We start from the raw sequence: 144,179 nt of genomic DNA, 5'->3' as shown, positions 1-144,179 counted from the left end.
AAATGTTATCTTGGTGTGTGGCATGCAATGCTATGGCTGGAGAGGTGGAGCCAGGGCCGTCTATGTCTGCTCCACATCATGATGATGCAGGGAAGAGGGTTCCCATAGTCAGGGGATTCCCTGAGGAGGATTTCCCTCTAGAGCAGTCACATGACCAGTCTCTCAAGCATGCGTTTGGCCAAGTGAGAGTAATTGATGGTCAACAATTCTGGCCTGACTTTGCACTCACATACCCGTATTTTTCTATTATCAAAGATAGGTTGTATCGAGTGACGCAGGACACTCAGTCAAAAGAAAATACAACCCAAATGTTAGTACCAAAGAGCCGTCGGGAAACCCTCTTCCAGGCAGCTCACCATAATCCAATGGCTGGCCATTTATGGCATGAGAAAACACTCAACCGAATAATGGCCCGTTTCTTTTGGCCAGGTATTCACGGAGACATTCGCAAGTAGTGTGTGGCATGCCGGGAATGTCAGTGGGTGAACCCACTGGCCACCCCAAAAGTGCCTTTGTGCCCTCTGCCACTAATCGAGGTCCCCTTCGAAAGAATTGGCATGGACCTCGTCGGGCCATTAGAACGGGCATCGCTTTGTATTAGTTCTGGTGGACTATGCAATGCAATATCCAGAAGCAGTGCCCCTGTGCAACATCTCAGCACGTAGTGTTGCGGAGGCACTCTTCAGAATAATCTCCAGAGTGGGGATTCCAAAAGAAATCCTTACTGATCAAGGCACTACCATTCTGTCACGATCACTACACGAACTGTATGAATTGTTAGGTATTAAATTGATTTGCACCAGTGTTTACCACCCACAAACAGATGGGTTGGTGTAACAATTTAATAAAACCTTAAAAACATGATCTGTAAGTTCGTACACGAGGATGCCAGGAATTGGGATAAGTGGTTCGATCCCCTGTTATTTTCAGTACGAGAGGTCCTGCAAGCCTCCACAAGGTTTTCCCCATTCGAGCTACTGTACGGGTGTCGGCCGTACGGTGTGCTCGATGTCATACGGGAAGCTTAGGAGGAAGGACCTTCAAAGAGTAAAAATGAAATCCAGTACGTTCTTGATCTTAGAGCAAAACTCCACACTTTGGGGCGATTAACACAGGAGAATTTGCTCCAAGCTCAGGAACGGCAAAGCCGGCTGTCTGACAGGAGCACTCAACTACGGGAATTCACACCGGGAGATAAAGTGCTTGTATTACTACTCACCTCAAGCTCTAAATTACATGCCAAGTAGCAAGGGACCTTTGAGGCCACACGGCAAGTCGGAGATCTCAATTATGAGGTTAAGCGAACGGATAGGGGCGGGGCATGTCAGGTTTACCATCTCAACCTCCTAAAAGCATGGAGGGAGGTGGTCCCTGTGGCTCTAGCAACAGTAGTCCCCGAGAGGGCGGAGCTCGGGCCAGAGGTGACACTCAAACCAAATTCATTTACCCCGGTCCCTTGTGGAGACCACCTCTCACCGTTGCAGCTCATAGATGTGGCCAACTTGCAAACGGAATTTGTGGATGTGTTCTTGCCACTTCCCGGTTGCACGAACCTCATAGAACACCATATCGAATCCACCGCGGGGGTGGTGATTCTTAGCTGGCCCTATCGCCTTCCTGAACACCAAAAAGGTCGTTAAGGAAGAAATAGAGGCTATGCATGATATGGGCGTAATATAAGAGTCACACAGCGATTGGACCAACCCGGTGATTCTGGTGCCTAAGGGCGATGGGTCAGTCCGGTTCTGTGTTGACTATCGCAAAGTGAACGCGGTGTCCAAATTTGATGTGTACCCAATGCCTCGGATTGATTAATTGCTTGATCGGTTGGGTGCGGCTCAATTTTATTAGACACTGGACTTAACAAAGGGTTATTGGCAGATCCCTTTAACTCCAATCTCCCAAGAAAAAACTGCTTTTTCCACACTGTTCAGATTACACCAATTCATGACCCTTCTGTTCGGTTTGTTTGAGGCCCCTGCCACATTCCAGCGTCTAATAGACAAATTCCTCAGACCTCATAAAGCATATGCCGCTGCATATTTAGATGATATTATTATCTATAGTTATGACTGGCAGTGGCATATGCAACTCCTGAGGGCTGTCCTGAGAGCAATGGGCGGGGCTCATGGCCAACCCGAAGAATTGTGCAATTGGGCGGGTGGAAGTTCGGTATCTGGGGTTTCACTTGGGCCACGGGCAGGTGCATCCCCAGATTGACAAAACCACAGCAATTGCAGCCTGTCCAAGGTCCAAGACCAAAAAGGATGTGAGACAGTTTTAGGGGCTGGCTGGCTACTGCCGAAGGTTTGTGCTTAGTTTCTCTGACGTCACCAGCCCGCTGACTGATCTTACTAGAAAGGGGGCCCCCGATCTGGTCCAGTAGACAGAGATGTGCCAACAGGCTTTTCTAAAAATAAAGTCTGCGCTTTGTGGGGGGCCACTTTTATATGCTCCTGACTTCTCTCACCCCTTTATTTTGCAGACAGATGCATCAGACAGGGGGCTGGGGGCAGTACTCTCGCAGGAGGTGGAGGGGGAGGAGCGACCGGTGCTGTACATTAGTCGTAATCTCTCGCTCAGAGAGACTAAGTACAGCACCGTGGAGAAGGAGTGTCTGGCGATCAAGTGGGCCATCCTCACCCTCCGCTACTACCTGCTGGGGCGAGCCTTCACCCTATGACAGATTTGATGGGTCACTTTAAGTAGGCTAACCATACAGCAATTAGGTTTTATAGTCATGAGAATATCTCTGATACACTGTTCAATATATTGCTTTGAAATATCCAACAACATGGCAAACAGAAATAAGGACAACTTGTCTGTGAGATTCAAATGAGATGGATTGAATTCACCTGCGTGAGCGTTAGTCCTGGTCTGCGGGAAGAGGTGCAGGTGATCTCAAGGCTTCAAGGAGAGGAGCGTGGATGTGTATGGCAAGCCACGAGTCTCAAAATATTGCAACAGTTTTAACGCGTGTACATCTAAAATGACGTATTTTGCGGCATTCTAAACAACCATAAAGCCGTAAAATATGGTGTAGTAATTTCAACCGCCATTAAAAACGTGTGAAAATAGTTTAAAACGCCGTATTGGATGGTGTTTAGTGTATGTTGAAAGTGCCGCTTTTTACGCTGTTTGGCTTGGCATATGACGCCGTAAAAAAGCAGTTTTTGGTTGCATAAAAGCAGCACTTTTTACATCGTTTTCTATGTAGTATAATGAGCCATGCCTGCTGGTTTTCACAGCCAGTAAAGTTTGAGGTGTTCTCACCTAATCAATGGTGAACTGAGTCAGGTCAGACCAGTTCACTGCTGCAGATTATTTCTGCCAATTGCTCATTCAAGTCAAACAAATCAAGATGGCCAGAAAAAAATTATTTTGCATTGCTGTCGGTGTATGGTTCAACTGGTTTTCATGTTTACTGGAGACCTTCCATTTTACACCAGACGTAAACGACCGGCGGTAGACTCATTGATTTGGAAAATCATGCTCCTGCCTCAACATTTTGCACTCCATCAAATGTAAACGTACTAAATGATGCTGACATCATTGCTCAGATTAAAATAAGAGGTATTATTAGATAGAACGGCAGAAGTATGCAAGATAAAAAATAAAAATCTCACAGAGGCAGGAGATTTGAACTCGGCCATAAATAATATGATCAACAAAACACTTAAGTGCATTATTAATTTGAGCTACTAGACTCTGAACTTATTAAAGGGTAAAAAGACAAATGACTTCCATAAGTCAGATATGGAGACTAATGTGTTGATAAAGTTAGTACCGTATCTCAAAACACTAAGAAATGGTTTCATAATAATGACTTATTACAATGAGAAACATCCTTATTAATCACTTTTTTAATCAACTGTGGTGCAATAGACATTCAACCGTATTCAATAATAAAAAAAAAAACATGACTAGACATATTCTTTTGATTTAATAATATGCCTTTATATGTGATAAGTTATCACAATGGTAATATGCCAATGAGATAATGCTTTGTTAAAAAATACTGTATGTTTCATACAGTAAAAATAACAATGGCAATTTACTACAAATAAACTATTGCTGTGTCCAAAATCGCCTCATATCCCCTCATTCACTAAAATAGGGGATGTAAGTGCACAATATTAGAAATGAGAGATCGATAAAGGGTGAGCAACACTTACGTAATATACTGCAGAGCTATCCCAGAAACAAGTCAGTCACATGTACTTTCCATGTGTATTTTCATCTTACATACACTGTAGCTTACTTTGGAAAATAATGATTATGATGATAATAATAATAACAGCTTTATTTTGTATCTATGCATATGACATGTTGTGGTTTCATTCATGGTATTTTACAGTAATACAGTAAATCTTCATTCTATTTGTCATGTTCATAATGATTAAAAATAATAACGAACTGCCAACAGGAAAAACCACACACGAACATGTGTATATTATTTATTTATTTAATATCACAAAACTCTCCCATCCAAACTGTGCTGCATTTAGAGAAAAGATCACGGGCCCATAGTGTCCTCATTTGACCACAAACAGTACTGATGTTGTCAATAACAATCATTAATAAGATGAATACATTACCTACAGGTGATAACCCATTATTTGAATAATACATCTGTAATAGATTCAAGGAATGAGGAAGCGGGAGACAGCAAATCCAACACAAAATGTTCGCTTTTCTGCATAACGGTGAAACTTCACATATAAACACTCAAATGGGAATGGCAGCACCAACACACACGAAGCTTGTCAGCTGGGGCTCTCTCTCCCTCACTCTGAGGCCTGGCCCCTTTTATTTCCCCCTTCTCTCACTGTGAACAAAGAACCCTTACCGCTTCCTCTCTCCCCAGACAAATGCTCGACCACACCCTCACCTCCACATACCCCCACTGCCCGACTCAGGCTGGGGGAACTGTCCGGCCTGCCACCCCCCCCCCCCTTCTAGAGAGGAAGTCCGCAACAGCCATCTGCGCCCCAGGCCTGTGGACCACCTCAAACTTAAATGGCTGGAGTGCCAGATACCAACGGGTGATCCGGGCATTGGCATCTTTCATGCAGTGGAGCCATTGGAACGGGGCATGGTCCAAACAGAGGGTGAATGCCCACTTAATGTCCAAGCACTCCTTCTCTATGGTGCTGTACTTCGTCTATCTCATAGAGAGCTTCCGACTAATGTACAGCACCGGGAACTCCTCCCCCTCCATCACTTGGGACAGTACCACACCCAGCCCCCTGTCCGATGTGTCCATCTGTAAAACAAAAGGGAGAGAGAAGTCAGGGGAATGCAGAAGTGGCCCGCCACAAAGTGCAACTTTTACCTGCGTGAATGCTTGTTGGCACGGCTCCGTCCACTGGACCGGGTCTGGAGCTCCCTTTTTTAGTGTGATCAGTCAGTGGGATAGTAACATCCAAATAATTAGACACAAACCTTCAATAATAGCCAGCCAGCCACAGGAATGGTCTCACCTCCTTTTTGGGGCCGCACCTGACTGTGACCCAAGTGGAACCCCAGATACCATACCTCTGCCCGCCCAATTGCGCACTACTTTGGGTTTGCTGTGAGCCCTGCTCGTCGCAGCGATCTCAGAATGGCCCCCAGATGCTGCATGTGCCACTGCCAATTATTTCTTTAAATACTGATATCATCCAAATAGGCAGCAGCATACGCAGTGTGTGGTCTGTGGACCATGTCCATAAGATGCTAAAACATAGCAGGGGCCCCAAACAAATTGAACGGAACCATTGGTGTAAACCAAACTTGTGGAGAAGGCTGTTTTTCACATGACATCGGCATTAAGGGGATCTGTCAATATCCCTTTGTTAAACTCTCTTAGCCGAGCTCCCCTGTTATACAGCCGTGACTGACGTTCTTGTGCCTGTAGCAAATTCTCCTGTGATAGACGCCCCAATCTGTGGAGTTTTGCTCTCAGGTCAAGAACGTATTGAATTTCATTTTTGCTCTGTGAAGGTCCCTCCTCCCAATTTTCTTTCATGATGTCTAACACGCCACGGGGCTTAAGCACAAATAACAATTCAAATGATGAAAACCCCTTGGAGGCTTGCGGGACCTCTCGCACTACAAATAACAGGGGTTAAAGCCACTTTTCCCAATTCTGAGCATCTTCGTGCATGAACTTATGAATCATATTCTTTAAGGTCTTATTAAATCATTCAACCAAGTCGTCCGTTTGTGGATGGTATACACTTGTCCGAATCGATTTAATACCCAATCATTCGTACAGCTTGCGTAGTGTACATGACATAAAAGCCGTGCCCTGATCAGTGAGGATTTATATGGATATGTGAGTGTGATGCCTGGCTGGAGACATTGACCGTCAATCACTTTCACTTGGTCATACGCATGCTTCAGGGTTTAGTCTCATGACTGCTCTAGTGGGAAATCCCCTACTGGGAATTCCCTAAGGGTGGGGGAGGATGACACCTCCCCTTCCTCAGCGTCAGCCTGACATGGAGCAGCCGCAGACAGCCCAGGCCACGCCTCCCCAGCCAGCGCTTTACACATCCCACACTGATTTACTTTCTCACAGGACCCATCCACAGACAACCCTGTCAATAATGATCGAAAAGCTGGACAATTAGTTCCCAAAATTAGTGGATGGATGAGGCGAGGACCAAACTCCCAATCGGCCGTCCCTTTCGGAAACCGGGAGACGAACTGTTCCAGCACCACCAGGTTGATGACATCCTCGGCATCGCTGTCCTCCTTGGCCAGCACCCACTGCTGGCAGGCGTCACGGAACTGCTGGGCGAAGGCAAACGGGCGGCCGACTTCGCTCAATGTTAAGGAGCGGAAACACTGGCAGTGTTCTTCTGGGCTGCGCCCGATCCATTGCAAGATGGACTTCTTCAGCACAGAGTAGTCCAGGAGGTTGGCGACCGGAAGCTGTTGTGCCACGGTCTGGGTTTCCCCAGTCAGCAGCGGCAGAAGATGGACCGCCCACTGTTCCGGCAGCCATTTCAGAGCTTCGGCTGTGTGCCCAAAGGGCTCAAGGTAGGCCTCCAGATCATCCTGAGGCCCCATCTTGTTGAGCAACACGTGGGGGTGCACTGCTGCCGGGGATGGGGAGGCCACCCCCTCCTGGGGTACTGAGCTCTGCAGCACCCGCAGGTCCTCCTCCTGGGCCCAAAGGAGCACCTCAAAGCGCTGTTGCTGCTCTCTCCAGAGCTCCATGAGGGCCTGGCGTTGGCCCTGGTGGATGCTGGCAAGGGACCTGAAGGCTTCCTCAATAGCGACAACTCCATGACAGCATGTCCTTCCTCTATTCCCAGGTTTTGGCACCAGTGTAACAGATTAGAGGAATGAGGAAGCGGGAGATGGCAAATCCAACTCAAATGTAAATTTATTTACACACAAACACATTTGCTTTTCTGCATAATGGTGAAGCTTCACATATAAACACTCAAACGGGAATGGCAGTGCCAACACACATGAAGCTTGTCAGCTGGGGCTCTCTCTTCTTCACTCTGAGGCCTGGCTCCTTTAATTTCCCCCATCTCTCACTGTGAACAAAGAAACAGCAATTACCAGCAATTAATCTTACTGCTTCCTCTCTCCCCAGACAAACGCTTGACCATGCCCTCGCCTCCACAACATCTTATTATAATTTCAAGTTTAAAATGTCACCTCAGAAAAATAGAGAAGAAAAACACTGGTGCATTAAGATGAATTAATGAGGTAAAAATAGCAATTCATTACAAATCTCACTATATGTAATTTTTTTAAATCACTGGTCCGGCCTGACTGAGTTCATCATTGATTGATCACCTCAAACTTTACTGGCTGTGAAAACCAGCAGACGGGGCTCATTATACTAAATAGAAAACGCTGTAAAAAGCACCACTTTTGTGCAGCCAAAAACTGATTTTTTTACAGCATCATATGCTAAGCCAAACAGCATAAAAAAGCTGCACTTTTCTCATAAACTAAACAACTGTCATGTGTATTTTGTTGATTCATGTCTTTTATTTTGAAAAGTTTAGTTCCTGTTCCCTTGTCATGTGATTTCATGTTTTCCCTCCATGTTCATGTGTCATGTTTTCATTGGTTTACTGTTTAATTATCTTGTTAGAGTTCTGTTTGTTCATTGGTTTATGTTCTCCCATGTCTTGTATTGAAGCCCTCATGTTTGCCATTGTCCCTGGTCAAGTATTGTTGAATGTGGGTGTGTTTTGTGCTTCATAGTCAAGTCAAGTCGTTTATGTTTTGTTTTATACCCATGTTTGGATACTGCACCTTGTAAATAAACTGCACTTGGGTTCTCTTTACATCATCGTCTTCGTCATTGCCAGCGCACATTCGTTACAACACCGTCCAATAAGGCATTTTAAACCATTTTTGCACATTTTTACACCGTTTGAAATTACTACAGCATATTTTACTGCTTTATGGCTGTTTAGAACACAGCAAAATATGCTGTTTTAGATGTACATGTGTTAAAACAATCGCGTTATTCTGAGACTCGTGGCTTGCCATAGAGGTGAGTTGAGATGCAAAGCACAACGCGGTGCGTGTCATGCCAACTTTGGCCTCCTGCATGAACAGAAGCATAATGCAGCCATTGGGAGCTGTAGTATGGGTAATGCTGGATTCACATATCCTCCGTGGGTGTGAGGTTTGCAAAACATGAGCTGGGCGTGAGCTAAGGGCGGGCATACATGGTGCAATTTTCGGATGTCGTGCGAGCTCCCAAGTGATTTTTTTTCCAGTCGGGAGAGATCACGTGAAAATCGTTGGTGCTCATGTGGTCACGGCTTGCATCGTGTGAGAGGAATTACGAGTGAAGCCGAGCGGCTTACCAGCAGCTCACGACCTCCCAATCATTTCTAATTATGTCTAAAAAATGTGGCCACTCTCGGCTTGAATTCATGAGGTGTGTGCTGTTGTTCGAGCCGATTTGGTGATCTACCTGAAGTTGACCAACAGGAGAAGGTGTTACAATTCACACGATCAATGAAAACTGAGTATTCATGAAGCTTTTAGACATTTGGAGAAAATGGTCATGTTAAAACTGTGTTTTTCCCATATTATACATGACCACATCACTGAAAGGCCATGCTGTTCTCTGCTCTTCAAACAAATAATTTGCGATACGGGTTGCACTAGAAAACAATCTTTATCATTCTGATGGACAAAGTTGTAAAATTTCCGTCATGGTCTATTTTTATTTGTCATATTTGCATTCATTCAGTTCTAGGGCTACATTACGGGGTATAGCATCTGTTATAATTGTATATAAATGATAGTGGATATGTAATTTTTTTTTAACTCTGAAACCAAGGATGAAAGTTCTACCTGTCAATCAATCGCTGAGCTACGTGCGACTTTAAAGCACATTCACATGGACAAGAAGACCTCGCGGATCTTCTTCAGAATGTCTGCTATCAACATGCAAGCAGTGACGCAGATAAGAAGGATGTAGCCTATATCTAAAGCTGAATATTTCAGGTAGCCAACTCAACTAAAATAACTCCAAATTCTGCACTGAACGTCATGTTTGCGCTTAGATTAAATCTAAATATAACCGTCAGAAAGTTGTGTGAATTATCCACACTTTCTTTTTAATCTTGTACATTTTGTGTGCTTTATTATCATGCTGTAACTGGCAGCAACACACTGACGTAATGATTGATGTATGAAGTCATAAATGTTGGACAGCATTTGTAATAATTATCTATATATATATATATAAATATACTGTATATTTTTTTAATCGGCAGACGAGTTTTCAGCTAATGCAGCCCCTGGCCATGCCAGTCTCCTTTTTTATATATAAATTCGCAAGCTACAAGGAATTAAATCTCCTCCTCTGGCTTTGTCTTATAATGATAAATAGCACAAAAATTCATGCAATTGCTTCAGAATTCACCAGGTCATTAAGTTGTGTCATGCCCCATTGCATTTGTACGATTATCAGATAAACTGACTTGTAACGTGCAGGGGCTCACGACCTCCCGAGTGTCAGAACTCGCACCGTGTATGCCCAGCCTAAGTTTGCAAGAGCAGGTGCTGCTACGGCAGCAACCTCATGCTAAAGGTGTTTGTAATGTTTGTAATTAAAGTGGCGGTCACTATAACCACAAAATATTAAGAAATAATGAGCTGCTCTGGCAGCAGATTTTGATAAACCACAATAGCAGCGATGGAGGAATTAGATTGATATAAGCTTTCATCTGAACAGAGGGCCATGCGGACTGCTGCGTGTTGGAAGAATCATCACGAACGAGCATCTGTGTGACAGACTAGAGCAGGTTTGTGTTCTGAATGGTGAGTTTATAGGTGTGTTCGACTTCATGCAGTGCTGCGCAGACCGACTGTGATTTTATAACGGTTTGTCATGTTTATATCATGCAACATTATGTTTGTCATAGTAATATCATTTTTATTCATAAAAACAAAATTATTAAAATACTGACCAACCAAGGTCCAATCCGCACAGGCACCCTCCTTCACCTGCTACCCGATGGGCATACTAATGACACACTAATATACTACTCTTATTTCTGCCATAGACTGGCATAGCAGAAGTAGTAAGAGTAGTATGTGAAGTATGCAATTGCGAACGCAGCCCATGAAACACGTGAAAACGTTGTCATGTTTTGAGTCTGGCCAATCGTGAATGAGCTGTGTCATCATTCAGAGCTTGTGCAGCTCCTCTGGAGCAACTGCAGAGGCTGCGCCAAATGGCTGCTCTTAAATCGCTCTGCCGGAAAAGGGTGGATTGCTCTCTTCATGTAGGGAGAGAGCAGCTACCCCAAGTGGAGGAGTTCAAGTATCTCAGGATCTTGTTCACGAGTGAGGGAAAGTTGGAGCGTGAGATCGACAGGTGGATCGGTGCAGCGTCTGTAGTAATGCGGTCGCTGTACTGGACCATGGTGGTGAAGAAGGAGTTGAGCCTGAAGGCAAAGCTCTCAATTTACCAGTCGGTGTACATTCCAACCCTCACCTATGGTCATGACCTTTGGGTAGTGACCAAAAGGATAAGATCGCAAATACAAACAGCCATAATGAGCTTTCTTCGTAGGGTTTCAGGGCTCACCCTAAGGGATACGGTGCGAAGCTATGACATTCAAGAGGGGCTTAGAGTAGAACCGTGGCTCCTCCGCATTGAAAGGAGCCAGTTGAGGTGGTTCGAGCGTCTGATTAGGATGCCTCCTGGACGCCTTCCTGCGGAGGTGTTTCGGGCATGTCCAACTGGGAGGAGGCCCAGGGGAAGACCCAGAATACGCTGGAGGGATTATATCTCTTGGCTGGCCTGGGAATGCCTCGGGATCCCCCAAGATGAGCTGGAGGATGTGGCCGGGGAAAAGGACATATGGGCTACTTTGTTTAGTCTGCAGCCACCATGACCCGGTCCCGGATAAGCGGTCGAAGACGGATGGATGGATGGATGGATAAAAATACTGTCTCCTTTATTGGTATTAAAATAATACAAGCTATTATTGGACTTTCTTCTTGTACACACTACAGGCACTGTATTAAGCAGCACAAACTTTTCAAACGAACAATGTTTCTGGTTATTTTATGTAAAATTCAAACATCTGTCTATCTGAATTCCACTTCGTCTGTAATAAAAAAAAAAAAAGCAAAGTGTCCGGCTCTCTTTTTAACTCCTCCCCGGCTGCAACTGGCAGATCTCGCCGATCTCAAATCGAGATGCAGTTCAAGTTGAACACAACTTATATGTACTGCCTAATTGGTAGGAGCTGGAGTTCATAGATCAGCTAAGCATCTGCTAATGATCCAGCTGGCACCCCGTGATCTGCCTGAACTACACTTAAGCTCCATTTCAGTCGCTAAAGTTCCATTTGTCTGTGCATTTTATTGGTGATGCTTTGTTATGAAGCGCTTCACATTATTTCGTTCACATTATTATAAGGTCTACTGTGAACTTCTTAAAATTTGAAATGATTGTTTTTTATGAATGTACGCATACCACCATGCGTCGGCAGCACCCATCTATGACTTTGGGACTGTTCAAAATTTTGCAGTGCTACTTGCATCGTTTTCAATTAAATTCAACAAAAATTTTTATAATGGGACATGCAGACTTCAGTCTAGGGTAGAAGAGACATTGTTTATGTAACATTTTGTACTTATCAAGATAGAAATAACATATTCAATATTAGGGGGGGACTAAATGTAATAGTTTAAGAATTGGCCACTGGAAAACCCATATTGGTCGACCATTGAATTGAATATTTGTGAGGATGCATCCCCCTTAATTGTTTTGGTGGTTACGGCCCTGATACTGATGAAGCACTAACTGCAAAACGGGTATGGAGCAGACACATTGGTTTTTTCACCATGTTGCTTCCAGTATGTAGTTTACTGCATAATCCGACAGCTTCTAGGTAGCCTAAAATTGTGCACATGGATTCTATCATCCATATGTACATTAAGCTATAGTAAGAAGCTGTTCTTTTGTACTAATATGAGACCTTTCTGTTTCAAAATCCTAAAATTAATCATTGCCAAGTAAAACACAATGCTGGTTACATGTGTTGCCATATGACCACTGAGAAGCATTTCCTTTTCTTTGACCCAGTTCTTACAAGTATGCACTTCTTTCTTGAAGGGGGGCTTCTTCTTTGTCCATATTGTTTTGATCATTCTCTGATGTTCTGTCAATCCAGGAGTCAGATGAAAAGACTGCCTGATTGATCAATGAGAGGTGTTGACCACTGCTAGTGGTGGCAAGATGTCAACCTTTTTGACAGGCTAATGCATCATAGTAATATACTTTAAAGGGATCTTCAGTCATAATAAGTGCAAGGAGGCAAGTATACAAAGGTTATAGCCATATGAAAACAATGAAGACAAAGTTGCATTTTTTTAATTGCTGAACCAATCAGCTGTGAGTAAAGTGACACATCTTACGAAATAAAATCGCTACCCCTGTGTCTCTTAAAGCGCACTTTACAGGGTAAATTGTAGAAATCCACAAAATTGACTCTTCATGATAAATTATTTATTTGAGAATCTAAATATTATTTTTTGGCAGATGAAGTCTTATATTTTGTTTAAATACACTGTCATTGTTTTTCATTGACCTACTCTAGCCATAAAATATATATGAAAATATAATCATAATATAATATTCGGCTTTCAAAGAGCTAGTAAGATGGATTTATATAATGATGCCAATAATGATCGATTTAAAAATATTAAAAGTTTAATCACTCTACAAGATGGCTATAAAAAGGGATGAATGCCTCATAAACTCCTTTGTTTCATATTTGACCTGGCACAGTTTTATGCCAGATGCCTTTACTGATGCAACCCCCAGTGGCTGGGGGACTCTCACTCACACCTATGGGGCAATTTTAGAGTCTCCAATTCACTTAACCTGCATGTTTTTGACCTTCTTGCTGTGAGGAGACAGTGCTAACCACTGAGCCACTGTGCCTCCCCTCATATCCTCATATGAGCATCAATATAAGTGGTAAACAAAATATGTCCAAAATAAATATATATATATATATTTATTTATATAAATATTTATATATAAATATATATATATATAAGACAAACAGTCTTAGGATTGCATACTAATTATTGCATACAGTTTTACAATTGCTTACTTTTTAATTATTCAATAGCCTATATTTGTAATAGAATTAAATAATATTAAGCTCTCAATTCAAAATCAAGTTTTTAAACTTTTAAAATTAATAAGCCTGTGTGTTCTTCTTGTGGACCTATATGAATTCACTTGCGCATCGATATAGCAGCTGTTTTTTATTTTTTATCACATTCAGAATTTTTTTCCAGCACTCATCTTTAGCTCTCACAGCAGCAGTGGTGTTTCTTATTGCTGTGTAAATGTCTTTATTTTCTTCATAATTGTACAGTGATCCCTTGTGCTGTATAAATCGTCATGTTTCAGTCCTTCATGATTTAATAGCAGTCTCTTTTGCAGTGTAAATTAGTTTTATTTTTTCATATTTTTTTATAACAATCTCTTGTTGTGCTGTTTAAATGTATTTAAATTCTTTGTATTTTCATAATGATCGGCCCTTCAGCACAGAGGTAAATCATACCGACTCTCTCGTAAGAAGTGAATTTGAATCACACTCTTTCTATCCATGTTTCACACGATTGGCTGTTTGCTGCAAACATCACTTTGATGTTCACGAGTGCGTGAACTTATCTTAAATTCAGGACCAAAGCCTGAGTTGACAGAGAAAGTTGATGAGCAGCATCATGGTACCAATTAATCTTGATAATTCTGCCAATTTAAAACAATTCTGGAACCATGAGTTTGTTCAACGAGCTTCATGGCCCCAGGGTACCACTTGCAGTAAACATGGAAGATATATAACCTTTGCACAAAGCACAAATGCACACCTGTACTTTCCTGCATCATACATTATAACCATGGCAAATGTGGAACTAACAAATATGCAGTATGAAAACTGTAGGAACAGACATTTTCATAAAGAATGTATTATTTAGCGTTGTTTTTTTCCTGCAGTCTGTGACCCTATCAGAACAGACTTGTGATTGACAATCACCAAATTATGAATTAAAACCTAATAATATAAAACATATAAAAATAGCAAGAAATGTTGAAGTAGGACAGTTTAATAAAGGGAAATGTTTGAAAATTGCAAGAAAAAAAAAAAAAATTCTCAGTCCAAATGGTTAAGGTAAAACATTACCTTTCTCTTATTCTACATGATGGATAGGCACTATATATCACAGGGATGTGTTTTGTACTGAAGGATAACCTGTCACCTGTACTGCAGGGTGACATGAGGGAGTTGGGCTCTGGATGTTCCCACCACGTTATACCTAAGCAGTATAACTGTCACACAGAGGAACACATCCTGACTCACGCGTTCCCTGGCTAACATCTTTCAGAGCAAATGACACAGGTCTCTGAAGTGGGGACATCTAATGCCCTCGGAGGAAGAGTCTTATATAAAGAACTGAAATATTCATCTATCCACATGATGAGGCTTTTCAATCCAATCACCTGAAGATTCCACTGGTTGTGCGCACACACAATTTAGGTAAGCCTATATATGTAGGGAAAAGCTGCAGATATGGAAAATGTGCATTGTAGGATTGGGACAATATGGTTATCTCACTATTCGGTTCAATGTATGATATGAGGTTCACGATTCAATATAATCTTGATTCAATATAACACCACTTAAATGACAAAGAATGACAGAAAATTTTGTTTATTTGTTTTAGAAAAATGCTTGAGCAAAATGCACATTTATAATTTCTCATCAGAATAAAGTTCTCCAGTATACAAAATAAATGCTCAAAGGGTTTTTAATTTACCATTTTCTACAAGAAAAGATCACAAACAAAAGAACCTTCAAAAATAGTTGGCTACATTCAGGCTGATCAGGCACAGGACAAGCAACTGAACAGGACATATCCTGAAAAAATATGACAGGTTCGATCAAAACTTTTCTATAACATGCAAAGGACAGGTGTTTCTTTCCCTAGCATAGCTCAGGGACATTAATCATACCTGTGTATGATTAAAATGAATGTTTCTTTTTACTTTTTGATCAACAACTGTAAGAAAGAGAATGCATTTTAAAAACGCATTATTCAATGCAAGTGGAATGCGTGTATCTTATCTTTGATGGTGTCCATAGTTTATTTAATTTCAAAAATAGTGTGTAAAGTTACTTTGATTTAGAGCACTTTAAGTGATTTTCAATAACTTTTACAGGTACTCCAGTAATTACATTTCTAAAATGAGCAGGTCTGGAGGTGCAAAATTCATTATTTTGGTGTGCGATATTTTGAAATTCAATGTATTGTCCCATCCCTAGTTCATTTGTTTTTATTAAGATAACCAAAATCTCTAATGCCTGATAATGATGGTAGCAATGCAGAGGAAACTACTTTGAAACTTTGAAAAAGTTACTCATAATTTAAAGCTAAAGTATAAGCTACTCTTTTGAAAAAGTAGGTAGCTACACTGAAAGCCACTAACAAAAAGTAGCTAACTGCATTGAAGCTGTTATTATTTGGAAATGATTTTTTATTTAATTTTATATTGTTTTGAAATTGTTTTGGACTGTTTTGGTTTGTGAACAGTGCTTGGTCTGTGCTCTGTGCAAGTTTCTATTGCAACAATGACGCGCTTCCTGCCTCCTCCACGTGACGTGATTATTTTGATGCACCCTAAATATGCATTTTGGACTGTCAAAAAATGGAGTACATTCACTTGCATTGTTTAGAGATGGAGGCCTGAAATGAAATCCTAAAAGTCTTAAATTCTGTTTTGATGAAGAAAGAAATGTCTTGGTTACTGATGTAACCTGTGTTCCCTGATGGAGGGAACAAGATGTTGTGTCGATGTAGTGACACTAGGGGTTCGCTCTTGAGAGCCTTAATCACCTTTGCTTTATTCAGAAAAGGCCAATGAAAATTGGCGAGTGGAATTTGCATGCCACTCTCCGCCCCGTACATACGGGTATAAAAGGAGATGGCGTGCACCACTCATTCAGGTTGTGCTGTCGAGATGGTCTCCCATCCAGTGTATCGTGATTATGCAAAAAATATGTTTATATGGCTGCGGTACCCAACAGTTCAGCAAAAGAGCGGTTTCCTCCTTCCCTGGGTCACATACCCAGTGTGCACGGTCGTCATCACGACTACTATCCACGGGTTTATCCTTACAGGAATGGCGCTCCAGCGGCAGTCTTCCCGCCCCTGAGTGCCCGGCTGTGGCACACAGCCGCCCCTGATGTGACAGTCTCCACGGGTCATGAGGACAGGCCTCTTCCTCCCCCGTCCCAGGCTGTTCTTGGGGTTGTCATAAGGAGCCAGGTAAGTGCTTCGATGTCCCTAGACTCAGCACGGCCACGACGTGATGTGGCACCTCGAGCTCCACCCCGCCGGGCAGCTGGCACTGCTTTCCGGGTGGAAAGTTTAGATAAGAGAACATATGAGCAGTCGTAGAGGACTGTTTCACATTTTTAAAGTGCAGGAGCAGCCATTTTGCGGCAGCAACTTCGTGCTATAAACTGCTTCATCGAATGGAGCATAGAAAGTCAGACTGGGTAAAAAGATATAAATATATATATATAACAATTAACGTGGTAGCCGTCAACACTTCTAAAAAACAAAGAGCTGCTGTGGCAGCTTCTGTTGAATAAGGAGACTGTTTGGATGGAAGAGTTGTTCTGGTGGAGCCGAATGCTTTGCAGGGATGTTGCATCCGATGATCCGTCTGCCTGGGTCTGTTCGTGGGAAATGGGTGGGGCCGAATGCGGGAAAGACTCTCATGTCAGGAGAGTTGTCACAGGAAGCAGGTAAGCAGCGGCTTATATACTCCTGCTCGTGGGCTGTGATTTGTCAGATTAAAATTAACATGCTCCTCCCGAACCTCTGTTCATTAACTCCATATGTACAGGTGTACCTAATTAAGTGGCCGGTGAGTGTATATACCTGTATATACACTGTAGGACTGTCGATTTAATGTGTTAATTTAGTTCAATTAATTACATAAAAAAATAACGCATTTAAAAAAATTAATGCAATTAAACATGCCCCCTGACTTGTATGTAAATTCCATAATAAAAGTACAGATTTTTCTACCATACGAGCAATTCAAGCTTGAAGTACATCTGTTTTTACATGCCTTGTCAATTATTGGCCACGCGCCTCAACAAACCCCACAAGCAGCGCAGCCACAGAATGAGAACTGAGGAAGCACAACAGAATACAGGAATCTTGAGACACAATTTTCAAAGTTTCCACTACATTTAACTTGACACAGCATCCTAAAAATGCTGTGTTTATGACGTTGAATACCAGTTCTTCTCTAAATGTGTCCGTCTGAGGCACGCACTTGTAGAGTATATAAAGCGACAGTTAAAAATAGCACAGATGGAATGCAAGAAATGTGAGAACTAGACACATTGACGAACTCGATGCAAAACAGATTGCTGTCAACTGTAGGCTTGTTTAATGATATGAGAATAAAACAAACAATATATTGAGTTTATTGATATACATGTACATTAATGTCTTTCTACACAGTATCGATAATACCATATACCGACTCAGTAGAGCACTCTTGATTGTGGCTGTGTCTTTTATTAAGACACAGTGCTATGAACCTCGCAAGTTTCAGCAAATCTAGTATTTGTTTTCCTCATAAGCTCCTATTTTGGCCTATTTACAGGCTGCTGTCTTCTAAATTAACTTAAAACAACCGACAAATCAATAACTGTCATTGAACTACGGAAAGTCGAAAGGGACATAAATAGTGTTAAAAGCATGCAACTTCTGATCTTTGAGCGTATCTGGAGCTGAGACAAAAGTTAGCGGGAACGTTTTAGTTTCAGTATTATTTAATGATTTACTTTATAAATCACACCTCACAGATGTTACATTGAAAAAAAGCTGAATAATATTCGATATTTCATCAAAGGATGGCCCCATATCTATCCACAGGGGTCTGGGCTGAGCTCTGTATATCCACTGACCCTAGAACTGCTCCTGTTTGTGGATGAAGTGTGCTCTATTTTGGTTTTACTTACTGTAGTTCTGGTTTTGGGTTCACACACAAATTCATACTTTCAGTTCTTGAGTAACAGATGACTGACTCTTTTATCAGATTTTATCAGATGATTATTATTTAATTTGTGATGTAAAATGAAATTGAACGAACGACTGAACGAACAAATGAATGAATGAACAAATGAAGTTGCTGTGTGTTGGATTATTAACATGATTTTTTTTTTTTTTTAAGTCCTTTTTAAGGACTGCTTTTATTAAGCTGTAAATATAGGTGTAATGTAACAATGTCAGTTAATTCCTTGGAATTTTTTTTTTTTTTAGTTCAGATGGATCACGTTTGCCAACAAATATGAGGATTACAACAATCAAAGTACCATTCATTTTGGCTATTTATGCAACATCATCCTAATGACAACCACTTCATGCCGCTCAGATTAAGATGATGCATTGCTTCATTCAGTCATTACAAAATGTTATATTGGTCTGAGAGCAGGGTTTTTCCAAGTCTCCCTAACTACAGTACAAACTGATTTCTTCCACTGGGGGAGCACCATGATCTTTGGATGAATGTGAAATGCCCATATTCCTATTTTGGATACAATAGATGTCAGTACATGCATCCCTCACCATTGTTATGATGGGTATCTTTTGAAAGCTCGGTACAATAAACACCAGGTGGAATTTCCCCAACCACACACACACACACACACACACACACACACACACACACACACACACATGCTTGTTCACACACTTGCTCGATTACATACAGTACACAATGCATGTACATGCATTTTTTAAATAAGGGAGGAGATTGGCATAATCAAAGATTAGAAAGCTGCAAACATTTTGTATCATCAATGACCTCTCTGTTCTGATTTAGTAACACTGACCCACTAAAGCAGGGGTGTCAAACTCAGTTCCTGGAGGGCCTCAGCCCTGCAGGGTTTAGTTCCAGCCCTGCTCCAAAATGCCTGCTTGTAATCTTCAAGCACTCCTGAAGACCTTGATTAGCTGATTCAGGTGAGTTTAATTAGGGTTGGAACTAAACTCTGCTGGACTGTGGCCCTCCAGGAACCGAGTTTGACATCCCTGCACTAAAGCATCTAAACTTTCAACTGATTCTGCATTATATGACATCTAGGTTGTTCTGCATATACTCTCTGTGTTCCAAGTTACAAGTACTTACAGTACATTAATAAACCCATTACTACTGATATATATATACACACACACACTGGCAGCCAAAAGTTTGGAATAATGTACAGATTTTGCTCTTATGGAAAGAAATTGGTACTTTTATTCACCAATGTGGCATTCAACTGATCACAATGTATAGTCAGGACATTAATAATGTGAAAAACAGCACCATCACTATTTGAAAAAAGTCATTTTGAACAAATCTAGACAGGCCCTATTTACAGCAGCCATCACTCCAACACCTTATCCTTGAGGTATCTTGCTAAATTGCTAATTTGGTACTAGAAAATCACTTGCCATTATATCAATCACAGCTGAAAGCTATTTGGTTCGTTAAATGAAGCTTAACATTGTCTATGTGTTTGTTTTTGAGTTGCCACAGTATGCAACAGACTGGCATGTCTTAAGGTCAATATTAGGTCAAAAATGGAAAAAAGAAACAGCTTTCTCTAGAAACTCGTCAGTCAATCATTGTTTTGAGGAATGAAGGCTATACAATGCTTGAAATTGCCATACAAGATTTCATACAAAGGTGTACACTACAGTCTTCAAAGACAAAGGACAACTGGCTCTAACAAGGACAGAAAGAGATGTGGAAGGCCCAGATGTACAACTAAACAAGAGGATAAGTACATCAGAGTCTCTAGTTTGAGAAATAGACGCCTCACATGTCCTCAGCTGACAGCTTCATTGAATTCTACCCGCTCAACACCAGTTTCATGTACAACAATAAAGAGAAGACTCAGGGGTGCAGGCCTTAGTGGGAAGAATTACAAAGAAAAAGCCACTTTTGAAACAGAAAAACAAAAAGAAAAGGTTAGAGTGGGCAAAGAAACACAAACATTGGACAACAGATAATTGGAAAAGAGTGTTATGGATCTTAACCCCATTGAGCTTTTGTGGGATCAACTAGACTGTAAGGTACATGAGAAGTGCCCGACAAGACATCCACATCTATGGCAACTGCTACAGGAAGCGTGGGGTGAAATGCCACCTGAGTATCTGAGGAGCTTTCCATTATTACAAACTTTTGACTGTCAATATATATATATATATATATATATATATATATATATATATATATATAAAGATGCTTCAACAATTGTAACGATTGCTTTCTTGCCGTTTCATTTTATGTGGACAACTTGTTCCTGTAGTGCCAAAGAATAGTATACGTCTTAATGGACAAGGAGTGCAAATATGACAATTCCTGGCATTCCTATGACAGTTCCTGGAGAGGGTTTCTTTTTATAGTCGTTATTACACAATAACATGGTTAGTTTCTATCCAACCCAGCCCTGTGTGCAGGTGATGGAAAATTCCACAAAGATTATCAATGTGTACTTGTAGTGAAGACAAAGCCAATGCTCATGTAAAAGAGAACACTATGGTTACTTAAACTATCTTGTTTGTGAGTAACAAGATTTAAAAATTATGAGTGGTGCTTGCCCATGCAGAACTCACCGCCATGATGATAGTGTTGTGGGTGGTTGCCAGGGCATTGATATGTGGTTGCTAGGCTGTGCTAGGTGGTTGCTAGGGTGTACTGGGTGGATGTTTACTGTCTCATGTCAAGTGCCTATGTGTGGCTCCCTCCTTCAAGTCATTGTAAGACTTTTTCACCTGTTTTATGATCCTCCAGACCAGAATCATAAATCTGATTGCTTAGAACAGTAATAGAACAGTAATAGTGACAGTTTGAACTATCACAGATGTCTAGAGTTTAACATTTAGTATTAGGGATTTTTTCAAATTCCTTACCCTAAGTATAAGGAATATTAATAGAGATGGTTGCCTTAGCAAGCAATTAAAAAATTCCAGTATTGAGTGAGCATCAAATACATTATGAAATCCTTATGCCTCAGCATCAGCAAAAAGATTAAGTGTTTGGTTAATTGCTTTTAGACTTTAGTTGTAGTAGGTCTCCATGTAGGAGACAAGCCAGGATCAATTCAAATTAACTGACTTGCATTTCCTGATTGCAGATGAGGGAGCTGGAAACAAAACAAAAAACAATATAAAACATGGATATGTACGTCATTGATGACATCTTCAGCTGTCTACACAATCAGCGATTAATCACAATATAAGCTCAGAACTGTGCTTGATGATTTACGCCTGAAAGAAAGCACTAGTCAGCCCTAAATCTGTCCATAACTAAGCATGTTATTAGATACTACTTTGCAGTCAATTTGCTGATATTGTGAAACGTCATAAAGTAGAGACCACAGAGAGCCGGAGGAGCTCTCTTAATGTTATCTGTGAATGATTTGTAAAGTTTAATTTCTTTAATGCAGCACATGCCCCACGGTTTCGTCAGTGTGCATCCCATTGAAAATGCTGAATGTAAGAAAGTGAGTCAGTATTCTGCAGCCGAACAGCAAAACCAAACAGGACAAATTATAAAATACTAATTGGCTGCACAAATTCAAATACATGGAGGGGGGTTTTAAAATATGGGGGGCATATGTATGGAAATTGTAACTTTTTTTTTTTTTTTTTTTTTACAATTTTCTTTATAACTCACAGACTGCAAATCTACATGCCATCTTTGGGTGAAGATTAAACAATTACATTATATTTACTTACAGTATTAGTAACATTACAATATTTATATTAAGAAAGACTTGATCATAAAATTGAATTTATTGCAACAAGTCAGGCAGGGGAGTAATACTATAACAGGGGCAATTGTAAAAGTGGTTGGGGCAATGCTAAAGAAAAAAAGAAATGAACCCTCTGTATCTCACATAAGAGGGCACATCAAAGCAATGATGATATCATTGCTTTAAAACTTCACTGAATACTTTCTAACTTTACAGTATATGGTACTTATTCTTTTAGCTGCCAGTAATACTGTATGTATTTCAAGCAAAAGTCTTAAGTGAGACCTACATTGTAATTATTTGAAATAAGTTAAATACATTTTACTAAAATCTATTGATCATCTGATTGGACTGATCATCAAGAACAGTCTTACTCCAGATACTTTAAAGTATTGTTTATTACATAATTTGAAGACTCAAAAGTAATAACATTTTATTTCATACGTTTTACAGTTGACCCCCACTGCAAAGCCATGGTAGAATCTTATTTGGTTGCTACTAAAGTGTTGACATCTGATGATCCTGTAAACTTTAGACAGCAGAAGAAAAAATAGTTGCCCAAAATCCCTTTTATACATCAAAATCTGAAAATGTGAAATTATCATGCATCTTCTCAAGCAGAGAGAACTCCACTGAGCAAGTGGTATCATCACTCTAAGTAATACATACAGTTACTCTAAATTGTTTTTGATTAAGGAAATGTAGTGTGTTACAACTGCCCCCTGTCTCCCACTTACAGATTATGATATCTGAAACAAATGAATCTGGTATGACAGCAGAACACGGTTTTCAGAAGTTAGGGGAGTTCCCCATCACTTTGGAGCTTTTGTCCTTTTCTGTTACTCTTTATTCAAAATGGCAACAATAAGTGCATTTTCCTTATACGTTTCTGCCCAATATAACAAGGTCAGTTGTAGGAGAAATAATTGTGTTTCGTCAAATGAAAGATTTATGAAATCATAGAAATGAACAATTTCATTCATTTGACAGGTGACACATTAGAATACAGACTGGAGGCTTTATGCTTAATAGTATAGACCTCCAAAAATATGTTTCCAGTTAAAGTGCTGTGCCTCTTGGTCCTTGTGATAAGTTTTATTAGTAGGCTCTATCCATTTCAAGTGATAAGAGACAAGATGCCTTGGAGTATCATTGTAAAAACCTTCCTGAGCAAAGGGCTTAAAGTGATTTGCACATCCTGCTGAATAAGAATGGTTGAAAGCAACTTTGAGATAAGAACCTGCCGAATGAGGGGCTCTATAGTGGCTCACCCCAGGTTTCCCGCTGGTCCTTTAGCACCAGTGCCCATTGATTTTCAGCAGTATTGACGTCACATGTTTGCAAGGAGTCCCTCAGCAGCTGTGTGAACCAAAACACTGTGATCAGGAGCAGACATGTAGGAAGTGCATCCAGTCATTTTCCAGACTCCCTCTGCTGACATTCAAAAAGGAAAAGCAATTGCACAGAGACTTTGGAAAGCTTCGAAACTCAAGTTAGCTTATTGATTTCACACATGTCAGTTTGCCCTGTGTGCTCCCTACCATTAATCAATGCATAAATGTATTCACTTGATCAACCCTGATCATTGTTCTGGACAGCTTGTCTGCCTTTAACTGTACCGTCATCCTCCCCATTAGCCTGCGTTATCTGTTTTTGGCTCTCTGTCAGTCTACTTCCCCAGCCGGTAGGTCGTTGTGGCGGAAACGGACAAAGGAAACAACAATAAAAAAATATATAGGCTTTGTAAACTGACTGACCATATTTTTGTATTCCTTTGTTTTTTGAGTGTTCATCGTGCAGCCGCTAGAGGGTTCTCAACGCTGCGGTGCGCAAAATAAGAACACCGTCCCGGTTCAGATGCGCACTGAGTAACAAAACAGCGAGCAGGTAACCTGCGACTCCCGCTACTGTCTGACACAGAATTAACCCGAAAATGTCGCATTAACCCTTGCCAAAAGTAAAACAATGTGACATAGAAAGTTGCCTGAAATATGAAGCATTATAGTTGAATCATGTCATCTTTTCGATTGAAAGCAAGACTTCTATGCACAATTCAACTTTAATCTACGTGGAACCCTCTAAATAAATAAATTCTGGTCTTGGCATGACCACTTTAATATTAGCCACCTACATTTACGCATGGGGTTTAGTAGGTGAAATGCACTGATATCTTCGAGGAAAATCGTATTTACCAAGTTTATTTGAAATGCGGATAAAGAAAACGTGAAAGGGAAATGATTTTGACCTCTCCACGCTGATTGATTACTACAGTTTAATGGGATCCATTCAATTGGGAAGGTGGAGCACTTGGATGAATTAACATATTCCTTTCCCCCCTCAATCTGTGTTGAAGTGTCTTTGAAAGGGGCAAGGAAAGGGGGTCGTGGCTTAACATTATAAAGGAAAAAATAAGACAGCATTGCCGTCTTGCTTGGTGTTGAATACGCGTATTGACAGGCTTTTGTAAAAACCAAAATACCGGGAAAGATCTCATAAGCGCTATTTGGTATTTTGAAATCTCTTTAATCAAATTCCCTATCAGTTGAAAAAAAAAAAAAAAAAATCTCTTTAACTCCACTTGAAAATGAAACTTTTGCCCATTTGCACTTGGCTTCAATGCCTTTTGGTTTTTATCGTGTGCTTGGGATCTGAGTGTGGGATTCCACGGCGAGTTGTAAGGTCTAAAAGAGACCTGGTACGCATCAGGGAAGCCAGAAGTACCTTCCCAGGAGCTTGTGCCACACGCTTGCCTCGGGGCAAACGCTCACTTCCCCGGATAGATCGGCGCTCCCCTCGCCTGTCACGGCCAGGGGAAAGCACCCATGCGGGTCGGCGGAGGGCTGTTTACTTTACCGGTAGAGGAGACCAACTGCGTCTGAAACCCAATGCAGAGGTGCCAAGGGGTAATTTTACTCTGGAAATGTGGATAAAACCCGAGGGTGGGCAACGCTCTCCAGCTGTTATCGGAGGTTTGATTTGCTTTATTTGAACTTGCATTATCTATTCTCTGCAGAAAGAATATCCATGTAATTGCAGCATGCGCGAGCTTCATAAAGATTCAGCAGGAAAACGCACCACCTCCAATGTATGGATAGTTGCATAAACACTTGGCACTAACACTTCTTTATATTAGTCGCACTATTTATGAGGTAATGCCTAGACGTACTAAGAATAGTTGCCCAATTTCTGATCTCTCTGAGGGTGGCATATAGAGATGCGCCTCTGCTGATGTTGTTTACGTATACTATCAAAAACTCTCTTGGGTTTTGCATGCGGTGTTGCCAGGCTATCATGACCAAACTTTTGGTTGCATTTTCATCTTGTAGCCTAGTTGAAATTACCCGTTTGAATTGCATCAGACTAGTTATTACTCTATGTCTTACTGACAGTGTAACTGCAATATCTCAATTTGGGTTCTTTGGTAACAAAATTCACTAAATAACCAAATATGTTGTTAATTGAAAATTATATTCAAAGTCATTAATAAACTCTTTAAACAAAATAAAAAAATTGTGTCTATTATTAATATTTGTATCTATTTTTGTTAAACACCATAAAAAGTTCCATCGAAACTTCACACAAAAATGTAATAACTGCATTGTCTATAGGTTTTCTGTATGATGCTGTAAGATTGAGCTGATTGAAGTGTCTGCGTGTCAGAAAAAGCTTAAAGAAATACGTCATCCCTTTGATGCATAGGCTACTGTGGTCCTTACGCGCTCTTCTGCTCTGCACGAAATATATACATCGCCTATACAATCTAATATCCAACAGACCAGTATAGCGTGTGCATATTTTCTTTTATCATAAAAGTACTGCCTAGTCACATTTTTTCATTACATTTTTATTTGAAAAGAGAATATATATTCTGCACTGAAGAAACGCGTTAATTTTTTATTTATTTATTTTTTGAATTACACAATCGAACAATTTTTATTTAATTATTTATTTTGCTTTAAAATTGTGCATAGGCTATTACGCACTTCTATAAAGGGGATGGAGTAGAAAAGGAAGGCGTGTGTTCGGTTGTATTTTTTTTTTTTTTTCTCTAACAAATTTATTTGATTTCTTTTTCATCCCTTCTCCAGCCAACAGAGAGCGTAATACGTCGAGTCGATTTACGAATTCCGCGTGCACCCTATGAACCCCTGTAGCATGCAGTTTTGTGGGAACATGTACGGAAATGTCCTGTAATGATAGACGAATCAAATCATTTTATTATCTCTCAAAAATGCTCGGTGTTTGAAGGCTATGGTGAAACCCAGTGCAGTGTGTAGCTGCTCAAATGTTTCTAAAGAGATTTGTCAGCTGTAATTAACAGACCCCTTAGTTTCCTGTTTCCCTTTCCTACTGATATCACAGAAAACCTGTCCCACAAGAACTAGTTTAATATTACAAAAAAGTCATACGCAATTTAAATTAAAAATTTAAATAATTGCTAAATAAAATTAAAAATTAATAATACTTCTATAATTTAAAAAAAATAATAATAATAATTCTGCACTTTGTGAGAGTCAGCACATGCACATACTCTTCAGTTATAGATTTCAAAATGCATGCTTTAAGTTGCAGATCATATTATCAGTACTTTTAAAATCAAATTCATTACATATAGTTGGGAACAATGTCTCTACCCAAGCTTTATGTCTTCAGAGAGCTGCATGATAATAGATAGATTGAATATATCTTATCAGTGAGTCATCTAAAATTAGTCTGTCCTCTGTCCTCTGTCCTCACAATGATCTCCTTAGTCACAATGACATTAAGAAGCAACGAGGGGGCGCTGGCAGAGTTTATATAGCTTCTCCACATCAAAAGCTGTTGTTCCGTTTTTAAGCAAACTCTTAAATGTTGTGACATCTGTGGTCCATGTAAGTTCTGGCCCCTTGTCTATCAGTTGTCACATTTGAACAGTTCAGCGTATAGACACATATGGTCTGTTTTGAAATCAGTAGTCCTCAGGTAGATGAATAAAGACGAAAAAGCTTTACGTGTCAAAGCAGATGGATAAATCTATAAAAATAGTCTTTAAGTGGTCATCCATGCCACAAAACATCATGCAATAGACTCGCCAGTGCAGTCTATTAGATCCTGAGACATGAGAATGCAGAGCGCACAGAAAGTGTCCATGTGCTGAGCTTATTATTTGAACTCTCATACAAATGGCTTCTTTTTTTTTTTTTTTTTTACAAAAAGTTTTAAAGCATATCCACAGACAGAAGTCTTTTGGCTGTTGGTTTAATTTTGAACATAAATGTTCACATTTGCCATATTCCTTTAATCTTGTCTTTGAGGTCTCTGTCTTTTGTGTTTTATACAGTGGGACGGGATATTTTATGGCTCATTACAATAACTTAATAAGCACCTCATAAAACTGTCAATAACACCTCATAGAGGTTTGTAATGATGGCCATAACAAGTTAAATATTCAATTATCATGTTACAAAACATGGTGATTTATGGTTGGTTAATGTAGTTGTTGACAGGTACTTTATGTTCCTTTAATGTTAATAGATACTTTGTAGTGGGAGGCATTATAAAGATGTATTATATTGTAATTAATAACAATCTGCCTTGATTACATTCATTATGGATGCATTAGAATTTAAATAAAAAACAAACATTTAATTTCCATAAAGTGCACAAATAGGTACTGTATGTTGACCAGATAGTTAACACAGGGCATTGACTAGTTTAAACTTAAGAAAACCTTTCCAGATATTTAAATAAAGGTCTATAGACAATTCAGGTGTATAGTCCTTTTTCCCAGACAGCTGTTGCATTGGTGTCCTTCATTTCATAATGTTCACTTTGTAGTGCTCTGTCCATGGTGCTGGATACTGAGATAAAATGGATGCTTTTATGAAATATTGGAAGGGATTACAAGCTGTGCCATGTCTGGCACAAGGGGTCAGCTGCACATATTTTCAGAATTACATTTTAACATTTATAAAAGCATTTACTTAATTCCATGACTGGATAGATTTTCATTTTCAAGTTAATTTACTAAGCAAGCAATGCTTTATTTGTGTGTGAGAGTTTCTCTTAATAATTTATCATACAATAGTGTTTAATCCATTATCTTTAAGATTGATAGAGCTATGTATTTATAATGAGCTATTGGGTTTTAAGGATATCATAATGTAGATCAGTATGAATTTTGCATTGTCAAGTCCATTCATCCATTCATCCAACACCTTTTCTCCTTTACCTAAATTGAGCCCCTTGCATGTCTGAAGTTTAGGACTGGCAAGAAATGTACCTGTTTGTTATTTCCCACTTAGTGGTCTCATTCCAGGATTTCACAGATTGTAATTTCCTCAGTTTTATGGTACAATTTATTTTTATAGATGCTGGCAGCGGATCTGCTGGCAGCCCAGAAGTGAGAGGGAACTACATGCTCCTGTCTGCTCCTTTGAGTGACGCTCCTGAATGAATGAGCTTTTTAAAGTGGTCAGTCCTAGTGGTTAAAAGATCCTCATGTGTTAAGCTTCACTGACGGTTATTTAAGCAGTTTTATCCAAAAGCTTTTCAGTGCTCCTTTGGAGTTATGAGACATATCATGATGTGTGTGTAGTGAAGTAAAATGGTATAGTAATATTTTCTCTGCTACCCTGGTAACACTTTACAGCTTATTTTGCCTAATTGAGTTTCACCATTTACCTTTAACCAGCACTTCTTGCCGCTGCGGGAAAAGAGTATCCTTCATTTAGGAACCATAGGCAGACTGAACTTCACTAGATCTTCACCATTTGACTCCAAGTGCAAATTTTCATTGCTCCACAATTTACTGGATTAAGCAGCATTGCTAAGCGGATTTGTAGAGCTTGTTAAATTAAATGTAAATTGAATGTTAGAATTGATTATAGAATACACCATCTGATTTCTGCAGTAATAAAGTGTAGTGATGCACATTAAATACTCTTGCATACTTCCTTTATACTGGTTGATCATGAAGGACACATACCCATTAAATGTAAGAATACGTTTCCTTCTGCAGCTCAGCACATGGTTTCCAAATGAAACAGGAAGAAAGGGTTTTAGAGCCCCTATCATAATACAGACTGTGCTGAAAAAAGGACCATTTTTGATTTCAAACATCCCTGCTGCTGCGGAACATTTCAAGAAAATAGACTAAAAATTCAAGTAACCTTTGCTCTGTTGATACAAGACCACATTGTCTGGGACTGATTGCAAGCAGATGCTTCTTTGTAGGCCTGTAGTCCTTGGACTAGACAGTGGCAATGACTTGATCATGGGAATCATGTTGTGTTACCAACTTTTCTGGACAAACATGCATGCAGTTTTTGGTCACTATCCGTATCAGTGTGCAGTAAATTGCATCTAGCATTGCACACTATATTAAATGGCTGACTAAATCAGTACCTACTAAATGTGTCCAGGATTTATTGATTATAAACAGCCGTAATTTATGTACTTCTGCGTTGGTGTGTATATACTATAAGTTAAATGACAAACTGCAATTCATCATTGAAATTATGATAGTTTATCCTATTGCGATTGCACAGACTGATCACACTGTGAAAGTAGGTCGAAAGTTCTGCTGCTGAAATCTTTCTGTGCTTACTGAAATTTGAAACCACTGCTCTCTGTGGCCGAAGCTGGACGTGTTTTTGAGGTGAAGTCTCCACAGGGTGACACCAAAAGTGAGCTGTGTTTTTAGCTGAAATTATGTAATACATTTACTGTAACAGGAATACATTTTTCATCAACCCTACTCCCTAACCCAAACCCCAGCCCTAAACCTAACCATCAGTGTAGCACAATGTAATTTTAGAGCTAAAATGCAACCTCAGAATCATGCACACCATTGTTTATGTGAACACAATAACTTCCTGGTTTCCATAGGACCAGAACACATGTCTGAGAGTGGTCATAATTACTTCCTGTTTTCCATGGGACCAGAACTCAGAACTCAGTGCACATGTAATACACAGTAGCGGCATAGAGAAAGATTAACACATGTCAGCTGATGCAAAAATATCTAATGCGGATGGCACTTGTCAGTAATTGGCAGAATGGGGCACATGAACATTCAGAAGCAACATGTCGATTTCCCGTGTGATCATGTTGGATTGTAAGTGGCAATAAAATGTATTTAGTACTGTATGTGTCATTCTCTTGTAGGGCTCTATGATAAATGCTTCTACGCCTCCAGTGACAGAGGATGGTTGGTTGGCATCAAAGCAGTCAGCGACCAAGCCAACCGTGACCCTCGCTTCTTCTTCTCCCTTAAGACAGACCGAGCCCACAAAGTTACCTTGATTGCCTCAAACGCCCCCTACATTCCCAATCAGTGGTCACATCTGGCTGTCACCTACAATGGTCTCTTTATGAAGCTGTATGTTAATGGGGCGCAGGTTGCTGTAAGCCGAGACCAATCTGGTGAAATTTTCAGCCCACTTACCAAGAAGTGCAAGGTGCTAATGATCAGTGGCAATGCCTTAAACCACAACTACAGGGGAACAATGGAACACTTGAGCTTGTGGCATCGGGCTCTGACCCAACGTGAGATCATTAGATACATGGGTCATAGTCACACCCACTCCGACAATCTTTCTCAGCTAGTGTTGTATGAAAACTTTGAGAACATGTCAAGAAAGTGGCTAACAGTGAAAGATGGCAGCTTCCCCCGGCTGGAGCATTCGGACCGGAATCTTGCAGGAGACTCAAGTGGCTCTCTTGATACTGTACTGAAACCTCCATCTTGTGGACAGACCGTGTGTGACAATGTGGAGGTAGTGATGAACTACTACCAGCTCTGGAGCTTCCGCAAGCCCAAGACAGTGCGTTATCGAGTGATAAATGTTTACGATGATGACGGACAGTGGCCAACAGTTACTGAACACCAGATTAACCTTCAGCACCAGCACTTGAACAATGCTTTCCGTGTCTACAACATTACCTGGGAGCACACTGTTCACAATGTCTACAACTCATCTTTACGTAACCGCCTGATATTGGCCAACTGTGATATCAGCAAAGTGGGTGATGAAGAGTGTGATCTTGAATGTAACCACACCCTTACAGGTTTCGATGCTGGATACTGTAAGAGGCAGACTACACGCTGCCCTGAATACAAACAGGGGAATGGGGTTTGTGACCCAGAGTGTAACTGGGACAATTTCTATTATGATCATGGAGACTGCTGCAACCCCAATATCACTGATGTCACTAAGACCTGCTTTAATCCTGCGTCACCCCTCAGGTAATTCTCAAAACTTTTTTTCCAACATTCTCTGTCCTAACGCAGCGTGATAAAAGCTATCTCTTTCTTGTAAATCTAAGTTTTCATCCTTACTAGTCATGACCATGACAAGCATGAAGCGACAGGACATTTTGTCGATCGCTTGGTTTCTGTTTCTGTGGTGTTACACTTATTGTGAAATGTAATTGTCCCAAACTCCTGCTCCATATAACTGTTTATTAAACATAAAATATTTTCTGATTGGCTATGACTGTGTGACGTCGCTCAGCAGTTTCGCCTTCAGTGTAGACAGACAAATTGCTTTTCGCTATTTTGCTTGTTGATACATCATGCCTGGTTAGGATGAAAAAATATACTAATATATGTGTTCAGATTAATCAGTTAATTTGTTATGCAGAAGTGATTTTAATTGTTTAATTAGTGATTCACATATCAAAGTGAGTCTATACAGTATGGCTTGAAATTGCTTTGTATAAGTTTTTTTTTTTTTTTACTTGAGGTTAGGAGTTCATTGCTGTTTAAAGATTTTAGAAAGACTATTGAGAACTCTAGGGCACCATTATCTTCATTCTTATGTGTGAAGCTTTCAGCTATCTCAGTTTTGTTCCATTAATGTATTATGACGTGACATCCTGAAAACATCTTAAGTGTTGAATGGGAGTCAGAGGTCTGAAGCATGAATTGAAGTAAAGGATGTCTGCAGTTTCGAGAAACAATAAAACACCATGAAGGATGAGATGTGGCCCTATGTTTTTGTACTCACTTTGTAGTGACTGCCTCTGTACTAGTGGGATTCCAGCCTGTACTTCTGTGTTTCATGCATCCCTGTGGTCTATTTTGGCCTTGATTCAAAGCTGAGCAACCAATCACTTTTTACTCTGTGGATGAAATGAACTGCTCTCGTGGTGACCAGATGTGAATACTGAGGAGATTTTAGACATAGTTCTCCTTTTTGTAAGCTTATAAAAGTGATTTGATAGAGAGTAACTGGGAATGGAAAGTATGTCCCCCTGGACAAGCTGCGGAGCCAATCACAGCTTAAAACAGTATCTCCAACACTATTACTTACAGCATTAGACTCTTCTGGGAGTGCTACTCAGGAAAAAGGACCATACAGAAATGTTGAGGTTGTGGGGGGCACTGGATAATGTTGGGGTAAAGCACTGCATTTGTTCTCAGGATGATTGAACAAACCAGAGTTCTCCTTTCCACTGTTCTCCTTCCTCAGCAACTGTTTCTGTTGCAAATCGTAACCATCCACATGTTTTTTTCAGCATATGTTTGCAGCATACGCTTCAAAGCAAAACTGCTTATGTTCATTTTGTGCACAGGGTTTAGTTTTCTTAGTTTTAATCAGAGCAAACAAGTGTATTTAAGGAGAACCAGGGAGCTGTGCCAGCTAAAAAAGGAGAGGTATGTCAAGATCCAAGTTTATTCTCAGGAAAAATAAATTTAATATGGCTGCATGCTCATTATATTATGAATATGACTATTTTCATATTAAATATCTGAATAAAACAAATAGGCATTACTTACCTTTGATAGGTACTATCTGATACGTTTTCAGGTTCGTAACCTCCTTGCAGTGTGGCACTGTTTGCAAATTACATAATATTATTTCTTCCTGTTCTTCTGTGGTTCCAGTGACTTAGTTCACTGTCTTTGTTTTTTGTTGTTGCCGTAATTACAGTTTGTCCTGTTAATGTGTATGTGTGTGTGTGTGTGTGTTCATGTGTGAGATTAGACAAGAGCATATGTGGTCAACCAGAGAAAGACGAGCACTCCAACTTGTTGCTTGTTTTGATTTGATTATGGTATGTCTGGAGAGTTTTGCCGAGGGCCACATAACGAAGTGATTTGACATTCCTTTTTGATTGTACAAGTATGCATGAACAAAGAGTTGTGCAAGAACAGAACAATGGAATCAAATGCTGTGGTGAATTTGTTTTTGCCCTAGACTCATGCATTTGTGGCAGTCAACTTTGAAATCTGCAGTTTCCAACAAACCTTATTATTAGTAATAATCCATAATTTATTTCTAAATATGGTTTTAGTATTAGCCATTATTACCAAGTGACAGATTTTGGTTAAAATACTGTACCATTGAGTTTGATTGGATGCACCAGTCTTTGACATAAACAACAAAAGATATGAGAGGTGTTTTCTCCTCCCTTTTAAAGATTGATAAGCCTATTCATTTTGCTATCTATTTATTTGCTACTAATCATTCACAATCAACAACCCTATCAGAACAAACCTGTGACCCATGTTTTGGGTCACGACCCACCTTTGATACATGAGTGGGATTTTGGCTAATACTCCATATGCCTTCTTCTTAAACACAAAAACATGCAATATGCGTTTTTAATGCTTAACTTAGTGGTCCACACATACAGTAAATAATAATATTTGAGATTATATATTCAAATTTAAAAACAGCTGGTTTTGCTTGAAAACGTTACTTGCTGCATTCAAAACACTGTAAATGCGAAGACATATTTTAGAAGTAGTATATTGTTTTATTTGCACTTCATTTCACAAACCATATGCGCGTCGGTGGTGGAGAGACAGGGTTTGGTTCATCCCATACTAGATTATTTTTGGTGGTTTTATTTATATAAGGTCATCGTTAGATAGAATTTGGCTTCATATCTGTCACAGCGATTGCACTTTGGATATTAAAAGCAGTCGTTTGCAATTGGAATTTGTGCAATTCCGTAATTAAAAGTTAAAATATGCCAACACTAGCAGTGGGGCGACTGGGTCTTAGAGCAGACGTGATCCTAAGTTTGTCCTGATTCACAGATCCTGATGAAAATCTAAAAAAGCCCAAATCTTCAACAATCTTTTGGAAACAGGATGTTTAACCCTACAAACAACACTTTTACTCAATTTTAGCTAAGTGCCCATTGACAGCAGATCTTTCCTGGGGTTCCAATAGAACCTGGAATTGCCGTCACTGAGAATTTGTTTGTAAATAGTAACTTTATCTATCTTAGAGTGGAGATATGTTTCAGTGCTCTGCTGTTCTCTTTGCCCCTTACTTTCTCCTGTGACCTCTTCAAAATCCAGTGCAAATAATAAAGAGTATCTCTTTTAGCCCTATGTAAGACTTCTATCTGTGGCATAATCTTAGTCACTTGGCTTGTTATCTAAGCCGGCTAATAGCTGGTTCTCTTATCAAGGATTTGGACAGCAAAGGCACACTCTTAGCACCTTGTTTTTTTTTTCTTTTTTTTTTTTTCTCTGAAGGCTTGTGAAACCACCTGTCTACACAAATGTGGCAATCCAATGCACAGAAACACCCACACACACATGGGCACACACCCACACAAATGCTCAGTTCAAGCCCTTGTGTTTAGAAGTCGGGTGAGGAAAAAGAGTTAAGCCATGGGGACAGAAGGATTTCCTCTTTTTAAACAGCAGTAATTAAATAGTCCTTTAACATGCCACTGCGAAGCCAGCTGATTCATTTGTGTGAGGAACCCCTTTCATTGGGGGCTTCAGTGGGGGCCTCCATTGCATTAGCATCACTGGACACACACACACACACACCCACACACACACACACACACACACACACACACACACACACACACACACACGTTGGTGTGGCTATCCTTATGAGGACTCTCCATAGACATAATGATTTTTATACTGTACGAACTATAGATTCTATCCACTAACCCTAACCCTACCCCTAAACCTAACCCTCTCAAAAAACTTTCTGCATTTTTACATTTTCAAAAAAACCTCATTTAGTATGTTTTTTTTTTTTTTTTTTAAGCAATTTGAATTATGGGGACAATAGAAATTTCCTCATAAACCACATTTATAGCACAATACCCTTATAATTACCAGTTTGTAATCTAAAAAAAATGTCCTCGTAAAACAGCCAATCGATTGCAGATACTGATGGTCTAATCCCCTTAAGAATGTGTCAAATTGTATTTATTAAAGGGAATTTGAGATATTTCCTTTATCTTTTTAAACCAAAGAGTTTTGGTTCTATGAAAACATACTGTAAGTTTCAGAACATAAACATTCCTTTACAGTCCTCAATGAATGTTTATTAAGACTTACAGTAGAGGGGCCTGGGAAGCTCAGCATGTAAAGACACTGACTAGCACCCTTGGAGTTGCGAGTTCGAATCCAGGGTGTGCTGAGTGACTCCAGCCAGGTCTCCTAAGCAACCAAATTGTCCTGGTTGCTAGGGAGGGTAGAGTCACATGGGGTAACCTCCTTGTGATCACTATAATGTGGTGCTCGCTCTCGGTGGAGCACATGGTGAGTTGTGCGTGGATGCTGCGGAAAATAGTGTGAAGCCTCCACATGCACCATGTCTCCGCGGTAACACGCTCAACAAGCCATGTGATAAGATTAGCGGATTGAAGGTCTCAGATGTGGAGGCAACTGCGATTCGTCCTCCGCCACCCAGATTGAGGCGAGTCACTACGCCACCACAAGGACTTAGAGCGCATTGGGAATTGGGCATTCCAAATTGGGGAGAAAAAAATAAATAAAAAAAATATTTCAGTAGCTGCAAAATGGCTTGTCCTGAAATTGCTGAATTTCTGGTGTCAACTGAAAACTGAATACATTAAAGGAATAGTTCACCCAAAAATAATAATTTATCATTTTCTCACCCTTATTGTATGTTGCCTAATATGACTTTCTTTCTTTTGCGGAACACAAATGGGTGATATTTTAATGCCGATATGATGTTTTGTTTGTCCACACAATACAAGTGAATGGTGCACAAATTTTCAAGCTCCAAAAGTGACAAAAAGTCAGCATTAAGGTAATCCATAAAACTCCATTTGTTTAATCCATGACTTCTGAAGCAATCCAATCAATATTGGGTGAGAACAGACCAAAATACAGTATAACTCCTTGTGGCAAGGAGGAGGGTGGGGCAGGGCTGTGATGACACACACCCGGCCCCTAATCAGGCTAATCAAGCCAACGAGAGGGATAAAGGTGGCCGGAGGCGGAGTTCGGGAGAGAGAGCTACAGGCAGCTGCCCTGTATATGTGTGTGTGTGTGTGTGTGTGTGTGTGTTATATGTCTTTTGCTTTAAGTTAATCATTAAATGATTATTTATATTGTCAAGCCAGTTCTTGCCTCCTCCTTCCCCTTGTACCCCGTTACACTGGTGCCGAAAACCGGGAAGTAGAGTCCTCACCACTACCATCCACCCCAATGGAGCAGTCGCGACCATCCGCCGGGGGACTGAGGAGCCCGGCCGCCTGAAATTGGAGGAACGACCGCCGACCGCGAGGGAAGGAGGGGCTCCCAGGCCGCTGCCAGGGCAGAGGAGACCCCTACCGGCCGCTAAAACGCGGCGGGGTCAAAGATAAGACCACTGCCCACGAGCGGGGAGGAGCTCACTGCCGATCGCCTGGAGCGGGAGAAGCCGGTTCTCGTCTCCTCCTTTCCCTTTTACCCCGTTACACTCCTTTTTCACTATAAATCTTGACATTAGCAGTCTCCTTGGCCATCATTATTTCAAACTCGATCACACTTTCTAGCACCATCTAGCACTCTGTGCATGCGTCAAGCGCTAGGAAGTTTAATCGAGCGAGATATTATTATCTTGCCCAGAGAGCTTTTTTGAAAGCTTTTTTGAAAGGCCCCTTAAAGATATTTTGCTGTATATGTCAGTTTTCATTATGGAGTAGATCTACATGCTGATCTGGTTGCTTGTCCTTAAATGTTCATGTTATTAGTCCTTTTTTAGAGAATGAGAGCACTGAATATAGCATGACAAATAACAGAAGCAGGAAGTAATGGAGGATTTGCTGTAGGAATACACTGTTCAGATATGAATGTTGTAGGCAACACATTGGGCAGGTGATTCCTGCAGACAAGCACATTGGAGCATCCATATTTATTCTAGTGCATTGTACTCATTCTGCTGAAGTGGAAGTGATTGGAAATATATTGGAAATATTGTGTGAAAAGAGTACAACTGTGAAAGGGCTAGTTCACTCATAAACGAAAATTCTGCCATCATTTACTCACACTCATGTTGTTCCAAACCCATATGACTTTCTTCTATGAAACAATTTTGGAGATGTTAGACAGAATGACCCACCCCCCACCATTACTTTGGTCTCAGCACTCTCAATCGCCATTCATTTTCATTGCATTTTTTTTCCATACAATAAAAGTGAACTATGACAGGATATCATTCTGTCTAACGTCTCCTTGTGTGACCCACAAAAGAAAGAGAGTCAAACTTGTTTGGGACAACATGAGGGTGAGTAAATGATGACAGAATTATCATGTATGGGTGAACTGGCCCTTTCAGTTGTATTCTTTTCACACAATATTTCCGATATTTTTTGCCTTATCTAATTGTTTTATTCACTTAGCCTTATCTGTTCATATATCAAATTTTCAATCCTTCTAAGACCTCACAATAAATGTATCCTCCTTCCTTCAATCTCTTTTTTATGGATACTGTCTGTGAATTATATTTTTCTGTAGAGGTCAGCTACAAATTACCCCATGAGTATGCGAACCTCACGCCTGCTTGTGCCTGATGCTAATTGTGTAGATGATTGATCACTCCGCTTATGTACTTGAAGCTGATGAAAAGATCTGTGAAAGGCTGAGAAAATTATAGCCCTCTCAGCCAACTGGTGAACACTGCTACGCCAACCCGCCCCGAGCATCTCCACGTAAAGCCACACTCAGTACATCTGGATGTAAGGCCGCCTTTACTGATTCAGATGAATAATACATGGGTGTAAATGGATGATCATGCATTTAATAGGTATTAAATATAAATGCATCAACATACCACATTGGAGCACTCTGAGTGCAGCTAGGCGAAACTGATCAGCAGTGACGTCTGCAGTTTGTGTCTAGGTTGTTTTTTTATTTTTTATTTAATGGACCCTCACCGCTCCCATTACTCGGGGCTATACTGTATATGTCAAGTATATGTGAATGGACTTCTCTCTTTTAAGACAATGTGATCTTATTAGGTTTCATAGGTATTCATAAGTAAAGTGTGGTTCTATCACATACACACTTTTGTATGTTTGCATAGACCCCAAAACGTACAGTAACAACATATTAACAGCATGTGAAACATAAACCATTTGACATTTGTACAACCCACATTGAGTATTGAAATCAAATTTTAGTTCTGACAATTTGTCAGAGGATTCGTAAAGATTTTACGTCTCTAAAGTCGTGCATAAGATAAAGTGCTTATGTTTTGGATTGCTGTAAATATGTTGATATTGTACATTTTAGTATCTATCCAAATGTACAAATATCTATGAAAACTAATGTGAAATTGGCACTAGAGCCTTCAGTCAGCTATTTTCAAACTGACACTGACACTGGCACAGGTACCTTTAGTTGTTTACAATGGTGATCACCACTGATAAATTTGAGTTTAGTGATTCATTTTGTGGCTTTAAAGGTTGTGTTTTGCAGTGTCACCCACTTCCCTACTCAGCAGTTCCAAAGCAGCATAGTGCAATACATGTCCACTGATGCCTGCATACTTTGGCCGGACATATGCGTACTTTGGCCTGCTGTTTTTGTAGTAGGCCTACGTCCACATCTGATTCGTGTTGTGTTTTTGCAATTGAGTTAGTGGATTAAACTTAATTGAACTCAGATTTGGTGGCTTTGACCTACAGTAGTGGAACTTTTATTAAAGCAAAGGTCTGCTTTTAAAAAACAACTATTTTTGCACTTGCGCTATAGCTGACTTATTCATCTTGCCATGAAAGTCCCTGACCCTCTCTTCACCTTCTGTACAGCCAAAAAGCCAGCCAAATATTTTCATAGGAAATAATGAAATTCCTGAAATTATTAGGAAGGAAACCTTATATCATCTGCTCTCTGTAGGTTTGTCCCTTGAGCTGGCTTCCAAAGTTTCACAAGCTAACCTCTGTCACCTTTTGATAATTCCTAACAGTTTCATTTTTTCACAAAAAGATGGCGTTATTGTTTGTTATTTCACATCTCTAAATCCTCTCAAATCTCAGTTTGGAATATGTATTTCTTTTTCTTTCTTTCTTTCTTTTTTTTTTTTAAGAGGCAAGATAAACCAGTGATCTGCACAATAGATGCATGCAAGGTGCTCGTAAGACAGACCTGGGTCAGTGAATGGTTCTTTACCAATCAAAAGACAAATTAAGGTTCCTTGTAAGTATATCCATTCTGATCAGTCTGTAAATTGTTCAGGCTTTCAAAAATGTTTACCTTCTGAATTGTTTTCTTAGTAAGTGTGGAATTAACTTTTAAAGGAATAGTTCACACAAAAATGAAAATTCTCTCATCATTTACTCAACCTCATGCCATCCCAAATGTGGATGATTTTCTTTCTAATGCATCTTTGTTAAGATGTTTAGAAAAATATCTCAGCTCTGTAGGTCTATACAATGCAAGTGAATGGTAAAAACGTTGAAGCTCCGAAAAGCACATAAAGACAGCATAAAAGTAAATGGAGTTCCCTATCTGTCACTCACTCGACGTTGGTGTCGATGTAGTGACACTAGGGGTCACTCTTGGGAGCCCGAGACACCTCTGGTCTTTGATAAAAGGCCAATGAAAATTGGCGAGTGGTATTTGCATGCCACTCCCCCGAACATACGGGTATAAAAGGAGCTGGTATGCAACCACTTATTCTGATTTTCTCTTCGGAGCCGAATGGTCATGCTCATTGAGCTGAATACTACTGTTCATTCACCTCTGCTGGATCTGACGGCGCATTTCAGCAGCTTCTCCCTCCTCTGCACTGGTGCACTGCAGAGAATGCCCCTGGGCACTTCGGCAGAAAATCTAGAGAGTATATTTTCTGAAAGAGCATTTTTCCCCTCTAAAAGAGTATATATTTCTCTAAAAGAGCGGCACACATGGAACGTCTTATTAAAGACGCGTCTTTTTAAAGATGCTTTTCCGATTGTGTGTTATTCCTGGTTGTGCTCGTTATCTCTCGCCTTCTAACGGTCATGATCACTGTCTTTCGTGTCTGGGCACTGCTCACACGGAGACAGTGTTCGTGGATGGTCATGTTCTCATTACGAGAATATGTCCATGGCAACGTTGCGGTCGCGGCTCGCCTTCGTAAGAAAGCGAGCCACCCCAGAGGCTCCCGCCTCGGTCCTTTTATCCACGGGTTTGAGGCCAGCGCGGCTAGCACTGGGGGCGATTTGGGGACCCCAATGGGACCGCCTCCGCTGGGTATCTCCCCGCGGACCTCCCATTCCCTAACACGCTCGTCTGCCCTGATCGGGCTTCCGGGTGAGTCCGCCGGCTCATGGCGAGTTCGACCTCTTATTCGGAGCCCGCAAAAGTGATGAGCTCTCGAGCACAGCATCGGAGAGCGGGCTCGTCCAGTCGGAAGCTTCAGCTGGGCTCCTCCTTCGGGGTCGATCGCCCAGTCACAGGCTGACGCAGAGATGACGACATGCTTTCCCGGGCAGCCGCGAGCGTTGGTTAGAGTGGATTCACCGCTCTTCCCTGAACCCTCGCGGCCCGGTGATTGGTTCCTGGGCTCGCGGCGCCGCTCAAAGCCACACCCCACCCCCGTTCCTTTCTTCCCGGAAGTGCATGAAGAGCTGACAAGGTCGTGGAAGGCACTTTTTACTGCCCGGTCCCGATCTTTTCAGCTTCCCCGCTCTCACTACCCTCGATGGTGGGGTGGCCAAGGGTTATTCGGCAATCCCCTGGTGGATAAAGGCGCTCGCGGTGCACCTATGCCCGCAGAGCGCCGCCACCTGGCGCGGGTGCCCAAAGCCCCCGTCCAAGGCCTGTAGGTTTACGTCGTCTCTGATGGCCAAGGCCTACGGTGCCACTGGACAAGCCGCCTCCGCCCTGCACGCCATGGCTCTCCTGCAAGTCCGCCAAGGCGCTAAAGGAACTGCACGAGGGTAGTTCCACCCCGGGATTGATGCAGGAACTGCGCTCGGCGACCGACCTCGCTCTCCGAGCGACGGAGGTCACGGCGCGGTCTCTCGGGCAGACGATGGCCACACTAGTGGTCCAGGAGTGCCACCTTTGGCTCAACCTGGTCGAGATGGGTGAGGCTGAAAAGACACGATTCCTTGCTGCCCCCATTTCCCAGGCGGGCCTATTCGGCGACACCGTCGAGGACTTTCACCCAGCAGTTCTCGATGGTAGAGCAGTAGATGGATGCTAGCCAGCATATCCTGCCCCGGCGCGGCTCAAGATCCCGCACCCCATCTACTCATCGCCAAGGGCGTCCCCTGCGGTGACTGCACCGGCTCCGCCGCAGCCCACCCCTTTGGCCCGGCCCCGGCGTGGAGCCCACCACAGGAAGCAGACGCCACCCGTCTCGCGGCCGCCCAGAACCCGTGAAAGTGCTCTTGAGACGGGCGACCCAGGGACAACGAAACCCACTGCTCTGGAGCTGGTAAGCAGATCTTCATCTTTTTGTTACTTTTTGCATTTAATTGCGCTGCATGCCCAAGTGGCTGCAGTACTCAAGAGCTCAGCAAGAGTGGTTTCCTTGTTCCCTGGGTCACGTATCCGATGTGTACGGCTGGCATCACGACCACCGTCCACCACTCCTTTTGGCAAGTTGGCACAAATCCGCCCCCGATGTGACAGTCTCCATGGGTCGCGAGGACAGGCCTCTTCCTCCCCCATCCCAGGCTGTTCCGGGAGTGGTCACAAGAAGCCAGGTAAGTGCTTCGATGTCCTCAGACTCAGCATGGCCACGACGTGGTGTGGCACCTGGAGCTCCGCCCCGCCGCGAGGCCCCACTTGCCGGTACATCCGATGATGTTGTCCCTTTGGTCCCCCTTGAGCGGAACTTGGATGCATGGCTTGCGCCTTCCAATCACGAGGGCTGGTCCGGACCGTCTGACTCGGCTGCGTGATTCACTTCGCTGGGCATCTGCCCAGGTTCAGCGGTGTCCACTTCACCTTGGTGAAAGATGAAAACGCTGCTACCTTGCGCGGAGATCGCTACCCTCCTACGGAAGGACACGATAGAACCTGTCCCTCCAGCCGAGATGAAGAAAGGGTTTTACAGCCCCTACTTCATTGTACCGAAAAAAGGCAGTGGGTTGCGGCCAATCTTGGACCTGCGAGTACTGAACCGGGCTTTACACAGACTCTGTTCAAGATGCTGACGAAAAGACGCATTCTAGCGAGCGTGCGGCATCAAGATTGGTTCGCGACGGTAGACCTGAAGGATGCGTACTTTCACGTCTCGATCCTTCCTCGACACAGACCCTTCCTGCGGTTCGCGTTCGAGGGTCAGGCGTATCAGTACAAAGTCCTCCCTTTCGACCTGTCCCTGTCTCCTCGCGTCTTTACGAAGATCGCAGAGGCTGCCCTTGCCCCGTTAAGGGAGGTGGACATTCACATTCTCAACTATCTCGATGACTGGCTAATCTTAGCTCACTCTCGAGACGTGTTGTGCGCACACAGGGACCTGGTGCTCTCACACCTCAGCCGACTAGGGCTTCGGGTCGACTGGGAAAAGAGCAAGCTCCTCCCGGTTCAGAGCATCTCTTTTCTCGGTTTGGAGTTGGACTCAGTCTCCTTGACGGCGCGCCTTACGAACGATCACGCCCAGTCGGTGCTGGCCTGTTTGAAGGCGTTCAAACAGAAAACAGTGGTTCCACTGAAACTTTTTCAGAGGCTCCTGGGGCATATGGCATCCTCAGCGGTGGCCACCCCGCTCGGGTTGATGCATATGAGGCCGCTTCAGCACTGGCTCCACACTCGAGTCCCGAGATGGGCATGGCGCCATGGGACACCACGTGGCCATTACATCGGTCTCTCACTGTCTTTTCAGCCCTTGGACCGACCTCTCGTTTCTACGAGCAGGTGTTCCCCTAGAACTGGTCTCCAGGCGCGTCGTGGTCACGACAGACGCCTCCAAAACGGGCTGGGGCGCTGTTTGCAACAGGCACGCAGCCGCTGGCCTCTGGACGGGTCCGCAGCTGCATTGCCACATCAACTGCCTCGAGTTACTGGCAATTCTGCTCGCCCTGCGGAGCTTCCGGCCGTTGATCCAGGGAAAGCACGCGCTAGTTTGGACGGACAGCACGGCAGCGGTAGCATATGTCAACCGGCAAGGCGGTCTGCGCTCCCACTGTATGTCACAACTCGCCCGCCGTCTCCTCCAACGGAGTCAGCAGCACCTCAAGTCGCTGCGAGCCACTCACATCCCGGGCAACCTCAACACTACGGCGGACGCGCCATCACAACAGGTTACCCTCAAGGGAGAGTGGAGAATCCACCTTCAGGTGGTCCAGCTGATTTGGAGTCGATTCGACAGGCACAGGTGCACCTGTTCACCTCCCAAGAATCCTCCCCACTGCCCGCTCTGGTACGCCCTGACCGAGGCCTTCCTCGGTATAGACGCGCTGGCACACAGCTGGTCCCCTGGCATTCGCAAATATGCGTTTTCCCCCAGTGAGCCTGCTTGCACAGACCCTGTGCAAGGTCAGGGAGGACAAGGAGAAGGTTGTCCTGGTAAGCACCCTACTGACGTGGTGCTCGGACCTCACGCTCCTCGCGACAGCTCCCCCCAGGCAAATTCCCCTGAAGAAGGACCTTCTTTCTCAGGGAAGGGGCAACATCCGGCACCCGCGCCCAGACCACTGGAATCTCCATGTCTGGCCCCCGGACGGGACGTGGAAGACCTAAGCTGTCTCCCACCTGCGATGGTAGACACATTCACTCAGGCTAGGGCTCCCTCTACGAGGCGCCTGTATGCCTTTAAGTGGCATCTGTTCGCTAAGTGGTGTTCTTCCCGTCGGGAAGACCCCCAGAGATGCGCAGTCAGATCAGTGCTTTCCTTCCTGCAAGAGAGGTTGGAAGGGAGGCTGTCCCCTTCCACCTTGAAGGTGTACATTGCTGCCATAGCAGCACACCACGACGCAGTCAACGGTAAGTCCTTAGGGAAGCATGATCTGATCATCAGGTTCCTAAGAGGCGCCAGGAGGCTGAATCCCTCCAGGCCACGCCTCGTTCCCTCATCGGACCTCTGTAGTTCTTCAGGGTCTACAGAGAGCCCCCTTTGAGCTTTGCAGTCAGCCGAGCTTAAGGCACTCTCCTTGAAGACTGCCCTCCTGACTGCGCACACTTCCATCAAGAGGGTAGGTGACCTGCAAGCGTTCTCTGTCAGCGAAATGTGCCTGGAGTTCGGTCCGGGCTATTCTCACGTGATCCTGAGACCCCGACGGGGCTATGTGCCCAAGGTTCCCACCACTCCTTTTAGGGACCAGGTGGTGAACCTGCAAGTGCTGCCCCAGGAGGAGGCAGACCCAACCCTGTCGTTGCTGTGTCCGGTGCACGATTTACGCATCTATTTGGATAGCACGCAGAACTTTAGAGTCTCTGAGCAGCTCTTTGTCTGCTTTGGTGCACAGCAGAAAGGAAGCACTGTCTCCAAGCAGAGGATCGCCCACTGGCTCATTGACGCCATAACTATGGCATATCTCGCCCAAAACATGCCACCCCCGGTAGGGCTACGAGCCCATTCTACCCGTGGTGTAGCGGCTTCTTGGGCCCTGGCCAGAGGTGCCTCTCTAACAGACATTTGCAGAGCAGCGGGCTTGGCAACACCCAACACCTTTGCAAGGTTCTACAACCTCCGGGTGGAACTGGTTTCATCCCAGGTAGTGGCACGCAACACAAGCGGATAAGCCCGGGATAGCCGGCCAAGTGTATCGCTTGCACATAGCGCCTTCCACCTCCTTTTGGGCTGAAGACGTGCGCTGTTAATTCCCAGTAGTGTTCACAAAAGTTGTTCCCTGGTTGACTTCCTCCGAGCCCTGTGGCAGTCGAGTTTTCGGAGAGACTCGCTGCCGGCCCAGTACACGAGCTAACTAAGAGCCCTGTTCTGGGGTAGGTGCTCCGCATGTGGCGATTCCCTGTAAGGCTAACCCCATGCGATCTATATCTTCCGCTAATTAATTTCCCTGCTGGCAAACTGCATCTTCCTTGGGCAGAGCCCCTCTGCCCAAGTCTCCATGTTGTAGTAACTCCTCCCCTATTGGGCAGGATCTTCCTTGAAGGCTCCCTTGGGAGGGACACCCCCCGACTAGACCTGGCAGCCCAGTCGGATAATCCCCCTTCTTTTTTAGGGAGTGGAAAAAGAGAAGGGAAAAGAGGCCACGACTGGGTTAAGCCTGTCTCTATCTTTGGGTAGTCGACTTGTCCCCAAAAAGGGCCGTTCGACACTCATAACTGTGTTGGGGGAGGTTACGTGTCAACCTGGTGTGCTGGCTATGAGGCACACAGCAAGTCTGCCCACCGCACACCGCCAGTTCACGTAACACCGTTCAGCCTTGTGGCATTTTGTATAGGGACCCCTAGTGTCACTACATCGACACCAACGTCGAGTGAGTGACAGATAGGGAACGTCATGGTTACTGGTGTAACCTCCGTTCCCTGATGGAGGGAACGAGACGTGATACCACTGAAATTTAGAAACCCCAGGTAGGGAGGGAACGAGACGTTGGTCCCTCCTGCCACAACGCTGAACTACCCGCTGAAATGGCCGGACCTTATATCGGCTCCTCAGCGTAAAACCTGAATGAGTGGTTGCATACCAGCTCCTTTTATACCCGTATGTTCGGGGGAGTGGCATGCAAATACCACTCGCCAATTTTCATTGGCCTTTTATCAAAGACCAGAGGTGTCTCGGGCTCCCAAGAGTGACCCCTAGTGTCACTACATCGACACCAACATCTCGTTCCCTCCATCAGGGAACGGAGGTTACACCAGTAACCATGACATTATATTTTGGTCTGTTCTCACCTAAAACCAACTGGATCGATTCAGAAGACGTGGATTAAACTACTGGAGCCGTATGGATTACCTTTATGCTGCCTTTATGTGCTTCTTGGAGCTTCAAAGTTTTCAACATTCACTTGCATTGTATGGACCTACAGAGCTGAGATATTTTTCTAAAAATCTTAATTTGTGTTCTGCAAAAGAAAGAAAGACATACACACCTGGGATGGCCTGAGGCTCACCCTCAAAAAATGAGAGAATTTCATTTTTGGTTCAACTATTCCTTTAAAAGGGAGGAGAAAATGCTTCCCCCATCGTTTGTTGTTGACGTCAAAGGCTGTGTGTCCAATCAAACATTATGGTAAGTTGCACAAATTCATCTAAACTTGCTACATTAGGCAGATACGAACATGGACAGATTGCTTGACACTCCCTCATCCTCAAAAGCCATGAACAGAATTATGCAAGGTAAGTGAAAATGCAACTTAGACTACATTATATACAGGTTCACTTGCTGTGAAAATAAACATATTTTATGTCAACCACAATGCGTTTTGTGCTGTGAATTGTTGGATACCGAAAGCATGAAACCACTGAAATTTAGAAAGCAAACCTTGTTATTAATTTTGCTTGTTATTTGGCATATGCTGTTCATGGTGGTATAAATACAGTTCAGTGTTTGATTTTAAGTGCATTTTTGTTTACTTCTGAACGATTAACAATTTTAGCACTGAGTTGGGTTGCCCCTTGATGACCAGTGTCTAATCTGGGTCCTGAAACAAAACCAGTTAAGATCCACAATACCACACAAGATGTTTCCATTCTGTGGTCCTGCTCATTGACAGCTTTGCTGGCTTGTAAATTCACAATCACAACTAATCAGCAATTTTCTGCCTAGCGAACATCAACCCTCCTCCCATGCCCCCATATCTGATCATATGTGGGCAACAAAATAACTTATTTCTGCAGTTACTGTCAATAAAGGAATGTTGGTGGATGTTAATTGAATTTTTTTTTTTGGAAATAGAAAACACAGACATTTAGACTGAGCACATATATATATATATATGTGGCAGCGGTATTCCCTGATGGCAGTGGCCTCTATCAGCAGGATAATGCGTCCTGCCACACTGCAAATTTTTTCAGGAATGGTTTGAGGAACATGACAAAGAGTTCAAGGTGTTGACTTAGCATCTAAATTCCCCAGATCTCAATCCAATTGAGCATCTATGGGATGTATTGGACCAACAAGTCTGATACATGGAGGCCCCACCTCGCAACTTACAGGACTTAAAGAATCTGCTGCTAACATCTTGGTGCCAGATACCACAGGACACCTTCAGAGGTCTTGTGGAGTCCATTCCTCAGCAGGTCAGAGCTGTTTTGGCAGCACGAGGGGGACCTACACAATATTAGGCAGGTGGTTTTAATGTTGTGGCTAATCAGTGTGTATATATATATATATATATATATATATATATATATATATATATATATATATATATATATATATATATATATAGGGCTGTACGTGGTCACAACAATCTTTAGGTAGGTGGTACGTGTCAAAGTAACATCCACATGAATGCCAGGACCCAATGTTTCCCAGCAGAACATTGCCCAGAGCATCACACTGCCTCTGCCGGCCTGCCTCCTTCCCATGGTGCATCCTGCTGCCATCTCTTCCCTAGGTAAACAACGCACACGCACCCAGCCATCCACATGATCTAAAAGAGAATGTGATTCATCAGACCAGGCCACCTTCTTCCATTGCTCCATGGTCTTGTTCTGACGCTCACGTGCCCATTGTAGGTGCTTTCGGCGGTGGACAGGGGTAAGCATTGGCACTCTGACCGGTCTGTGGCTACACAGCCTCATACGCTGCAAGCTTCAAAGCACTGTGTGTTCTGACACCTTTATATCATGGCCAGCATGAAGTTTTTCAGCAATTAGTGCTACAATAGCTCTTCTGTGGGATTGGATCAGACAGGCTAGTCTTTGCTCCCCACGCGCATCAATGAGCCTTGGGCACCCATGACCCTGTCGCCAGTTCACCGGTTGTCCTTCATTGGACCACTTTTGATAGGTACTAACCACTGCATACTGGGAACACCTCACAAGACCTGCCGTTTTGGAAATGCTCTGACCCAGTCTTCTAGCCATCACAATTTGACCCTTGTAAGAGTCGCTCAGATCCTTACACTTGCCCTTTTTTCCTGCTTGCAACACATGAAATTCAAGAACTGACTGTGCCATTGTAACGAGATAATAAATGTTATTCACTTCACCTGTCAGTGGTTTTAATGTTGTTGCTGATCATTGTATGTGTGTGTATATATATATATACACAGTTGTGCTCAAAAGTTTGCATACCCTTGCAGAAATTGTGAAATTTTGGCATTGATTTTGAAAATATGACTGATCATGCAAAAAAAACCTGTCTTTTATTTAAGGATGGTGATCATATGAAGCCATTTATTATCACATAGTTGTTTGGCTCCTTTTTAAATCATAATGATAACAGAAATCACCCAAATGGCCCTGATCAAAAGTTTACATACCCTTGAATGTTTGGCCTTGTTACAGACACACAATGTGACACACACAGGTTTAAATGGCAATTAAAGGTTAATTTCCCACACCTGTGGCTTTTTAAATTGCAATTAGTGTCTGTGTATAAATGAGTTTGTTAGCTCTCACAAGAAGCAGGCTAGATACTGAGCCATGGGGAGCAGAAAAAAACTGTCAAAAGACCTGCGTAACAAGGTAATGGAACTTTATAAAGATGGAAAAGGATATAAAAAAATATCCAAAGCCTTGAAAATGCCAGTCAGTACTGTTCAATCACTTATTAAGAAGTGGAAAATTTGGGGATCTCTTGATACCAAGCCAAGGTCAGGTAGACCAAGAAAGATTTCAGCCACAACTGCCAGAAGAATTTTTCGGGATACAAAGAAAACCCACAGGTAACCTCAGGAGAAATACAGAGTGCTCTGGAAAAAGACAGTGTGGTTGTTTCAAGGAGCACAACGATTCTTGAACAAAAATGAGCTACATGGTTGAGTTGCTAGAAAGAAGCCTTTACTGCGCCAATGCCACAAAAAAGCCCGACAACACCTTGACATGCCTCACAGCTTCTGGCACACTTTAATTTGGAGTGACGAGACCAAAATAGAGCTTTATGGTCACAACCATAAGCGCTATGTTTGGAGAGGGGTCAACAAGGCCTATAGTGAAAAGAATACCATTCCCACTGTGAAGCATGGTGGTGGCTCACTGATGTTTTGGGGGTGTGTGAGCCCTAAAGGCATGGGGAATCTTGTGAAAATTGATAGCAAGATGAATGCAGCATGTTATAAGAAAATACTGGCAGACAATTTGCATTCTTCTGCACGAAAGCTGCGCATGGGACGCTCTTGGACTTTCCAGCACGACAATGACCCTAAGCACAAGGCCAAGTTGACCCTCCAGTGGTTACAGCAGAAAAAGGTGAAGGTTCTGGAGTGGCCATCACAGTCTCCTGACCTTAATATCATCGAGCCACTCTGGGGAGATCTCAAACGTGCGGTTCATGCAAGACGACCAAAGACTTTGCATGACCTGGAGGCATTTTGCCAAGATGAATGGGCTATACCACCTGCAAGAATTTGGGGCCTCATAGACAACTATTACAAAAGACTGCATGCTGTCATTGGTGCTAAAGGGGGCAATACACAGTATTAATGCTGCGTTCCATTTGTCTCGGAAGTCGGAGCTCGGGACTCGGATCGATGTCATATCCATTAAAAAAAACAAGAAATCCAAGTTGGATGCATTCCTTTTACACACAACATGTCAAGTCGGAAAAAAAGATGGATGCCTCCAGGAAAGTAATTGTTGCACTAGCTCTTTTGGAGTACAGAGAGCTACAAAATCAGTATACCCTTCACCTAAGAGACCTCGAGGAAGATGACAGAAAGCGGAGAAGGTATGTTAATGTTTCCAGTATTTGATTGTATCAAAACATGTTAACCACATTTTAATCAAACCAACGGTGTAAACAAAGGGCAATGCCCTATGGAAGTACAAACATATATTTGCAATAAAAATTTGCCTAACTGTGTTATGTGTAAACGGTTTTATGGTTTGTAACGTTAGGCAGTGTTGTTGTAGCAAAATTGACCATTGTTCTTGTAGCAGCATCGACCATTGTTGTTGTTAGCAGCAGCGACCTAGCCAGTTTTATCTGTACCAGTTTATAAACAACACATTACGTGGTAATTCACGCATAACAGGATCGTAGCAACATGCCTGTAGGCAAAGGTAACACAGTAATGTGTATACGACTTACTAAATTGGACACAAAAAAGACAAAATTGCTAAAAAAAACTTTAAACCCACAGCATACTACAGTCGATGCTCTTCGCAGCCATCTTGCTTGCTGAACTCGGAGTCCTCTGAGTTCGTCCGACTTTCCGAGTAGGAATTCCCACATCGGAGGGCGTTCTATTTGTCAGTTCCGGTCTCAAACAAATGGAACGCAGCATAAGAACTAAGGGTATGCAGACTTTTGAACAGGGGTCATTTTTTTTTTTTGTTGCCATGTTTTGTTTTATGATTGTGCCATTCTGTTATAACCTACAGTTGAATATGAATCCCATAAGAAATAAAAGAAATGTGTTTTGCCTGCTCACTCATATTTTCTTTAAAAATGGTACATATATTACCAATTCTCCAAGGGTATGCAAACTTTTGAGCACAACTATATATATATATACTATATACTGTATGACATGTCCTGCTAATGTGTAATGTGCTATACTCCATCTAAAGCTATTTTTTGTTATTAACATTTTTATTGATTCATAAATTAACACAAAAAAATACAACAACATCTATATAATGAATCAAAAACTTTAAACATTAAACCCCCACTATATCCCCTCCCCCTACCAAACTCTCAACCCACCCTGACCCCCCCACGAACACCCCTGTGGTCAATAGAATATAGAAACACACACACAGAAAACTAAAACAACAACATAAAATAACATACAATAATCAAGTATAATAATAAAAAAAATTACTACCTCCACTGCCCCACCTCGAGATTCCCTCAAAAATGCTAAATAATTGCCCCATTTCTTATTGTAAGTTTCCCTAACCCCCATCCTAATGCTCGACCCCTCCTCGAAGGCAGCCACCCTCCCCATCTCCGCGCACCACTCCGGGAACGAGGATGCTCCATCCGACTTCCAACTCCTCAAAATAACCTGCCTACCAATCATCACACTGGTCAAAACCCAGTCCTTCATGTACTTATCTACCAAATCCATGACCTCCCTATCTCCCAAAATACAGAGTCTGGGGCAGAACGAGACCTGAGTGCCCAACACATCACACATAAAACTTTGCACCTTCAGCCAAAATTCTTGGATGTTAAGGCACCCCCAAAAAACATGGATGGTGTCTCCATCTTCAGTATGGCATCGCCAGCAGATGGCTGTGTCCTTAAGACCAAGCCTATACAATCTAGAGGGGGTCCAATAAAATCTATATAAAATCTTAAATTGCATAAGGCGAACCCTTGCATCTCTAGATGCAGACTTTATGTTTTTTAGAATCCTTGCCCACACTTCCTCCTCCAATACCAAGTTTAAATCTTTCTTCCATAATCTTTTGAGAGAATTTAAAGCTCCGTCCCCCAGACTCTGAATTAACAGGGAGTAATACACTGATGCCTCATGACCCTTCCCAAAAGCATCAATCACCACTTCCAGAGTATCTGCCGCTCTAGGGGGGTGTATGCTACTCCCAAAAACAGAGCAGAGCAGGTGGCGCAGCTGTAAATACTTATAAAATTGAGATCTGGGAATCCCAAAATGTTGAATCAAATTTTCAAAAGATCTCAATACTCCACCCTCATACAGGTCACCAAGTGTATTAACCCCCCTCACAATCCAATCTGACCAACAGACAAGGGACTTATTAATACATAGTTTAGGGTTCAGCCATATGCTCGAGGCTACGTTTAAATAAATATCAGAATTAAACACTCTGGACCCTTTTGTCCATATCGAGTGCAAATGCAAAAAAACGGGGTGCGACTTAACCTCTCCGGCTAGTTTAATCGAAAGGCTTTGCAGTGGCGAGATAGGGGCAAGAACTTCCTTTTCAATACAAAACCAGGGAGGAGCTCTCTCAGGTGGAAGTGACCAATGAACCAAATGTCTAAGACTGAATGCATAATAATAAAATAAAATCTTGGGTAGGCCTAACCCACCTTTGTCAATCGGCCTATGTAACTTACTGAAATTTAACCTGGGACGTTTACCATTCCAAATGAAGGACTTCGCTATGCTATCAAATTGCTTGAAATAAGAGAGGGGGACATCTACAGGGAGAGATTGCAGCAGGTAGTTAAATTTTGGAATGCAATTCATTTTAATAACATTAACCTTCCCAATCATCGATAAGTATAATAAAGCCCATCTGTCCACATCATTCGAAAACCTTTTTATTAAGGGATCAAAATTAACTCTGACTGAATCAAACAAATTTGCTTGGAATAAAATTCCCAAATACTTAATTCCCTGTATGGCCCACTGGAAAGCATCCGGCTGGAAGGCCGTTACTGGACAGTAAGCTGTCAAAGCATTAGCTTCGGATTTAGACTTTGACTTTGTATCCTGAGAATTTGGAAAAGGAGTTAATAATTTGAGGCAAGGCATAGATCTAGTAGGGTCGGAGACGAATAATAAAATATCATCTGCGTAAAGCAGAATCTTATGTGCCACACCTCCCGCCGTCACCCCTGGAAAATCATCCTCCTTTCTTATCGCGGCTGCTAATAGTTCCAGGGCAAGACAGAACAATAATGGGGAAAGAGGGCAACCCTGCCAGGTGCCCCTATCCAGAGTAAAATAATCTGAAATTAACCCCTTTGTTTGCACCGCTGCTACAGGGTATCTATAAAGTAACTTAATCCAACCAATAAATGTATTCCCGAACCCATACCTTTCCAAAATCTTAAAAAGATAATCCCATTCTACCATATCAAATGTCTTTTCGGCGTCAAGAGAGATGGCAGCAACCGGAGATTGATCATTCGCTACTGACCACATGATATTGATGAGACGCCTAATATTATCAGAAGAGCTACGGCCTCGAATAAACCCCACCTGATCTATATGTATAAGTGATGTCATAACTTTACTTAATCGATTAGCCAGAATTTTGGACAACATTTTTACATCTAACTGGATCAGGGAAATTGGGTGGTAACTTTTACACTCGCTTGGATCTTTGTCCTTTTTTAGAATCAGACTGATCCGGGCTTGTGTCATGGTTGGCGGAAGCTTTCCATTCTTTAATGATTCTGTATAAACTTCTAACAAAAGTGGAGCCAGTTCTGTAGCATAAGATTTGAAAAACTCAGAGGAAAAGCCATCAGGCCCCGGAGCCTTGCCTGTAGGCAAGGCTTTAATTACCTCAACAAGCTCCTCCAAGGTTATCTCAGAATCAAGAGAATTTTTTTGCAGTCGTCAGTTTAGGGAGATCTAATGGTTCCACAAAGTTCCTAATATCTTCATCAGTGGATGAAGATGTGGAACCATAGAGATCAAGATAGAACTCTTTAAAGGCATTATTAATATCAATAGCCGAGGTAAATATTTCACCACAAGCAGATTTCACTGAGGGAATGATAGAAAAAGACTCTCTCTGCTTTATATATCTAGCCAAAAGTTTTCCTGCTTTGTCACCCAACTCAACGTATGACTGTCTTGCCCTGAATAACCAAAACTCCACTTTCCGTGACAAAATAGTATTATATCTGTATTTCAATCGGGTCAGTTATCTGAGGCCATCAGATGACACACGGCGCTTCAGCTCTGCCTCAGCACTTTTAATATTTCCTTCCAACTCCACAAGTTCTTGTGCTTTGGATTTTTTAATGAATGAGGTATACTGTATGATCCAACCCCTAACCATCTAAAGCTATTTTAAACATTTAGCTATTCATTTTATTTTTTCATGCAAATGTTCCATTGAACTTGCATTAATTGAGTGAATTCATGGAATATTTTGTTAATTTGTCACACAGCAGAACCATTTAGACTTGAATGAACTACTGAAGGCAAAAAGGTGATTAAAATAAAGGGTGACCAGTCACAGCTCCTAAAATATACACATTACATATACATTTTAACCTTAAAAAATGGGTTGTACAATGTCAGAGATGCTTCTTTTAATAGCTGTACAGACTTTGTACATGAGTGAAAATATAATTGTTACACGCAAATGAATGTTTACAAATTACAAATGGACTTACTCTCCTTCTTTTGAACTGCCACGTGGCCTCCTGTGTTGATCTTTTATGACAAAGAGTGATGACTTTACAAGACATAGTGCCATGGTGTAAGGCTTACATGAAAATAAATAACAGGAAATGGTCATCCTGTCTCCTAAGCCTGTGTCTTCCTTAGAAGGTTAATACATCAAAAAGCACTACAAAGTAATACATACATACATTTTCATAATGTCTTGGCTAACCCTGAGTGTAGCAGCATGACAACAGATACCACGTTTGATTGGTCCTTGCGGTGAACTGGCTAACAGATGTTGCTCTTAAGATGAGGAATGAGGCCTGACTGTTTTTTCAAACCTTTTTTTTTTCTTTGAATAGTGGAGGTGTATGTTTACTAGGTTTGAACGTGTTGGAGGTGGGGGATTTGCTCCAATTTTTTCAAAAGGGAAATGTTTTGAGAGAATTAAGTGGGGCCTCCCCTAAAGACAGGAGAGGTTAGTGGAGAGGCGATATGAAATCAGGGCTGTGACCACAATATACTTTGAGGGTCCCCCCCTAGTAATCAGATATGGCCAGATTGCCCCCCTCCCCATTATCCTTGTTGCTGTTATGCTGCAGTTCATTATGTACCACTGTCTAATTAAGTTGTCATTAAGTTGTTGTAGGAATAACATAATAGTTTCAAAAAGTTACATTTTTAGCGTGCTTAGTAGTCTAACACCGCTCGTCAATGTCATTTGAGATCAAATAAAATCGATGAAGGCGGGACTCAAGTTTAAGACGCTAAGCGGATTATCCCAGCGCAACATAGCAGGAATGCATCAGTGTCAGCAGTTCAGTTTAAGAGTATTTGTGTCATGTAAGATGTCAGTACATAACTAAACATGCAATATTTGCCCACTGTTTTATGATTGAAATTTTCAGTCATGTCATGTACAGCATGTGAATCATATGTCATTCATAATTTTGAATGTGTAAACATTAATGGAGTAGTTTTCAGCATATCAGGCTTAAGACAAGAGCGAATGTGTGTATATTATAAAGGAATTGAATGAATGTGGTAATCTGGCAGGCTTTTGAAGTAGCTTTTTAGAAAATTCTCTTGACATTGTCTAAGAAAATTATCTATAAAAAAATACACAGAGTGTTATCACCCTCAGATTAGAACTAGAACATGGTAAAACCTGACTTGTAACTTCTATTGTGCTTTTAGGTTTTGGTAGGAACAGTGTCATTTAATGCAAATATTATTAAGTAATAATTTAAAATCAATGTAAGATTTTCTAAATAATTTATTTGTTTTAATTAATTCTGAATTTTGTACAGCATCTCCTAAGAGTCTTCTTTTAAAAGAGACATTTTAATTTGAGGATGTCTTGTCAGGTCTGTGCTCAAAAAATGAGCCACCAGTTAAAGGAGTAGTTCACCTAAAAATGGAAAATGTACTTTTACTCACTCAGTTACTCATCTTTATGATGTTCAAAACCCATAAGCTGGGATTTTTCTTGGAACATAAAAATAGATATTTTAAGCAGCTCTATTCCATAAAATAACAGTTTATAGCGAGCAGGAGCTGTCGAACTTCAAAAAGGACAAATACCATAAAGCACTATTAAATGTTCAGTATAAAGACATCATAACAATAGTCCATATGACTCGTTCATTATATTCCAAGCTTTCTGGACCCATTCAACAGCTATGTGTTGTATGGACTACTCTTATGGTATTTTAATGATGATTTTTTTTCTCTTTGGACCTTGACAGCAGTGCTCAATATGAACTGTTTTTGTATGGAAGAGAGCAGCATTAGGAATCTTGAAGAAAATATTGTGTTAAGATTATACTGGGAGGAAAAAACAATGAGGGACAACTTGAGAGCAGTAAATAATTTTGTATATTTTCTTTTTGCTAGCCAGCTGACACAGTCATGTCATTGTACAGATACATCAGTGATGAAAAGAAATTCATATTATATTCATTCACAAAAAAGAAAGAAAAGATGACTAAAACAGGCAAATTGCTAGCAATGCAGACACAGTGTCTGTCGTGTACTCTGTGGACTTTAAAAATACATGTATCTTTTAAAACCAAAAATTATACACTTTTGGGCCTTTATCGAATTTCAAGGGTTTATTCAGAAAATTATTGCATTCAGCATTTTACTATATTAAAGGACCACAGAGGACCATTGTATTTGTGATCTCAACACCCGTGATCCCCCACCCCCAAAATGGTTTGGTCCCCCCCAGTGTTCAAGACTTGGGTACGGCCTTGTATTAAATACTATATGTCTGCACAAATATGAATATATGCATCATTACATGCTGTTGTACATATGGAAATGTATGTCTCCAGCAAGCCAGCACTCATCACTCCAGAGCAACATGTCTTTGTTTGACTTGCTTGACAGTTATCACAGCAGGGGAAGGCTTGCATGAGAATAACATTCCCAGTGTGTTTGAGGTGAAATAAAAAGCATTTTAAAGGGGCCGTGTTTGGAACTATCCAAATGACACAATACATTCCTAACTAGACAGGGCCAGTGACCCCTGACCTCAGAGCTGGCTGCAGTGCGAGGCTCAGGTTTCCTTCCAAATACAAACTCCCTGTGTGACAGCCTTACTAGGGCCATTAAATTACAGAACACTGCTTCTCTTGACAAAACTGACACACACTCACTCACACAAATACTCTCTGTGTATTTTGTTTGTATGGGCTTTTCCATCTATCGTGATACTGAGATATTTGGTTAATAAAATGATCAATAAATTTATAAAAGGGTGAAAATGACATGCCTGGGTCATATTTCACCCCAAAAACAAATAATTAAACAGAGAAATTTTATTTTGCATAAAAAAAATATGAAGCCTTTTTGAATGCAAGCAATTTTTGACGATTTTTTGTGGCAATGCAGTAATGAGGATAATCCTGTCTGGACAATTTATTTATTTTCTTTTTTATCTTAAATTTAAAAAAGTATAGCAATTACTCCCATATATATTTGGCAATTTGAAGAATATGTCATTATTTCTTTCACATTCTGATAATAAGAATTATATTTATTTATTGCATTAAAGAAATGAGAATTGAAGGGAATGTGTCTTTATTTGGAATGACATGTTCTTGACAGGATACTTGACATTCACCCATAATTAATGCAAACATAGAAATGTTTGTAGAATATCAAACAATGTTTGTTTCATTGATTTATACTGTATTTTATTCTCTGTAGATAATTCTGTTTAGTGCACTTGGTTAGGATTGTACTCCTCTGTAATGACACTTTTATGAATGTATAGATACAGAATCAGGGTATAAGGTTGAAAACACATGTTCATCAGGAAAAATGTATTTAGAAACTTTGGGGCAATGTGACAAGTCTCTTTCTGTTCTGCTGTCTTAGGGCTTATATGGACGTAAAAGAGCTGAAAGAGGTTTTGAATTTGGATGGATCCACACACTTGAACATCTTCTTTGCCAACTCGTCTGATGAAGATCTTGCTGGTGTGGCCACTTGGCCCTGGGATAAAGAAGCCTTAACACATTTAGGTAAATAAATACTGAAACCAATCAAATGTATACGTTAATAACAATTTGATGAGCATAATAAGTGATGTATATTACCATGGTAATCTTATGTATATAGTACCTTGGATTACCATGTATATACCATGGTAGCTGAATATGATAATCATTTAGCACCATGGTATATATCAAAATGCCATGGTATAACCATTTGATACCATGGTACCACAGCAGTACCCCCAAGTCTCTTTCATAATATTTTCCTGTCAATCATAAAAGCTCCAAAAAATATAAAAGAAAAGGCACTTAAAATGCTTATGATGTCTTCTCGTTTTGTCTATTTTTGAGGTGGGATCGTATTGAACCCTTCATTTTATGGCACATTTGGCCACACTCACACCATGATCCATGAGATTGGCCACAGTCTTGGACTGTACCATGTCTTCAGGGGAATCTCAGAAGTCGAGTCCTGTAATGATGCCTGCTTAGAGACTGAGCCTTCCTTAGAGACCGGAGATCTGTGTGCTGATACCAACCCCACGCCTAAGTATAAGTACTGCAGAGACCCTGAGCCTGCCAATGACACCTGCGGTCGACGGCATTTCACAAACACTCCCTTCAACAATTACATGAGCTATGCTGGTGAGACGTACAGAGACATACACAAGTGGATATAAACACAAGTGGCCATACAGTGGCCCAAAACGTATTTGGACTCTTAAGCCACACTTGAAAATATATTCTATGAAAAATATAAACTATGAAACCAAGTGGTAATGATGTTAGACCTTTTAATGATGATGATGATAATGACACTAACTTCACTATGCAATTAATTTTAACCAATTCATCTCAAGATTTGAAACGTGTTTGAAACGTGTGCTTGTGCTATCCTTCTTTCAAATATATGTCACTTGGTTTGATATTTTGTTATGTAATGCTATGGCATTTGTATATTTTAAGTGGGGCTTATACTTTTTGGGACCACTGCATGTACAAAATAATACACATTCACACATAAGCCTTTTGTGTGTGTTTGAGTCTTTGAATATCTGGTGAGCAGTCTTGGTAAAACACTCGATACAGAGATAAACAGACATGCATACCTGCATCCACACACAAGTTCATAGTCAGAAGTGTAACATATATGATTTCTTATAACTTGGTTCTTTTTGTTCCCCTATAGATGATGACTGCACAGATTCTTTCACGCTCAACCAGGTGGCCAGAATGCACTGTTACCTGGATCTGATCTACCAGTCCTGGAGACCTGGCAGTAAACCAGCTCCTGTTCCTCTACCTCCTCGAGTAACAGCGCAAGACAAAGAATCGTTCACACTGGAATGGTTCCCTGCCCTTACTGGCCATTACTTTGACAGGTGAAAAAGAACTAGGGTCCAAAGCTGTTCCTAGATCAGTTATTATCTACAGTAATAAATGATAATGAATGCTGAAGTGAGAGTAAAGATACAACAGTAACAATTTAATGACTTGTTTCATTAGTTATTACGTATTTACTGTTAAATATTGAAAGTTTCATCAGGTTTTTTAGTTAATTCCAATTCCATGCTGGTCTTATAAAATACAAGTAGCACATGAACAAAGTCCCTGTAGTTAATTGAAGATAAAAATGATTGGCTTCTCCAATAAAAATTTTAAGATACTAAAAATGTCATAGTCGACCATGTCAAGATGTAATCTGGTCAGAGTAGGTTAAAGATTATATACATGCCAGAGATGTGGCGCAGCGGGAGTGCATGTGCTGTGCACGTGTTGTAGTTGTGATGCTTCCATAGAGACAGATGTTTGAGTTTTTTCCCAATTCCATGCCTCCCTCTCTCTCCCACTACCTTACTCTGTGTCCTACCCAGGTGCAGTGTGTTAAAGGGATGAGTAATAAAAGTTATAGTGTCTCTTCAATGTAAATTTGATTTTGTCCTAACCAGATGCAGATGGGACCGTGGCGAGTGGCAAGACATTTTGTTGGTCAATTGGTTCCTATTTTTGTGGCATCGCACTGGGTAGCCCCGCCCACAGTGAAATCTCATTTGTCCAAAATCTCACTCCATACAGCTGTTTTGTACATATTAAACAGCAAATATGTTAAGATTGCTGTAACTGCTTCACGTCACACAGCAGTCTTTCACCTGATTAGGTGTTACATGTCTCTCTCAATTGTTCTAGCCATTAAACAACAGTTTGTGGCATTACTGTGTCTAAGTTGCTACATTGGCTGTCTGTTGATTTCCTAGAGAAGTGGGATCAGTGTGTGACCGATGTACTGAAGTTGGGGTGCTCCTGCAGTACGCCTCCAACTCCTCCTCGCCCAGACCCTGCTCCCCCTCCGGCCACTGGAGCCCTCGTGAGGCAGAAGGTAAGACTTAATAACGCTGCTGATTCTGAAGAGACATTTTAGAGTAAAATATGATCTAAATATGATCAAGAAAACCCTGCCATGGATGCCGATATGTGGTAACTGACATGCTTTTGAGAGCAGACTGACCGCTCCAGGAAAAAAAAAAAAAATACTGTAGATCCTTCTTTTTTAAAATGATTGGACTCTTTATTGATTTATGTCCAGCAGCTGTCTTAGATGTTACTGTATTTAAGTGCTGTCCAAAACATTCTCTACATATAGAGTAAATGAACACAATAATACCATACTAACTTTTTAATAGTTAAATAATTTATGATTACATTATGTCATTAATAAATCTCATTGCATACTCAGAGACTTACAGGCGATTTAGTGGTTTTGCTAGTGGTTTACTTGAATCATTTTCAGAAGGTTTCCTGTTTGAATTTAAACTGACTGCTTTGGCAAAGTGGAAGGGATCTGATTCTTTTGACACTTGGAAATTGTGTTTAATTGGTGAGTTCTGTTCAAAACCATTAATGTGCAGTTTTATGGAGTGGTATAGATGATTAAAGCATTGCACCTATTGCAGGATGCCAAGTGAGGCCAATATCGGACAGAACGGCAAAGTAATCTGAGGAAAGGAACTAAAAAGTGTGGAAAAAATTAGTCATGGGGGTTGTCATAAATTTTGATTTTCTCATGTGTTTATTTTAAGGCTCTAAAAATGCGGTCCATAGAGCTTTGTGCACATAAATGAATGTTGTTTTTTTACCATGGGGAATGAGTCATGTTTTCCTGTGCTGTATCAATGACCCTGCACTCATAGGTCAACCTCTGATCCAGTATCACAGGATGAGGCCATACTGCTATCCTTAGGCTTCTCCTTATCTGAATTCCATGGAATCCAGTCTTTTTTCTTTCTTTTTTTATTTTGTTATATTATTAGAAAGAAGCTGTCTTAGTAGGGTTATTATTTTTAATTTTTTTTTTATTTATACTTTATTATGTCTTTCCATTCAAATCATTTAATACATTATACAAATAAACATTCTTTTAAAGACATGATATTTTTTTCCCAATAATTGTTCACTTTTTATTCTACTTTCTTTTCTTTTCATTTCATTTTTTTCTTTTATGATAATACCCACCACCAACACATAAAAAAAAAAACACTTAAATAGAAACAGTAAACCAATAAATACATAATTAGATGCTTTTACGTATATATATATATATATATATATATATATATATATATATATATATATATATATATAAATATAGAAGGGTTATTATAGTTTGAGAATTTTAATTTAATTATTTCAATTTTATTCTAATTTTTTTCTAGTTTCAGTTTAAGTTGCTTTTTGTTTTAGTATTTTAGGGCTGCTAAAGTTAATGCGTTAACTGATGTAATTTAAATGTGTAGAAACAGCCATTTCTCTGGGCTGTCTTTATTTTATTTTAGTTCTTAAAAAAAATTGACATTGGACTTGACATTGAAATGTTGAAAACAACTTCAGAGACCTACATTTTTATTTTTATTTTTTAATTTTTTCTGTTTAATGACTTAATTTCTTCATCTGGGTTGCTTTTAAAAGTGGGTGAGTCAGACTTTTGGCGGGTAAAGCCGTAAGTGCATGCTTGCATCCCTCAAAGCCAAGTTGGCCCAGCAGTGCCTACACACATTCAGCTGAGAAGGCATGCCCAGACTTGCCATGGACACAGTGTTTTAACTATGCTTTGCATTTGGATGGTTTCCCTGGTGAGCTCCATAACCTGGGCCATCTTTCCACTGTTTACAATCGGATACAAAACCTGACTTTGACGACCCACAGCTGGCTTGAACCTCTGCCCTTCACCATTCTCTGAAAATCACCTGTCTACAGCGCTTACCTGGTCTAATGCATGCCCTCTGTCTTTAAAGGGATAGTTCACTTAAAAATTTGCACACACTCATGTTGTTCCAAACCCAGATGACATGTTTTTCTTCTGTGGAACTCTAAGGGAGATGTTAGGCAGAATGCAAGCATCAGTCACCGTTCACTTTCATTATATGGAAAAAAAAAAAACGATGCAATGAGAGTAAATGGTGACTGAGGTTAACATTCTGCATTCATGTTCCACAAAAGAAAGAAAGTCATTCAGGTGTTGAAACAACATGAGCATGATGACAGAATTTTCCTTTTTGGGCTCACTATTCATTTAATCATCTAGGTTAAACAAGCCACTTGGATATTTTTCCCTTCAAATGTCCTTAGATGACTCTCTGGAAATGGCAGAACATTTTGCAAGTGTTGCCCTTATCACGATGCCAAAATTGAAGAAAAGAACAACACGGGCATAACAAATATATGGATGCAAGAGTGCTGTGCAAAGTCAACTCGATTTGCCACGCAAATTACCCTGTGGTCGCTTGTGTTCATGAGAAGGATCCCACAGTTGATTGAAAACATGGAGAAGAGAACAACAAATGTGAGACACAAAACCAGGAATGTTAGGAATGATCTGTGTCTCCATCCCACTCTTACCTCAAGAGTTCAATTGTCTGCCATGCTGCTGTTGTCTGTTTCCTAGTGCCAGCCATTACCAAGATAACTTACGGATTCTGACTGTCCCAGCTAAGACCAGCATGCATTTACTGTACATGCGGTGCCAGGCTGGTTTATGCTGGTTTGGTGCATAGCCATGCTGTTCACCAGAAAAAAAAAGAAAAAAAAAACCTAGCTAAATCTAAAGCTGGTTGACCAGCATGGCGTTTTCTGGTGAAAATGGATGAACAAATAAGTCTTTGGGTAAAGCTGGTAAAGTTGGTAAAGCATGTTGGGGACACCAGCACACCAGCATCCATAACACAACATATGCTGGTGACCAGTTATGTTAGTCAATATGTTTACACGCACAGTTATAATCGAACTACAGCAGGGTTTTGTGTAGTTGAGCGAAGTGAGGACGTCATAAGCATAAAAATAAATGTTACAAATCACCTCTGCTTTTTGAGCATGCAACAAAACCAGCCTGATTACACATATTGCGGCAGATCCGAGATGAAATGTCCACTATTTGACACCAAAAAATTAGTTAAATGTTTTCCTAAACAGATGAGGTTTCAAAAATTAACACTTTATTGAGTTTTAAATCAACAAAACCTACCTCCCTTCCCTACCATAAACCTTAAACCTACTGTAAACCTAACTGTAAACCTAACCAATAGTGTCATAAAAGCAAATGTGAGATGAAAAACACAATTGCTGAAGTAACCATGTAATTTTATGGTGCTTCTATGATACTTTTGGTTCATGTGTCGACTTGCGTGCTCTGCTGGTCTCTTATTTAAGTGCAACACTCTCTCAGTTGAACTAGCGCACAACTTGGTTGTTTTTGAATAAGCTTGAAAATGTAGTTGTATAAGTGTTCTGATGTCCTAAGATAACATTAAGACCCTGTTTTTGGTGATCTGATCACATGTCAGCACTAAATACAGGTCTTAAACGTTTTGTGATCGGATCACAAAAACCACATACAAATGTGGTCAAAAATGCATCTAAATGCATCACATTTCAGAATCAGAATCGGAATCAGAGTTAGAATGAGTTTTATTGCCAGGTATGCTTACACGTACAAAAAATTTGTCTTGGAGACAGGAGCTTCTAGAAATGTGCTTGATGTGTAAATGCTAAGCGAAACACCACCCCTCACCTGTCAATCAACCACTGTACTAAAACAAGAGTTTACATTTTGCCGGTTATGAGCGGCTTTAAAAGGAAATAACAGTCCAGTCGGAAAATTTGAAAAAGCGGATATATACACAAACACGATCTCCTTCAGTGTGTTTGAAATCAACATGCAGGGACACTTATGTGAAGCACGAACATCTGCAGCTCAGGTTAATACAGGTAATCCACTAAAATAGCGGACATTTCTGCTCGAAGTGTTGCTTTTGTGCTTAGATTAAATTTCAGCTGCATCTGGGAGAAATAGCACACCATTTTTTTGTGCTTCCTTTGTCTTTTCTGACTTTGTTGTGCTTTTATGTCATGCAGTAACACACTGACATAGTGACTGATGTATGTCGTCATGAAACAGAGTCCCTCCCCTCCAAATACAATCACCAGTTGTCACAGGAGACGCATTTAAGGAACCAGGTGTAAAGAGTGATGTGTCTCATCTGACCACTTGTGATCGGATCACCCAAAACGCATCTTAATAACAGGTGTAAACAGTGATGTGTCTCACCAGACCACATGTGATCGGATCACCCGAGGTGTATATGGGGTCTATGTGAGGAACAGAGTTAAGTGTATAAACTGATAATCTGCCAATTTACTTGTGATTTGTGTGAAAGTGAATAAAAGTCAAGTTGTTGTATTTCACCAGGAAACTGTTCAGCTGTGGTCCGATTAATGTGTATACATGCTAGATGAAGCTGACATACAGTCGTATTATCTAGGTCTCTTTTTCCGATGTTACTAAATCGTTTACATGACATTTTAATATTTAATTTTAAGACAAATTATCAGTCCTGCTAAAATTTAACTTTTGAAGTAAATGCTTTACTAAACTAAACCATATTGGCTTGTTTTGGACAATCCAGTTTTTGCTCTATTTCTAGCTCTGTCCTTTCTGCCCTTTTCCATCTAATATTTCTTCTAATATTCCCTTAATCAGCAACTGAGGTACATAGGGGGACCTATGTTGGAGACAATTTGCAAAAATGTGTGCATTTGATATTGTGAAAATGGATCCAATTCCAGAACATCCTAGTTTGTTTTGGCCATCGAATTGAGCAACAACTGCCCACCCTGAACAAAGGAGATATTTGAGTCTGCAGAGCTAATTAGACTTGTGAGAAAGGTTACCTATGCTTGGCTAAGGTCAACCAAATAAATATTAACAAAACTTTTCCACACATTTTTCCATTTATCATTTAACTTACTGTTAATGATGCTTGACTTCCTCTTCATTTGTCATGTAACAAGTCAAATCAACATTATTTCAATTTCATTATTTATTTATTATTTCATTATTTCAATGTAGTTACAGTGGCACCAAAAATTATAATATTAAGGCACACTTGAATATGTTTGATTGTCATTGAATTAGATAACAATGACAATAATTTCAAACCATGTGGCATTTATTTTAAAGAAAGATAGCACAAGCACACTTTTTAAGCAAAACATTTTACAAAAAAAAGAAGTTTAATAGGTTTTAAATTATAAATAGATGTACTGTTCAAAATTAAGACAGAAGTATTTGGAGACTAGTTTGATAGGTTTTAAATTTTAAATCATTGTAATTTTTTAAATTAAGACAAAAAGTATTTGGACACTATTTGATTGTCAAACACACACACACACACACACACACATGCAAAAAAATTGCCTTTGGACCAGTTGGTTAAAAGTAATTGCAAAGATGTGCAGTAAAATGTTACTAATGAGAAAAGGTCATGGATCATTTGTATCTGCATTACCTTCTGCAAAGTGGTCACTAGTCTTTCTGTGATCCACATGGAAATACATAGTATAAATATAATTTGTTTGCAGATGCCACTTGGTTTGATATTTTACTATCTAATGCAGTGAAATTTCTACATGTTTAAGTGTGGCTTAAGTGTCCAAATTCTTTTTGGTGCCACTGTTTATCTGTTTGAAATGTTTCCACAATAATGTTTGCTGCTGTTAAATGGTGTTTAAAAATCCATGTAAGATGATTTATGTTCATGTGAACCGATTGTTTTAGCTTTGTTCTGCAATTAAATTAATGATGCCCCACAGACACTCATCGTTGTAATTTACATAAAACAATTTTTATCTTCACTTAAAATAGCAGCAAGCTTGGAATTGTTGGCCTCTGCTGTAGGTCTTATTTAAGCACATTTTCCTTCCAGAGATCCTTCTAGATTCAGTGGGGCCTCCCTGCCAAGCTCACCCCCTCTCTGCCACCCCCATTAAGTCGCCTTTTTCTAAGAAGAAAAACTGGGCCCAGGGCCAGAATTCTGCAAATGACCTCCTGCCATCTCACTAAAGAACATCATTTGGCCCTTTTAGAAACTATTTGTTTGATTTTACAGTGTAACTCAGTAATCCAAGCACCTAATAATCTACTACCATATGTAAAAACTTAGAGTAATTGATTTTGTGCAGGTTAATTTCTGCTGTCTTCAAGGCTCATCTGCAAATAATTAGTGGTGCTTGCTGAGGCTTCAAGCTACGCAAGCTTGATTTTGCACTCTGAAATTTGTCAGACCACAATTCTTAACTCTACGCAAGTGCTCGTTCTCATTCTCAGCATTACCACAAGGGGCCCTATAGTGGGTATTCATGTGAACTGTCCACTTTTACTTTAAGTTTTCTCTTTCAAGTCAACTACTGTAATGGCAGATCAACAGTTTGAAGATAATATTGCTGAGCAAGTACATTAAAGTCAATATATTTATAGAAAATTACCTGAATAATTACACATTTGGTTTTAATGTCACAAACTTTTGAAGGTAAACCACTCTCTTGATTATTGAGGTTTGTTACCACCACTGTAACGCAAGAATGCACGTTTTGCTGCGTTCACGTTGTGTCTGAAATACTGTAATTATGAGATAGCAACTCAGAGATTCTACTGGGGGGTGTTCACGTCCTATTTATTTCTATGGCAACACTCATAACGCCAAAACAACTTTGTTGTTTATAACAGCAAAATATTGGTCACTGTTTTAATTTATTAATTTACCTCTGTAAGTTGTTGTAAAATGATTAACAACAAAGAAAGCACTCTGATAAAATGCCATATAAAATGTAAATATGTGTTCACTACCTTAGACTGTTGAGGCCACTACCATATTGGTTCCTTTTACATGACATCACAACTGTCAAATCTAAGCTTTCATAGAAGTTTACAACTTGTAATTTTATGAAGATGTGAATGCTTTTTACAAGTTGGAATCGTGTTAGTAGACCGGTAATTCCTACATGATGTGAACACACCACAAGTATGTTCAACCTGACTGCATTGGCAATCCGTTGTCCAAGTGCTTGGGTCTACGTTTGCATACTTGGGTAAATTATGTTTCTGACCTTAGGGTTAGGGGTTCTTCAGCAGCATAGCAATGCCTTGGCAACCACCCACAAGACCCTAGTATCATGCCAGAAAATAATAAATGGACAAGTTACACTGATTTTCTTCAGAAAATGCCAATATCTAGTTGTGTAGTAAACTGCAAAGGAATCAGTTTATCCCTCTCATATATAACATTATATTGTTTAAGGAGAAATAACATGGCAGTAGCTTGCACTACCTAGTTTCATTATGAAAATTGTTTAAAGCTGAAGTCTGTCATTTCTACGGCACTAGTGTTACTAAACTGAAAATAAAACAGATCCTGCCCGAGACTCACATAATTGGTTGAGTCAGTTCTGCTGTGTCAGACTGGTTGGGTTGCTAAAACAAATAGAACAATGATTTGATAGTGTCAGATCTACAGTGCTAAAAATTTGGGAAAATCAATCAAATTGGAAATGATTAATATTCAACATTCTGTCGTCCTTAGGTCCACCAGATGTGGAGCAGGCCTGTGAACCAAGCGTCCACACATGGAGCCCCAATGCTGGGCTAGACTCTAGTAGTGTTGGCTCAGCATCTTGCCCACCCCAGGGCTGCATGCTTCAACTGGAGTTTGCCTATCCTCTGGTGCCCGACTCCCTCATGGTTTGGGTCACCTTCTTTTCTTCAGAGGAGACTGGACTGCCTGCAATCCATGACATCCTTCTTCTGACACTCAGTGGTCACAACATCTCACTGGGTCCACAGTATGTGTTCTGTGACACACCGTTAACCCTCAAACTAGACGTGATGGAAGAGGTGTATGGGGTGCAGTTCTTCACCATGGAGCAGCACCTGGAAATTGATGCTACATTGCTGTCCTCAAAACCTGACTACCCTCTATGCCAGACATGCCATCCTCTACACTATAGGCTGATACGCCAGCCACCATTCACACATTCACCACATGGACTGATCCTTCAAGAACCGACTCTGAGATATGTGGACAGGTAAGTTGTGTGCTTTGTAGCCATGAACTTGCATGGTATTCTAATATACCGTGCTGAATAAAAAAATAATTAAAAAAAAAGCCAAGCTTAACCATCATGCAGTTCCCATGCTGGTTTATTCTGGTTAGTGCTGGTTTAGTGCTTGTCTAGCTAGTTTTTCCGGTATTGCTAGTTAGCCAGTGCAGTCATGCTGGTTATGCTAGTCAAAAAGCTTTGTTGAAACACCAGCACACCAGCATCCTGTGTTGTGGTCCAACATTCAAAACACATCATACGCTGGTAACCAGCTACTGTTTTTTGTTTTTGTTTCAGCAGGGTACTCTCTGTTAATAAGATAAACTTATTAATATTTAAACTTGGTCTAGCATATCAGAAAGTCTTATTATGAAGCCTTCTTCTTCATTCTTTAAGAAAGAACAAACTTTTTAGCAACAACACTTTTAGCTAACTTTTTTTATCCAACACATATCATTCCCTGCAGGGTTTGAATCCACAAGCCTTTCAGTTATCAGCCTAGAGCTTTAACCCTTAGACTGCAATACCCTTACTGATGTGTTATGTATTTTGTGTTACATATGGAATAGTCTAATTTATGTTACATAATTTATAATCCATGTATTATAAATGAGTCACATGAACATCTTAAAGGAATAGTACACCCAAAATGACAATTCTCTCATTATTTACTCACCCTTTTGCCATCTTAAACTCGTGCGACTTTCTTTCATCTGCTGATCAAATTAAATGAGCTACTGGTCTGAAAATTCCCTCAGTATGGCTTTAACACAATTTCAGAAATACAGGCACATTATTTTTATTAACTTTCAGTTTGATTTGGGTTTGACTATGTTCCCTATGAATCCCTAAACCGTTTCCAACCGTATCCAACCGTTTGTGTTGATGTGCTTTAGAGTGCTAGAGTTGTCTTAGGTACGATGTGTGAGGTCTTCAGACATACCCTTTACTCCCTGGGGGTTTGGGTTAGCTAAAAGAATTTCACAGCCAGCTTGTTGTCATCTGAGAGATACATGCCGAAGTGCTCCCAGGCAGTTTAACTTCATGGGATACTCATAAATTATGAGTGCCCACAAAACATTGGGAGAGCTTTTGAAGAGACTGTGCCTCTCTTGGAGGACATAGATAGATAGATAGATAGATAGACAGACAGACAGACAGACAGACAGACAGACGGACGGATGGATGGACACATGGTCAGTGCTTTTGAGAGTCATATCTGTTGATCTCATTAGCACTGTTGTTTAGGTACTTTGCAATCTATGGCATGTTTTTGGACAGGTCTTGGTGAGAATTGCATTGTTTGTCCACATCAAAGTTGATGTGGTCTTTATTACAGTGGCAATATTTTCCCTGTCTGTCTCCTCCAAGCCATCTTGCAGAGCATCATTTACCTCTTTTGTCCAGTTACTTACAATCCTGGTGGTGGAAGGATGCCGCTCGGGATGTTTTCATGGATGTAACCACTATTGTTTGAAGACAGAGGGACGTGAGGCATTTGTCAGCCCAAACATCTAAACATACAGTTTGAAAGAGAAGATGGCTCTTATAGCCTGACCTTGACAAATGCTTGAACTAAAACCTAATGTGGTTTTTCATGGGCTCCTGTTGTCTACAGACAGATACACAATTACACATAGGCTCCTATATAAAAAACACAACAGTGACTCTCTACCAAAGACGCCAATTCTCAAAGGCGTGAAAAACGTTCCTGTTGTACAGTTTGATTGTTGATATTTCAAAAAACAAGTCTTGTGTTCACTTGAAGACAAATGGAAGGGGAAGGGAGTTGTTTGTGTGTGTTTTGATCAGTAACTTTGCAACACTGCAATGCGTTCAGAATAATTACATTTTGACATTCTTTACTGGTATGTGACAAATCATGAAGTTTACAGCATATGGATCCAATTTCAAGGATCTTCTTAAAGGGATAGTTTGGCCAAAAATGAAATTTCTGTCATCATTTACAGTGCAGTACATTTACTGTATGACTTACTTTCCTCTGTAGTTCACAAAAGCAGATGTTAGGCAGAATGTTGGGGACTGACAGCCTCAGCCACCATTCCCTTTCATTGTATGAAAAAAATAAATAAATAAAAAAATCATGCAGTGAAAGTGAATGCTGAATGAGGCTAACATTCCCCCTAATAGATCCTTTTTGTTCATGCAAGTTTGTAACAACATAAGGGTGTGTAAATGATGAAAGAATTCACATTTTTATGTGAACTGTCCCTTTAAGAAGGGCTTCAAACTTGGATCCTTATGTTGTAAGCTTTATAATTGTTACACCTCAGAGAATAAAGACAAAAAGAGAGATGTATGCCTATTAAGAATCCATTATTTCATTCTGGCAAATGTGTCTCTTAATAACAATACATAAATGAAGACTTTAGTCATTTAGATGGCAGGCATTGTCTCTGTTTCCTTTTGTGTGCCATTTGGGTTGGGCTTGTTTTCCAGAGCTTCTGAATGGTGGGCCCTCCAAGAGCACAAGGCTACACCTCAGTTGGCAGGCTGCCAATGCTGTACATTAGCTTTCACAAGAAATCAACTCAGTGGATAATAAACCAGGCCTGATGTGAACCCGATGAACTTCACTGTCCTCACACTGGACTGTTTAGGATGTCTTGTCTTGTTTCCGAAAAGTTGGCCGATGTTTGAAAGTACAGTAAATACAGTGACAGCTGCAGCTTTCATACGTTATCACTGCACACAGAGGTGGTTTAAGAAAAAGGTTTCTGACGAAAATGTGTTCTTTTCATCTTAACATCTTAACTTCTGCAATTCATCTCTTTTAGAATTAAGAAGTTCTAATTAACGGACATATCCTAACATACAATAAAGCTGTGTTTAGTTTGTAGTATCAAAGTCCAAGCTGTGTTAGCTAGGTGTCAAGATTCATCAGCCAACCTATTAATCTACTTAGATAGACAGTGTAGTTTTTAATTAAAAATTCTTGCTTTATGCATTAATGCTGCACAGCTGTATTTACCAGATGGTGAACAAATTTAACAGTGTATCGTCAGGCATGTAACTGTTCTTTTTATGTGAACTGTATGGCAACACATAGCAAAAGTGCTGTTCTGAGGTACTACAAGATATTTCAGAAAAAAATCTTCACTATAACTAAAAAACAAATCTAGTAAATTCATAATTCAGTACCAGGTCGAGTGATTCCTAAAGTTAGGTGGCCTTATGGTAATTTTACAGTAGCTCCTTGCTCTCCATCTGTGTTTTTGTGAGCATTGATATTTTATTGCGCTGAGGCTTGTTCATAGGATTAAACTGCTGTAGTTGCATTCAGTGCAAACCCTTCTGAAAAAAAATTATAATAATAAAAAAACAGCCCAAGCTGGTTTGCTGGTCTTTTCTAGTTTAAATTGATCTATCTTGACCAGGCTGGGAGACCTGCAAATACCAGTAAACCAGTTTGGGCTGGTTTGATCAATTTCTATTTCAGTATGTAATATGTAACTGAGTTACTTGAAGATGAGGGATTGTTTACCCAGTGTCAGCTAATGAAATCTACTGTGAAAAGAATTTAGACAAAATTTAAACAGAGCATTTGATGAGGTTTATTTTATCTGTATACAGTTTGCTATTGTTATGAATAGTTTGCTACTGCTAGTGCGACCTGAGTTGAGATACACTACTACAAGCAGGGTTCTTGTCAGTTATTTTGTCCTTTTGTTATTTTTATTGTCCACTGTCTCTTTTTATCACCTGCCCCCCTCCCCCATCCATGTGGGTGGCCTTGGCTGAGTCCTCAAACTCCTTATCTTTCATCACTGTGTGTCAATTAACTACAGATCATTTTCATATCGCCCAGTAAAACAAGGACCATAAAATTTTTGTCAGTTCCAGAGTGGTGCAAAATTACATGGCCATTTAATCCTCCAAGTGCAGGCCTCGTTCAGCTCGAATTGAGGCAGGCAATCACTCATTGTGACCAGTGAAAGCAGCCCCAATCAAAGTGTTGGCTGGCTAAAAGAGGCAGGTTTCCTAATGAGAGCTCTTCAGTGTGGCAGGGAAATGTGCTGTAATGTCCTGTCTCAGCTAAAGAACAGCCACTATAGATCAATGCTGAAACAGTACGGAGAGTGATTAAACAGCATGGCCTCTGAGAACCTCCACAGTGCCTAACACACTTGGTCATGGCAGGCACACATATATTAAATAAGTATTTTCATTTTCAAATGTGTCCCTATGATTATGCCACAGAATGCAACAGGGCAAAATGACCCACAAAATTGCACAACAGTTGAATGTATGCTTCATGATCTAAGCATGTACACAATTAGTATATTTTGCTTCCCTTACATTGAGTAGTAGCTAATACATGCATGATTTAAAGTTCTATTGAAAGTGGCACATGAAGGTCCCCCACCCCCAAACGCCTATTACAATTTTCAAGATAATTTACAAGCAAATTGACAACTCATTGATGACAGATCTGATATATATGGTAATAATTCAGTACAAATAGTGATACAGTACAATGGTTGAGTTAAGACAAGGAATCAGGAAGACTATGATAACAGTCTATGGCACTGAAAGATGAGGTAATCTCCATATGGACAGAAGATGCGTGCAGAAAGGCTCAAGATTGGCTTGAGCGTGAGGAGGAGCTGGGGATAGGGGTGGGTGAGCGAACGTCTGTTCGACAGACTAGAGCAGGTGTGTGTTCTGAATGGTGAGTTTATATGTACTGTCTAATTGGTAGGAGGTGGAGTTCATAGATCAGCTAAGCGTCAGCTGATGTACCGGCTGGCACTCCGTGGTCTGCCTGAACTACATTTAAGCTCCATTCAGTCGCTAAAGCTCCATTTAAAGCACTATGACCCATCATGTAATAACAATGAACAAGTGTATTTTTATTAGCTAACATTAACAAAGATGAATAAATGCTTTAAAAATATATGTTGTTAATTGTTTGTTCATGATACCTAATGCATTAAATAATGTTAATGAATGGCACCTTGTTGTAACAACATGACCACACGGGAAGTCGGCATGCTGTTTCCGACAGTTCCGGTGCCCTAGGATCGGCCACAGTATGCCACATTTCTCACCAGACATTTTTGCATTGGTATCAGTATGTTTACCTTCCAACGTGGCTCTCAGGCAGTGCGTTGTATTAGCAGACACGAGTTTGTATCCACACTGAAACCAGGAAGTAATCGCGTTTGCACTTTTCCCCTTAACATTTCATTCTTACTCCATTAATAGTTAGGTTTAGCTTTTGGTTGTGGGATAAAGTCCATAAAATATGCATTCCTCTTCACTGTATTACATCCTGTAGAGCTGAAATAAACTCTCATCATAACTAGCTTATTGCGACCTCTCCTGGTCATAATTGGAGCTCTATGTGCCTATATGCCCTACAACACTTCCCGCTTTGGCCAATGGGGGCAGTGTTTTACATTTTGGTCAGCATGTACCGATTTTTTTCTAAAGAAAAGTTTATGAAGGTAAAATAGTGCCTAAATGATTTGTATGCGCAGAGTAAGATTTGTAAAAGTGTAAATGAAGTTATAAGCGTGCATGCACAGAGTAGATTTGTTCAAGCATAAATCAAATTGCAAGTGAAAAAATTAATTGCATGCATACAGAACATTTTGTAAAGGTGTAAATCAAGTTGCAAGCGTAAGAAAAAAACTGTAAAATTTGCACAAGTGTAATTCATGTGTTATGAATCTGTAATTTTGTATTAACACAAAATAAATTTGGTGTGTGTTCTTCTTCCTTTTTTTCGTGCTTACATTTTTTGGCACTGTTTTAACGCCTAAACATGGCCAAAAACATTGCAAACCTGCAATCAGCAATATGCAAGCAAAGAAAATGTGTCATGAAGAGCAAAACAAATTGATCATTTAGAATCAGTATGTATATATAAAATAAACTACTGCAAACGTGTAAATTACTTTTGTTTGTTGCATAAATATTTTCCAGAAATAATCCAATATACACTGTTCCATTTTCCCTTTGTTACATGTTTGGCACGAGTTTCTCAGGGAAAAGAGTTTTGCAAGTGCAAGGGGGAAGGCGGGTCTACCTGCTTCTAGTAACCAATCAAATGATTGGTTTAATAATGTGACAGACCGCTTGTTCTTCAACACAGCGTCGTTCCTCTGGGTATCACTCCTCTCTTAAATATTAAATTGAAATATTAATACATACATGATTTAATTATATGTATTGTTAATTATCATTGGCAAGGCATTTTGGTGAATAGATGGAATTAGCTGGTATCACAGAACTCATGCCAGAAAACAAATTAATAAAATAAGCCCTATAAAACTCTGTGAATAGATAGATAGACAGACAGATAGATAGATAGTTTACTTATATCATTTTGTTTTTTAGAATGAGTTAAATGATATCAGCATCCATCCAACCATCCATTTGCCATGACAATGATAACTGAAAGTAATTAAAATATAATTAAAATAATAAACAGCAACAAGAAGAAACACTTGAACACCAGATTGAGATTTATATCAATAAATGGTGTCAGCTCAACTTTACACTCGCAATAAAAGAACATGTATGTATTAATATTTCAGTTTAATATTTAAGAGAGGAGAGATACCTAGAGGAACGATGCTGAGCCATATGAAGAACAAGCTGTCTGTCATGTTATTAAACCAATCAGGTCAGAGTAAACTGGTCAAGGAAAACCTCATTTGATTGGTTACTAGAAGCAGGTAGACCCGTCTTCCCACTTGCACTTGCAATACTCTTTTCAGTGAGAAATTCATGCCAAAAGTGAAACAAAGGGAAAACGGAACAGTGTATATCGGATTATTTCAAACAAACAAAAGTCATTTACACATTTGCAGTAGTTTATTTTATACATACAGACTAATTCTAAGTGGTCAATCTGTTTTGCTCTTCATGACACATTTTCTTTGCTTGCATATTGCTGATTGCAGGTTTACAATGTTTTTGGCCATGTTTAGGCACAAAAACAGTGCCAAAAGTGTAAGCATGAAAAAAAAAAAAAAAGGAAGTTAGAAGAATACACACCAAATTTACTATGAATTCATGTGAAATTACAGATTCACAACACATGAATTACACTTATGCAAAGCATTAAATATTGCTAATATTTTTTTTCTTACACTTGCAACTTGATTTCTACCTTTACAAAACGTACGCATACAATTTATTTTAACGCTTGCAATTTTATTTATGTTTTCTCAAATCTACTCTGCTCATGCAAATCATTTAGGCACTATTTTACCTTCATAAAAGTTGACTTACTCTTTCTGATTTCACTGTGAGATCAGGCTGATTGTAAAGTTTTACCTGAGTTTTTGAGAAAATGTTCCATGCCTCATAGAAGCGGCTCTGACCGCACTGAGAGATGACGGACTCAGAGTTTATGCCTATTTAGACGACCTGGTTCGTCATTATTGAACGGTAGGACATGATATGAATACACAAATATATCAATAGAAATGTCGAGACAGAAATCTAAAGTATCGATACAATATCATGAGAACAGGCATTGCTATATATTGAAAAATTATCATCGACACAACCCTATACAATAATACTTTTACTATTATAATGTATACTTTGGACAGAATGCAGATTATATGCATGAATGGAATACCCAAATTACCTACATTTGCTGAATTGTGCAGTAAACAACAGTGCACACTGCTTGAAATACCAGATCCCACAACGCAATATACTCCACTTTCACCTTCCAGTGTGACATGAACCAAAATAAGTAATATCAGTTATATTGATGTAATATCAGCTGCAATTGTTATCATCTGTTTCTTTGCTTATATATATATATATATATATATATATATATATACTTTTTTTGTTGATAACTGGGCGCCAATTAAGGAAACATGCAACTTAATGAGGACAAGTGACAACAAAACACTACTCTTTGACATTTTTTCACTGTATAATGCATTTTTTTTTTTTTTTTTTTTCAAAACTAGTAGGTGGTACATTGCACAGTATGCAATGAAAAGTAATACACAAAAAATCCATTACACAGCCTATTTGTTGGATAGATTACTGCTTACAAATTTAGTTTTATGCAGTGTTATTTACTTTTTCTGTTGTAATCTTAAGAGATTTTATTTTATTTACTTCAAGGTAAACATTCAGGAATTTTACATTTCTAAAACTACTTTCCCAGAACTGTGCTGGATCCTCTGTATACTAGCAGTATAATCCATACAGCATATAGCAAGCACCACTTGATGGATCTCTCGCGGTCTGACCAAACATCTGTGGTTTGGTGAATTATATGAGTGGGGTTTTGTTGTTGTATTTAGTAATTTGCTTGATGACATGAACTTTGATGAAATGAAATGTTATTTCCACTCTTTTGATGTCATTAAGTTTTATAATTTATCATCATTCTCCACTTAAACATTTAAAGCAGCTCGCAGCTGCACAAGGGGCTTAATATTATAAGATGCATCTCTTTGATTTCTTTTGAGGGTATACACAGAATACTATAATAAGATTATTTTCAGCATCTGGTCTGAAAGAGAGGGGTACCTTCAGTAGTCTGGTATCACTGGGGTAGATAAGTGTGCTTTTCTATAGAGCCCAATTACAAGTACCAAAAAAGGCTAACTCATAGATTTCTCTCTTCTGCATAGTTTAAATCCAGCTGCATTGGAGAGAAGACCACATTGCACAACAACAAGTTTTTTTCTTTCTTTCTCTATGACACTTTCTAGAATACGGCAGTTTTTGATGTCCCATTAATTTTTTAAAGAATTAGAGGCACAAATAAAAATTTCTCTGTAGAGAGAACTATAAAATATTTGAGGTAAAATATTAAACTAGCATGAAAAATAGGTTATTTTAAACGTATCATGTAATGTCTGTACACATCATGTAACTTCATCACATAATGTCTTTATCCCCACCCCCTTAAAACTGTGCCCCTTCTCAGCTTTTTCCATCAATTAAAAACATGCAAATTCATTTTGACATATTCTGTTGAACTGATATTTAGTTCACTGTAGTAAAACATTATTCATTATTAACTAATTATAATGATAAAAAATCATGTAACCACATGATTTTCCCCATTGCAAAAAAACAACAACAAAAAAACAAAAAAACAAAAGGAAATAATCTCAATACATTTTCTAAACTTTTACACAAATTGTTGTGTTTCCAGCATTCGTCAAGCTTAGCCATTCAGCCCTGTTACCAAAGTTTTTGTAATAACAATTATCCAAAAAATATTTTTCTTTTAATTTATGGAAAATATAAGTTTATCAATAATTACAAACCAACATGTGGTCCCAAACTAGCTAGCGCCTAATGAGAGGTAACTTAGTTTAGGTTACATCTAAAGTCCTGTTATCTGTATTTTAGCTATTTTGAATTTGATGAATTTCATAGAATTTAATTGTTTATTTAATATTTATTGCAAGAAAATCATATCCGACAAATCAGGGTTTTAAACTGTATTTGAATCAATGATGTGATACAAATTTTTTGTTCAGATCTATTAAGTTTTTATTAGATTACATTACCGGTAATTAAAAATGCAATTCACACAAACAGTAACTAGAATACAGTACTATGATGAACATGCTTTGAGTTAACTCATGCTTTCTAGTTCCAGAATTAAAAGTAATTCTGATATATATATATATATACACACACACTACCGGTCAAAAGTTTTGAAACACTTGACTGAAATGTTTCTCATGATCTTAAAAATCTTTTGATCTGAAGGCGTATGCTTAAATGTTTGAAATTTGTTTTGTAGACAAAAATATAATTGTGCCAACATATTAATTTATTTCATTATAAAACTAAAATTTAATAAAAAATAAAAAAAAAAGTTTTTGAAATGGATGACTTGGACTAAATAATAAAGAAAAGCAGCCAATAAGTGCCCAACATATAGATGGGAACTCCTTCAATACTGTTTAAAAAGCATCCCAGGGTGATACCTCAAGAAGTTGGTTGAGAAAATGTCAAGAGTACATGTTTGAAAATTCTAGGCAAAGGGTGACTACTTTGAAGATGCTAAAATATAACACAGTTTTGATTTATTTGGGATTTTGTTTAGTCACAACATAATTCCCATAGTTCCATTTATGTTATTCCACAGTTTTGATGATGTTACTATTATTCTAAAATGTGAAGAAAAAATTATAATTATGAATGAGTAAGTGTTTCAAAACTTTTGACCGATAGTGTATATTGGCATAAGAAATATTGGCAGTTACACTCATGTGTATTCAAGGTTCAAAGAAAGTATTTTAGTACATTTTACATGGTCGTTACACCAATTTTTTGATGGACATTTTTTAAACCAACATGAACACAAATATTACATTTCTGTGAAATTACATGTATTTAAACTAGATTTCTCTTATTTATCATCTCGGAAACCTTATTCGTCAACGTCAACATATACGTGTGTACCAAATTTCGGTAAACTCATATTTCATGTAAACCACATATAAAATAATGAAGTGACTATTTGCACTAAGTGTAAATAGCATCTGCCACACATCACAGGTATTTGCACTCCAATAGTTTGGTGGAAACACAGAAATTCAATAGAAACTGCACCTCCTAGTATTGCTTTGCTGGCGTGCGGTGTTAGGATGGTGTGCATGTTTTTCTTTCGTGCACACGACCCAGGTTTGAATCCTGCATTTCTCCCACTTAATATTTCCTTTACTATCACTTATAATAACAAATAAAAATGAATATAAAGGTTAATTTCATCGCAGTGATATGATTACAGTGAAGGTCAGTGGGTTGAGAGAAAGATCTGATCTAGGTAAAATTTGTAATATTGTAGTAATTTATTTTTTGGCCAAAGCTATAGTTTTCTTTATTTACATTTTTTATCCCCTTTTCTCCCAATTTGGAATGCCCAATTCCCATTACTTAGTAGGTCCTCGTGGTGGCGTGGTTACTCACTTCAATCCAGGTGGCGGAGGACAAGTCTCAGTTGCCTCCGCTTCTGAGACATTCAATCCGCGCATCTTATCACGTGACTCGCTGTGCATGACACCACGGAGACTCCCAGTTTGTGGAGGCTCATGCTACTCTCCGCGATCCACGCACAACTTACCACGTGCCCCACTAATCGTGACCACGGGGAGGTTACTCCATGTGACTCTACCCTCCCTAGCAACCGGGCCAATTTGGTTGATTAGGAGACCTGGCTGGAGTCACTCAGCACGCCCTGGATTCGAACTCGCGACTCCAGGGGTGGTAGTCAGCGTCAATACTCGCTGAGCTACCCAGGCCCCTCCAAGTTATAGGTTTAATGCAATTGACCATGGTGTTACTACAGTACTATGATGTTAATATAGTAAACATATTTAATTTTGTGGTAACTATGGTTTTACTACAAAATACCATGGTGGCACTGGTCGTGAAACCATGGTTAATTTTTGTAAAGGAAGGTTAAGGTTAGGTTTAGGGGTAGGGGTTTGTGTAGGGTGTCTGTGGGACACTAAATAAACACAATATTTAATTAGTAGTGCAAACAGTATCTGCCACTATTTGCACTTACTGCAAAGATGATGTTTTTTTGTTGCTGTCGTTGTTTTTTGTTTGTTTGTTTGTTTGTTTTTGCTTTTTACACTTAGTGCAAATAGCCTCTGCCATAAAATAAATGTAAAATAAAACGGCTAATATAAGTTTGACGATCAACATTTTCGGAAGGTGAAGCACTGTTCATTTGCTCAAAAATAATAAAAAGAAATGCATTTTATACCCAGTTTTGTAAACTATTCGTGGGAAGTGCCCTAAATGTTGGAGGAAAAAGAGAGAATTTGATCATTCATACACAGTTCAGATAAGGATATACAGTGTTGATCCATTAAAGATGGTTACCACTGAGGTACCCCATCTGTTTATAATTTTGCGTATACCTCTCTGAAGCAGTCAGACAGAGGGAGAAAGAGTAGCACTGCTGACATGCTGGTGTTATATGATTATGTGGGAATGAAAAGAAACTCATTACAAAGTCTCAGACAAAAACCTACAGGCGTTGATAGAAACTAACCCGCTATTCTGTTCAGAAAAAAAAAATGAAATAAAAGCATATTTCAGGAAGTTAAACTGGTCATATTTATACCCAGAGGTTTTGGTTACTTTAGTGTCTGGTTACCTTATTGTTTCACTGCTAATCTACATCCTAAATGCTGTCACTGTGGCATGCTCCTACCCTGTTGCTTTCATGGGATAAGAGTGAACAGCCTGAAGCTAAAGTATTTTCCCACACCACTGTGGGGTATCCCGCACAGGAAAAGCAATGATGTCATGAGCTACCACAAATTCCAGCATGGAGGCTTGAAAAATATTGTTATCATCTCAAAACCCAAACACAGGAAGGTCCTCTGAAAGATTGCGATGTGTAAGGCATGCAAGCCCGTTTCATCCTCTCCATGGTCTTCTCAGAATTGTTATACATATTTGACTATTACATTTTGTTTGTTCTTTTTTGTAATCGAATGTTTATTAGTTTTCAACAGAAAATACAAATTATTTACACAAATTAAGACAACTGCAGTAAATTGTAACACAAATTTAGAGTTTGTCAGACCAAAGAGAACAAAGACAAAATCAAACCAAACAAAGAACCTTATATAGTGCACATTGTATAAGACATTGTTTTCCATTGCACAGAATTATTACACTTTCCTATTAGGTTCTATAGTTGTATCTGATAAAATAAAAAGGAGACCAAATACTATATGTCTAAAGGTATTTACAGTTGATGTCAGAAGTTTACATACACCTTAGCCAAATATATTTAAAATTGTTTTCTACTATTCCTGACATTTAATCGTAGAAAACTTTCCCTGTCTTAGGTCATTTAGGATCACTACTTTATTTTAAGAATGTGAAATGTCAGAATAATAGTAGAAAGAATGATTTATTTCAGCTTTTATTTCTTTCATCACACTCCCAGTGGGTCAGAAGTTTACATACACTTTGTTAGTATTTGGTAGCATTGCCTTTAAATTGTTTAACTTGAGTCAAATGTTTTGGGTAGACTTCTACAAGCTTCTCACAATAAGATGCTGGAATTTTGGCCCATTCCTCAAGACAGAACTGGTGTAACTGAGTCAGGTTTGTAGTCCTCCTTGCTTGCACACACTTTTTCAGTTCTGCCCACACATTTTCTATCGGATTGAGGTCAGGGCTTTGTGATGGCCACTCCAAAACCTTGACTTTGTTGTCCTTAAGCCATTTTGCCACAACTTTGGAGGTATGCTTGGGGCTATTATCCATTTGGAAGACCCATTTGCGACCAAGCTTTAACTTCCTGGCTGTTGTCTTGAGATGTTGCTTAAATATATCAACATAATTTTTCTTCCTCATGATGCCATTTATTTTGTGAAGTGCACCAGTCCCTCCTGCAGCAAAGCACCCCCACAACATGATGCTGCCACCCCCATGCTTCACGGTTGGGATGGTGTTCTTCGGCTTGCAAGCCTCACCCTTTTTCCTCCAAACATAATGATGGTCATTATGGCCAAACAGTTCAATTTTTGTTTCATCAGACCAGAGGACATTTCTCCAAAAAGTAAGATCTTTGTCCCCATGTGCACTTGCAAACTGTTGTCTGGTCCTTTGCTGTTGTTCTGGGATTGATTTGCTCTTTTCGCACCAAACTACGTTCATCTCTAGGAGACAGAATGTGTCTCTTTCCTGAGCAGTATGATGGCTGCGTGGTCCCATAGGGTTTATTCTTGCGTACTATTGTTTGTACAGATGAACATGGTACTTTCAGGCATTTGGGAAATTGCTCCCAAGGATGAACCAGACTTGTGGGGGTCCACAGTTTTTTTAATTTTTTCAATTCTTTGCTGATTTCTTTTGATTTTCCCATGATGTCAAGCAAAGAGGCACTGAGTTTGAAGGTAGGCCTTAAAATACATTCACAGGTACACCTCCATTTCAGTACATCTCCTATCAGAAGCTCATTGCCTAAAGGCTTGACATCATTTGCTGGAATTTTTCAAGCTGCTTAAAGGCACAGTTAACTTAGTGTATGTAAACTTCTGACCCACTGGAAATGACTCATGTCATGCACAAAGTAGATGTCCTAAATTACTTGCCAAAACTATAGTTTGCTAATAATAAATATGTGGAGTGGTTAAAAAAATTGTTTTAATGACTTCAACCTAAGTGTATGTAAACTTTTGACTTCAACTGTACATTTCCTTTTAATGAAGCACTAAATCTCTCAAATGGAAATGTTTTTTATTTATTTTTATTCTCCGTATTCTCTTTATAATGAATTGAAGGGCATTTATCCATGGTCCTACTAAGTAAAATGCACTTTTGACTTATAAATAGCAGTATTTGAGTGAGTATTATGTGCTGCTAGTATCAGATTGCCCTGCACCAATAAAGAACCATGGGCCCTTACATACAGTCAAATATGGTATCTAATTTCCTTTTGATCCTAATCCAGAACTGTGGGATTGCTGGACAGAACCAAAACATGGCAAATTTAATGTCTTCTTAATTTCCTGCATTGTATGCACCATGCATGTTTGTTTTCTTTCTTTTCGAACTTTTGATTTTGCTTGTCAAAGACTTTGTATCTTGGCATTTATTTTTAAGAATGATCTCTTTTGCATGTTTTCAGTAATGCATGAAGCTAGTTGCTCAAATAAATGATTATGATTTCACAAACAAACAGCCATACCACAAATTGGTAAAGTAACCACAAGACATTGATGGCTAAATTGATACTTTCTTGCAAAATATTATTTCCATCTCTGTGTAAGCTGAGCCAACGGTCTACCTCAGGAGTCACTGTGGCTGTTAAGGATAGCAGTAGTACTTTTTTAGCTTTGCTCTGCCTCTCCACAACAAACATGTCTTAGAAAAACACAGCCACAAGACCACATTGCGGGCCAGTATCTTCCAGCTCCTGCCATTGGGGTTGGCTCAGACTGCATATGCAGTTCTAGCAAAGTGTCTTCTGGCACTATGCAATTCTCACACCACTGAGGATCTCTGACCCATATTTGACTGTTTGGGAAGACTGCAGCTGGAGGAGTTTGTGGCGTTTTAGAGCCTCATGGTGTAGCTGATTGAGTTGAATGTACCTGAACCAGCTGTGAGGCTTTCTGCACACTGTGCAATCTTGCCGAGTTTATATTTCTTCAGGCGTAAAGTTAAACCCGTGTAAAGGATCTGAGAAGCAAATGTGCAAATAGAGGTTTAAAGGTTGATCTATGTCCTGATTAAAATGTTTTTTATTACCAAAGCACAAGTAGCTGGGTTCATAGTAGGAAGAGGTGAGATTATTTTTTTAGAACAGTTGCAGGATTCATTAAAAAACTGGAATTAGAGGAACTAATTAAATTATGTTATCATTAACTCATGACTCATGTCGTTCCAAACCAGTATGACTTTTTGCTTCTGTGAAATTTGTTTCTGTGAACTTTCTTGCTTTTGCATCCTTTTTGATGTTTGAAAGCTCCAGTCCCCATTCATTATAATTGCATGTGAAACAGCGAGAAGCACAGTCTTCAGAATTTCTCTAATTATGTTTAGAAATTCATATGGACTTAGAACGACATGAGTAAATAAATGTTGACAGAATTTTCATTTTTGGGTGAACTATTCCTTATTTTAGGGACTAGTAAAACAGACAGATGGGGGTATTGTCAGAAAGAAAAGCACCGTACCAGCCCTTTGCCTTCCAAATTGGTCTTTCTCCATCTCTCTTATTTTGTCAATTCATTGAGATAGATAGAATGAGAGTGGAAATGCATTTTATGGGGGTTGTCTTGCGTTAATTGAGTGGTCTTTATGGCAGATCCTATGCTGCTTTATTATAATGTCAAAGTGTGTTACCTTAGAGGCCCTGCCTTGTACTGATCCCAGCATAGAGAATGACTAGAGATTTACTTTTCAGAATTTCAGCTGAGTCTTTACGTATATGAAGGTTTGTATTACAGTCATGACGAGTGCTGTGTGTACAGCACACTTTGTACTCTGAGATCACATTACAATAGCCATCCTTTCTTAGCATCTAACTGATGGTGTTTGAGGATGAAAGGAGACATTTTACTTTTCATTAATAATTTCAAATTAAAGGGGTCATGTCATGCATTTTTTTTTTTTTTTACTTAATTTTCCTTGAGGTATACTTATAATGTTAATAAAGAAAAATAATGTTTTTTTAAAAAAACAAAAAAAAAACAGTCATAAAATAGTATTAAATTACCTTTTTCCACCTTGTCTCTGGCCCTCAATGTATAAAACGTTCGGTTTTCTGTGCTGTCCCCTTTAAGACTTATATAATATACTTAATATACACACCCACTGTGTTATTATTGGCTAACATCACTGAAGCGCAAACAACACTCGCGGTATTCAAAGAATGAAAATGTGCAAGCGATATTCGAAATCACCTGAAAGCACTCAGTTCAGGCAATTATTAATAGCTATGTCCCTACTAATAAAAGGTCCCAATTTATATGAAGCACGCAATCAAACTACAGTTATCTGACTGAAAAAAAAAAAAAAAAAAATCTAAACTGAACAAAGTCTGCATACTGTTGCTCCCTAATACTTATATTATTAGGTATACAGGATTTGGTAATGCTGTACAAATAAGTAAGGGATAATCTACAGTCAGCCGGTTGTTATCACAAAATAAACCCCTTCAGGATGATAACTTGTCTGGGTTTATTTTACGATAATAACAGGCTGACTTTACATTATCCCACTTATTACACAGCTACTAAGCAAATACATATATAAATGGACATAAAATATTGATTTGCATTGAAATTATGTAATTATATAAGAAGGAATAAATCGCTGAACAGCTGAAATCCATCTCCGGTTTGCATTGGAGTTCTGTTGGTGTTTATTTTTTGAAAATGACTCCTCCTCATCCAGCCTATTACAAGACTACTTGCCAGATAAATAAATGCACATGAAATATTGATTTGAGTTTAAAGGAATAGTTCACCCAAAAATGAAAATTTGCTGATAATTTACTCACCCTCAGGCCATCCAAGATGTATCTGAGTTTCTTTCTTCATCAAAACAGAATTTAAGACTTTTAGGATTTCATTTCAGGCCTCCTCCTCTAAACAATGCAAGTGAATGTCCTCCATTTTTTGACGGTCCAAAATACATCTCTGTGAGGTGCGCTCATGAGAGGGATGATGTAAGCTCATTAGTAAAGTCACGCGTCACGTGGAGGAGGAGTCAGGAAGCACGTCATTGTTTACAAGAGAAACTTGTGCTGTTCACAAACCAAAAAAGTCCAAAACAATTTCAAAACAATATAAAATAAAATAAAAAATCATTTCCAAATAATAAAAAAACAATGTAAACAATGACGCGCTTCCTGTCTCCTCCTCCACGTGACGCGTGACCTTACCAATAAGCTTACATCATCCCTCTCATGAGCGCACATCACAGAGATGTACGGAAGCGAACATTTGTTGTTAAAAAGTATATAAGTATTGTTTTCTTTCTAAAAAACGTTGTGTGGATTATTTTGATGCACCCTAAATATGCATTTTGGACTGTCAAAAAATGGAGGACATTCACTTGCATTGTTTATAGGAGGAGGCCTGAAATGAAATCCTAAAAATCTTAAATTCTGTTTTGATGAAGAAATAAACTCAGATACATCTTGGATGGCCTGAGAGTGAGTAAATTATCAGCAAATTTTCATTTTTGGGTGAACTATTCCTTTAAGTTATTTTATTATCTTACTTGTAGAGATCGCACCGTGATCCGAGAAGCAGGAAAGATGACACGTAATACTCTGATGTCCAGTCTGATATGTCTGATATGCGGTTGTTACTCATAGATATCAGACCGCTAGATGGCGCCACTGACTTATCAGAATTATGTATTCCAGAATGTAGTGTAATAATGCTATATTTAGCTAAAAACAGTCATAATAGTCCAGACTAACACAAGCTGTGAATCTGTAGAGTTAATAAATCTGTATCCAGTTTTAATGGACGGTCGGGCTCCCATTTAATGGAAAATACGGGAGGTTCTTCAGGTTGGGAGTAACACCCTCCATAATTTCACCGGTCAACCAGGTGAGGGGATCGCCCAAGACTGTTTTGGAGCTTAAATATGGGATAATGGCCATCCCAATACGTTTATTTCAGCCAAAATACCAGATGTCCTGGCTAATACAATACAGATGAGATGGCAGCCATAAATGTATTCTACACCATTGTCTTTCGTTACACTCTGCGCTATGCTTTCTTCTTACAAAATAAAATCATTTAATCTTCAGTTATCTTGAGAAATTATGTATTTCTACCAGAAAGACTCAGAATAATTGAGAATAATCATGGATATGGCGTAAGCACCATCCTTCTGTTCAGCGCTAAGATTCTCGTTCGGATTGCCAGATCCTGCCTGAAGACAATGACAGCAGGGGAGAGGAACTTACCCCTATGGCAGGATGGGAGGTAAACTGGTGGTGAAGGGGTGAATGGAGGCTGAAACAATGCTCAGAATGATCAATGAAAGACAGCTACAGAGTTTATAAAGCAAAGGCTGGATTATGATTGGATGAGATGCCTGAATTGAATGGATGGTGTAATGCTACTACGAGTCCTTCCTGACAGAACTACGATACGCTTCCATTTCTTTGGTAAGTAACCATGTAATAAGCACAGTCTGCTTTATGTTGGAGTACTGAACATTATTTATTTTGCGATAAAAATGGCTGACTATACAAAGAATCCTTAGAGAAATGTGCAGAAAAAAAGAAAAAAAAAAAGAAAAAAAAAACATATAATCCCATATTGATCGATCAGGAACAATAAACTTTAGCTGCTCTTTCCTAATGTTGTCATCCTTCGGAAGGCTATGCAGAGACTTCCACAGCCAGTGACCGTGTTTTCGAATCTTCCCCGACTCTTTGTTAGTTAAATAACAACTACAGCAATGGTCCCTCTATAGGTGTGTAGCAATGGCTGTACCTGTCCAGCTCTCTCCTTATCATTCACCAAAGAGCCGATTATGTTATAGGAGACATTGATCTCTTGCTGTCAGGTGGTCATGGATCAGTGAAGGCTCGCAAGTGAGGTAGGTAAGTCGTGGAAGTAGAGAATGAGCCGTTTTTGCAGTTGGGTGCCAAGGAATGTTCTCTCTAAAACAATTGAAGTTTTGAGTTCTGAAACTTACTGTATGTATTTATAGTACAATAAACTCTTATATGTCAAAAGATCAAGGAAAATTTGATTTCTCATGACATGACCTCTTTAAAGGCAATGATTGGTTATATCCCTGTATAATGGCAAACTCTTAAACTATGCCTCAGCCTGAAAAATCTAACATTTATACACTGCTAATAGCTTCTCAACAAACATATGCAGAAATTAGCAGATTAGAATTTCTTTGAATGGTTGGAGAAACGCAAAAAAAAAAAAATGTTTATACATTTGTTAGAAAACGTGCAGAACGTTTCTGGCAAGCAGAAGCAAAAGTTGTGAACTGTGAAGTTTGTGAACTAAAATTCATCACTCCAACTTTAAGAGTTGGACTCATCTTCTCTGCTGATTGTTTGTGTGTTTCAGGGACTTAAAGTCTGATGAGACATACACCTACCATGTGCTGACAGTGTCTAGAAGAGCCGAGAGCGAACCATCTCCTCCAATCTCTCACCAGCAGGGCTCACCCTACTGTGGGGATGGACTTATCCAAAAGTGAGATATCTTACTTACATAGCATTCAAATCAAACTAACATATTCAAAGGTTTTGTGAAATTTAAACTATAAATAAAATGTATTAAAATTGATAGAAAAAGTGCATATTACTGTGGTTTATTTGTTTAGCAATGGAAAATGTTAGTCAGCGTGTTAAGTTTCCATGCACTGCAAAACATCCTTTTTAACATAGTAAATTTACCTAAGAACCAAAATTGCATAAGATATTAAGACTTGTATTATTAATTTCAGTACAAATAATATAGTAATACGATACTATAATAATAATTTAAAAAATAATAATAATAATTTGGATTGATGTCCTGCAATGTGACATGTCATGTCATACATAAACTATTTTTCAGCTAAATATTTATAACTATTATGCATGCAGTTGTAGTACCTCATATTAATTGAGAGACTAGAATGAATATGTGTACTTTTAATAATTAATTTGTCACACAACAGGACAATTAAAAATGACCTGTTGGAGGCAAAATGTTGAATGATGATGCTGAAGCTCATAGATGTGTTATTTGTTGTGTATATTGAATAAAACTGTATGTTTTCATGTTCTAAGTATAAACCTTACTAAATGTATTTTATTTTTGTGTGTTCTAACAAAAAATATTTTGCAGTGTGACTTGCAATACCCTCTGACAAAGACTTTATTTTTAACACACATTTGGTGGCAATAACCTTTATTTGTGTGACATAACACTGACTCAGTATGACTTACAAGCATCAATGCATTTGCCTTTCAGATATCTTGGTGAGCAGTGTGATGACATGAACTTTGCTAATGGAGATGGCTGCTCAAACCAGTGCAAGAAAGAGCCCTTGTTCAATTGTGTTGGTATGTGACTGTGATCTTTAGGTAGAAATGTTAAAGCAATGTCATGGGTTCAACACAAGTTAAGTGCATCACTTTAAATGCAATGTTGTGTCACTGGCCCTTCTCGACCCGCCCCGAGCAGGATTCGAACTGGCGATCCCCTGCATGAGAGTCGGACGCACTAGCAAGGTGGATATAAAAGCCATGGCCTCTAGCCTAGCTAGCTAGTGCATCTCTTAAGGCCAGAAGAGTGAAGTTTACACATTGCACAGCTATTACATACAAGCTAGCTACCATTACATTTGCTTGTTTTTATTAACATGGGCCAGAATTTGAAAATACTGTTTGTGTTAATCCACAGCATCATCCTGTCAACAGAGCTTAACTTGTTTTGAACCTGGAAAAAAATATATAAGTTTTTTATATGTTTTGTGTATTTTAAAAGAAATAAACAAAGAATATATCAGGAATAAACAGTATATTGCTTAAATTTATTACAGAATAGAATCATATACATTTTAAATATATTTAATATATGATTTATTTTTCTAGATATATTTTTGCAGACGTTTAAAAAACAAAAACAAAACAAAAAACATTTCAGCAAGAATAGAGAATAGAGAATAGTTGCGATATCCCAATGTTTTGACTATATTTCTTGTCCCAGTTGTACATGTTGTAATATATTTTGAATTGTGAAGGTTTAAGCAACAAGTAAAAAAACAAACCAAAATGATCTGGGACATTTAGAAAACATAATTTCTTCAACATATATTTACAGTATTTTTGAAATATATTTTGGCGAGAAAAGCCTTTTTATTATGTATTTATTTAATTAATTAATTTTGGTGCATATGTGTGTGTTTTCTTCATGTGTTTGATGCTTATTCTCTTAAATTAAATATAATACACTTTCCACTACAATTTCAAACTATTAAGACAACAAATTGTAGCATCAGTTTGATTGATGTTGTGCTTCGGCAACATTTAGCTGCATTGCCCATTACTTCTCAGCTCTCTATTGATGTCAGTTCTGCCCGGGTGCCCAGCCATCAATCTCATGGCTTCAGTCTGTCATCAGTGTCACCCAGCGTCCTACATTGACAATGTGTGTAAGGCAGAGAAAATTCTGTTGTGCTATCCCTTTATTGTACAAAACTTGTTAGCTAGTTGTGATGTTAATGGAGTGCTTTAATTTGTGAGCTAATCAGTTCTGTCAAAACAATTGGCCACATAACTGGACCCCCTTACGGACATTTAAGTACCCTCACAAAGGACTTTACTCTTTGCTGTAGAGCTCTATGATCTGCCTAACGAGCACTAGCAGACTTTTGTGGCAATTCTTCCTGTTAGCAGTAATGCACCAATCACCTTTTCTTCCCAACGTGTGGAAGGAAAGCCGGAGTGGAGTTAAAGAGCCTAAAAAAGACAAAAGAAAGGATGAAAGGAGACAGAAGAGAAAAAAAGAAGGGCCTTTGAAGTTCACTGTTGAATGTAGCCTATATTCATCAAGCTGAAGGCTTGTCTGACCTCTAGGCCACCTCTGGAAGTCTGAGGTTGCACCAGTACATGACAGTGCTTAATTGGCATTTCCACCTCTTTGGAATAGGTTCAATGAGTTCATCCTTCACTGCCTTAAATAATGGCCAGTGAAATTCAGCACATTCTATTTTCGTTGCTTCATTAAAGGAGTAGTTCACCCCCCCCCCCCCCCCCATTTTTCTGTCATCCTATGTTGTTCCAAATCCGTATGACTTTCTTTCTTCCGTGAAACACAAAAGGAAATGTCAAGCAAAGTGTTAGCTTCACCATTCACTTACATTGCATCTTTTTTTCCATAATATGATGGTAAATGGGAACTGAGTCTGTCATTCTGACTAAACATCTCCTTTAGTGTTCCAGAAAGATAGTGTTTCATATTTGTAACAACATGAGGGTGGGTAAATGATGACAGAATTTTCATTTTTGGGCAAACTAGCCCTTGAAGTTTTTTAAAGTGGTCATACTGTATCACGAGGAATGACATTTTACTTAATCTTTTGAGTTAAAAGAGCTTAATGTACCATGAAAACATGCGGCAACTTTCAGTACTCCAGTGGAAATGAGCATTGATTGAAATTACACTGCAAAAATGACTCTGTACTTTTTTTAATGAGCCTGAGCCCACAATTTTCTGAAATCAGACAAATAGATATATAAACATATTACATTGTCAGTGACGGCTATTGTGTTAGCATTCTTATTAATGGCAATTGCAAAGATGTTTTAAAGGCGCTGCAGCAGCAAAAAAAATAAAGTGAAAAAAGCTCATGAAAATGTCTTGGTTACTGTCGTAACCTCAGTTCCCTGATGGAGGGAATGAGACGTTGTGTCGATGTAGTGACACTAGGGGTCACTCTTGGGAGCCCCAAACACATCTGATCTTTGATAAAAGGCCAATGGGAATTGGCGAGTGGAATTTGCATGCCACTCCCCCAGACATACGGGTATAAAAAGAGCTGGCTCGCAACCACTCATTCAGATTTTGCGCTGAGGAGCCGAGACAGGGTCCCGGCCATTTCAGCGGGTAGTTCAGTGTTGTGGCAAGAGGGACACAACGTCTCGTTCCTTCCATCAGGGAACGGAGGTTACGACAGTAACCAAGACATTCCCTATCTGTCACTCACTCGACGTTGTGTCGATGTAGTGACACTAGGGGTCCCTATACAAAATGGCACAACTAGCTGAATTGTGTTACGTGGATTGGCGGTGCAGGTGCGAGAAAGCCACTGCATGCCTCGTAGCAAGTGCACCCAGCCCTCACGTAACCTCCCCCAACATTCCACGAGCGTCGTACGGTCCCCTGCACCTCGGGGACAAGCTGACTGCCCAGAATGGGGACAGACCACACTAGCCATGGTCTCTTCTCTTCTTTTTTCTCCCCAAAAAGTGGAAGTCGTTCAGCTGGGGCCATAAGCGTCCGTGTCGGAGGGGAGTTCTTTCCCAAGGGGAAAGACACCGCAGAGACCACACCCTGCCCGAAGGGGAGGTAATTGTGTGGAAATACATCACATGGACTTACTGACCGGCAGTATCGCATGTGGAGGAAGTCCCCATGGTAGGTCCTACCCGGAGGGGACAGAGCTCTACAAACACATGATCGGTGGCACAGGGAACTCTGCGCAAGGAAGACACGGGTTTACCAATGGGGAAACCGTACTGTGGAAGATACATCACTCGGGGTTACTTACTGGCAACCAGCACATGTGGAGCACCTACCCCAGTACAGGGCCTACTAGCACACGTACTGGGCCGGCATCGAATTTCTCCAACGAATTCACCTGCCACAGGGCTAAGGAGGAAGAACATCGAGGGACCACAGTCTCATGAACTTCGCTGGGGGGAGAGCACACATCTTCCCCTCCAGGAGGGAAAGGTGCTTTATGCAAGCGATACACCCAGCCAATTGCCCTGCATACTTACCTGTTCGTACTTGACAACACACAGGATGAAACTGGCTCAACCCGGGAGGCTCAAAAGAGGTGCCATTGGTCAGGGCCCAGGAGGCCGCCACACTCCTGGTGGAGTGTGCTCGAAGTCCCAAGGGGGGGTGGCACATCCTGGGCCTGGTATGCAAAAGCGATGGCGTCAATGACCCAGTGGGTGATTCTCTATTTGGAGACAGCCCTCCCATTCCGCTGTTCTCCGAAGCAGACAAAAGTGCTGCTCAGAGCGTCTAAAGCTCTGTGTGCGATACAAGTAGATGCGCAAAGCACGCACTGGACACAGCAACAACAAGGCTGGGTCTGCTTCCTCCTGGGCAAGCGCTTGCAGGTTCACCACCTGATCCCTAAACGGGGTCGTGGGAACCTTGGGCACATAGCCTGGTTGGGGTCTCAGGATAACATGAGAGTATGCCGGACCAAACTCCAGGCAGGTGTCTCTGACAGAGAATGCCTGCAGGTCCCCAACCCTCTAGATGGACATGAGCATAGTCAGGAGGGCAGTCTTCAATGAGAGCACCTTTAGCTTAACTGACTCTAGGGGCTCAAAAAGGGCTCTCCGCAGGCCCCACAGGACCACGAAGAGATCCCATGAGGAAATGAGGTGCAGCCTGGGATGATTCAGCCTCCTTGCACATCTAAGGAACCTGATGATCAGGTCGTGCTTCCCTGTACTTATTGTCTACTGCATCGTGGTGCACCGCTATAGAGGCCACATACACCTTCAAGGTGGAGGGGGACAGCCGCCCCTCCAGCCTCTCCTGCAGGAAGGAAAGCACCGACCCGACTGCGTATCTCTGGGGGTCTTCACATTCTTGGCCAGTAGGGTGCCAACAGGACAACCTGCTCCTTGTCCTCCCTGACCTTGCACAAGGTCTGTGCAAGCAGGCTCACTGGGGGAAACGCATACTTGTGCAGCCCCCGGAGCCAGCTGTGTGCCAGTGCGTCTGTGCCGAGGGAAGCCTCGGTCAGCTGGTGTACCAGAGCGGGCAATGGGAGGATTCCCGGGAAGCAAACAGGTCTACCTGCGCTTGGCCAAATTGACTCCAAACCAGTTGGACCACCTGGGGGTGGAATCTCCACTCTCCCCTGAGCATAACCTGCCATGACAGCACGTCTACTGCGTGGTGGAGGTCACCCGGGATGTGAGTGGCTCACAATGACTTGAGTCACTGCTGACTCCAGAGGAGGAGACGGCAGGCGAGTTGCAGCATGCGACATGAGCGTAAGCTGCCTTGGCAGTTTATATACGCTACCATTGCTGTGTTGTCCAACCGGACCAACACGTGCTTGCCCTGGATCAACGTCCGAAGCCTCTGCAGGGCGAGCAATACTGCCAGCAACTCGTCCAGGGCCTGTCCAGGCCCTGTCCAGGAGCCCGCGGCTGCGTGCCCGTTGCACACGGTGCCCCAGCCTCGCTTGGAGGCGTCTGTCATAACAACAACGTGCCTGGACACTTGCACTAAGGGGACCCCTGCCCACAGAAATGCAATGTCTGTCCAAGGGCTGAACAAGTGGCAGCAGATCGGCGTGATGGCCACGTGATGCGTGCCATGGTGCCATGCCCATCTCGGGACTCCAGTCTGAAGCCAGTGCTGGAGTGGTCTCATATGCATCAACCCGAATGTGACCGCCACTGAGCACGCCATATGCCCCAGGTGCCTCTGAAACTGTTTTCATCTCCGCATGAATGACTTCAGGCAGTTCAGCACCGACTGTGCATGCTCATTCGTGAGCCGCGCTATCATAGAGACTGAGTCTAACTCCATCTCGAGAAAAGAAATGCTCTGAACTGGGGAGAGCTTGCTCTTTTCCCAGTTGACCCGAAGCCCCAACCAGCTGAGGTGCCTGAGCACCAGGTCCCTGTGCGCACACAACAGGTCTCAAGAGTGAGCTAGAATCAGCCCGTCGTCGAGGTAATTGAGGATGCGGAAGCCCACTTCCCTTAGCAGGGATGTGCGGTGAAATCAAATTCAAAGGAAACAAAAGATCCTCCTCCCAGCCCTCCACCGGGTGACAGAGTGGTCTGTATACCAGCTCTGGGATTCCAGCGGGCCTCTTCCTCCCTGGGTCGTCCATCTCAGGGGTACTTGGAGGCCTTCCTAGGGCTCTTAGTGCCAGACCATGAGACGAGGGCGTCAGCTTCCTGCGGGGGGCTTTACTCCGTGCTGTGGTGGGGACGCCCTTGGCGTCAAGCAGACAGGTGCGGGACCTTGAGCCATGCCAGGGCAGGATGTGTTGGATAGCCTCTGTCTGCTTCTTGACCACCGAGAACTGCTGGACAAAGTCCTCGACGGTGTCGCCGAACAGGCCAGCCTGGGAGATGGGGGCATCAAGGAAGCTTACCTTGTTGGTATCCTTCATCTTGAACAGGATAAGCCACAGGTGGTGCTCCTGGACCACCAAAGTGGACATCGCCTGCCCGAGAGCCCACACCGTGACCCCGTGCCATGACCTTCGTCACCTGGAGGGCGAGATCAGTTGCCAAGCACAGCTCCTGCATCACTCCTGGTTCAGGACTACCCTCGTGCAGCTCTTTCTGCGCCTTTGCCTGGTGCACTTGCAGGAGGGCCATGGCGTGCAGGGCAGAGGTGGCCTTTCCAGCGGCACTGCATGCCTTGGTCGCCAAGGACAACGTGGACTTACAGGCCTTGGACGGGAGTCTCAGGTGATTCCGCCAGGTGGCGGCATTTTGCGGGCACAGGTGCACCGCAACCGCCTTGTCCACCTGGGGAATCGCTGTGTACCTCCTGGCCACCCCACCTTCGAGGAAAATGAGAGCGGAGGGGCTCAGAGGTCAGGTCCAGGCAGTAAAAGGTGCCTGCCACGACTTTGTGAGCTCCTCGTGCACCTCCATGAGGAATGGAACCGGGGCGGGGCATGGCCGTGAGCGACGCTCTGAGCCCAGGAACCAATCATTAAGCCGAGAGGGCTCAGGGCAGGGTGTAGGATTCCACTCAAGCCTGATGCTCACAGCAGCCCGGGCAAGCATGGCTGCCAGCTCCACGTCGGCCTCAGACTGGGCAACCACACCCAAAGGTGGGAGCCTAGTTGAGTCCTCCGCGTCCGACTGGATCAGCCCGCTCTCCAATGCTGAATCGAGAGCTCACCCTGCCAGATGGTGCCCCATCCCTGATAGAGGAGGTTCTCCCTCAGGGGAACTCACCAGGGAGGACTGCGCAAGTATGCGTCTCCCCCAAACTCGCCCTGGGGCAAGCCGCCTGTCTCATCCCAGAACTCGACTGGGGAAAACCAGCGTACCCGTAGGTAGAAGGACTGGGGCGGGGAGTGAGAGCATGAGAGCATGAGCCATCCGCGAATGCTGTCTTAGCGTGGCTGTATCCCAGGCGGAAAGGTAACGGCCGCAACCAGGAAATATACACAGACGGAAAGGCATCTTTAAAAAGATGCTCTCCATCAGTGCCACTCTTTTAGAGGAAAATATACTCTTTTATTATTAGAATATATACTCTCTTTTAGCTGTCGAAACACCCAGGGGCGTTCTCTGCACTTATTCTTGCACGAGGGGGAGAAACCGCTGAAATGCGCTGTATATACAACAGCATATGCAGAGGTGAATGGAACGGCAGTGGAAATCAATTAATGAATTCAATGAATAAACACCGCTTGGCTCCGAAGAAAAAATCTGAATGAGTGGTTGTGAGCCAGCACCTTTTATACCCATATGTCCGGGGGAGTGGCATGCAAATACCACTCACCAATTCCCATTGGCCTATTCTCAAAAATCAGAGGTGTTTGGGGATCCCAAGAGCGACCCCTAGTGTCACTACATCGACACAATGTCGAGTGAGTGACAGATAGGGAAACTAAATTATGACTGTTTGAGTAATCCCTTTAAATCTTTGTCTGAATTATTAGAGCTCTCAATATCACTTTCGAAGGTGTCTTTCTTTTTCCATTCTTGATCGGTCACTTTGTTCAAAACAGCAAAACATTTGACATAAATAAAATGTGTCTTATCTTAGCTGAGTTTTTTTGTACAACTTTTGCACAACTTTTATTTATGTTGAACGAGCCCCAGACAAACGTATGATCAAGTAGAAATGCACAGATCTACGGTTACATCAGTCCTGCAGTTCTTGATGTTTTCCTGCACTCTGTTTTTAATGTGTCACGAGAACTGGACGTGGTAACACAGTATTAATAAAACAATTCCTGTTAGTTTTTAGTACAGGAAATGATGTGACAAGGTGCAGCGTGGATCCTGCTGCCCTTAAACATTGTAGCTTCCTCTGAATGATATATTGTAGCTGCTGTGCACCAGAGGATGGCTCTAATTTTACATAGGCCCTGTTTGCTTATATTGCTTGGAGGCTGCCAGGGAAAGAGTGTTCAAATTGATAAGTGCATATCCTGCAAACATGTTTCCCGTCTGCTGTTGGCATTGATTGGCACTTAGTAGTTGTTGATTATAAGGATGACTGAACAGGTGACAGGACAGGACAGTTAAAAGCATGTTCCCCTAGTGTCAGCTACATATATCTTGATTTTGCTGACACCCAGGAGTCTAGGGATAGACAGAAATAGGACATACCAGGGCACCAACTATGAACCCTCCTCAACATTTAAAATACTAGCACATTTGTAGGTTTATAGCAAGATAAACGTCTTTATTAAAAAACCTAGAAGCGTTTTGTTGACAATGGTAGTGTGAGTTTAATTGAGATGATCAATTTGCCGGAAGTGTGTCTGGGCAGGACAATCATAAAAGATTAAATCTATCTGTCATCATGAATGATTTGATTTATTACTGTCCTTGTATGAACAGCAGTGAAAAATAGACTATACATTATCGCTATGAAGTAATGCCATGTAAAACAATGACTGCTCTAAACAATCTTCATGAGAAATAAAATAGAATGTACTCTACTCAACTAAATTAAATATAAGGTTATTTTGAGTTTAATGCATACCTGTTGTCAGGGATGGGGGGGTTACTTTTGAAATGTATTCCACTACAGATTACAGAATACATGCAGTAAAATTTAATTTGTAACATATTCCGTTAGATTACTCAAGGTCAGTAATGTATTCAAAATACTTTGGATTACGTCTTCAGCACTGGTAGATTTTTTAACTTGTTTTGACTATAAAAACTCTCTCTAAATATCTTATGCAGTGTTGTTTCTAAAACAAGATTAATCTAATTTATCTTGTTTTAAGGATTTTTAGATATTTTTTACAGGAAAACAATGCAGAAGTTATTATCAAGAATAAGATTTTTGCCCTAATATCAAAGGTCTTACTAGAAAAAAAAAAAAAAAAGAAATTATGATCCAACATGAATTTTCATGATAACATGTGCATGTAAAATGGCTAGAAATTGCATTTTAGCTTAGCGTAAAGATGACAATTTACACAAGGTTTATTTCTATTTCTTCTGCTCCAAACTTACTTCAAACTTACTTCTCTGTCTGCTCATATGAATGTAACACATCATAAGAAAATGTTTCACCGCTGTTCAAATGCACTTTGGATCACATCATTTACAGGTGCATCTCAATAAATTAGAATGTCACGGAAAAGTTCATTTATTTCAGTAATTCAACTCAAATTGTGAAACTCGTGTATTAAATAAATTCAGTGCACACAGACTGAAGTATTTTAAGTCTTTGGTTCTTTTAATTGTGATGATTTTGGCTCACATTTAACAAAAACCCACCAATTCACTATCTCAAAAAATTAGAATACATCATAAGACCAATAAAAAAAAACATTTTTAGTGAATTGTTGGCCTTCTGGAAAGTATGTTCATTTACTGTATATGTACTCAATACTTGGTAGGGGCTCCTTTTGCTTTAATTACTGCCTCAATTCGGCGTGGCATGGAGGTGATCAGTTTGTGGCACTGCTGAGGTGGTATGGAAGCCCAGGTTTCTTTGACAGTGGCCTTCAGCTCATTTGCATTTTTTGGTCTCTTGTTTCTCATTTTCCTCTTGACAATACCCCATAGATTCTCTATGGGGTTCAGGTCTGGTGAGTTTGCTGGCCAGTCAAGCACACCAACACCATGGTCATTTAACCAACTTTTGGTGCTTTTGGCAGTGTGGGCAGGTGCCAAATCCTGCTGGAAAATGAAATCAGCATCTTTAAAAAGCTGGTCAGCAGAAGGAAGCATGAAGTGCCCCAAAATGTCTTGGTAAACGGGTGCAGTGACTTTGGTTTTCAAAAAACAAAATGGACCAACACCAGCAGATGACATTGCACCCCAAATCATCACAGACTGTGGAAACTTAACACTGGACTTCAAGCAACTTGGGCTATGAGCTTCTCCACCCTTCCTCCAGACTCTAGGACCTTGGTTTCCAAATGAAATACAAAACTTGCTCTCATCTGAAAAGAGGACTTTGGACCACTGGGCAACAGTCCAGTTCTTCTTCTCCTTAGCCCAGGTAAGATGCCTCTGACGTTGTCTGTGGTTCAGGAGTGGCTTAACAAGAGGAATACGACAACTGTAGCCAAATTTCTTGACATGTCTGTGTGTGGTGGCTCTTGATGCCTTGACCCCAGCCTCAGTCCATTCCTTGTGAAGTTCACCCAAATTCTTGAATCGATTTTGCTTGACAATCTTCATAAGGCTGCGGTACTCTCGGTTGGTTGTGCATCTTTTTCTTCCACACTTTTTCCTTCCACTCAACTTTCTGTTAACATGCTTGGATACAGCACTCTGTGAACAGCCAGCTTCTTTGGCAATGCATGTTTGTGGCTTACCCTCCTTGTGAAGGGTGTCAGTGATTGTCTTCTGGACAACTGTCAGATCAGCAGTCTTCCCCATGATTGTGTAGCCTAGTGAACCAAACTGAGAGACCATTTTGAAGGCTCAGGAAACCTTTGCAGGTGTTTTGAGTTGATTAGCTGATTGGCATGTCACCATATTCTAATTTTTTGAGATAGTGAATTGGTGGGTTTTTGTTAAATGTGAGCCAAAATCATCACAATTAAAAGAACCAAAGACTTAAACTACTTCAGTCTGTGTGCATTGAATTTATTTAATACACGAGTTTCACAATTTGAGTTGAATTACTGAAATAAATGAACTTTTCCATGACATTCTAATTTATTGAGATGCACCTGTATATGTATAAATGTTTTCCATCTGAAAGGAGTAAATATTAAATGAAACAAATGACAATAAAATGCAAAGTAATCTCTTCAGTAATCAAAATACTTTTTGAATGTAATTGTATTCTAATTACCAATGATTAAAATTGTAACTGTAGTGGAATACAGTTACTAATATTTTGTATTTTAAATACATAATCCCATTACATGTATTCCGTTACTCCCCAACACTGCATGCTGTATTATCACCACTTTAAAAAAGCTGTTTATACGCATACTATCCAAATTGCCTATGTGGAATTTATTTACTACTTAAAATATGCAGATGAATTATTTTTATAGACAAATACTCTTTTGACAACAGATTATACCATCAGTTTGGCAGAGGTTTTGCTTCAGCAGCATTTAACTAAATTTCTTATTACTTATTACTTCTGGGTAGGGTTGCATCAGCTGTGCGTAAGTTCTCACGTAAGTTGGGACGTAAAGTTCACACTAAGGGCTTAGTAATTACTACAAGTCAGTGCTTAATTTGGTTGCACCACCTGTTCTTAAGGCAAGACTTTACTAGTTGGTTGTAAGCTCTCCGTAAAGTAATGCGTAGTTGCATAATATGACGTTTACCTGTATTGATCCAATGAACAGCCTTCAAATTTGTACACAGAAGTGTTAAAAAGCTGTGTTTCAGTTTTATCTCATTACGGTTGATGTTCAAACCTTGTCTGCTCACGTAACTGTCAGCTGTAATAAATTATATCCCCATTAAAAATAGACATTTGTTCATTTTAATATCCTATATATATTTTGAATGTGTTGAAACTTGACACCGGGCGATGCACCCTGAAAACTGCACCGTTAGAACGGTTTCATGCTAAAGAGCCGAATAAAAGTACGTTTTTTTTCTCTCTCTTGTAAATGTAAACGAGTGTAAATGTCAACATCATAATGTATGTCGAAATGATTGATGCCTGTCACGCAAAACATGAGCTCACTGATGTCATTAAATATCATTCTGCTTTTTTATTCTATCTGTTACTCCTGGTTGGAGTCTTCTGTAAATATTTAGTTTATACGTAGGGTTACGTCCTACCTATTTTTAATGGTGCAACACTCAAATATTTAGTAGTGTTTAAATTGTGACTTAGTGCCCATTTACGCCACAACTAGGCTAAGTTCTAACATACGTATAGCTGGTGCAACCGGCCCCTGACTTCTGCAACTTGTGAGATTGCCCTATAGACTCACCATATGAAGGTTCCATTGTTACTTACTGTTAAAATTAAAGGGTTAGTAAAAAAAAAAAAAAAAAAAAAGACAATTCTATAATTATTTGCTCAGCCTCATGTCTTCCAAATGTCCAAGACGCTTCCATACAATGAAAGGGAATAGAGGCAACAAGATTTTCAGTGTATAGTGATTTCAGTCTGTTCCTCACAGAAAGCTATTGTATGGCTTCAGAAGATTTAGATTATGGTGTACAAGTTGTATGTGCTACTGTTACGAAGCTTTTATTGTGCTTTTTTTTTTGTCCTTTTTGGAGCTTGACAGCCTCTGGGCATCATCTACTTTCATTTTATGTAAAACAGCAGCTACTAATTATCTGATTAACTTGCCTGCTATTAACAATATCTGAAACAGGATCTGGATATAGTAGTTCGGTATGGCTCTTATCCCTTTGTCATCTCCATCTCTATCCTTTGAAGATGAGCCCAGCTTGTGTTACTTTTACGACGGTGATGGCGTGTGTGAGGACTTTGAGCGGGAGGCTAGCGTAAGGGACTGCGGTCTCTACACACCGAGCGGTTTTCTGGATCAGTGGGCCAATGGAGTGGAGGTTTCCAATGAGGAGAAGGTACACTGTCCAGCAGAGGTGGCCGCTGGATATCCTGCAGTGACAAAGGTGAGACTGCATGCATGTACTTAGGGAGACACGTGTGACTTTTACAAGCATACATGCCAATGTACACACGCAGTACATACTGTTTAGAATGTGGATAGCTGACATGAAATACACTATGTTTGGGAAGCTGACACAGGCCCATTTAAAATGATCTAGTGAAGATGATAAAAATGTTGACTATTTACAGGACCTAAGATATACTCTTAATCCCCTTAATATCAGGGGTCTTCAATTGGGGATTTTGTTCAAGTTCCACTAAATCTTTAATTGTCATTAAAATGTCAGCCTATGAAATAAAAACAAAAATATGACTAACATTTGTACACGATTAATTATAGTTTTAATGGTTTTGCAATTTAAGCATGATGAAAATACATAAATTTGGAACTATACATATTAGCAGGAGCGTAGATTCCAGGGGGGACTGGGGGGAGGTAACCCAATAATCAAAACAAGCAAGTTTTGCAAGCAATATTTATACCATGATAAATGGAAACATGAAAATACGTAAATATGTAAATAATTTCTATTTGTATATACAGTACTCTATTCATTTATTAACACTGTAGGAATGACGGTTTATAATTAATGAATTAAGTGTAAACTAATGCTTTACAAATACTTTAGACTGTGTAGTTAGTATATACTGTATACTGTATACGTATATACATACACGAATGCAAAAAAATAAAAAAAAATAAAAATAAAACCCTAGTAAAAGATGACTTACTGAAATATTTATAGTTGTAATTTATGGGTATACGTGGCACCTTTAACTATAACACAAAGTCAAATCTCTCTGAAATCTCACTTTATATCTGGACAATGGAGTCAGACTGAACAGTACAGTGTTTCACATTAAATAGCAGAGAAGTGTTCAGTACATTCTGTTAAGAAGAGATTTGAGACTTTGCCTGAACCCGTTACACATGGAAATAGTAAAGAATTGGCTCTTTCTGAAAAAAAATAAAATAAAAAAAAACCTGTGTTGTTTTACTCCCTGGATATTTCAACATGATACATTTGTAATTTTACCGTTTTATTGGCCACTACTCCTCCTCCCTTCTCCTCTCCTGTGATGTTTGTGGAGGAGCATGAATCTCCTGTGCCCAAAATCGTGCAAGCTCCTGAATTAATCATGTCCCAGAACTATTCCTATCATGCTGTGCGCAACCTAAGGATTTATGGCACTGAGATATGGTCATTTTTCACAGTTGAGCTTGAACCTCATTGTTGCTAGAAACTGTATTGTGGTTTGTAATGGGAAACATTGGCACATAGGTTAAAATCACTTGGAATTGTTCCTCACTGTAATGCATCGCACATTGTTGCCAATACGCCTTTGTGTGGAGTTTATTTTACTTTCACTTCATGGTCTCGCAACTATTTTTATATGAATGTAAATCAAAGCCCTGTTTGAGATGTTTTCCATTTTTCCATTGAAAACAGACTAACGGCTTAAAAGTGAAACGTTTTGTGATCAATGTTAGTTCTGCATCGGAATGACTAATCGGTTTTATTGTGTGGCCAATCAGCCAACAGAGGTTACTGTCTGTAGAACTGACTGGCGAGCCCTGTGTACAGTATTGTACTTGAATCAATGGAGGGGAGGTGGTTGAGCGGGGAACAGTGTCAGTGAGGTTACTGTGGTGTGCTGAGAGAGATAAAGAGAGAGAGAGAGAAATCTCAGGAGACGATAGAAGAGCAAAGTAAGGGGTGTGGAAACAAATATCTTCTCTTTCTTTTTTTTCACCCCATTTCTCCCATTCTAACTCTCTTTTAAGCATTACATCAGAATTCTCTAGTTTTGTGGCTAATTTTGTAACCTTTTCATTCAAATTTTATGAGGCATTTAGAGATGAAAAAGATGTTATGAATCCCCCTCTCTCCAGTCAGCTCTCTCCCTGCAGAGCTGTCTTGGAGTTGTGAATGAAGTGAATTGCCAGTCTCTGAATATAAGTCATAATAATATTACATCATCACTTCTAGATATATGAATTCCAGGATGATTCCACTCAGAGAGACAAATTATGAGAATATTGTACCTATGTATCTTTGTTGTAACTAAACAAAGGTAAACTCAGCAAAAAAAGAAACGTCCTCTCACTTTCAACTGCTTTTATTTTCTGCAAACTTAACACATGTAAATATTTGTATGAACATAAAAAGATTCAACAGCTAAGACATAAACTGAACAAGTTTCACAGACATGTGACTAACAGTAATGGAATAATGTGTCCCTGAACAAAGGGGGGGGGGGTCAGTATCTGGTGTGGCCACCAGCTGCATTAAGTACTTCAGTGCATCTCTTCCTCATGGACTGCACCAGATTTGCCAGTTCTTGCTGTGAGATGTTACCTCCACCAAGGCACTTGCAAGTTCCCAGACATTTCTGGGGGGAATGGCCCTAGCCCTCACCCTCCGATCCAACAGGTCCCAGACGTGCTCAATGGAATTGAGATCCGGGCTCTTCGCTGGCCATGGCAGAACACTGACATTCCTGTCTTGCAGGAAATCATGCACAGAACGAGCAGTATGGCTGGTGGCATTGCAGGAAAGGTACCATAAGAGGGAGGAGGATGTCTTCCCTGTAATGCACAGTATTGAGATTGCCTGCAATGACAACAAGCTCAGTCCGATGATGCTGTGACACACCGCCCCAGACCATGACGGACCCTCCACCTCCAAATCGATCCCGCTCCAGAGTACAAGCCTCAGTGTAACACTCATTCCTTCGACGATAAACGCAAGTCCGACCATCACCCCTGGTGAGACAAAACCGCGACTCGTCAGTGAAGAGCACTTTTTGCCAGTCCTGTCTGGTCCATAGGCGACATTGTTGCCGGTGATGTCTGGTAAGGACCTGTCTTACAACAGGCCTACAAGCCCTCAGTCCAGCCTCTCTCAGCCTATTGCGGACAGTCTGAGCACTGATGGAGGGATTGTGTGTTCCTGGTGTAACTCGGGCAGTTGTTGTTGCCATCCTGTACCTGTCCCGCAGGTGTGATATTCGGATGTACTGATCCTGTGCAGGTGTTGTTACACGTGGTCTGCCACTGCGAGGACGATCAGCTGTCCTTCCTGTCTCCCTGTAGCGCTGTCTTAGGCGTCTCACAGTATGGACATTGCAATTTAGTGCCCTTGCCACATCTGCAGTCCTCATGCCTCCATGCAGCATGTCTAAGGCACGTTTACGCAGATGAGCAGGGATCCTGGGCATCTTTCTATTGATGTTTTTCAGAGTCAGTAGAAAGGTCTCTTTAGTGTCCTAAGTTTTTATAACTGTGACCTTAATTGCCTACCATCTGTAAGCTGTTAGTGTCTTAAGGACCGTTCCACAGGTGCATGTTCATTAATTGTTTATGGTTCATTGAACAAGCATGGAAAACATTGTTTAACCCTTTACAGTAAAGATCTGTAAAGTTATTTGGATTTTTACAAATTTATCTTTAAAATACAGTGTCCTGAAAAAGGGACATTTCTTTTTTTGTTGAGTTTAGATGCTCGTTTTTGCCCAGAAAGATTATGTGCAGATGGAATGCAAAAAATATATATATATATATAATTATAATGCATAAAATAATTCTGACCTATTCGTGTTATGTATTACCTTTTTTTAACTCTGAAAATGATTATTCACTTTTTTTAGAAAAAAATAAATAAAAATAAAATAACTAAATAATTTAAAGGGTTTACCAGACTTTCAGAAATATGCTCTGTTTAATCTCAGGCACCTAAACTTTATTAATTATAACTTCAAATCAAATCAAATGAAATCACTTTTATTGTCACACAACCATATACACAAGTGCAATGGTGTGTGAAATTCTTGGGTGCAGTTCCGAGCAACATAGCAGTCGTGACAGTGATGAGACATATGCCATAACTTATTTACACAATAGCATGAAAATTAATAGGATGACTTACAGAATGTAAATAAAGAGGTAAAGTGAGCTAACAGTATGTTCAATGAGGGATTTTGATATTATCGTACCAGTTCCTGTAATTTTATCACAGGATGGAATGTTTTAGAGGGAGACACCAACTGATACTACAAAACATAACATAATTCCTTATACTTATGTCGGTGCTGTTATTTTCCCACCAAAACTGATGTCAAAAGATGTCATTAAAGGAATATTCTGGGTTTGATTCAAGTTAAGCTCAATCGAAATTATTTGTGGCATAATGTTTCTAACCACAAATATAATTTTGACTCGTTCCTACTTTTCTTAAAATAAAATAAAAAAAAAGAAAACATATTTAGGTTACAGTGAGGCACAATGGAAGTGAAGGGGGTACATTTTTGGAGGGTTTAAATGCAGAAATGTGAGGCTTATAATTTTATAAAAGTACTTACATTAAATATTCTACTAAAACTTGTGTATTATTTGAGCTGTAAAGTTGTTTAAATCAAAGATTTTATGGCCAATTTAGGGTTTTTGTGTTTACAGTGTTAAGTCGTCATGGCAACAAAGTTGTAAATTTGGCTATAACTTTACACAGAAAAGGTTAGTAAGTGATTTTATAACACTGAAATCATGTTAACATGTATATTGTTTACGTCTTGTGGCTATACTTTTGAAATGTATTTAAAAAAAATAATAATAATAATTGGCCACTTTCACTTCCATTATAAGTGCCTCACTGTAACACAGATTTTTGCTTCTTTTTTATTTATTTATTTATTTATTTTTTATTATGCCATAAATACTGTCGGTTGAGCTTAACTTGTATTGAAACCAGAATATTCCTTTAAGGAACTGTCTTTTATTAGGAATATTACAAAAGACTAATAGGATGAAAAGTAATATTTAGAAAAACCTATATATCGATCAAAATAAATTCCCAAGTACATGTTTTGTAAATTTGATTAGAGAAAGCAAAGAAATGAAGAAATACCTAGAATATTTATTATTAAATTCCCAGTTTTTCATTTTAGAAGTGACAACATCCGCTCAAATCAAAGCAGTAAAATGATGTAAATTCACTCCATTATCACATAATCGTGATATTGTTATAAAGCATTTAACTAATATAAATTCCATCTTTAAAATTTTACAGTGTAATATTTTATCTAATATTTATCTATCTAATTTTTTAAAGGGAAAATGAGGTTGATATTAAGAGCAGACAGGAACAAGCACAAACAGACAACTGTTTGCACTGCTGCCCTGAACTGCTCCTGCTGTTGTTAAACATACACAAAAACAGAACACGTAATTAGTGTCATTCACTCTGTGAGGCGCCATGCAGCTCTCCAGTGTCACCTAGCGTAAAAACATTGTTACCCCACAGTTGGGTTCAGGGGGTTCAAAGTTAGGCTTTGCTGTCTGATTACTCTACAGTGTAATGAAATACACTGCCTGCAATACGCACTGAATCAACGGAGCAGAGTTGTGAGGACTTGGAATTAGCCGCTGAGTTAAAAGGCCTCTATAAAGACATTAGGGTCAGCATTGTAGTAAAATGAATGACTATTTATGTAAAAAAAAAAAAAAAAAAGATGAAGATTGGGTAGCTTTTCCTTCTTTTTTCCTTCTTTTTGCATTCCACAAAAGAAAGAAAGTCATACAGGTTTGAAACAACAACAGGTTTGGGTTGGTAAATGATGACAGAGTTTTCATTTTTGGGTAAACTATTCCTTTAATGCACTCTGGCCTGAAAGAAAAGACGTTTTTAGCTTTTTCTTTGGCAAGAAGTCAAAAGTTGCCCTTAATACCAGAGAACAGTTACCGGCAGTGTGTTTAAATTTTGATCCAACTTGACCCTCCCTAAAGGCTTGTATGATTGGTTAACTTCATGCTCACACAGAGTGCCAATCTCCTTTTTTTTATGTATAATTTTGAAACTGTGCACTCAACAGTCACTGCAACTTAGGCCAGTTCTGATCCCAGTGTGGTGTGCTCACAGAGAGTAGGTCAGTTCCCCTGTTCACCCGGATTTCACTTCCTTTCAGGCTGATCTGGAGTGGCACTTTAACCCGGCCACTTGGAGGCTAATTGTGAGTTTTCAGGTGGTCTAAGTTACCTTTTGATCTGGTATTTCAGTTGGGTTTTAGTGCCTGGCCCTTAAGGTAATTTGTTTATAAACAAATCCAAAGAATTGCTGTAATGGAGAGACTGGAAGAAGATTATTATCTGTCTATTTGTTCTGTAAAACCGTAGACATTCTCTCAGTCAGGGATTAAATGAACGTACTGTAGGGAGCTCCAAGATTTTATTTGTATTTTTTCTGATGGGCCAGTTGACTTGTAGGTCGGTGATCAAAATTAAATTTATATACAAAGTAAATAAAAAATTTTTAAAGGTTCCCACCCAACAAAAGTTCCAACATTGTCAGGCTGGCCCATTTAGGGCTGTCTCTCTGCTAATGCCCATGTCTCCTCACCTGCGAGAAGCCAAAAATGGTAGGAGGATGGATGTTATATTAATAGCCCCATACAGCTTAAGTGAATGAAGTACAGTTCAAGTGAATCAGGTCAGTAAATGCACAAAATAAATGCAATCAAATGCACCCCTGCTACAAATTTTATTGAAAATATAAGTAAAATCATCTGGTATTAGAACTCAGTGTCTCCATGATTACACGATTGTTACCTTTCAGCCTCCTAAACATTTGTTACATCATGGATATCAAAATGCAGGGAAAATCAATATATACAGTATATATAAACTAAAGCAGATAATAAAGTAGGCAATGGTTTGCATTATAAATCCTGAAAAGCATGCACCTCCAAAAATTATTTGAATCCAGGTGCACAAATAACAAAATATGTATCAATAAAACGTTGCTCCAATTAAATGAGCTCACCAAGAGATAAATGAACATAAAATGTTTTTATTAATGGTTTGCATTAAAGACAGATCATCCGCTTTGGGTTGTGATGGCTGTTTTAAATCCATCATTGTCTTCAGTTATCAGACAAATATTCCACAGATTTAATAAAAGGATATATAATGGGTTGAAAAGAAAATAAATATCACTTGTGTATGTTCACTCAGAGCTGTCAGTCGAAGGTGTTTGACCTGTCCCATGGTGTGTCTCAATACGCTTGGTTTCCTTGTGAGGAGTCACAACAGCACAGCTGGACTTCACAATATTGGCTAAAGGTAAGAGATGGTTTCAGTTTCAAACACTGATGTCATGTCACATCAAGTGGACAAATCAGTATTATTATGATTTTGACAACTAGGCCAAGTTCTTGAATCAACATCCTTGTTCCTGGAACAACATTCCTAATAACTTGATTACATTTTAGGGTTAGGCTGTGGGCTGGGGTTGGGTCTTCAAAAATATTTTCATTAACCTATCGTTTACTTCTGAATTTAGCGGTAGTTAAGGGTTAGAGTTTGGGGATAGGGATACGACTATGCTGAAATGATGTTGATCCAGGAACATATCCTACTTATTAAAAATCACAGTTTAACACACAACTTACTGTGATTTATCTAAGTAGACCATGTTTCTTGACATGAACATAATGGAAATTGTCATGTTGTCTAAAAGTTAATGTACCCTAAATCGAACCCATTCTGCTGAATTGCGCCATCCCAAGCACATTTTTCAAGATTACATTTTTACTCTACTGATGGCTAGGTTTGAGGTTTGGGTTAGGGTGAAGGTTAATAAAATATCCATTCCTGTTCACTCTATTACATAATTTACAACTAAAAATACAACTCACTTTTGGCGGCAGTCATTTCACACAAAAACTGGAGCTCACGCGTGCCCATATGTTCAACAACACTTCCAGCTTCTGCCACTGGGGGAAGTGGTTCAAATTTCTCTAAGCGCAGACCAATTTCAGCAGGAAAACTTTGGACCAATTGTCACCGAATTCACAGTGTGATCAGTCTGTCCTGGATTAATGTCCTTGTTGGTTCTGGAACAACATTCTTATGAACTGATTAGAATTTAGGCTTAGTGTTTGAGCTGGGATTGGGACTTGAACAAAGTTATTATCAACCTGTCGTTTCCCTCTGAATTTAATGATAGTTAATGATTAGAGCTAGGGTTTGGGGTCAGGAATGAGTTACTATACTCTATATATAACTATATTGGATCAACAGAAGTTGTTATTTCAGGAGCACATCCTTATTGGCAAAATCTCTGTAACCAGTTACAGGTATGTGTTAAAAATGGATGTCAGTCACTATCTTTTATCTCTCATAAGGCTCATTATGCTCATCCTATGGTGGCTGCTGCGGTCATTATCCATCTGGCTGCTGACGGAACTGTTGACATCGACCAGAGACAGCACAACATTACAGTTCAACTGGTGGACACTAAAGAGCAAACACATCCTCTTGGTTAGTCTCACATCGTCTCAATAATATGATATCACTCATTTTACTTCTCTTTGTTTATTATTAGAATAAACCATTACTGTCCAAAAACACACATTCAGCACAGGGTCTGTTCAACTAGTAATCCAATTCTTCAATAATTTACCCCCAAAAAGATTTTTTTTTGTTCATCAATTACTCACCCTCTTCTAAACCTGTATGTTATTTTTTTTTTTTTTTTTTTATCATCTGTGGAACAACAAAAGGAGATGTTTAGCTGCTTTTTATTTATTACAAAAGTGAATGGTTATTTATACAATCAATCAAGCTCCAGAAAGGACCAAAAAAAATAAATCACCACAAAACTAGTCTATATGACTCATGTACTTAATTGCAAGTGTTCTGATACAGGTGCTCACGGTGCGAGTTCTGACACTTGGTAAGTCATGAGTCCCTGCTCACGTTACGGTCAGTTTATCTGATAATCGTACAGATGCAGTGGTACGACTTTACGACCTCCCAAATTCCAAAGCGATCCTATGAATTGGGCTATTTAACATTATAAAACATAAAGCTAGAGGTTATGATTTTATTTCCTTGTGGCAGTAATAGCTTGTGATTTAGAAATAAAAAAGCAGACGGGTATGGCCAGGGGCTGCGTTAACTGAAAACTCTCCATCATTTACAGATTTTTTTAAACATTGACGGATAATTATTCCAAATGTTGTCCGACATTTGACAGATTTGGATTTCAAGGGGAGGCTGTCTGTTTTCATACATCAATCATAAGGCCAGTGAGTTACTGCCAGTTACTGCATGATAATAAAGCGCCCAAAAAGTACAAGATTAAAAAGAAAGTGTGCAAAATCTTTGCACCGTTTCTGCCAATTATACTTGAATTTATTCTAAGTGCAAACATGATGATTAGAGCAAAATCAGTAGTTATTTTAGTGGAATACCTGTATAATTATGCTTCAGATGTGCTTGCTTCCAATCTGTGTCACTCCATGTTGATATCAGGCATACTGAGGAAGATCTGTGAAATCTTGTCCATGTGAATGCGCTTAAAAGTCGCACGTAGTCAAAGTTTTAAAATCTTGTTTTAGCGCAGTGGTTGATTTGACAGGTAGAACTTTCAGCCTAGAAGTCCATTACTAAGTGTAAATACCATTATAATGGATGCTGCATGCTCCTGAATTTAGCCCTAGAACTGAAATAAATACAAGTATGATGGATAAAAATAGACCATGATGGAAATTTCACACAAAAAAACTCAGTCCATTAGAGTGATAGAGATGTTTTTCTAGCGCAACCTCTAGGTATTGAAAAGGAGTTGTTTGAAGAGCAGAGAACAGTATGACCTTTCTGTTGAATGATTCTCAGTGATGAAGTCATGATATGGAAAAGCACAGTTGTAATACGGCCATTTTCTCCAAATTTGTAAAAGCCTCATGAACACTCAGTTTTACACTCAGCATTGTTATGCGTTCTCCTGATTGGTAAACTTCAAGCAGATCAGCAAATTGGCTTGTTTAACTGCACAAACACCTCATGAATTCAAGCTGACTGTGCCCAAATTTTTTAGACATGTTAAAAAATTATTGGGAGGTCGAAAGCTGCTTGTAAGGCGTCTGCTCCACTTGTAATTCTCTCACATGATGCAAGCCGCTACCACATGAATGAAAATGGCAATATACCTCAGGGCGGCCTAACTTTGAGGAAAGACCATAATTCAAGCTGAAAATCTTGTCCTCCGCCTGAGCTGATGCTAAGAGACTACTCAAATGCTGTACTTGAAATTCGCGCTACTATCACATGAGGTGATATACTGAATATTGTGCCATGCTTGGATGTTTCAGGGGACTGGAGGCTGAGTTGCCGGAACAATCCACTAGTTATTCCTGTGAGTCACGACCTGAGCACGGCCTTCTACAGGACAAAGGCCATCATAGTAAGCTTCGCCTCTCCTCTGGTGGCCATCTCAGGTGTAGGGCTGCGCTCCTTCCAATATTTTGACCCCATCACGATTAGCAGCTGCCAGAGCAATGAAATCTACAACCCTATGGGCCAAAGGTGAGGAAATAAATCTACCATTGCTTCCACTCATGTCAGTGCAGAGGCTTGAAAGTTGTGTCAACCATGCAGCATGCTGAACTAGTGTTTCAGTCTTCTTCAGTCTATACACTTTTCATGTTAAGAGCTCTGTTGTGAATAAGTTCTCAAGAATTCACACCAAATGCATTTTTGTGTTTGTATCCACTTTTTTAAATATGTTTTTTCTATGTAAACATGCTCTGAACAGACATCTTTTACTCTTGTGTCTCACTGTGAAAGGAGCACCACGTTTTTAACACAAAAATGCATTCAGTGTGAACGGCCCCTAAATGATCATGATGTAACTACTTTCTGTAATCTTTGCAAATTTCACAATCACTTAGTTGTGTTCACTACTCGTGTGATGCCCTCGAGTGTCAGAAGCTAATGCTCAACAATGCTGAGATGAAGTGCAGTAGTCCTGGATACTTCAATGGAGTGCGCTGCACTATCACCTGCAACCGAGGATATATACTGAAAATCCATCGAGATGATGACATCATCAAAACACAGGTACCACTATATTTAGTTAATCACTTTTTGAATGTACTGTGTAATATATTTGGGTAGTACTTTATATGTGTTCTCAATCTCTGTTTGTGCGTGTGTGCGCGTCTGTGTGTGTCTGTGTGTGTGTGTTTATGTCCTGCAATAAAATCTCTTACATTTTTTGCCAAGAATTTTGACCAGGTTTCATAGAGAAGTACACAACACAATCATTCACATGCACACACAAGGGCTTGTATTAGATTAAACAATAATCATTGACTCATGCCCTGACCACATACAGAGAAAGTAGCAGTAAAGATTTATGGCTCACGTAGGATTTGTTAAGCAAACTGTGAGAGGGTAAGTGAATGGCCACAATAGCTTGCGCTCTGAGCAGTGAGCTCTCTGCTGTTGACTTGATGTTGATTTTATGCCTTTCTCCCTCACTGCAGCCACTGGAATGGTCCATGTGGCTCCAATAAAAGACAAGCTGTAGATTTTTCATAAACATTACTCTCAACCTCCCCTCTGACTGGAAGTTGTTTTGTTGTTGTTATTGTAATAGGCTGGAAAAACAGTTGACTGAATAGCAACCTCAACGGTCATCTGTGAGTGATGGAAAGGAAGTTCCTGCTTCCAGAAATCACTGTCTGGCAAATATGAACACAATGATAATTTTTCACAGTGCATGGCTGCTTCCTTTGGTTCTTACATATTGTGGTTTTGTTTAGGGTTGAGAAGCCGTACTCATTTTACATAATTGATTATTCTGAGTACTTCTTTTTCATTAATCGGTTGTTTAATTATCTAATAAATGTAATTAGAAAAGTATTTCTAAATAGTACAATTTTGTAACTTAAAATTGATGTTAAAGTAAAAAAATCCTTTGTAAACATTGCTAGTGTTCTTTGGATTGACTCATTTATGAGTTTTTGGTTAATTTTTGGCGGGATATGACCGAAAGTGTGATTTTCGAATCAGTAAGTGATGGACTCAACAATCAGTGCAGTCAATTCAATGGATTCAGTTTGATTTCAACCAACAACTCATGCTCAGTTTTGCATATAATTTCATCCGATTCATTGCAAATCAAATTCACAAATTACAAATTCATTTAACGCCAAAAAAAAAATTCATTCATTCAGATTCATTCAGTGCAAAACAATTATTCATTTGATGCAAAAGTACGATTCATTTAATCCAAAATATTAATTTGATGGCTAATTTTGTCTACAAATTTTTGTTTGAAAATTATTTATGTACATCCACAAGTCACAACTCTCAAACTGAATGATGGACTCAGCAATCAGTGGTCAATTCGATTGATTCAGTTTGATTTCAACAAACAACTCTCATTCAATTAGGTCAAATTTGCATATATGTTCAACCGATTCATTACGTAAGAACAATTCACTTTATGCAAACACAATGATTTGTTAGATGAAAAATAATGAGTTGATTCAATTCATTTGCTGTAAAAGATTGATTTAATCAGCCAATGCTAGCTTTGTCTTTGATTTGTTATCTGATGTCATTAAGAGTATCTGAAGAATCATTGGTGTGCATCCACAATCACAACTCTTAACCCATAGGCCACGTCCACATTTTAAATTTTCTTTTTAAAATGCCTTGATTTTTTTCCATTGTACCTTTCATTCACATTAGAACAGTGTTTATACTGCACTAAAAACAGATACTTTTGAAAACGCTCTCTATTACCATATAAAAGGATGATGTAGGAAACTGAAAACTGAGATTTCAAATGAAAATGGATGTGGCCTTAGAAGGCTGCACATGTAACGATGGAAGCATTCTAAAAATGGGCTGGTGTGTGTGTCTGTCTCTATTTGTTCATATACACGAGGGTCTACTTGTGTCTTTGTGTGTGAGTGTGTGCGCCTTGCACATCTGCTAATTGCGCTTGCATTTTCTGGTACACTGCTGTTTGAACGTGTGAAGAAAGTGTCGGGGTGTAGTTGGTCAGCATGCAATTTGTTCGAGTCTATTTGACATCAAAAGCACCATGCTCAGCCGCCGCCACGCTCCCAGAGGATTTTGTTTAAGGCATGGCCACGGATCAGTGGCACTGTAGATCTGCCAGCCTAGTACGTCTTCACTAAGCAACGAGCACCGATTACTGCAACCCGTTGACCCCAGTTCCACACACAAAATGTCAGCGGTGGCAAAGCATTAATTTACCCCACTCCACCTGGCCAAGTGTTAGCACAGTGCTAACTCCACAAACAAAGAACGTTTTGGGACATTTGCTGTTCTTGCCTTTCAAATAACAACTCTGTTCTGTTTCCCAGCTCTTGTTCTCTTGGTGATATTCACGAAAAAAAGAACAAGGGGGAAAAACAATGAGAAAGTGTGTGTTCTTTGTAAGCACATGAGTTCTACTGTATGTTGGGTGGGTTTTTGCCAGCAGCCGCTGTCGATTGAGAAACTTGGCTTATGAGTTATATGCATTTGGAAAGAAAGGCAGCAGACAGCAGTTTTTCTCTGCTTTTGGGAGGCCTCGGCTTATTTAACAGCGGTGCACATTGGGGTCCAGGACGGGGGGCTTCAGAGGCCATTGGGGGGATGTCTAGTCTGGTTATGTAAGGTAAAAGAGGAGCGTTTTCATAAAGACCACCACATCTGCTACAGGAACTGTAATACCTCTGTATTTGCAGCATTGCATTGTAAAAAGAAATAAAACTGTAAAGTATTCACAAAACATTTGTTTAGAATGCACCCACGGTCGTCCACTGTGCTGTATTTAAACCTTGCACTCTCTTATTTATATGACTTGAGATTTGGTGTAGCAGTGTTTAAAGCAGGCCCATCTATTGCTTTGAAGATTAAATGCTTTAATGTTCTTCAGCATTGATGGTATAGTTTGGTTATAACCTTATTGGAAGCCTCTTTATAAATAGATATGTATAGATATAAAATATGTAATCAGATATAATATAAATATAGATGTAAATATAGATGTAAATATAAACATTGCACAAAAAATAAATATTGCAACAAAGTATTAACTTCATTCATGAATTTCTGTGCTAATCATTTGAAAAAAAAAAAAAAAAAAAGCATTTGGTACATTTTTGCATTAAATTGAATGCAACATTTCATTTTGCTCATTTTTCATCAAATCATTTCACTTATGTTCCATGAATAAGTTCCAGTATTTGCATGTCTTAAACATTTTATACACATTTTTTGTTTGTCTGTTTTCATTAAAACACCAATGTTAGTTTTTGTACAATATATAGAATTTCCTTTTAGGAATTTTCCTTTTATCGTGAAAATACAATATCTCTGTGCATTTCTATAGCAATTGTAAATTCAATCTCTTTCAGTCAGATATTACAAACTCTGCATGTTTTATTTCTGTTCAATTTGAAAAAGACTATTTCTATAACTTTTTATAGTATGTCTTATTGCATTATTCTAAGGGCTGAAACCAAATCATTTGGTGCAACATTCAAAATAATTATCAAAATGTTTTTTTGCAAGTTAAAGTAATAAAAATAATGTATTGTATATTGTATTATATTCTATTATAACGTTTTGTAGTTATTGTAGTGTGGTTTCAACACACAGACACATTAAAACACTTAATGAAAGCTTAATTTAATCAGAATAATGATTGGAAATGGGTATTTAGAATGATTCCTTTAGAAAAAAAATATGTTTGGAATATAATATCTATAGAACACATGACATTTGCAGGATCTATGTATTAAAAAATTGTAAGTTATGAAAACGTCTTTAAAAAATTAAGTTATGAATTGAATTACAAGAAATTTGAATTTATGTACATTCAAGTCTTGTTTGGAATGCTTAAAGTAAATCAAGATTAAATAAATAATCTCTTTTTTATTATTATTTTATTGAAAAACATTTTTATCGACCACTAATCAGAATATTTGATGGTGCTTGTCTACCGTGGTTACAGCCCTGTTTGCGTGCTATAGTGAGATGAGGACGGCAGTGTGAGGAAGCCCTTGGCCCTTCACAGAGGGAAAGTGCTGATCCCAGCACAGTCATTAGAACTTATTAGCCATCTTGAGGGAGCTCATAATATGTGTTCCTAAAGACTCTAGTCAGTGACAAATTAGACATTTCATCATTAACCTGTTTCCGTAGCATCAGTGAGCGGCTACCAATACAGTCCTTTTTAAAAAAAGTCCTTTTTTTTTTTTTTTTTAAACAGCATTAGGAGATAGATCTCTGTTTACACAATTGCAAGCATCAAGGTTTATGATCTCACAACCATCACACACAGAGGACAGTTTTGGGAGCCGATAACTACAGCAAAAACAACCACTGAAGTGTCTTGTCTTTGTGGCCACAACCTCCTGACTGTCGGCCTCTTGTTTTTGCCAAGGTGTTATTGAAAGCAGTCAGTGTTAGGCAAACAACATTTCAACAGCACAGAGGGAAATGGAGACTTCGAGGTTTGCTTTACCCCCTGTTTTTTATGCGTGGTTGTGTGTGTGTGTTGACTGAGTTTGCTTTCGTGTGTTACTATGCATTTGTGTATGTGTGTATGCAGAGAGAGGAAGACAGGATGGAGGTGGGGTGCAGAAGAAAGTCCAACAGAGGCATCTGTGTTGAATTAGGCACAGTAGTCAGTGGTAGTTAAATACTTTGTGGTGGAGGAATCAGCAGCTGTAAAGTTTTAAAAGAAGGAAACTCCGCACGCAGACACCCCTCTATCCCCCCTCCACAACTTGCCACCCCCCGATGGGACGGCAGTCCTCTTTTCCGACGAGCCGTTCCCCATCTGCTCACTAGAAGGAACAGCCTATGAAGATATTACACTGCATAAAATAACTTTCTTACTCAGTATTTTTGTCTTGTTTTCCAGTATAAATCTAAACATCCATAAGAAACAGAATTAAGTATTGTTTTGAGAGAAAACAACAAAACATCAAAGTTTAGTGAGGTGTATGCTTAAAACAAGATAAAAAATCTGCCAATGGAGTAAGATAATTCAAGGGAACAAGTTTATTTTTCTCACCCCATTGGAAAATACTTTTTTTTTTTCTATCTTGTTCTAAACACTTGTAAACAAGATTATACCAAGTAAGAAAATGATTTTTGCTATGTACATCCAACTCAAGTTGAAACCGCGTGTTTGTGTGTAACTTTATATGTGTGCTTGTGACCACGATTACATACCATACAGGTGGGTCCCTGGGCATTTAAACAGCCTCCTGCATGTGTGTGTGTTTCTCCTGTTCAACCTCCCATGAATGTAGTCATTTCTTTTACTGCTTCTGTAATACAGCAAGTGTCGGCTAATAAACTTTGTGTCAGAAGTGTCATTCAGCTTTCAAATGGCTTTGAGAGCCAGAGAGGTCTGGGGAGGGAAAGTTAGATGACACTTTTATGTACTTCTGTAGCCTCAGAAGGTTTATTAAGAAGGCAGGTATGCACGCTAACATGCTTTTTGGCATTGTTATGATAAATAGACAGTGATCTCTTTAACCCTGGGGGAGATGTTGAGCAGGCTGATGGCCATTCACTTTGGATTTTATTGTGCCAGTGATATGAGGTCAAAGACTGGTCTTTAACTATACTGTTGCTCTTACATGATGAAGTGGAATGTAGTCTTTAGGCCAGTTTTGCTTTTGTTTTGTTTTGTTTTGTGATATGCAGCTCAAACATTCAAGACTCACACTTTCATGGTTTGCTGTTTTCAATAAGAGCTTCAGCGCAGGAAGAGGGAAAGAAAGGGGGCAAATTAAGTGTTTTGTAACTGTGTCTGGATTGCATTTCAAAAGCTTCCCGCTGCATTGCTCAGTTTTAGGTGCTGGTACATTTCCTGAGAGGGTACAGAACATTAGATAAGCATTGGATTCCACAGACTCACTGCATTCTAGACCAGTTCAATCTACAATAAAAACAGAAAAAAGAAGTGAGAATAAAATGGCCCTGGTCACATGAAAGCAACAACAAAATTGCTGTTCATTCATCTTGGTGTTTTGTTTTGTGGACAATAAAATCTGTGCCTTGCCAGCAAATACTGTTTTGGCTTCACAGAAATGGGTTCAATAAACATCACTGACATCTTTTTCGTAACCAGCCTTTCATCACTTGTCATAAACAAATGGAGAGATCTGTGGAGACATGCATGTTTTACTGTGTGCTTCATTGAAACCGTCTGGACTCTAAGCCCACCTATGGCATGTGTCCAAACCGCCGGATATGGTTTATATTAAACTTTACTTTTTGATCCTGGTGACAAATTCATGACTGTTATTCCTGCTTTGTACATACTACAGATTTGATTAGTTGGTTATTTGCAGGCACAGTAAAGATTTTAATGAGGGTTTCTGAACAAGAACATGATGTTACTGTAATAAAAGCAATGATTAATGTATTGGTTTTATAATAGGTCATTTAATGTTCCCAGTATGTTGCAAGAAAAAAGATAACTAAATCCTCAGAGGGTTGAAAGAGCCCAAATAAGCCTAAGGCAGACTTCTCTTCACTGATGGTTGAATGCTTAAATGTACTGGGAAAAGTACCAGTGAGAAGAGATGTTTTAATGATGTGTGTGAGTGCAGGTAGGATTGAAAGAGAGATGTGTGCGAGTATCAGATAAATGAAACATTTTGTTCTGATAGTAGGATGTTTTAGCAGTGGAAATGTTGGCAGAGAAGGAAGAGAGCAGTGACTGATGCCTACTCAGGTTAACTGGTTCTTTCGATTTGCGCCATTTCCTCTCCGCTGCCCTGAGTTCAGAGCGATGTTCAAAGAGAACATCAGATAGCCAGGGGCTGGGGGGTGTGGCATGGGCTGGCTTGGATGAGAGGGGACAGATGTCATCTAGACAAGATGTTAAAATGGAGTATAAAGTGTTTAACATTATCAGCATCAAGTGAGGAGAACTGGATGGAAGGAGGAAGCGAGGATGAAATCATAGGGGAAAGACGGGTGGGTGAGAGAGAGCGAAGATTACGCCGAAAAGAGATCTGAGGAGGATGAGAAATGTTGAGAAATGAGGTAATTGTAGGATAAATATAAGGAAGAAGTGATCAGAAGTGTGCAGTGGGGTAACAAGAACATGTAGATGCGTTTGCATGAATTGTAATGACATTACAGTATACCTATTGAAGGGACAGTCCCCATTAAGCAACCAAAGGTTTGATACCTAGTTCACAGCAAAGGTACCCTTCACCACTTCAAAGAACAAATAATGCTACATAGATCATACTGTCATGTTATGTCATTATGTGTTCCCCCCAAGGAATCTTAATTTGAAATTTACAAGGACCCTTAGTTTGAAAGTTCCTTTGTTTTCTTCCATTGTCTATGTCTTCAGTTCCTTGCCTTAATTGTATCACAGGTGTTTCTTGTCATCTTGTTAGCCCTTGTGTATATATGCCCTCTTATTCCTGGTTCCTTTTTCGGTCCTTGTTGGTATGTTTGTATGTAGCACTTTGTTAACCAGCATACTGCTGTTATGTTTGTGTTATCTTCTTCTTCATAAGATTCCTTCAGAGTTGTATTCTCTTCTGTTTGTTTATAATTAAAAGTTCTGTGTTTGGATCTGACCCTCTCGCCTCTTCCCTACACAACCCTGACACATACAGTAATATGATCTTTTATAGCTAAATATTTTGTAAAAGAAAAAAAAAACATTTTATCCTAGTTCATTGTACATATATGTATGTGTTCGTGTGCAGAGTTGAGACATTTCATATTTTACAACCAAACATGGAAATTGATTAAATTTCTGTCATCCTGTCACCCAAAAATCCTACTACCAAAAGTCCTGAAACTCTTCAGGATTGAATAAAAAATATATAGTGTAAATTATCAATAAAATTATCATTACAGTTAATTTATTGGAAAAAAAAGTTGTTTTATAAAAAATAAACATCTAGATTTTGTATGGGTCTTGTATGCATTTAAGGGAGGTAAGGTTGCATATGCATTTTTGGGTTAAGTAAATTTCTCTTCCTGTTATTTAAATTGAAATGCCAATTCAACATACTGTGAGGGATTGCCAACTAAATTTGAATTCCAACTCTTCAATGGAAAGAGGGCCAATTCTGAATTTTGCCCAACCCTGCAACACATAGCTGGATGGGCTGTGATGTTTGTTTACTTCTGTGGTTCCGTAGGGTGAGAGAGGAAAGTGGCATTTCCACTCCAGAGAGACAATGACAAGAGAGAGAAATGAGAGAGTATGATTGAGAAACTGAGAATGCTTGTGTTTTAAATTGTGCAGATGTCTTTACAGGCGTCGCACAGGTCTGAAATGGCTTAGTGAGACAGCACAAATGACTGACTCTGACAGCTTTATATGCTGTACCTGAGCCATCTATTATCAGCCACTCAGACGGCCTGCTTTCCACTGCTTCTTTTCTCTGAGATACATTAATTTATCCTTTTTTTCTTTTCCTTTTTAACTGTAATCAGATGTGCATTTTATATGGTCTGCTCTGATGGACTGTTGGGAAATTAAAGCGGTTGCTGTACTTTTACCAAGTGAATTAACAGAGAGAAAACAAAATGTTCTTTTCCAATATTTGAAGCTTTTGCCTTCATGTTTTTCCTCTCAACAGTCTGAATCTACGGTGACCCTCACCTGTGCAGATGGAAAATGGAACAAGCAGGTGACCTGTGAACCTGTGGACTGTGGGCGGCCCGACAAGTACCACGTGCACCCGGCTGTCTTTGAGTTCTCTGAGGGCACCACCTACGGCAAGAAATGCACTTTCCAGTGCCGTGAGCCGGCTCAGCTCATGGGTGGGTAGAGCGTGACTGCTCTTAAAATAAAAGTCCCTTGGGATTGAGAGGTCACCTCTATAAATGAAAAATGTGTTTTTGAAACCAACGCACAAAAAATAAAAATTAAAATATAAAAAAATTCAACGCACATTGAGAAAGCAGTGCTGAACATCAAATGAAAGTACTGTAGATTTTATTTTTTATCTATTCTTAAAAGAATTTCCAGGTTAAATGCAAATTTGTGGCATGCTTTCAATTACCAAGTCATCATGTGAGGTATGCACATGTGAAATTCAGTAAATAAAAGTGCTTGGCTAAAATAAAGCACAAAATAAAAATTGCTGTGAGAAGTTATATTATACTTAAGTTATATCATATTAATTCAATATTTGGGAGACAACTTTTTTGTTACTTTTGTTAATGGATCAACATCCAGTGCTGGGGAGGAGGAGGGTTTCAGAGAGAAAACTCTCACACCATGCAAACTATCTGCAAACAACTGAGGCAATTTAAATGCTTGACAGAAGGGAGTACACTAGTTGATTGGCTAAAAGATTACATGTTCAAAGGACCTATAGACTTGTGCCATGTAAAGTTTCATGACTGAACTTAAAGTTAATTGTAAACAGCAATTGGCTAGAGGTGACATGTAAATCAGCAGACTGCTTGTGATGGAATTACTTGAGACAGATGAAAACAGGGCCTAACTTTGTCCCATACCCCTCCGCAGGCAGTAATAATGTATTAACATGTATGGAGGATGGGATGTGGTCCTTCCCTGAGGCTCTGTGTGAGCTTCGTTGTCCAATCCCTCCTCCTGTACCCAATGCAGTCCTGCAGACCAAACGCTGCAATGCTACAGGTCTCAAAGTTGGTTCCTTCTGCAAGTACAAGTGCAAGCCTGGCTACCATGTGCCCCACACAGACAAGCCCAAGAGGTGAGAGAAACCAACTTGGATGCTCATTACATTTCAAAGTACCTGATTATTACTTCTGTTAATTAACTTGTTTGATACCATAAGCAATTGTGTCATCATATACCCTGTTGGTCATTTTCTATAGGCATAAAGTCTGTTCCACATTTCTGTCTGCAGACTTAGGAAGAGATCATTTGGCCAACAGTTAGTTGTGTTTTTACATGCTGTTTAGAAAAGGTTAAATCTGAAATCGATCATACAACAATAATATACCAGCGTGGAAAAAACTACTTTAAATAACAGTGAACAAGTTTCTGCGAGCTATTTTAGAGAAAACGCACAAAAAAATGTGTGTATATTTTGTGTCAGAAAATATGAAAGATGATGCTGCTCACTTTATCCATCTTTCCCCTTGATTGACGAACATGTCATAGGGCAATTCCTGTGATGTACCATAGGCGTGCATTAAAGAGGCAGTGTACTGAGGATGGAACCTGGCAACCCGGTGAGTGTGTGGCAGTCACATGTGAGCCACCTCCTCCCATTTTCCACGGTACCTACAAGTGCACAAACGGCTTTCAGTTCAACAGCGACTGCTGGATCAACTGCAACAGGGCGAGCCACACGGTGAGACCGCACAGCCGCTGCAAGCAGGTCTGTCACCTTCTCTTTCTCCTCTTTTCCTGTTCTCTTTTTCTTCTCATCCATCAAGATCTCAGTCCATCACCTCCCATTACTCTGTCTGGCTACGCATTCCACCCATCATGTGCCCCCTATCACTCACTCAGGCTATCATCTGACTATTTATCAGCAGCATGACTGGTAGACTGACAGAAAGAAGTCTCATGTGTGCTTTCATTCATGTGTGTTTTGTTTCACACCCTCCAAGTTAGTAAATAGCAGCATTGGAAAGTATCAACTCATTGGGCAAAGCCTGGTTACACTTGCATTACCCTTCCACGTGCCAATGGTGGCATGCATTTCGAAGGTTGCTGTCCCCTGCAATTATGGCAGTACTCTCCAGAGGCAAAAAAAAAAAAAAGCTCTTAAGATCTCACATCAGAAAATTGAAATTATTTGTCTTAGTTCATATTTTTGTGCAAGAGAGAGTTGTTTCCAAAGTGTACAACACCTGGGGTCTCCATTGTGAAGGAGAGCTGCAGAGTGGGCTTGACACAGTTCTTGAGGTAATGTAAATGTCATATGTATCCTTCCCTAGGTAGTTGTTCCCAGAATGCACCGTGATGAAAAATAAATACAAGATGGGAGAAATTTAGATTATAAATATTCTTATAATCCATTCAATACTGAAATGTATTGATAAATAACAGTTTTATATGATATAAACCAACTATTTTACCCAAAATGTGTGTGTGCTGTGCACATTTAAGCTCATTAGAGGATTGTGTCTTTACTCTCATGTCACCTGTATTGAAATCAGTTGCGAGTCGTGTCTCGTGTGCTGCACTTGTGGAGATGCAGGAAGGAGACAGCGAGGCAGCACACTAAGTTTTGGAACAGACCCTGTGTTTCCAAATGAGTGGCATAACTTGTCAATCGGCTCTCTTATTTTCTGAATGTGGTCAACAACTAAGCGGATTTGTGACAGTTGTTGTTGGCCTCCTTTGCATACCCTGCTGAAAAAAGCATAGCTAGTCATAAGTTTACATTGTGTGTTGAATGCTGGTCCTCTATGGAACGTACCCTGCCAAAACTGTGAGAACCCTGCCTCTCTTGAGCACCACCCACTCATTAACATAGAATTTACATGTTGGTTTTGAAAATGAAAGTTGATATTGAAAAATAAAAGATAAATTAAAAAATTACATTAAAACTGACTTTGAATTATTTATTTAACTGTTATTGTGCTAACATTGAGAAAATACTTTGGAAAATTTAATTTTAATACAGACTTTAATACAGACTTTCCTCAAGATTGCAGTGAAAATGAAATTTAAAATCAGCTATTGCATTTAATTTTTTATTTGACAGGGATGAAACAATTTCACTGTGAAAACAAAAGTGAAAATGTAATCATTTAATTTTATTATACACATATTATACAGACACTTTGTGGAAATTAAATGGTTAATGAGGTTTCGTTTTAATTTTTATCACTGCATTCATTTATTTAATAGTGGCAGCTTTTACATTCCATAGTCCACAACTCAGAATGCTGCTGTGCTGATGTTCCAACAAGGCTTAATGACTAGCTTAACCAGCAAGACTCTCTTGGTCAACCAGCATTACCAGAGAAAAACATTCTAGCTGACAAACTTTGCTTGGGAGCAAAGCTTCACGAGCAAAGTTTTACTGCTGAACAACCTGACTTTACTGGTCTATCAGCTAGACCAGCACTAACCAGAATAAACAAGCTAAGACCAGCACCAGAATTACATGCTGTTTAAGCTGGTCTTTTCAGTATGGACACTGAAGAGACCCCTGGGTTGTCTCCCAAACAACTTGAACAGAGTGAACCTGGTTAATGCCTGAGATTCATACAATTCTAGAAAAGGACAAACAGAACCATAAGGAAGGTCCTGCCTAGTCATGCCCATCTGTGGTCAGCATCGTAGACAACAACTTCTATTTTACCATTTATTTATTTATTTAATTTTGCAAAGTGGAATTGGTTTGTAAGCTCCCATCTTTCATGATAATTAATAGAAATGTTGGACTCTCCTCTAGGTTCCCACCACCAATGTGATCCGATGTAGAAAGGATGGGAACTGGACTGGCTCATTCCATCTCTGCCCCAACCTGAAAGGCCAGTGTTCCCTCCCACAGAACCTCAGCCCAACCATCCATCTCAGCTGCAAGAATGGCCACGGCATAGGTATCTGCAGACACTGTATTACAAATCAGACAGCAGAACTGAGGTGAACTTCACTTTGATATCAGATTTAAAATACATTTAAAACTTAAGATGTTTACTTTGTAGAAATTAGCTTGTCAGTTGTAATACTTTACCCAGAGATATGAGAGTTAAATCTGATGATTAACTTAGTAAAGCAGAGAGCCAAACAGCAAATGTGGGAAACCACACCTTTAATGACTGGTTAATAGATGCACACTCTCCTCTCATACATGAGGGATAGAGAAGAGCAAAATAAAACACTCTGTGTACATAACAATATAACATTACAAATAAAATAAAGAAATGAAAGGGGGTACATCATTACAGCAGAGCAGATCTGTTGCTATTACTCTTCACCTGCATGCATATTCTGAGCACACCTTCTGCATATTACACCCAACGTGAAATATGCAAATGAGAAGAACTAGTGTCTTAAAGGCACTGTATATACATACAGTATATCCTGTAAATGTAATTACATTTGTCAGCTGTTACACAGATTCAAAACACAATGGAAATTACATTCTAGACTGATTCTAAACCAGGCTGTGTTACCCAACAGGAGAGGAGTGTGAGGTGGCTTGCCGAGATACTAGCAGCAGTGTGGTCCTCTTTCCCAGCAACATGACCGTTGAAACTGTGATGAAAGACCACTCGTGGAACCCACCCAAAGTTAAGGTGTGTACCAAGACATTGTAACATTTGAGTGGGCTAATTTTACATTACTTTTATAGACATTTTTGTCTCTTATGTTTTAATCTCAGATTCTAAACTTAAAGCATATTTTTTGACTGATGTCATACTGGAGATGTTTGGAAAATATTTGAGATCTGGTTCAACCTAATACAAGTTGAATTTCAAACATGTTGATAATTCAGTACTATGCAATCTGGGTTAACACACAATTAAGATGTAACTTCTCTGAAGTCATATATAATATAACAGAGCAGTGTAAACACACTGGAGAAGTCGGCAGTAGTTACTTAAGAATTTTGATTAATACTCAGATTAATCATAAACATCAGAAAGGGAAATGATAAACGTTTGCTCCACTCTGTTATAACATCCAATGGATCATTATGTTTACCTGTCCAAAATAAACCAAGTGGTCTGGACCACACACATTCATACACTGGTGACATTTGCCTGATGCCCTTTTTTGTCTGTGCCATAGAAAGCAGGAGCATAGATGGAAAAAGGTTTAGTAAGCACAGGAAGCCAGGATGGAGGATGCTAAATGCAAATAATAAAATGTAACTGACCATATAATCGTGCAGTGGTGGAATAGCAAAATAGATAAGCTTATCAATTTTTAAAAGTGAGGAGAAAAACTTCCCATATCTTTTGTTTTTAACGTTTTGTTGAAATTTGGGTCCTGAAGTAGATCCACTTGAAAACCACTGTGTTAGAGTACTAAGGTATTTCCTTTCAGGAAGCTTTTGTAACAAAAAATGTAGTAGACACAAACAAAAGTTTTTAGACAGTAGTGACACATACCTCTTATTTCCTTAGAGTGTCTTAAATTAGACCTGGAGTGCTTCAGAAATGATGAATGTTGTGAAAGAGCAGGCAAACAAAATGTTATTTTCCTCAGAATAAGTTTCACTAAAAAACCGCCTAACCACAGAACTGGACAAAAGAAGTGGACAGTGTCAACTAAAGAATACTCAACCTTAACCATGACATTCTGAACTGCTTTTTAACCATTGTCATATTCCAGATGATGGGCTCAGCCTCTCATTCAACAGATGACAGAAAATGGCCATGGGTCGTTTTCCTTGCTGTTACGTTTTGAATGGGTCTTTCCTCTCAGAGTCCTCAGAGTGTGTAAGAGGAGAAAGGAGTGATTTTATCACAGCAGTAGGGTCTTTGCTTGACTGACAGAAGCAGACCGCAAAAGACCAAGTGACTCCAGAGCTCAAAGCAATGACTTAATCAAATGACTCATTGAAACTCATGGGAAGAGACAAAAATGTTCTTATTCTTCCATATCTTTGTGGAACTAGTGATTTCATACTATATCAATAGCACAAACAAGAACACTGTGGCTAGGGTCACCAAGGCCAGACAGGTCTCAAGGAATATCCATTTCTGCCTTTACTATGTCATTGATTTATAAATGGACTACTGAATGACATTTTTGGGGGACATCATGCCCACGAGTGGTTATGAGGTTGTCTGGATTTTTCATTCCATATTTGCATTTCCTCCTCTGTAGTATTGCAGAGGTTCTTTGGTGTGGTCCTTTTTGCTTTTCATTCTTTCTAGATTGTGGTTTGTGCCATGTGGTTCTTTACTTGATTTTTTTAGACTGTAGTGGTGCTTTAGGAAGCACGAAATTATCTCCTGAATCCAAGAGCACTGCTCTTTTATTTACATTTACATTTAATCACTTAGAAAACACATTTATCTAAAGAGACTTACTTTAAAATCTGAGGGTGCTGTTCAAGCAGCTTGTGGCAGAGGTCCACCAATGTCTGAGCCTTGAATTTGAAGTAGGCTTCTACAAATAGCCAGTGGAGTGAGACGAAGGGGTGTGATGTGGGCTCCACATTTTGGATCATCTGTAGAGGCTAGCTGGAAGGCCAGCCAACAAAGCATTGCAGTAGTCCAATCTTGAGATGACAACTAGGAGCTGCACAGCGTTTTCAAAAAAGTTTTAGCTGGTGTTAGTGTTGTTGAATCCTCTTATACTGTGATATTTTGGTCGACTGATGGGTTGGCTGGGATTATGAGAATTTCAGACTTCTCCTGCTCCTTCTGGGCTAATCCTCCATATCATAGTTTTTTTTTTTTTTTTTTTGGTTCTATGTAAATCAACCTTGCAGGGAGATTGACCTGACATGGTCCTTTGAGTTCTTTCATGGAATTGTTGGAGCTCAAACTCACATGATTTATTTCCATAAATTTTATTGATCACAATCAAAGGCAGAGACATGGAGGAGAATGTCCTGTGTATGCATACATGCACATCTCTTGTAACCTAGCCCTCCATTAATCACCCACTGTGTCTCGCAGTGCACACAAGCTTGGAAGCTATCAGGAAATTTTATGTCTTGACTGTTTTGGGCGGAAAATGTCAAAGGCCTTAAAAATGAAAAACAGTCTCTGATACAAATAGTATAAAAGTCTTTTTAATAGAAGGCAGGTAGCACTTGCACAGCTTGGGCCTTCAGAGAAACTATAAAAACAAGCACAAGTTCAGGAGCAGGCGGTTTATATTAGCCCTTAAGTAAACAAGCCGCTTGGGCCCTTGGTGTGACACTGAATACTAAGTGTGTATGTGTGCAAGGCCACAGTTGGCCAACAGGGCAAATGCCTGCTTTCTTGGAAATGTTTTGTTTACGCTCAGCCTTTCCATTCCCCATTGCATCTGGAGTTCCCCCAAACCACGTCATTTCACCTTTCTAAACATCCTCTCTACTTGTGCTAACCCAGGAGGCAGAGGTCCATTTCCCCCCTTTTGCGTGCTCCAGTAGGGGTGGAAGCTGGGTAGCACTCCTGAAGTTTAATGACTCCACTACTTAGCCAAGCTCTTAAGACTGTAATCCTTCAAGTCTAGCTCTTTCTTTGATTGCTAGCTGATGTAACCAGGGCTTGAGTTGAGGGGGATGCAAGGGGATGCTATCCCCCTGTTTCAAGAAATACCAAAAAGCATCCCCCTTGTAAAACCACCATCCCCCCTTACCATCCCCTTTAGATCATTTGTGTCATGTATTACTTAGAACTAATCATGCAAGTAAAATATTTAATATTTAATATTTAATTTTAATACGTTTGATAAATAACAGACTTTAAATAAGACAGATTAGCCGGTCAGAATTAGATTTCGACGTGTGTGAGGTTGCCAGATTTCTATAGGTGAAGTCCCCCAGTCAGCTCTGGACACTTGTACAGTTTGGATATATGCTGCCAGGGTGACGCTTTAGTCCTGCAATCTGCCAACCTTGAGCGTCTGAGCTTTCTCTCTCTCTCTCTCTCTCTCTCTCTCTCTCTCTCTCTCTCTCTCTCTCTCTCTCTCTCTCTCTCTCCACTGCTAAAAAAGATGCAGGTTTTCTGAAAACACTGTAAACAGGTATGTCGGAGTTTGAAAGAATGTGTGTCTGCAGTGGGCGGGCGATCTAGAAAAAAACCTTTTTCATGATCATAACATGGATTCTTTTTACAAGATTCATCATAAAATAAAATAACAGAGGGTAACAGGTGCATATTATGGCCATGTGTCCTAAATGAAGTGACGCTCATTTTTGTCCAGATCTATTAAATTCAAAATACATTTAAAAAAATGCAATTTACACAAACCATTTACTTGAATACACCTCTTCTGTGATTAACATTTTCAATTGCTGAGTTTAAGTCATATTGATATTCTTTTCTGGGGCTTTAAGTAAAAAATGTCATGTGGTGTCCAGAGACAGTAAAAAAAAGAAAAACGAAGTCAAAGTCTGATTAAAAGCTGAAATTCCTGAAAAAAGAAATTTGGCATAACTAGTGCAGAATAATCTTTTATTGTTATTTATTTAAAAAAATAAGTAGTGAAACAATTGTGTTTTAAAATATGATTCAAATCGCTTTTGTCCGCCAAATCAAAGTCATTGGGTATAACAAACATGTAGGTAATTATTTTGTTATTTATGTTGACCATAAAAACCATAAAACAGAGCAGACATCTTTAGACCCTCAAGACTGAGCGTGAAGTTTTAAAAAAACATCTGATATTTATTTTGACATTTTTATGAAAAGGTACATTTTATTCATGTGGTGTAACCCTGAGAAAACTTCTTGATATTTTTGACTCAAAGATTTATAGAATTTTTTATTTTTATTTTTTATTATTATTATCTTGAAATATGTGTTTGAAAACTTTTTGGAAATTAATGATTAAGTTATTTATACTCTCATGTATTCAAGGTGCAAAGAAAGTATTATAATACGTTTTACTTAATGGTTACACCACATGACAATTTTAAAGGTACATTTTTATTTTTGTAGAAAATGCTATAAAGGTTTTTCAAAAATATATTAAACCAAATTGGACAAAAAGGCAAGTGTTTTAAACTAGATTTTTAAAGATTTCTCATTATAACACCTTGTACAACCTTATTTGTCAATGAGCCATAAGTATTAGTATTAGTCAAAAAAATATTTGACTACACCATCCCCCTTGAATTTTTTTACAAATCAACCACTGGATGTAACAATCCAGTCCAGATCACTGGGTTCATAGAGGATTTTATTTGTTTGTATTTTGCATGATAGCGAAATAAATCTGTCAACAAACAGAGCACAGTTACATTCAAACTGAAAATCACATCAACCTGAGGTTTCATTGAAAATGTTGCCCTCGCAGTGATTGCTGGTTGCAAAATGAGTTGAAATGAGTTGAAAATAAATAAATAAATAAATAAATAAATTTGAAAAATGACTCCCTTTCAGTGCATGAGTGTGAATTGAACTGACCACGATTGAGTGTTGAACTGGAATATAAACTGGAATGACAGAAAGAGGAATTTACTAAATTCAGGGTAAATTAAAGCATTCTGGCAAATGAAGTTTTTATATATATATATATACAGTATATGAATTACATATGACTTTTGTTAGGTGGCATTTCAAACACTGATTATTAATATCATCATATATTAATATCATACTTCATATGTTGCATGTATGATATTATGTTAATGGATAATTCATAAAAACATAAAAATGTATTACTGAAAACTACACTTACAGCAGGTATATGAATTTCTTTGGAATTTAATTTCAAATTATTCAAATTTGAATTACAATCTTTATTCAAAAATTCAACTCAAATTCAGGAAATCAATTTGATTTTAAAAGGCATTCTAAATTCAATTCTGAATTGTGCACACTGAATTCAAACTGTTTTATGTTTGAAGCTATTCAAAACTACTGTAACTTAATCATTCTCTCTTTCATGCAGAATATTGTATGCACCATGGGACTAAAGTGGTACCCCAACCCAGAGGCACTTCATTGCATCAAGGGATGTGAGGTAAGACCTGACATATTCTACTCTCAACAGGTTGTTTTTGGTGCTTTTATTCATTTTATCCATGTCTTTATTCACAATTTGTGTTTGATTACACAATCTGAACTCTAGTTCTAAGGTAGAATGATAACATCCATTAGCACCACTTGGATTTTGTCATTGTTTCAGGTTAATCTCCCAGCCATAGCACTAAACTCTGTACCTTCATGGAGGTCTGGCGAAGCCTTTTCTCTGGAGCCTAACCTTGAACAGTTGTTTCTGCCATCTTCTCACACCGTTTGAAGTCTAATACATAAATAAACATGCTGTGCTTGGTGTCTTCCTCTCTCGTGCTCTGTGGACCCATCTAGCTTCATCTGAGTCAGGTTTAACAGGGCCAACAAAAGCAGATAAATGGGATTTGTTACCACCTTTGTTTTGTTTTGAAGGACAATTTGTTTTCTTTTGCATTTTAGACGAACCTGGAAAAATCATCCAGTGGATATTGTGTTTCTACTTTCCTCAAATCACCGAACTACTGTGTCTTTTTGCTGAAAGAGCTATTGAGGAAGTGCTAGAGTTGGCATAAAATATGTACTGATGACAATTTACATTTACTATCGAAAAGACTAAAGCAACATTTCTACATGTGTTGATCTTTGATCACCATTTTTAAAAGCAAATGTGGTTCTTGCATTTCTTGCCCTGCTACTCAGAAAGTGCTCTTCACCTCAGTTCTAAGAAAAGCTTTGACAATTAATCGGAATCTCACTCTCATTTATAATAAGTCTTGCAGTAATACGGCACTGAGGTGATCAGTCCATTTTTGATTTGGGCCACAACAGCAGACTATACTGAACCCACCTTCCCCTGACCCAATTTCAATGGGTGGTAATCAGCACCCCTCTGAAAGCATTTGGGTCGAGCCAGAGAGACGATTTCAAACTGAAAAAGGTCACAGGTGTGTTGGGCAACCTTTTGTGCCTGTCAAGATGGAAATGTGTAGTAACTCCCAAGGGAGACACATATAAGTTTAATAGGGCTTCAGTTTCCCCATTAAAAGCAGCCTCCTCAATCCACAAGCCCGGGAATACCAACTAAATTTTTCCAGGGCAACATAATTGCAACAGACTCAAGTCTGTGCATCTATTTTTACACAGTTGTGGATTTATGCATGTGTGAATGGCTGTCTCTTTCTTTCTTCCTGGGTTTATGTGAATTTATGGATGGACGTCAGTTTATTGTGAGGATTATTATATGGCAATGAGCCTCATGTTAATTGTGACAATGAAGAGTTAATTTATATAACCTTATATTCATCATTGATAAAGGAAATTGTTTAGGTTTATGTGTAGTAGTAAAAATTCCCTGTTACTGAGCACAGTTGCCGTTTTTTTCTCACTAGCCCTTCATGGGGGATAATTACTGCGATGCCATCAACAACCGAGCATTCTGCAACTATGATGGTGGAGATTGCTGTCATTCTACTGTTAAAACTAAAAAGGTAAGGTTTATCTTTTTTTACTTTAAAGAGGAGACTGTTAGTTTGTTCCAAGGATTGACCTTTTTTAAGCTTAAAGGAATAGTTCACCCAAAAATTCTTGTCTCCATTCTTGCGAAAATATGAGGAAATTAATCATGAATATGGGGGTCCATCTTTTCAGTACAGTGGCAGTGGATAGTGCCTCACTTTAAAGCTTAAAAAATTTCCCAAAAGTACCATAAAAGAAGTCCATGCAACTCATGTATCATATTCCAAGTCTTCAGAAGGTATTTGATAGGTTTTGGAGATAAACAACCTGAAATGTAAGACATTTCAGTTCAAATCTTGAAGTCCATTGCTTGTTCATGAGCGCTATGATTCACATGATCACCATGGTTCACATGAGAACTTGCACTGGTTTTAGAGCTAAACAATAAAAGTTCTCATGTTAACACACAGGTCACTGTGAATGAGCCTCTCTCATAGCGCTTATTATGTTTGTCACCTAAACTTATTATAAGTCTTCAGAAGACTTGGAATATGACGCACCATCGGCATGGACTGCTTTTATGATATGTTTGGGCCCTTTTTTAGGTTTAAAGTAAGTCTAAAGTTTAAAGTTTTAGGTTTTCAAAGTCTTAGACAGTGCTCTGGTGCCCAAATGGGGAGGCGCGCCCCCCAGTTTGAAAATTGCTGCTTTAAAGTGAGTCACTATCCACAGCTATTGCACTGAATAGATTGCTTGCAATATTCATTAAAACATCTCTTTTTATTTTCCACACGAGGGTGAGTAAATTATGATAGAATTTACCGTTTTGGGTGAACTATTATTCTAAAGAACCAGTAAATAAAATCAACAAGCTGCAATTCTTTACAAGGTTTGCAAAATACTAAAAAGTGTATTATTGCACTGCTACCATAGATTTATTCTGCTAGGCAGGGTAATACGTCTTGTGTTGTCATAATTATCTTCTTGGTGGGGAAACTTTTTAAGGACACCCACACGAGTGGGGGAAACTCTGTGAACCCTTCCCACAGTGCATTTTAGGAATTGTACATGAATGTGCGAAGCACATGCATGTGTTTTGTTTTGTTTTTCAATGCCATGGCAACACATGCTAGCAAATACAGTAGCCCAGAGAAGACACTTTGGCTAAACTTGAAAATGTAACAATGTCATTGCATTAGATAACAAGTTAAAAGTGCACGCATATTTTTCAAATAGAATGTTTCACAAAAAGAAGTTAGTTAGGTTTTAAAATATAAAGCAATAGATATAGAGTTCAGTATTAAGACAAAGTATTTAGACACTTTCTAGTAGTCAAACGATAGTGTAACATGCCCATTTAATGTGATGAACTACAGCTGTGGTTATTCTGCTATGGCATCTGTGTGCACTTGTTGGGAAACTGACTTCATACATCAATAAAATGACCTTGGAAGCAGTTGGTTAAAAGTAATTGCAAAAATGGCGCAGAAAATTTAAGTTTGTTCTGAGAAAACTCATTTGTTTGCAGATGCCACTTGGTTTTATGTTTTGTCATCTAATGCAATGAAAATCATACTTTATCCATGCATTAACCTTGAGAGAGGTTAAAATGAAAAGCTCCATAAATGGGTTTTGTACACGTCTTGTGTACTGTTCTTCTTCTGTCAGACTTGTCATCCTCTGCCCTCATTCACTTGATCCTCCCTTGCTTTTTCCTTGAGCAAGTTTTCCTGGCTACCAAAGAGAGTGAGGTTCTCTTTTGACAGAGAAAGAATGAAGTAACTTCTCCAAAATTACAACAGCGAACTCTGGAACCAGGCTAGATCACTCTACCTTTGTGTGGTGCCAAAAAGAAAAAAGTTGGCATGTGTGATGACGCATTTCCAGGCAAAATGCACAAGTTGTTGTGAAAGGTCTAGAAACAGCATTTGGAGCTGGACTCCTAATATTTAAATACAGCTGTAAATCATATAGGAACTTATAAACTCAGGAGGCCATTTACTTTATCATACCAGAGGATTACCCAAGCAAATAATAAAACAAACTGCACATCCTCCTCTGACTGAGCTGCTGACCGATAGTGTAAATAAGCACACGAGTATTTGGAAAATTCCGTAACACTTTTATTTTATGAATGTCATTGTATTAGATAACAAAATGTCGAACTAAGTGGCATCTGCAAACAAAGGATGCTAGACCTTTTCTCAGAATTAACTGCACTTTTCTGGCCATTTTTGCAATTACTTTTAACCAGCTGGTCCCTAGGTGGTTTTTAAAAAGATGTATGAAATCAGTTCCAGTTCACACAGTTGTAGTTCATCACATTAACTATGATCATGTTCCACTAACGTTTATCAACCAGAAAGTGGCTAAATACATTTGTCATAATTTTGAACAGTATATCTATTGCTTTATCATTTAAAACAAATATTTTGCTTGAAAAGATTGCACATCTTGTGGTTTCTTCAAAATATGTGCTACTTGGTTTTACATTTTGTTATTTAATGCAGTGACATTCATATATGTGTCTTTTGTGTCCAACTACTTTATGGGGACACTATATAACCAGGTATATAACCTGGCACTCCTCAACCCCCATATCATTAAGTTGCACCCGTTTTAAATATGCCCATACTGCAAGTTGGTACATATTAAACTTTTATGGTATTCTTGTACAAATTCTGAAAGGAACCTGCCAAAACAAAAGCAAACAATTAAATAACTGGTTCCACCACAGGGTAAATGCATTTATCCAGTGTTGTTTTTATATTTAGAGCAAAATTTGCTACATTTTACACTTTTGACATGAAAATGCCACCCATCTACAGAACACAGTTAGTACACTGGGTGTAATGGAATCATTAATTCGCTAAATGAAAAGTATTTCTCTTAGATTAGTGTTTTAACCAGAATGCACAGAAGTTCTGAAAATTATCTTAAGGCTTCTGTTGTCCTTTCATGGCTTCCTGTATTTTTTATTTATGTGTATACAGTATTTATTTTATTGTATATGGCAGGCTTATCTTGCAGGATGACTTGATAGAGGTCAGTTATTGTAGATCTGGGGCATATCAGGTCATCCCAGACAGCACTGAAATGATGTTTTGATTCATAAAGTCTCCCCCCATGTGATGGTTTATTGGATTTAGTAAACACGGAATTCAATCGCCTCACTGAGTGGCTCTCACTAGAGTTCTTTGTACTGTGTCCATTTCAGTGGTCTTAGAGTGAGGCTTTTTGCATTGTTTCTTTGAAAGGACCATGTGTTTTTCAATCCAACGTTCCAATAAGTCATAGTATACATTGCTTGTATTTGTCAGAGCTCCTGTCAGCCAAGGTCTTTTTCTCCCAAATGCGCCATCAATAGCGGATAACTGCCCTCACAAGGCCCACAGAGCAATTAGGAAAAACTAGCCTGGGCCTCTGACGTGCTACAAGCAGACAGAAAAGCAACATTGACACAAAGCATCCTATTAGTTTGTTGGGCTTGAGGATCACCAGGTTTTGAATGTGTGCCACGTAATGATGAGGTCTTTCATTTTAGAGGTGAAGTCATGACGGAAGAAGTCAATTTGGTCCCAGGTGATGTGTTTAGTGGAGAGGGATGCTAAACAATTTTCTTCCAGAGTTCTTCGGATTTTCATAGAACGCTTAGTGAAACTATATTTTTATAAGATTGTCTTATGATGTGTAGATACGGGGAGTTGATATGAGAAAGTTGACATGTCCTGTGGTGTGCCATGCTTAACTCTTTCTAAAACTATTTTAATTTTGTTCATTATTTTATGATTATGCATGAAGCTTTGATGAGTTCATATTAGGGGTGGGCAATAAGACCAAAATCTTATATCAGCATATGAGTAATTTTATAATACGATTACTATATATATCGATAACTATATATATCACAATATAGTAATTTTTTTTTTCTTTTTCTGTAAAACCAATAAAATTCTGTTAACGTAATAAATAACCATATTGTAATGCCTATTTTTGGAAAATCTAATCAGTGAAATAAATACTTTTTAAATGAAAACTACTTCCTCTTATATAATTTCCTCTTTATTTAGAACCTGACAAAAAAGTTAAAAATAAAATAAATACTCACATAATTCTCAGTTTCACATTATGCCACATTTCAGTCTGATATGTTGTTGACCATTATTATTATAAACTTTCCTCAAGAAACTGAAGATATTTTCAAAGCAAAGTAACAAAGAAAATATTACATAATTTTAATAATAAAAAAAATACACAACGAAAATAACACGTCTTGCAGAAAATAAATGTAAAATATATTTATAAACGTTTCTTTCAACAAACAAAAAAAATATTAAAAAAGACGGAATTAATGCAGAGCACATCTTTTGGTGTGCTTCATTTTAAGGTGTTAAAACAGATTGTTTGTATTATCACAAGTGATTATCGTCGCGCCACAGTTTGCATATTACATTTTTTAAATCTGTGTTAGCTTTTGTGAACCAGATATTGCACCTGTTTTGATGAAAAGGTCCCCTTCATTTTTGTAACTTTTCTTTTGATCACATCAGCAAAAATTTATCAAATGATGGAGACATACAGATGTGCAGTGTAGTCAAGTGCACCTCGCATGTTAAAGAAATTATCCTGGTGTCTGGATCACAGTGACGGTGTCCCAGCAGAATGTGTCAGTCAGATCACAGTGGACTTCTGCATCCTTCGCTGTAGAGCGCTCAAAACTGGCCCGCAAAATCAGAATTGCAAAGACTCAGCCACGAGTTTGTGGGCGCATTTACGGCGTTGCCTGATCTGCATAATTCCTTTAGTGAATCTGGCGTTAAAGCAGCATGTGCAAATAACCTGCGAATTCATTCCCCGCTCAAACCTGGTTTCAGTTTCATGTGAAGCGTGCCCACTGGTAGACACGGTCACGCTGTGCACATGGATATTTACATATCGCGATATATACGATATAGCAAAATCTCTGTCGACTGACACTTTAGATCGTCGCCACGATATATATCGTCATATCGCCCAGCCCTAGTTCATATTAATTGAGAGACTGCATGTAATATTTGTACTTTTAAAAAATGTATTTGTTACACTCTAGGGCCCCCTTTATAAAAATCGAGAGTTCTGAAAAATTTGCTGCAAATTCGCCACTGATTATTTTCACATGCGAATGAGCTTTGCGGCAAATTCTTCATTGTTGCCATAGGTTTGCTGCAGGTTCACCAGTACCGGCAAATGTTTGTGGTGAATCGCAAGCTCATTTGCATGTGAAAATAATGAGTTGGAAATTTGAGGCAAGTTTGCAGCATTTAGCAGCAAGTGTGTCAGAACTCTAGATTTATTGTTAGGAAAAGGTAAACAAACTTGGTGAAACAGGAAATGATGACCAGTGACATGACCTAAGATATATACTTTCCTTTATACGGTCATATAAATGTTAACCTCAAAACTTGATGTGAATAAAATAAAAGTCCATGGACACATTAAGCGTCAACTACTGTACCCTTATACAAATAAGAAGAGTAAAGTAGAGATAGCAGTAGAGTAAAGTAATTAAGGAATATTGTTTAGTTGTAGTATTGGTGGTATCAACATGATCACATGGGAAGTCAAGATTCTCCAATTTTACAAACTGAAGTCTGGCAGTAATTTGTGACCATACTAAAGAAGAATTTCAAAACATTCAAACAGTCAAAAATTTGTGAGCAGATTAGTCAAACTTGCTCATATTCCCACTGAGGCTGTTGGTGGACTCACAAACTGTCTGCTGTCCCAATGACATCAATCCAGAAAAGGTCACACATTGTGAGAATATTCAGTTGTTGCAAGGTTTGCTAAAGGAAAGGCACACTGACAGATTAGCTTAGTGTACAATCTGCAGACTTCTCAACTTCACTTCTTTCAAGCTTATGTCAGAGCTAGTCTGACTCTGAATGCTTTTCAGTGATCAGATTTTTCTCTTCGCTGACAATAAAACATCAAGCGAGGGACCTGAGCCATGTCTAGAGACCAGAATATCATAAATATCATATAGCGTGTGGCCTCGTTTGACACGTTTGATATGTCACGAAACACCCTAGCAATCACATAGCATAGTGCTAAAACTTCACAGAACTCCTATACATCCACATAGCAACACCCTGGCAAGCACCCACAATACCCTTGTACAATACCCAAGCACCAGTCACATTGTCTTCAGAAAATATAAAAAATCTGGTTGTTTATTTACTGTAGCAACACAGCAAAGACTGTGTATTTTAAAGTACTAACCAAACAGATTTGATCTATATATAAGGACAGTGTCCATTCCACTCAGACTTTCACCCAAAGAGTTCTATTCAAACATTAAACTGTACACCAATATTTACATCTTCATGTTTCTTTAAGTCAGACTTCATTTAAAAAAAAAAAAAAAGTAGTATTTTCTCGTGAAAGATTTTTGTTTTGCTATGTTTCGTTTGCTTTTCCTGGAAACAATTCAGGGATGGCTGAGAGTGACGAAAACATTTTGAAGACAGACACATACATACTCTCAAAAACTGGAGAAGTGTGGTCGGTTGTAATGAGGAGTGTGGCAATGGAGGGAATGTTGTCAGCCAGAGCTTGTGGGCACTATGAATGGGCTAAATTTACAGTTGGGAAACTCCCCTATGGTGGATGGGGACACCAAAAGGAAAGGCCTGTGTATTTCTCAGGGCAACGAGAGGGCATTCCTCTCCTTAGTGCTCCTCACACAAGAGATCCCTTGTTCCTCTGTACCCATATGCACACGTTCACTCTGTCAGATAATCAGAATCTGAGCGAGTTCAGAGTAAATAAAGACAGTGTAAACATATAGCTTGCAGGTAACGAAAATAGTGTGCCACTTTCTGTCATCACATCAAAGGTAAAAACAATAGATGAGTATAGCTGTGTACCGCAAAAAGTGTGTGATGTAAAATAGAAGTACAGGTGAGGATCAAGTTCTTAAAAAATCTTTTGGAATTTCATTTTGGAAATATTTGGGCACATGGGGTATTCTCACTGACAATTACTGTCATCAGAGATTTTAATGATAGCTGGTGGCAGATGAATAGCAGCAAAATCTAAAAATATATTTTGGACTTAGGTTGTACAGTAGGTCCCAGTGCACTGATGGTTTGTTGGATGACTGTTGTTGTTTTCTTCACTACTCTTGCTCAATGTCTGAAGGAGACCCTTGGATCAGAATACTGTGGTTGAGCTAAAAAATTACAATAATTCCTTTAATTAAAGAACAATACAGTATTACCATAACTAAACAATGTGATTTCATTAGTATTGGTAGGCATTCATATTTAAAGTGTGGTTCTAGCACAATAAGTTTGGATACACTGAAACATACAAAATCAACATATTGACAGCATCTAAAATGTATACACTTTTCACACAGTTTAAACAGCTTAAAGGAGTATTCCGGGTTCAATACAAGTTTAGCTCAATCGACAGTGTTTGTGGCATAATGATGATTACCACAAAAATCAGTTTCGACTCGTTCCTCCTTTTCTAAAAGCAAAAATAGAGGTTAGAGTGAGGCACTTACAATGGTAGTGATTATGGCCCATTTTTGGTGGGTTTAAAGGCAGAAATGTGACGCTAATGTTTTTATAAAAGCACTTAAATTAATTATTTTGTTAAAACTCATGTATTATTTGAGCTATAAAGTTGTTTAGATTGTAATTTTTATAGTCATTTTAGGGTTTGTTGATATTACCTTGTCATGGCAATGAAGTTGTAAAATTGGTTATAAATTTACGCAGGAAAAATAGTAAGTGATTTTATCACACTAAAATCATGTTAACACGGATATTGTTCACATCTTGTGGCTATACTTTTGAAAAAGTGAGTATTTCAACAACAATTGGCCCCCATTCACTTCCATTGTAAGTGCCTCAATGGAACCCAGATTTTTTCTTTTTTTTTTTTTTTTTTTAAAGAAAAGGAGGGGCAAGTCAAATGCTGTCAATTGAGCTTAACTTGTATTGAACCCGGAACCTGCATAAATGTTTCCAAATGCTTTGAAGTTAATGGACTATTTAATACATTGATGATTTTATTATATTTATTGTAAATGAGATTAATTAACTGCTAGCACATATATTTTACACTGTTATTGTATTTACCTCATTTGACTTCATAACGGTTTCATGCTAGAACCACAGTGACACACAACAAATCCGATGAATAAATAAATTTATATTATATATTTATCTATTTATTGGCACAAAGAATGTGACATTGTGACATTATTTACATGACATTTATGCACATTTCCCCCCCAATTCTTATTACAACAATGTGAAAAATATATGGTCATTATGATATTCTCATTACCGCAATGTGAATTTTTTTTACATTTTATAGTATTTATACATCAATTTTTATTGGTTATAATTTAAAAAGACATTGTAAAATGTCGTCTTTTTTTACTGTAATACAATAAAAACAATACTGGGTTATGGTAATGAGAATCATCACTGAATACGGTTTCATTCTATTCTGTCTAATTTTTAAAGAATGGTCAGAACCGTTGTGATAGCACTCACACACCAGGGGCATAGCAGTCATATTAAAGTGACAGGGGGGGCACAGCTGTCACTAGGTGGATCACACAGACCCAGCACTTACAGTGCAGTATTAATATTTTACAGTATATATTAATACATAAGTATAAGTATTATTAATATATAAGTATTATATACTTGTATTTGTAGTATTTTAAAGATTCAAGTATTGCAAATTAATTGCAAAATTTGCTAAATTTGCTGCAGAAATAAAGGGCAGGTTGTGGAGCACTTGCTTCAGTTTCACATGTGACAATAAAAGACTGAGCACAAGCTGGTCCTTGAATAAATTATTTAATCAATTACAATAATGCCAATTGTGAATGTGAACAATGTTATTTTTTACTCTGTGCTTGTGCATTGCAGGATTTAAATGTATCCAAGTGGCTCGAGTGTTTTGACTACATTCACCAAAATTCATTCAGATCCATTTAAGGATTCAGTGACCATTTCTGATGATGTCAGAAGGTGGTGACAAATCAGTGTCTTGTGTGAAATTAGTTAGTCACTTAATCAACGATCTTAAAAATAATAATAATAATAATATTCCTTTAAAATTTTTATATTTTAATAATCCTTTAGACTTTTGTAGAGGTTTTAAGCATTATAAGAACAAAGCAAATCTATCATTTCCCTACCATTTTTGAGCTGCTGAGCATGACTTTTACCAAAAGACAAGAGTTTTAATAACGTCTGTACGTTTTCATGTGTGTCTACATATCTATTCACTTCAGTGTTCTAAAAACACAGCAGATCTATCTGCACACCAACATAGAGGTAAAAAAACAGGAGTTGATATTAAAAATAGCTTTAAATATTTAACACAGGTCGATTAATCTGCTTAAATTAGCAAAAAGAACCAATCAAACATTTACCTCACAAGCATAATGTAAAAAGCTTAACTTAATGAAGACTCATAAACTCCACTTACAATGTTTGCTGAAAAGAAGGATTGTCCTGTTTCTGTTTTTCTGCAGTGCATTTAAAGTAATGCTTACAATCAAGAACGATATGCTGATAAATAACTCTCATTTGTGTGTTCCTCATCTCTAGATTATTAATTTAGATCAACATCAATGCCTATAAAAAACATGGATAAATGAGCATTGTTTAAAGCAGCTTTGTAGAAATGAACAGAGCCGGGTTGATTAGACTGTGTGACTGACGACCTATTACGTAAAGGTTGTTTCGGCTCATGAAACTTACCTGTGACTGGCTGGATGGTTGCTCAGTCAGCCCAAAGTAACAAAATGCAAAGAATACTGTATACAAATCCACCATTTGGATTCGGTATTGGTTTAGCTTGAAAAAGTGCTGGGGACAAAATCACCATTTTAAAGAGTGCGGGGGATGTGTACCCCATGTCCCCCACAGCTGCTACGCCTTAGTCACACATACAAATCAGTAAATGAGTAAAACACACATTAAAGTTACAACATACTTGTAAATGTTTCATCTTTGATGATAAATAAATTCAACCAAAAAAGTGTGCAAATGACTTTAATTTTATTATTCCTGACTGGATTTCATTTATAAATAATTTAGCTAAAAGTCAGACAAAGCTTTGTCAGACAAAGTTTCTCGATCATTTACTGATAAATGAGAGTCCCGATATGGTATTGGGATCGTTGAAGTCCTCTGCAACTGTACCCAGGCAAAGGTTCCTGCATTTTCAGTTGCAACCTGTCATTAAAGAATTCATAAATACTTATCCATCTCTCAAGCCTTTGCTGCCAATATGATGATATCGAACGTTTCAGTGTCTGTCTAAACGTACAAAGATGTAACCCTCACCCCTTGAACTGACCCACTTTTTTTATTTTGTCTGTGGCAGGTGATTCCATTCCCTATGTCATGTGATATTCGAGAAGACTGTGCATGTCGAGACCCCGATGCCCAGGAGAACAACAAAGGAGTCCACCACCGGTCCATTGGCTGAGCTTCATACCCCCTGTGGAACCCAGGGGGGCCTTATGGGAAAACATTCATCTCTACATGCTGCTTATAAGAGGGACTCTCCACTCACACCGCACTCCAACATGCCAACCAACATGCCCTTGTTTTCTCATCCAACAGCAACAACATATGAGGGTATGACATTCCAAAACAAACAAACAAACAACACCTCAATAATAGATCTCAAAAAGAATAAAATGTGGAAGTTATGGCAATAGCAACCATATATGTTGTCAAACTATGGCTAAAACAAGCCTAGACTGACTGTTTTGTTGTTTTGTGTTTGCTTTAATTGATCATTATTTGTGAACTGCAACCATGGTGATGTTTGTTTTATGTACTGTCAGAGGATAATATGGTGGGAAAGGGGGAAAAATGCATCGGTTGATGTTTGACTATATTCAGAGAATTAAAAAAGGAATGATTCCAAAAGAGTCAAATCAGACAACAACAAACAAAAATCAGTCAATGAAAGAGAGTACTCTTGATGTTTTCATGAAACCCCATAACTGTCTCAATGACAGTTTAGCCATTCACTGTGTCTTCTCTATCAAACGTTCTCTGTTCTCATATTTCTCTTTTCAAATGTCTAAGAGGAAGTACACAAATGGGCTCAAATAACAATGGACACCAAATCCAAATCTGTGTCATTGAAATGAAACAGGCTGTAGACGAATGGCTTCCATTCTTCAGAATATTTGAGCTGCTCTTACACACTCAACAAAAATCTGGCTGACGAACTCAGCGCCTGTATGAAACTTGGAGGGGTGATAGGAATGCTTCACAGTGCATAGAAAGATGTATGAGTGCAGCAGCTGTGGACCTAAATCACAAAATCCCGTATATCAGCAAGAAACGCTCAAATCTAAAACTGAAATCATCAGAGGAGGTGTTGGTCCAGTGAATTACAACCCCAGCAGGGAAAGAAAGAAAGAGAGAGAGAGATGTGAAAGAAGTTGTGTTAGAACAGCTGTTGCTGCTAGTTTTGCTGCTTTCGCCATGCAGCCAAATATCTCTATGGACAGTTTGTAGTTTCATATAACACAACATAAAGTCTGCCATAGACTTTACCTCTGGTCAAAATGCTGTTTCATTTTACAGGGAAAACCTTCATATACGCAGAAACAGCTTTATTCATGTAGGTCTACTAACAGGTTTTCCTCTGCAAATTACAATTGGTTTCTCAAGGTGATCTAGTTTGTATTTGTATGTAAAGTGAACACATTCATTTTTGT

General features: G+C 39.4%; 1 protein-coding gene across 1 annotated transcript; it reads left to right on the top strand.

The window, feature by feature from the left end:
- The first annotated feature begins 24,753 nt into the window (after positions 1–24,753).
- LOC127439584 (pappalysin-1-like) lies at positions 24,754–142,942 on the top strand. Its single transcript, XM_051695765.1, has 25 exons — positions 24,754–25,315; positions 30,495–31,575; positions 58,017–58,162; positions 58,487–58,780; positions 59,325–59,517; positions 60,391–60,512; positions 68,044–68,485; positions 76,465–76,488; positions 77,900–77,911; positions 82,129–82,146; positions 88,135–88,263; positions 89,029–89,120; positions 101,368–101,564; positions 108,569–108,676; positions 109,741–109,876; positions 111,712–111,925; positions 112,291–112,459; positions 121,009–121,192; positions 121,905–122,112; positions 122,550–122,718; positions 124,780–124,927; positions 125,511–125,626; positions 130,896–130,967; positions 132,349–132,447; positions 142,823–142,942. Exons 1-25 carry the CDS (start codon positions 24,931–24,933, stop codon positions 142,925–142,927), a joined length of 4,863 nt encoding a protein of 1,620 aa, XP_051551725.1. The 5' UTR covers positions 24,754–24,930; the 3' UTR covers positions 142,928–142,942.
- Positions 142,943–144,179: the final 1,237 nt, after the last annotated feature.

This window comes from Myxocyprinus asiaticus, chromosome 4 (assembly GCF_019703515.2).
Source record: "Myxocyprinus asiaticus isolate MX2 ecotype Aquarium Trade chromosome 4, UBuf_Myxa_2, whole genome shotgun sequence".
NCBI lineage: Eukaryota > Metazoa > Chordata > Actinopteri > Cypriniformes > Catostomidae > Myxocyprinus > Myxocyprinus asiaticus.
Note: the sequence above shows the minus strand (reverse complement) of the source record. Positions and strands in the feature narration are given on the sequence as shown.

Excerpts from the sequence above, each read along its gene's own strand:
- LOC127439584 (XM_051695765.1), top strand. The coding sequence starts at position 24,931 with ATGAAACTTTTGCCCATTTGCACTTGGCTTCAATGCCTTTTGGTTTTT. Across the intron at positions 68,486-76,464 it reads AGGCTGATACGCCAGCCACC|ACTACTCTTTGACATTTTTT; the intron begins ATTCACACATTC and ends TGACAACAAAAC. Across the intron at positions 132,448-142,822 it reads CTACTGTTAAAACTAAAAAG|GTGATTCCATTCCCTATGTC; the intron begins GTAAGGTTTATC and ends TGTCTGTGGCAG.